General features: G+C 44.0%; 4 protein-coding genes and 1 long non-coding RNA gene across 15 annotated transcripts; 3 read left to right on the top strand and 2 right to left on the bottom strand.

The window, feature by feature from the left end:
* Positions 1–741: 741 nt before the first annotated feature.
* On the bottom strand, positions 742–20,738 carry LOC109893037 (vitamin K epoxide reductase complex subunit 1-like protein 1). The gene is made up of 3 exons (XM_020486032.2): positions 20,126–20,738; positions 15,141–15,250; positions 742–4,295 (listed from the first exon to the last, which is right to left on the bottom strand). Exons 1-3 carry the CDS (start codon positions 20,431–20,433, stop codon positions 4,069–4,071), a joined length of 645 nt encoding a protein of 214 aa, XP_020341621.1. The 5' UTR covers positions 20,434–20,738; the 3' UTR covers positions 742–4,068.
* Positions 20,318–25,037, top strand: LOC109893038 (uncharacterized). Of its 5 annotated transcripts, none has more exons than XR_004210349.1 (9): positions 20,470–20,584; positions 20,899–20,949; positions 21,056–21,135; positions 21,305–21,447; positions 22,588–22,722; positions 22,949–23,079; positions 23,653–23,761; positions 24,011–24,271; positions 24,371–25,037. It is a non-coding gene; the product is annotated as an uncharacterized LOC109893038 (long non-coding RNA). The 5 variants fall into 5 exon arrangements; XR_004210350.1 differs by having other exon boundaries at positions 21,338–21,447; XR_004210348.1 differs by lacking the exon at positions 20,470–20,584 and adding an exon at positions 20,318–20,418 and having other exon boundaries at positions 21,056–21,447.
* Positions 25,038–28,702: 3,665 nt separating this feature from the next.
* On the top strand, positions 28,703–70,610 carry LOC109893039 (gametogenetin-binding protein 2). 7 transcript variants are annotated; one of them, XM_020486033.2, is made up of 15 exons: positions 28,736–28,927; positions 29,817–29,946; positions 30,527–30,607; positions 37,828–38,081; positions 44,700–44,798; positions 46,311–46,427; positions 46,536–46,649; positions 46,764–46,973; positions 49,532–49,706; positions 56,044–56,220; positions 58,745–58,898; positions 68,804–68,929; positions 69,103–69,260; positions 69,472–69,687; positions 69,847–70,610. In XM_020486033.2, the coding sequence occupies exons 2-15, from the start codon at positions 29,854–29,856 to the stop codon at positions 70,030–70,032; spliced, it is 2,160 nt and encodes a 719-aa protein (XP_020341622.1). In that variant the 5' UTR covers positions 28,736–28,927; positions 29,817–29,853; the 3' UTR covers positions 70,033–70,610. The 7 variants fall into 7 exon arrangements, with proteins under 7 accessions (XP_020341626.1, XP_020341622.1, XP_020341625.1 ...); XM_020486034.2 differs by lacking the exon at positions 28,736–28,927 and adding an exon at positions 29,007–29,547; XM_020486035.2 differs by lacking the exon at positions 28,736–28,927 and adding an exon at positions 29,549–29,649.
* A 110-nt stretch (positions 70,611–70,720) lies between these two features.
* LOC109893042 (histone deacetylase complex subunit SAP30L) lies at positions 70,721–85,555 on the top strand. Its single transcript, XM_020486041.2, has 4 exons — positions 70,721–72,917; positions 75,021–75,143; positions 75,412–75,510; positions 83,658–85,555. The coding sequence occupies exons 1-4, from the start codon at positions 72,732–72,734 to the stop codon at positions 83,784–83,786; spliced, it is 537 nt and encodes a 178-aa protein (XP_020341630.1). The 5' UTR covers positions 70,721–72,731; the 3' UTR covers positions 83,787–85,555.
* Positions 85,556–85,649: 94 nt separating this feature from the next.
* LOC109893041 (heart- and neural crest derivatives-expressed protein 1-like) lies at positions 85,650–89,739 on the bottom strand. The gene is made up of 2 exons (XM_020486038.2): positions 88,907–89,739; positions 85,650–88,295 (listed from the first exon to the last, which is right to left on the bottom strand). Exons 1-2 carry the CDS (start codon positions 89,375–89,377, stop codon positions 88,200–88,202), a joined length of 567 nt encoding a protein of 188 aa, XP_020341627.1. The 5' UTR covers positions 89,378–89,739; the 3' UTR covers positions 85,650–88,199.
* Positions 89,740–139,189: the final 49,450 nt, after the last annotated feature.

Consider the following 139,189-nt stretch of genomic DNA (forward strand, 5'->3'; position numbering starts at 1 on the left):
CAACAGTCAAGCACGGTGGGTCAAAAAATGTATGGATGTGAATAAGGCATTTCCATTTCAAATGTATACGGGTAATTCCACTGTAAATTCTTTATTTTTCTGAGCTACTTATGTCTCTCAGATAGGAGACAGACTTCATACTTCCTTTAGATTTATTTTTGGACCATTTTGCCATGTATGAATGTTATTCAGTGAGTATATTGATAATAAGGCCAAATTCAATGTTTAGTAATAATAAATAAAAAGTGATACCTACAGGGGTCCTAAAATTCAAAATGAAATAGCTAAATGATCCATAGTATAATGATCCATTTTAAAACAACCCCCCCCCCCCCCGCAAAAAAACACCTAAAGAGGTGTGTAGACTTTCACTAGGTACTGTATGTTGGCACAATCGAAAATTAGGTTTCAATTTAAAATCAAGCTAAATAACAACATCCGGATTGAATCTAGCCCTTAGTAATGAACTGTAGAGATTCCTAAATATTGTTCCTTCCTTACTAGTAAGTCCGTTCCCTGGAAGAGAACCACCACAGCTTTATACTGTGAAACCTTGACATTATCAACCCAATGGATTTAAGTTATTTTCAACACCCAACGTTACGTGTTGAGACAGCATAAACATTGAATAGCTGTTGCCAATTAAACATTTTGCTAGTTGACAAGATTTTCAGTTACATATTTTCAGTGAAATATTAATTCAAGAGTGAGATGTCATAGGAAGAGGCACAGAAAACGCACTTCAGAAGGAATGTTTTAATGGTAGACATTTCCACACAATGACACAATTAAAATGTTCACTCGTGTCAACTTCCGCAACAGTTTCTCACAAGGGAAGCAAATACAGAATTTCATCCGATTGTTTCTCTGCACCCATCTCAACCATTCACGTAACACCTGTTCCATGTAAGAAAATACAGCATTTTTTTCAACTTAATATTTGGCAAATACAAAAGCAAACCTAGTCTTTCTCCCACAAAGAAATGTGATGACATGGATTCGTAGACTTCCAATCCTTTTTTCCTACTAAAATAACCCATAATGTTAACTCTACAGCTAAAGGGTGTAGTTACTAATGGAGTCCATTTATACAACATTAGGGAAGAAATAACTATTATTTCACTAAGTCACAGTCAGAGAAAGAAATAAGAACTTTACAATATTGTAATTCGGACAATGAATATATTTTTTTCAGAAACAAAAAAAAGTGCCCATCTCTAATAACAGAGAAATTAAAGATACGTTTTTTGAAGATTCATGTACTGAAAATAGAGTTAAGAGAATTGGGTAAAAAAAACAAAAAAAACAATGACCGTTTAAATACAAGACAGGCTTTTTGGTGGGTCATTTCTACCCACAAGGTCTATGGAGTAGCCTGGTCTCAGATCTGCTTGTGCTCTTGCCAACTAGCCAACAGAAGGCACTTTTGATGGCATTTGTTGATGCAGCGAACATGACCTTCTTCGCTCTAAATCTTGGGACCTTTTAGAATTCACTCAACACATTATGAAACAGGACACTGATCAGGATTAGCTGAGGGCGTATTATGCATTTAGCTGTTTCTATTGACTTTATTCAATTATTTTAATTTGACAAAAACATACGTCAAATGTGGTGACTCCTCATCTAACAGGTTAGGAACACTGTTTGTAAGCTTCTTTTAGTGACTTTGACTTGTGATTTAATAAGCCAAACATATTCCACCCACCTCTCTGGAATTGTGGGACTATTAATCAAGTCTCACAAATAATTCCATAGTAACATGGGTTTATGTCCCTACAGCACTGAACTACTGTAGCAATGATTGCTATTGTAGTTTGTTGATGGCTGACAGTGCCAACAGACACAGTGAGTAACCCATAGGAACGTCTGTACAATGCAGCCAGACTGCTTTAGATCAACCTCCAGGAGTGGAGCTTTAGAAGTGAGCACACAGGCTTCATTTCTTGATCAGTGTCATCGTGCAATGGTGTCTCTTCCCAATGACCTCAGTGAGTTAGTCACTGATAAAATTCTGATACAACAACCACGTTTTGAATACCAATTGCAGAACTAGTGAGTTACAATGCAACCAATACGTACCTCGTAAACCGACTTATGTAACAATCTGCCATATAACACGTAGCTAAGATAAGGGCCCATCTAAAACCGTATCAATGAGGTTGTTCAATGTGAGCCAGGGGATGTTGCATTGGAAAGCAACCTCACAAAACAAGTACAATATTATTTGGGGTTGAATGGCTTTAAGCTGATCCATCAGCTCGTCTGCTTCCCTTGGCACTGGTTCTGGACGTTACAACTGGCTTGGGTTGTTCCACACACCGTGGGCAATACTGAGAGGTAGAGGCAAGGACACTGAGTACTGTGTGGTTTCCTTCCCCACAAACAGTGCTGTTGTACAATTAAGAGAGAGACAATTAACCTTATTTCTCAACCAACAACAGTAACCTACAAAAATGCCTTAACTTTTTTTTAATGAACAAAACTGCCTACTACTATCAACACCATTGAGCGGACAGACAATCATTGCGTGTTTAGCCGCCTGTGCTACATTACCATTAGAATATACAGGAGAGGGGTGAGACACTAACAAAGCATTTAAGTACACAATTCAGTTAATGATAAAATAAAATGTAACAATGGTGAGAATGAGCAAAAAGTAGTGATACATCACATATCCCTCCTCCCAACAAAATAAAGGTCATTCACTTCACACCTCTTTTAGGCACATAAGTCTTCATGGATCCCACTCCTACAGTAGCGTGTGGTGTCAGGAATGCTTATCACACGTAATAAAGACAAGACAGTGAAGGTGCCATTATGGAGAGTAAGTAGTCTCGGCAGAGGAGAAATTAACTAGGGCCATGTTCATTAGGCACCAACTGTAAGAAATCTAAATGAAACAGCTGGGACTACCTGGACCTTGTTTTCCAGTGTAAATAGTGGAACACTGAGGAAGGGCTTATCAGATGCCTTGGGACCACGGTGAGAGCGACTGAGAAAGAGATGAAAGAAACTGATCAGTGAGCACTTGACTTGACTCACATTAGATCCACGAAACTTAGAGCAGCATGCCTCGCTTGGGATTGTAGGAACTTAAGGTGTCACACACTGACTGACTGCAAAACAGATCTCCATGCAGACTCAATTCACCCAGATGACGACTTGATTTCGGTTACTTTTTTGTTCCTCATCTTGTGATTCAATTATTTGATTTTTTTTTTAAACTTAAAAGTCTACATTAACACTAAATCACAATCTAGCCTGGAATACTGCTCAGCACCTATTTACAGAATCTCTAAAAGAAAACAAAAACACAATCTGACTGAATTTCACACAATCTCAAATGTTTCTTATTAGTGGTCCTTTTCAAAAGACAAAACAAAATTGCTGTAAAGTGTAAACATAAAACAACTCTTGTGTGGTGTTTGTTGTTCGTCTGTTTCTCTCTCCTCATGGAATCAAAGCTGCTGCTGTGAACTGTATGATTGTTCGCCCCAAGACCATGCATTTTGTATTCTGACCCATTTTTCAGTTCCGCTCAGGTTGTAGTAATGTTTACAGCTAGCTTCCGGACCCGGTCAGCTGTGCAGGAACAGGACCTTCCTATTTATTTCAAGTAAACACCTTCCTATAAGTCCCCGTTTTCCTCCATGTTCTGGTCCTTCTGGTTCAGGAGAAGGGTGTCCTGTCCTCCCATCTTCCATAGTGAAGACTGGCATTCTGCCGTTGCTTCCCTGCTTGCTTGGATTGAATGTGTTTTCAGCCCCATAACCCTATTCATCACCTGTGTCACAGGAGTTAGATTTTTTTTTTTAAGAAACAAATTCTCCCTCTTATTTTATCCTTCCATCACCTATGCAACAATGAACTTGAGAGATGTCTGGCCCAATTTTTTTTTTCTAATGTAATCTTCTGGTTTCTTTTTTATAACACACAGCAGAATAAACATTGTTTTGGAAGCAAGGTCTCCTGGTGGCAAGTCAAAATGTTCTGTTCAAGAGGTCACATTTCATTTTTTGTTTGTTCTATTTTTCACTTGCCTACTGTTCTTTTTTACAACCCATCTTAGTCCTGTTTGGCTGGAACCTGCTGCTTCCAGGCCTCATTCAAGTAAACCAGTCGCTTGTAGTTGAGCATAAAGAGAATGAAGTTCAGTGCGTATGTGGTGACGCAGATGATGCAGAAGTCCTTGAGGACGAAGTAGAGGATGTAGCCCAGGTAGAGCGAGCCCATCACCGATAGGATGGACGTCGTCATGACGATCAGGGCAGCCATCGCACTCACGGTGATTCCTGGAACCAACCAGATGAGAGAGAGCAGGGGCTTAGGCTACGGACATGACGTGCCCTGCACAAACAAATACAGTAAGACATGCTGTGCAAAGGTGGCAGTGAAGAAATATAAATCACTTTGACAAACACTACTACATGGAACAGACAAAAGCAAGAGTTTTGGATAAAAACGCTGGTCACGAAATGCCTGGACCTTTGTACACTTGAATCAGGGGGGAATGCCTTTGTCAGGTGACTTTGAATGAGAGCCAGTCAGCTTTAAGTCTTACTTATTTGCTTACTCATGGTTGACGTTGATGTACATAAATACAGAGATCAGACACTTGGCTGTTAATGGCACCCTATTTCCCATATAGTGCACTACTTTTGAACAGCGCCCATAGGAATCTGGTCAAAAGTTGTATAGGGAAAAGGGTGCCATTTTGGACTCAGTCAGTGACCCATCACATTAGCGGTGGCTTCTGTGCTATGCAGCCCTTAGGCCCCTCATTTGTAACCTGCACTAGTGAGTGACCACCACAAAACTCTGGCTGCACCCTTCAACTGAAAGTGGAGTGCTTAAGACCAGACCTGGGTTCAAAATACTATTTGAAATCTTCTACAGTGCCAGATGGGTGGGTTTGCAGTTTTAGGACTCGTCCAATAAGCCGGGCAAGCTCAATCAAATCCAGGAAGTTTTTGAAATGACTTAGTCAACATGGATGTGGAGTCTCTATACACCACCATTGAACATGAACACGGATTGGCAGCTCTGCACCATTTCTCGAGTACCCGGCCTTTCATTGTTGTCAGAATAACAGATTTCAGTGTTGAATATTCCTGGGTAGCATATTGCAGTCAGGCATTGTGTGATACACATATAATTACAGTGCCTTCAGAAAGTATTCACACCACTTTACTTTTTCCACATTTTGTTGTGTCACTGGCCTACACACAATACCCCATAATGTGAAAGTGGAATTATGTTTTTAGACATTTTTACAAATGAATAAAAAATTAAAAGCTGAAATGTATTGAGTCAATAAGTATTCAACCCCTTTGTTATGGATAGCCTAAATAAGTTCAGTAGTAAAAATGTGTCACATAAGTTGCACATAAGTTGCCTCCCACGAATTCATGGTCTCACTGACTGGACTCTTAATAATAACATCTGTCTTTCAGAACAAGTTAAAGGATGTACCATGTGAGCTTGCTACAGCACTTACTACGCTGGTTTGTACTTATGTAAAATGGGAAAAATACTTCAGTTTAGATCCTTCTAAAAAAAACAGTTATTTGACCGGATTATATGGTGGGGATGCTAAAATGATGTTTACCTGTTCTGGTCCGGCTCAGAAGATGAACTTATTTCCTTCCACCAATACCTTAACAGCATTAACCCTCACATCAAACTATGGAGTACAGCAAGGATAACATTTGTTGGACCTTGACATCAGTAAAAATGACAGAGGTTGTTTGCACATCAATCATTTGGAAGCCTACAGATTGGAATACCATTCTGAGAGCAGACAGCTTCCAACCAAAAAGGCTAAAAGAACATTCCATATGGCCAATTCCAAAGAATCTGCAGAATTTGCAATCAGGAAACAGACTACAGTGCCAAATCTGCTGAATTGGAGAATGGCTTCTTGAATCGGGGCTACAGCGCTCAGGTCCTGATAGATGCAGGATTACTTGACAGAGAGAACTTGTTGCGAAGGGGAGAGCCTCGTGATACATCCGAGTGTAATTTGTTACAAAATACAGGACTGATGCAGAGAACATTACAAGAATCATGAAAAAGACTCGGGGAATCTTCCAAAGTGATACGTCACTACGCCAAGTCTTCCCAGAGCCACCAGTTATAAGCTTTAAGCAGTGTCCTACCCTAAATGACAAACTAGTCTACAGCTCTCTTCCAGGTGACTCTCAAAACACTTTGCTAGACCACAAACCCAGGGGCTCATTTAAATGCAAGTATTTTGTTGACAGCTTCTAAAATGGAGTATCAAGTCAAGCATTTCATTAACTGCAAAACCACTCATGTGGTTACAGATTTATCGGCACCATCTTGAAGGCAAGATGGCGCCGATAGAGATGGCAGCTTCGCTTCTAGTCCTTAGGAAACTGTGCAGTAATTCTGTTTTTTTTAATGGAGTATTTCTTACATTGTTAGCCCAGAAAATCTTAAGTTTATAAGCATTTCGCTACACTCGCAATAACATACACATGCTAACCATGTGTATGTGACCAATTCAAATTGGATTTGATTGGAATGTCCACAGTGCAAGGTGTTATATATTGGACGGACAAAGAGACGCCTTCAAGACCGCTTAGTTGGACACAAGTATGACATACGGGTAGGCATTGAAGACTACCCCATGGCAAGGCACTACAAGTCCCTACACCATGGAAACCCTGCCTCCCTACAAGCTATGGGTATTGATCATATTCCGGCCTCTTAGAAAAGGGGACCGTCTTAAACAGTTAAACCAAAGGGAAAGTTTTTGGATTTACAAACTACAGGCCACTAAGTACCCTGGTTTAAATGAAGATATGGATTTACAAACTACAGGCCACTAAGTACCCTGGTTTAAATGAAGATATGGATTTACAAACTACAGGCCACTAAGTAACCTGGTTTAAATGAAGATATGGATTTACAAACTACAGGCCACTAAGTACCCTGGTTTAAATGAAGATATGGATTTACAAACTACAGGCCACTAAGTACCCTGGTTTAAATTAAGATATGGATTTACAAACTACAGGCCACTAAGTACCCTGGTTTACCTAAACTGGAACATGCTTAACACCCCAGCCATCCTACGATACTAAGCTTGATGCCCTCATTCTCACACAAATTATCAATGAACCTACCAGGTACCTCCCCAAAGCCGTAAACACGGGCACCCTCATAGACATCATCCTAACCAACTTGCCTTCTAAATACACCTCTGCTGTCTTCAACCAAGATCTCAGCGATCACTGCCTGCATCCGTAATAGGTCAGCGGTCAAACGACCTCCACTCATCACTGTCAAACACTCCCTGAAACACTTCAGCGAGCAGACCTTTCTAATCGACCTGGTGATTTAAAAAAAATGCCTTCCTAACTATCTTAAATAAGCATGCCCCATTCAAGAAATTTAGAACCAGGAACAGATATAGCCCTTGGTTCTCCCCAGACCTGACTGTCCCCGTGATATGCAGCTGTTCAGGGAAGCTAGAAACCATTATACACAGGCAGTTAGAAAAGCCAAGGCTAGCTTTTTCAAGCAGAAATTTGCTTTCTGCAACACTAACTCAAAAAAGTTCTGGGACACTGTAAAGTCCATGGAGAATAAGAACACCTCCTCCCAGCTGCCCACTGCACTGAAGATAGGAAACACTGTCACCACTGATGAATCCACTATAATTGAGAATTTCAATAAGCATTTTTCTACGGCTGGCCATGCTTTCCACCTGGCTACCCCTACCCTGGTCAACAGCACTGCACCCCCCACAGCAACTCGCCCAAGCCTTCCCCATTTCTCCTTCTCCCAAATCCAGTCAGCTGATGTTCTGAAAGAGCTGCAAAATCTGGACCCCTACAAATCAGCCGGGATAGACAATCTGGACCCTTTCTTTCTAAAAATTATCTGCCGAAATTGTTGCTGCCGAACAGGCTATTACTATCCTGTTCAACCTCTCTTTCGTGTCGTCTGAGATTCCCAAAGATTGGAATGCAGCAGCGGTCATCCCCCTCTTCAAAGGGGGGGATACTCTTGACCCAAACTGCTACAGACCTATATCTATCCTACCCTGCCTTTCTAAGGTCTTCAATAGCCAAGTCAACAAACAGATTACCGACCATTTCGAATCTCACCATACCTTCTCTGCTATGCAATCTGGTTTCAGAGCTGGTCATGGGTGCACCTCAGCCACGCTCAAGGTCCTAAACGACATCTTAACCGGCATCGATAAGAAACATTACTGTGCACCCGTATTCATTGATCTGGCCAAGGCTTTCGACTCTGTAAATCACCACATCCTCATCGTCAGACTTGACAGCCTTGGTTTCTCAAATGATTGCCTCGCCTGGTTCACCAACTACTTCTCTGATAGAGTTCAGTGTGTCAAATCGGAGGGTCTGCTGTCCGGACCTCTGGCAGTCTCTATGGGGGTGCCACAGGGTTCCATTTTTGGACCGACTCTCTTCTCTGTATACATCAATGATGTCGCTCTTGCTGCTGGTGAGTCTCTGATCCACCTCTATGCAGACGACACCATTCTGTATACTTCTGGCCCTTCTTTGGACACTGTGTTAACAACCCTCCAGGCAAGTTTCAATGCCATACAACTCTCCTTCCGTGGCCTCCAATTGCTCTTAAATGCAAGTAAAACTAAGTGCATGTTCTTCAACCGATCGCTGCCTGCACCTGCCCGCCTGTCCAACATCACTACTCTGGATGGCTCCGACTTAGAATACGTGGACAACTACAAATACCTAGGTGTCTGGTTAGACTGTAAACTCTCCTTCCAGACCCACATCAAACATATCCAATCCAAAGTTATATCTAGAATTGGCTTCCTATTTCACAACAAAGCATCCTTCACTCATGCTGCCAAACATACCCTTGTAAACTGACCATCCTACCAATCCTCGACTTCGGCGATGTAATTTACAAAATAGCCTCCAATACCCTACTCAACAAATTGGATGCAGTCTATCACAGTGCCATCCGTTTTGTCACCAAAGCCCCATATACTACCCACCATTGCGACCTGTAGGCTCTCGTTGGCTGGCCCTCGCTTCATACTCGTCGCCAAACCCACTGGCTCCATGTCATCTACAAGACCCTGCTTGGTAAAGTCCCCCCTTATCTCAGCTCGCTGGTCACCATAGCGTCACCCACCTGTAGCACGCGCTCCAGCAGGTATATCTCTCTGGTCACCCCAAAACAAATTCTTTCTTTGACCGCCTCTCCTTCCAGTTCTCTGCTGCCAATGACTGGAACGAACTACAAAAATCTCTGAAACTGTAAACACTTATCTCCCTCACTAGGTTTAAGCACCAACTGTCAGAACAGATTACTGCACCTGTACATAGCCCACCTATAATTTAGCCCAAACAACTACCTCTTTCCCCACTGTATTTTTTAAATGTTATTTAATTCTTTATTTTGCTCCTTTGCACCCCATTATTTTTATTTCTTCTTTGCACATTCTTCCACTGCAAATCTACCATTCCAGTGTTTTACTTGCTATATTGTATTTACTTTGCCATCATGGCCTTTTTTTGCCTTTACCTCCCTTATCTCACCTCATTTGCTCACATCGTATATAGACTTGTTTATACTGTATTATTGACTGTATGTTTGTTTTACTTCATGTGTAACTCTGTGTCGTTGTATGTGTCAAACTGTTTTGCTTTATCTTGGCCAGGTCGCAATTGTAAATGAGAACTTGTTCTCAACTTGCCTACCTGGTTAAATGAAGCTGAAATAAAATGAAAAATAAATCAAATGAAGAAATGGATATACAAACTACAGGCCGCTAGGTACCCTGGTTTAAATGAAGATATGGATTTACAAACGACAGGCCACTAAGTACCCTGGTTTAAATGAAGATATGGATTTCTCACCCTTCCTGTAGGGTTGTGATGGGTCCATTTACTGTCATCTAGTGGACATTTTTGCTCTATTTCCCTCAGCTATGTTTAGACTGTTGTGGTCCATGTTAGCTGTGTAACAGTGTACTATAAAATAAATGGTTATCTTATTCTTAACACTGTGACCAGTCATATTCAGGGTTGGAACTGCCTTTCTGGGGGTTCTGATGCTTCTAGCCTTGAGATGCATCTGATAACATATCTACAGTATTTCACTTTAACATGTATAGTATTGCTTACTAGTGTTACAAATGATTTCTGTAACCACTCCCTCTTCAAAGTCAGGGTTGATCAAATCAAATATTATATCTTTGCGCTCCCTGACGAAAGCCATGCACCCAAAACACGCTGGCGTTTTTAAACTTTGTTTCCAATGCCATAAAAGGCATTTTATCTTGGTCCTCCTTTCTTTCTGATGAAATAGGTGTTTGAACCAAGGTCTGCTTAAGAAAGTAAACCACTGAGCCAGATGCATGACAGGACACAGGACCCTCTGGTTAAAGGAGGAAGAGCAGGTGTTGTAGAGGACATTCTAAACAGACTGGTTCTGGCACAGGCTTCTATTCATAGTGATGAAATGACATTAGAGGGGAAAGGGACAAACACATTGTGTACAAGGGCGAGAGTGCTACAGGATAAGGTTAAAGCTACCGGTTTTTAGTTAACAGGGGGAACTGTGTAAATCCAGTGTGAAAAAAGCAGCAAGAATGGGGCAACAGAAACCAACTGTACAGTAAGCCTTAGGCCATATCGTTTAGCCTAAGTCTTCTTAGCTGACTTGATCATGAGAATAAAAAAATGAAACAATGTCCAGTGGCCATAGAAGAAAAGGCCCTCTCGCTCAAGCTCTTTTTAGGAGAATTCCCATTCTGAGACACCAGCTAATCCATGGTCCCTTCAACCTACGTCTAAATGATTCATTTTTTTAAACAACTTATATCCTCACTAACCTAACCACAATGCCCGGACAGTAAGTTTCACCCACTGTAACGCAAGTCAAATCCAGCTGTGTAGTAAATGAATATGGGTAAAAGGGGCTCTAGTTCTGAGGCAGGACCAGTTGGCTAAGCAGAACACAGGGCCCTTAGGCCAGTCAGCAGGGGAACAGATCTGAGTCAGGACCAGTTGGCTAAACCAGCAGGACTGAGTCAGGAAAACCACCAACCTCCCACCAGGACATCAGACAGTCAGGCGGGAGTGTATATTATGACTTCACACAAGGAAGGGGCCCTGCAAGAAGCATTACACTGGCTCAGCAAGAAGCATTACACTGATCTAGGTCTACTACCTTAAGGACACCAACATGGCAGGTATATAATAGAGCAGGATTCCCCACAACTGGCTTCCCGTGGGTGATTTTATTTGGCCCCCCAAGATTATTACTATTTCTTTTTAAACATTTTTATTGTTGGACAAAATACTGTAAAAACAGTCAAATCAGCTCCAAGTGATTTTACTTTTGGAGATCTGTTCCAAAGTATTCCCACGTATAAAATAGAGATATGTGATCGTATACAAATGTACTGAAGGTTTGAAAATAGAAATGTTATCTGTTTGAGCTTCTTGCGGTCAATTTGCAGAGTCCCCAAATGATGTACAATTATGTTCCAGCCCACGGCTGAATCTATTTGTTGATCCCTATAATAGGTTTGTTGACAAGCATATATTATTTATGCATCCAAATGTAAGTGGCTTTGACCTGTAAAAATATTCACAGTGGTGAAAGACATAGTCAAGTGTTCCTAATTCTATGGAAGACACTGAAAGGACACGTTAGGTTTATTAAACATAAGAGTGTGTTATCACACCCCGCTCGTGGGAAGTGACAAAGAGCTCTTATAGGACCAAGGCACAAATAATAATATTATAATAACCAATCATTTTGCGCTTTATTTAACCATCTTACATACAAAACCTTATTTGTTCATCGAAAATTGTGAATAACTCACCACAGTTTAATGAGAAGGGTGTGCTTGAAACGATGCACATAACTCTGCAATGTTGGGTTGTATTGGAGAGTCTCAGTCTTAAGTCCTTTTCCACACAGTCTGTGCCTGTATTTAGTTTTCATGCTAGTGAGGGCCGAGAATCCACTCTCACATAGGTACGTGGTTGCAAAGGGCATCAGTGTCTTAACAGCGCAATTTTTCAAGGCAGGATACTCTGAGAGCAGCCCAAATCAGAAATCTGTCAGTGGCTTCTGATTATAATACATTTTCACAGAACCTCTTGTTGCAATTTTGATGAGGCTCTTGTTCAGATATCAGTAAGTTGACTGGAGGCAGGGCATGAAAGGGATAACGAATCTAGTTTGTGTCATCCGTTTCGGGAAAGTACCTGTGTATTTGCGCAACCAACTCACTCCGGTGCTTCGCTATATCACATTGACATTGTCCCCGTAAACTTGAGTTCATTTGCACATAAAATCAAACAACGTTGGAAAGACCTGTGTGTGGTCCTTGTTAATGCATAGCCTCAATTTTGTCCCGCACATTGAATATAGTTGCGGAGAGTCCCTGTAATCCTAGATTCAGATCATTCTGTCGAGAAAAAAACATCACCCAGATAGGCCAGTAGTGTGAGAAACTCATCATGCAAGCGGTCAGACAAGTGAAAATTATGGTCAGTAAAAATAACTTTAAGCTAGTCTAAAAAAAAAAAAAAATATGTTTTTACTTGTCGATACTTTGCCCCTTGATAACCAGCGCACTTCTATATGTTGTAAAATCGTTACATGGTCGCTGCCCATGTCATTGCAAAGTGCAGAAAAAACACGAGTTCAGGGGCCTTGCTTTACCAAAGTTAAACATTTTCACTGTAGTGTCCAAAACGTCTTTCAAGCTGTCAGGCATTTTCCCTTGGCCGCAGGAGCCTCTCGGCGGATCCTGCAGTGTACCCAAGTGGCGTCGGGAGCAACTGCTTGCACGCGCGTTACCACTCCACTATGTCTCACTGTCATGGCTTTTGCTCCATCAGTAAAGCTCCGCCTTATCTCAGCTCACTGGTCACGATGGCAACACCCATCCGTAGCACGCGCTCCAGCAGGTGTATCTCACTGATCATCCCTAAAGCCAACACCTCATTTGGCCGCCTTTCGTTCCACTACTCTGCTGCCTGTGACTGGAACGAATTGCAAAAATCGCTGAAGTTGGAGACTTTTATCTCCCTCACCAACTTCAAACATCAGCTATCTGAGCGGCTAACCGATCGCTGCAGCTGTACATAGTCTATTGGTAAATAGCCCACCCTTTCTCACCTACCTCATCCCCATACTGTTTTTATTTATTTACTTTTCTGCTCTTTTGCACACCAATATCTCTACCTGTACATGACCATCTGATCATTCATCACTCCAGTGTTAATCTGCAAAATTGTAATTATTTGCCTACCTCCTCATGCCTTTTGCACACATTGTATATAGACTCCCCCTTTGGTTTCTACTGTGTTATTGACTTGTTAATTGTTTACTCCATGTGTAACTCTTTGTTGTCTGCTCACACTGCTATGCTTTATCTTGGCCAGGTCGCAGTTGCAAATGAGAACTTGTTCTCAACTAGCCTACCTGGTTAAATAAAGGTGAAATAAAAATTACAAAAAATAAAAACATCTTGACCACCAAAGTCCATTTGATGTCACAAAGCTGTCCTGTACTTTAAAAATATCCTCTCGTGTTGTCCTGGTTTCCAGGGGTTTGCAGAAGAGGATGTCTTCCTTATGACCCCCCCATAAATGTAACGGACATATACCAGGAGCTGTGCCAAGCCCGCCACGTCTGTTGACTCATCCAGCTGTAACAGACATATACTAGGAGCTGTGCCAAGCCCGCCACGTCTGTTGACTCATCCAGCTGTAACGCATATAAATCACTAGCTTGTATGCGAAGCAGTAATTGTTTCAAAACATCTCCTGCCATATCACTGATGCGTCGTGAACCAGTGTTGTTTGATGAAGGCATTGTTTGTATAGTTTTTTGGGGCCTTTTCCCCCAGCATTGTTCCAGCCATATCCACGGCAGCAGGAAGAATTAAGTCCTCCACAATAGCATGGGGCTTGCCTGTCCTAGCCACTCGGTAGCTCACCATATAAGATGCTTCTACCCCCTTCTTATTAATGGTATCTGTTGCTTATATTTACACGTCTTACTACTCGAAAGTAGTCTTAATTCTCGCTCAAAAAACTCCTGTGGCAAATTTTTTTTATTGTCATGTTTTGTTTCTAAATGTCTGCGCAAGAGTGAAGTTTTCATCAAGTTGTGAGATAGTACTTATGCACATATAACACACTGTGTCTGAGGAAAGGCACTACTCCCAATATAAGTGAAGCCCAAACCAATGTAGTTCTCATCATATTTGCCCGTCTTCGATGGTCCAACGTCCCTGTCTGTTGTTCGGTGCTTTCCCGGGTAAGGGGGGAGTAGCTCTTCGGCTGCATCAGACTCAGTGTCCATGCTAGCTGGACTAACAACATGTTATTTTTGGCAGTGAAACGAGGCTACTCAGGCAAGAAAAAAATCTTACCCAAATTGCCCATTGGAAAATATAAATTGACTGTTTGAAAATGTTACTTAAAAAAAAAAAAGATTATGAATCACTTTTTGGTGTACCCCCGAAGGCATTGCGCATACCCCTGGTTTGGGAATACCTGGTCTGAGAAGAACAATATTGGCAAGACAGGCATATAGCCAATACCTGAATGTGATAATGTATTAGGCCCACTGCACAAATCTAATTCCTACAGAACGTTTATTAATGTTGTATATGCTTACATTTCGTAAGTCTTTTATTTTTTAATCTGAGCGGTAAAAAAAGAAAAGATAAAAAGTTGGTGACCACTGGCCTACATCTTGATTTACCTGGTTTATTTAGAGATTTAGCATTAGCTGATTTTCTCTGTCTAGGTCAAGTGCCATTCTGTGACTGGCTAATACGCCTTTTTTGCTGCGGTAGAGTATCTTGATGATATGGAGTGTCGTGATACTAAACCTGGCATTGAAGTAAAACATTCTGGTATAGTGACAACGCTACCTTTAATATACTCCACAGTCCTGACTCAGGACTTATCTGAGCCAGGGTGCAGTCAAAAATAGTAAAGAGGAAGTGAGGGCCTGACAGTGGTGTGTCAGCACAAATAGCCCAAAGTGACTTTTCAAGGAGGCTTGTCACCTAAATTCTCTCCATACTTTGCATAGCATGGCTGTGGAATCGAAAGTCTTACCTAGTAACAGTTGAAAGACATAAAAGAAAATTCCATAGACACTGTTTGGCTGGTTCATTGCACTGTCGATTCCGAAGATTGAGCCCAGCAGTCCAAATCCTCGGCCCCACCTACACAGGGGGAGAAATTAGGAAAAAACAAATGGAAATGTGTTAGTAATCTTGATGATGAATTGCAGGGACAAATTCACAAATACATGTATTCAACCTGAAAAACAAATAGCAATGTACGCCAAGGAAAATGTCTGAGAAGGTCAAGCTATTATTGGGTGAGATTCTGATAAGGTGATCGCCTAAATGGTGTAATTTACAAGTTATAATCATAAAGATATGACGGGTGACGTCTTCAATCCTAAATGATATAACCATGTTGATACAGTATCTCAATAGGAAGGCTTAACAGGTGTCATATACAAGCTATAACCATAAAAGTAAAAGCAGAATTTCGTAAAACCATTACAAAGGGAACAAAAGGAAATTCCCGAGGCCGACTGTACGGCCTCAGAAGCAAGATAACAAAGTACCCTGGAAACCTGAGTGGCGCAACAACCACTGGTCCTGGTTGTCGTCTCCCCTCCCTGCACTGCCTCCACGGGATCACACCACAGTGTTGTTCACAGCAGCACTTAAGTAATGCATTTAGGACCTACACAGTGTACAAAACATTAGGAACACAGTCCTAAATATTGAGTTGCACCCCCTTTTGCCTCAATTCGTCGGGGGGCATGGACTCTAAAAGGTCTCGAAATCATACCACAGGGATGCTGGCCAGCTAGGGAAATTAACTTTTTGGCCCACCAGCCACTATGGCATGTAGATTTAAAGAATCTACTAGTCACTCAGATCATTTACCAGCCAAAATGTGTTTTCCGCTATAATTACAGAAAACCCATTTTTTGATAAGACAAGAAATGTATTACTAGTAAGAAGTAATGGGGTATATTGCTGAATTTCATGAACTGCGTCTTAACAAATACATGGTATAATTTTTTTTTTAGATACAATATTAAAAACAGCTGTTCAGTTGTAGAACTGTTTCATCAAGAATCAACAAAAGCGTCTACAATACCACAAATGGCTGAGTGATGTGGCTCATTTATTATACTTCATGGTGCTACGCTGATATAAAAAATAATAAAAACATTTTACAAGGAGTACATGTGCTCCTAATTAGAAATGTAGAAGCACACAAATCTAGGAGATCTAAAGATTCAAGTTTTGATAAGAAATTACAAAAAGTTGAATGAATAAAAGTCCTTAGGAGGGATCCATGCTCAATCAACCACAATCATTAGGTGAGACAAAAATGTTCAGCTGCCCCTTTAAGGGACGGGCCGTTAGGGTGTATACGTTATTTATAATAAGAGTCACCTGGAGAGAATCTGACCTCAGAAATGAAAATGGATTGCCCTCCCTTCAGCAAAAAGTGACCTTCCCCTTTAGCAAAATAAAAATGTAAACGAAGTGGATAGCAGATAACATGCCTTCCGTTTACCAGAGATTTAGATATGCAGCTTTATAAACTGTTCTTCGTACTGTAAGCATTTGCAGAACATACATCCATAGTAGACCTGATTACCAACAATGACGAGACAGCCTATAGGGAGGTGGTGAGGGCCCTGGTGGAGTGGTGACAGGAAAATAACCTCAACGTCAACAAAACGAAGGAGCTGATCGAGGACTTCATGACCGCATAGGGAGCACGGCCCCGTCTACATTGACAGGACTGCAGTGGAGAAGGTGGAAAGCGTCAAGTTCCCCGACATACAAGTCACTGACGATCTGAAATGATTCACCCACGGCATCCCCAGAGGCACAGTGGTCTAACACACTGCATCGCAGTGCTAGCTGTGCCACTAGAGATCCTGGTTCCAGTCCAGGCTCTGTCGCAGCAAGCTGTGACCGGTAGACCCACGGGGCGGCGCACAATTGGCCTAGCATCGTCCGGGTTAGGGGAGGGTTTGGCTGGCTGGGATGTCCTTGTCCCATCACACTCTAGCGACTCCTGTGGCGGGCCAGGCGCATGCATGCTGACAAGGTCACCAGGTGTAAGGTGTTTCCTCTGACACATTGGTGCAGCTGGCTTCCGGGTTAAGTGGACATTGTGTCAAGAAGCAGTGCGACTTGGCCGGGTCGTGTTTCGCCTCTCCCGAGTCCGTACGAGAGTTGCAGCGATGAGACAAGACTAACAACCAATTGGGCAGAAAAAGGGGTAGAAAAAAATGACAGTTGAAGTCAGAAGTTTACATCCATTTAGGTTGGAGTCATTAAAACTCATTTTTCAACCACTCCACACATTTCTAGTTAACAAACTATAGTTCTGGCTGGTCGGTTAGGACATCTACTTTTACACAAGTCATTTTTCCAACAATTGTTTACAGACAGAGTATTTCACTGTATCACAATTCCAGTTGGTCAGAAGTTTACATACACTAAGTTGACTGTGCCTTAAACAGCTTGGAAAATTCCAGAAAATGTCATGGCTTTAGAAGTGTCTGATTGGCATAATTTGAGTCAATTGGAGGTGTACGTATGGATGCATTTCAAGGCCTACTTTCAAACTCAGTGGCCCTTTTCTTGACATCATGGGAAAATCAAAAGAATTCAGCCAAGACCCCAGAAAAAAATTGTGGGCCTCCATAAGTCTAGTTAATCCTTGGGAGCAATTTCCAAACGCCTGAAGGTACCATGTTCATCTGTACAAACAATAGTACAGTATAAAGTATGAACACCATGGGACCACGCAGCCGTCATACCTCTCAGGAAGAAGACACGTTCTGTCTCCTAGAGATTAACGTACTTTGGTGTGAAAAGATGCGGGGGGAAACAGGTACAAAAGTATTTATATCCACAGTAAAACAAGTCCTATATCAACATCAAGGAAGAAGCCACTGATCCAAAACCGCCATAAAATAAGCCAGACTATGGTTTGCAACTGCACATGGGGACAAAGATCGTACTTTTTCGAGAAATGTCCTGTGGTCTGATGAAACAAAAATAGAACCGTTTGGCCATAATGACCATCGTTATGTTTGGAGGAAAAGGGGGAGGCTTACAAGCCGAAGAACACCAACCCAACCGTGAAGCACGGGGGTTGGCAGCATCATGTTGTGGGGGTGCTTTGCTGCATCATGAGGGAGGAAAATGATATAGATATATTGAAGCAACGTCTCAAGACATCAGTCAAGAAGTTAAAGCTTGGTCGCAAATGGGTCTTCAAAATGGACAACGACCCCAAGCATACTTCCAAGTTGTGTCAAAATGTCTTAAGAACAACAAAGTCAAGGTATTGGAGTGGCCATCACAAAGCCCTGACCTCAATCCCATAGAAAATGTGTGGGCAGAACTGAAAAAGCGTGTGCGAGCAAGGGGGCCTACAAAACTGACTCCGTTACACCAGCTCTGTCAGGAGGAACGGGCCAAATTTCACCCAACGTTTGACCCAAGGTAAACAACTTAAAGGCAATGCTACCAAATACCAATTGAATGTATGTAAACTTCTGGCCCACTGGGAATGTGATGAAATAAATAAATCACTCTACTATTATTCTGACATTTCACATTCTTAAAATAACTAACCTAAAACAGGGAATTTTCACTGGGATTAAATGTCAGGAATTGTGAAAAACTGAGTTTAAATGTATTTGGCTAAGGTGTATGTAAACTTCTGACTAACTGTACATAGACATGGAATCACTGGTCACTTTAATAATGGAACACTAGTTACTATAATGTTTACATACTGCTTTACTCATTTCATACATGTATACTGAATTCTATTCAATGCCACTCTGACTTTGCTCGTCCTAATATTTATACATTACTTAATTCCATTATTTTACTTTTAGATGTGTGTATTGTTTGATATATTACTGCACTGTTGGAGCTAGGAACACAAGCATTTCGCTTGTCATGACTGTCCTGTGAGGATCCAAATAGGTCAGATCAGCTTTGTAATAAATAACTTCAACCAGACCCATTCTCACTCGCAGAGGGGGAGAAGAAAACTGGTGGGGGTTGACAGCTCACACCCAGTTGTAAATCAAGGAGAGAACATTCAGCAAATCCCTCTCCAAATTCACCTAAGGAATGTGCTTATGTTTCAACAGACCTTTCCCGCCGAAACTAACACGTTCTAAAGCGAATACTGGAACAATATTGCTAACATAGGATGTGGGGAATGATCTGGAGAACACTGGTGACGTTTTGGGTGTTATTAAAAATGGCATAAAGGAAATACTGTAACTTGTTGATCAACTATGTGTGGTGTCCAGTCGATGCATGTGAATTCAACTTTGTTAATATACAATTCTGTATTTTCCAATCTAAGGATTAGGTTGTTTATCTTGTCATTTTACAGCCCACAATCCAACTAATAGCATCGAGGGCAGAAATGCAAGGCCCATATTTGAGATCGCTATGGAATTATAGTTTCTAGAATTGTAGTGAGACGTATTAAAATGACATCAGTTTAAGATCTTGGTAAACTTGTTTGAGGTATTCTCCAATGTATAGAGTAGACAGCCGATTCACATGGCTATGAAAATGCTACCCAAAACTGGCTGAATGGCTACGCCTCTCGTCTAGCTAGCTAGCCAATGTTAACTTAATAAGGGGTGTCGCCCCATTCGCTAACTAGCTAATTTAGCAGTCTAATTAAAACTAAATATCAGTGTTACGGTTGGAGGACAAGTGTGCATCCATGCAAAGTAAAAGACAATTTCATAGCATCTAACAGCCAGCTAGTAGCTAACTTAGTTGTTTCCTGGTGAATAGCTAAGTAACCTACCGTAGTGTTAGCAATGTGGCTACGATAGCTTCTACACACTAAACAGGCTAAGTTTATTATCAATAGTTTAAATGTTTAACGTACTAAAGAACAGCGCATGCTAAAACATTGACAGTTTAGCACAATGATGCCAAAAAACCGCACAGTCTCATCCAGAGCGCTGCTAGTACTCCGCGCCGCTGTTGAATTAAAATTACCTGGAGGTGAAGACTTTTGAACAGCTGATAGAATTGCTCACGTCACACATGGCCCGATAATTCGAGTCTCTAGCCTTTTCCGTTTCCACATGATAGGCGTATAAAGACAACAATATGCCCAATACGCAAACAAGGAGCCTGGCTATTCTTTCCCATCGAGGGGTGGACACTCTCAGGACGGGCGCCGCCATCTTTCCGGCCTCGCTCGAGTCGTACACGCAACGCAACCGATGACGAGAACTGCGACGTGGAAAAAACGTCAAGGTGCCACACGACCAGGGCAGAGGCAGTCGGTATTGATTCCGCATTCAAATACTACTCGGAACTAGGAAACTCGAAAATGTCCGACTTGCTGATTCGATGTGGCACCTGTATAACTACTGTTAGTACGTCGGAAATGTCCGAGTTTCCTAGTTGCGAATAGTTCCGACAGACGTGGTATCAGAACGTATACCATGGGTATGACAAAACATGTATTTTTACTGCTGTAATTCCGTTGGTAACCAGTTTGTAATAGCAATACGGAACATCGGGTTTGTGGTATATGGCTAATATACCACGGCTAGGGGCTGTAATTCAGGCACTTCACGTTGCATCGTGCTAAGAACAGCCCTATACCACACCCCATCATGCCTTATTGCTTAAGTATAAATCATAATACCCATAGAACCTAGCGGTAAAACCCAGAAATGTTTCCAATCGTTTTTTTAACCATTCATTTTTTTGGTCTGGAATTTTAGAACCACTTCATATAAGGTGTCTGTTTTTTGTAGGCTTATCCTGGCATGACGTTTTGATAACCGCGCAAATCTCTCTCGGACAAGGTAACTTTTCTCAATATGTTTGCCTGTAATTTACACCCCCCACACACACACAAAAAAAATGAAATGATGAATTTGTAATTATACCCATAATGTGGCGATCATACAGAACTACACATCCTGCCTCAAGCTTTGACGTCATCACCCAAGGCACGTTTCTCCATGCAAACTCTCATCGACAAGTAACAAGTAAACTACCATGTAGATACAGTATTATAGCCTTTGTAGTTTCTCGTAAATTATTGATAGTGTGTATTTCTCGTCTTGTTTAGTATTCTTTTAAATTAGCTAGCAACGTTTAGCAGTTTTTAAAATTACTAGATTTTCTACATTTGTATTGCCCTCTGGCCTTTTGTAGCGAACTAGCTAACCTTAGGTCTCCGTCGATCAGAAGCAAGGATGGTTCTGTGCTTATGTACCGGATTGTAACCACTACTCCAAAAAGCACACACACATTTTGTTTTCCGACCCCGAGAGACGTCGCTGGAGCAGTGTGATAAGGTTTGCTAGCTACTAACAAGCTATTTTGGTTAGGTCAAAGCTCTGTGGTTAGCTAGGTACTGTGGTTAGCTAGATAATCACCGACCGTAGGTAACGTGCGTGTACAATGCACCTTAGAAGTAAAAAAGAGAACCAGCATATGCTAGAATGACTTGTGTTGAGTGAGCGATTCAGCTAGTTAACTCACGGTTTGTGTAGTCATACTTTTTTTTCACGTGGTGACATGCTAGCTAGCATTAGCCCACCAGGATAGGGATATTTAGCTAACGTTGGCTAGTTAACGTTAAATCACCATTTGTGTAGTCAGACTTGCTACAGTAGCTAACATTGGGGCGGCACCACGGCAAGGATAGTTGGTTGGCTAGCATGTCACCACTTAGAAAATTCTGACTACACGAACGGTGAACTAATGTTAACTAGTTAGCTAGCCAAATGTTGGCTAGCTAGTTAGGCACCTTGGTTGGCAAGTTAACTACATTAGCTGGCTAACTAGCTCACAAGGTACTTGTGGCCTCAATGTTTTCCCCATACAGTACACTGAAACGGTTTTGTTCCACAAGTCCACTAGTCAAATGACCTGTGAAGTCAGTTGGAAATGTCAACAGGGATGGAAATGAAGCTTGCCCGAGTCTAGTACTTTTCAGACTGGGCTAGTAGACAATGTGCCAAACTAGCCTGACACAGCAGTGAAATTTTGCCTCACAAAAATTGCATGCCACAGATTTGGGACCTGAATGTTACCCAGGCTAGTTGAAATCCTTATGTTCTACCACTGCATGTCAGTCCCCTTCAGACGATTCCCCTATCACTGTTGGTCCTCCTCAGTGACCTCAGGGTTTTAACTTTACTCTTGAGAATTAGAATAATAAGTACAGCCATATAGCTCATTGCAGTACTTCCTCTTCGGGCAAATGTCTTGATCATCTAGTTGAGCATTCCAGGTAATTTCTCCATCCCAGCAGAAATGTCCCATCCACATAGTAGGATTTTAGATGTGCAGATAGACCAAAGTCCAGTCTATTTTACGGTTACTATAGTCAAGTCTGTGGGTTGTGGTATTTAAATATAATGTTACCATTTTAGTAATCAACCTATTGGGGGGAGAGAAACTACCACTGACCAAATGTCTTTGTTTTCCAGGCCAACAGGAGTGTACCCCTCAGATCATCCGGTGCATGGACATCCTGTGCCAGTGGTATGATATCCTGTGCCAGTGTGATCCGAGCGCAACCGTCCAGTTGTAGACTACAGCAGATCGAGCCTGTGGACGGAGAGGTCAGTAAACTCATCAAATGTGATACGATGAATTTGTAGATATCTGCACAGTATGTTTGTGTATGGTTCCCATGAGTTAAGATGAGGGGTGATGAGGGACCCCTTGTCACATTGTCCAAGGTGAGTTTTGTGTTCTGAAAAACAATGTGTTTTCTGTCCAGATAAAGATGGTGATACCGCATTGAAAAATACTTACCACTGACCAAATGTCTCTTTTGTTTTCCAGTCCAACAGGAGTGTATCCTTCAGACCATCCGGTGCATAGACATCCTGCGCCAGTGTGATCCGAGCATGAGCGTCCAGTTATGGAGGCTACCAGTAGTGGAAAAAGTACTCAATTGTCATACTTGAGTAAAAGTAAATATACCTTAATAGAGAATGACTCAAGTGAAAGTCACCCATTTAAATCTACTTGAGTGAAAGTCTAAAAGTATTTAGTTTTAAATATACTTAAAGTATCAAAAGTAAATGTAATTGCTCAAATATAAGTATCAAAGGTAAGTCTAAATCATTTAAAATTCCATATTAAGCCAACAAGACGGCAACATTTTCTTATTTTAATTTACGGATAGCTATGGGGCACGCTCCAACACTCAGACATCATTTACAAACAAAGCATGTGTTTAGTGAGTCCACCAGATCAGAGGCAGGTAGGGTCGACAAGGAATGTTCTCTTGATAAGTGTGTGTGAATTAGATGATTTTCCTGTCCTGCTAAGCATTCAAAATGTAACAAGTACTTTTGGGTGTCAGGGAAAATGTATGGAGTAAAAGGTACATGATTTTCTTTAGGAATGTAGTGAAGTAAAAGTTCTCAAATATAAATAGTAAAGTACAGATATTACTTAAGTAGTGATACAATGGTGTAAAACATTGAATTTGTAAATGCATCAAAATTGTCACTTGATGTCCCCTTTTCCCCATGTTTTAGATGAGGCGTGACATGCGAAACATCAGTCTCACCCCACGAGAAGCAGTACATGATCAACGCCATCCTCAGCAAGGAGATCTGCTGGAAGTGATGTACTCTCACTCTGGGGGTAAGACATAATTTAAACATCAGATATAAATTCCCACTGACCATGATACTATGCAATGTGAATTGTGTTGGACTACTTAACAAAACTGAGGAGCTGCACTCAGACCAGACTGTGATTGAACTAACTTACTTTAGTTGGCTGCTTTGAGCAAAACTTTAATGTAATATAACCTATTCTAGGAGCCTAGTGTGTGTGTGTGTGTGTGTATATGAACCATGTGGAATATTTTTGGACCATTTGGCTTCCCAGAAAGCGGGTACTGACAGGAGGAGCAATTACGAGTCTGTCAGAGGTCGTCATGATGGAGGCTTGGTGGTCAAAACAACACAGAATCAGGTGTTCCTTCCAATGATGTGGCACAGACCTTGGACCTGGTTCCAGTGAGGATGGTATTCAGAGGCTGTAAGGCCCTCCATCATTGATATAGAAATCAACTTCAATGGTAATGCCCCTGCACCATAAGGACACTTGACCTCTAACCACTGCAGTGGTGCTCACCAGACCATCCAGGTGAGGCTCCCAGGACCGAAAGCCCTGACTCCCACACATCCATCCCTGTAGCCATTTTGAATGCCTGATGCCCTCCTCTTTATGTGCCCCACTTTACAGACAACACCCCATCCAATGAGTGTGATCTGCTCCACCGACAGCACCATGCCAGCCTGGTTGCCTGCATGCCCCAGGTGCCCTTGTTTTTGAACAATGTCTGGTACAGGGAGAGTTGCGGTTGTTCTAGCTCAGGTTCAAGGAGACATGCCATTCCACTGAACCTTCCCTGGGGACGGTTCCTTACCTGAAGATCCTCCTCTGGGCTCCCGGGACAGAGAGGATTTGTAGTCTTCGGCCAGGTACAGGCCCCCCCCCACTGACTGCACCTGGTTGGGCCCGGCTGGCTTCCTCCTCACACTCCACATCCATACAGCTGATATTGTGAACTGCCAAAATAGGCTGCATGGCTACACTTATGAGCTCCATGGGGGCATTTGCTTGTGGTAGAGAGAATTACCTGGTCACTTATTATAGAGACCTGACAAGCGGAAGGATGTTGATGTTAAGTGCCACATGCCTTTCTGTGCTTGACTTTGAACACCCTGAAATGCATTTGTTGTACGAGTGCTATATAAGAAGTTTGACATTACAACTGTAGAATATTTCAACTGTAAGGACAAGTGCAGTTTTTCCATAAACTTTTAATTGATAACTTGATTTTCACTTGACATATCAGTCAGTGCAAAGGATCCCATAATCAAGACTGAATAAATACATTGTTTTTGAAGCTTTGTCTCTGGTCATGAAACTAAAATACAAGCGGAATGTCTAAACAAAGTCAATTCTGATTAATTCTCAATGACAACATTCTATACTGAACAAAAATAAATGCAACATCTAAGGTTTGTCCCAAGAACTAGAATAAGAGCCCTGAAATTCTTCATAAACATTTCTCATTTTGTGCCCATTCCTGTTAGTGAGCATAACTCCTTTGCCAAGATAATCCATTCACCTAACAGATGTGGCATATCAAGAAACTGATTAAAGAGTATGGTCATTCCACAGGTGCATCTTGTGCTGGGGACAATAAAAGGCCACTAAAATGCTCAGTTTTGTCACAACACCAGATGTCTCAAGTTCAGGGAGTGTGAAATTAGCATGCTGACTGCAGGAATGTCCACCAGAGCTGTTGCAGGAGAATCTAATGTTAATTTCTCTAACACCACCTCCAACGTCGTTTTAAAGAATTTGGCAGTACTTCTAGCCGGTCTCACAATCACACACCAGCCCAGGACCTCCACATCCGGCTTATTCACCAGCGGGATCGTCTGAGGGGGTGCTGAGGAGTGTTTCTGTCTGAGAACTAATTCTGATTGTCTGGACCTGGCTCACCAGTGTGTGGACCTATGGCTGCACCCTTGCCCAGTCATGTGAAATCCATAGATTAGGGCATCATTAATTTCAATTGACTGATTTTATTTAACCTGGCAAGTCAGTTAAGACCAAATTCTTATTTACAATGACCTACCAAAAGGCCTCCTGCGGGGACAGGGATTCAAAATATAGAACACACACACATATCACGACGAGAGACCTAAGACACCAACAGCATGGCAGCAGCATTGTACAAACATGATTTGGCACAGACCTTAATGTCATAAGGTCTGAAATAGACACCAAGGTTGACATACCGTACAAAGAATTATCTAGGCTAAATAATAAATACTTTTTTGGTCTACTGTTATGCTAGCTATGACAGAGAAAGGGGACCAAAGAAAGAATTACACGGTTATCAAAAACATCACAAGATAAGCCTACACCAAGCACACACTTAATTTTAAGGGTTTGTAAAATTCACTGAAAAATGAAGGGTGGAAAAGGGAGGAGAACCATTTCCATGTTTTACTGCTAGGTTTTATGGGTATTATGACACCTCCACTGTGGCGGACTATTTAAAACATTGCGGCCCGCACGCCTGTGTGTGGGGGAAGACAACCTGTGGTTACCTAGGTTAACCCATTGGCTTACAGCAAAAACTTCCCTCACAAAAAATATTGCAGTTTTAGTGCAGTAACTGCAGTCAAATGTGATATTTTGGATGCAATATTTGTAGCATACTGCACTCTTACAGCAAAAGGTTTTACTTTTTCCAAATGCAATTTTCTTGTCTGCTTGTTTTAGTCAATTACAAAACTTAATTTAAGAGAAGTACATGTCTAAAGATAACTTTTCAACATTGACTGCTCTCGAGCGTTCTTACTATGTAAAATAACGTCATGTTGGGCTTCCTTCATGCCCCTTTTCTTGACAGTGCTAGCAGCCACGTGAGAGCTAGCTAAACTCAGCAACAACAAAAAAGTCCTCACGAGCAACTGTGTTTATTTTCAGCAAACTTGACATGTGTAAATATTTGTATGAACATAACAAAATTCAACAACAGACAAACTGAACAAGTTCCACAGACATGTGACTGACAGGGGGGGGGGGGGTTAAAATCAAAAGTAACAGTTGGTATCTGGTGTGGCCAGCTGCATTAAGAACTGCAGTACATCTCCTCATGGACTGCACCAGATTTGCCAGTTCTTGCTACGAGATGTTACCGCCTTTTTCCACCAAGGCACCTGCAAGTTCCCGAAAATTTCTGTGTGTGGGGGGGGGGGACCTAGCCCTCACCCTCTGATAAAACAGGTCCCCGATGTGCTCAATAGGATTGAGATCCGGGCTCTTCGCTGGCCATGGCAGAACACTGACATTCCTGTCTTCCTGCAGGAAATCAAGCGCAGAACGAGCAGTATGGCTGGTGTCATTGTCATGCTGGAGGGTCATGTCAGGATGAGCCTGCAGGAAGGGTACCACATGAGGGAAGAGGATGTTTTCCCTGTAACGCACAGCATTGAGATTGCCTTCAATGACAGGCTCAGTACGATAATGCTGTAACACACTGCCCCAGACCATGACGGACCCTCCACCTCGATCCCGCTTCAGAGTACAGGCCTTGGTGTAACGCTCATTCCTTCGACAATAAACGCGAGTCCGACCATCACCCCTGGTGAGACGAAACCGCGACTCGTCAGTGCACTTTTTGCCAGTCCTGTCTGGTCCAGCGACGGTGGATTTGTGCCCATAGGCGACGTTGTTGCTGGTGATGTCTGGTGAGGACCGGCCTTACAACAGGCCTACAAGCCCCCAGTCCAGCCTCTCTCAGCCTATTGCGGACATTCTGAGCACTGATGGAGGGATTGTGCGTTCCTGGTGTAACTCGGGCAGTTGTTGCCATCCTGTACCTCAGGTGTAATGTTCGGATGTACCAATCCTGTGCAGGTGTTGTTACATGTTGTCTGCCACTGCGAGGATGATCAGCTGTCTGTCCTGTCTCCCTGTAGCGCTGTAATAGGCATCTCACAGTACGGACATTGCAATGTTTTGCCCTGGCCACATCTGCTTATTAATTGTTTATGGTTCTTGAACAAGCATGGGAAACAGCGTTTGAACCCTTTACAATGAAGAATGAAAGAATGAAAATAATTATACAATTGTTGCAACTTGTTCTATCATAGCTAAAGAATCCAAGCAGTACATCTCTCCACAATAGTGTAAAATCTTCATAAATGTGTTCAATTATAAATCTACTGATGTCTTGCCACAGTTTCCTTACATGAATATAATGCCAAAAAAGATGCAACACCATTTCTATGCTACAATTTGAGTTAGCTTTTCTAAAACTTCAACAACATCCAACCACAAATTCTTATTTTCAATGACGGCCTAGTGGGTTAACTGCCTGTTCGGGGGCAGAACGACAGATTTGTACCTTGTCAGCTCAGGGGTTTGAACTTAAAACCTTCTGGTTACTAATCCAACACTCCAACCACTAGGCTACCCTGGCACGTTCCTGAATAATAAATCAACATCTGAGAGAATGGCATCTAAAACAATTGCAACATATTTAGGTGTTTACAGGGATATTGTAAAGTGATAAGAATTCCTTAACTAAGTTAACAGAGTTTTTTTAACTCTGCATTTACAAGTTGGCTCACCAACAGGATATTATTTCGGAAACAGTATTTTAGAAACAAAGTATTTTTATATACCATATATCCCGATTATTCCACATATAATATCTGTGTGGAGAAATTATGCTTAGAAATTAAGGACCATGACAAGAAAACCTGCCCGATGAAAAGCAGAGTTTCACTGGAACTTCAATATTATAATTGCAAACCAACATGAAATTAAGGCCACCAAAAGTAGAGAAGACATGATGAGGAAAACAATTCCACGTAGAAGTGGGTCTTCTTGGGAATTGTTTTATCCAATTGATCTTTAAAAGTATTATTTAAGGTAGTAAAGTCCAGAGAATTCAGCCCACCATACTCATAAGTGTTCACTACAACAGTTTTCCTACGATTGGGAACTATTTCACGCTGGGAAGATTTTAACATGACACCGGCCACTAGTGGAGGTATATTTGGAAGTGAGTGGAAACGCCAAGCGGTTGCACATTTATACATTCGGTGAAATATCTATCATTGTTCTATCTGTTCTTACCATCTCGAGCGTACAGCTGGAACTTATTTTTGTTTCTACGTCTTGAGGGCAAAGGTTACACATGAAGATTCCTCCGCTTATTACGCGCTTGTTTGTTTTTTTATAAAAAGGCAACTTTCAAAAAGCCTGGTAAGTAAATGTACGATGATTGCTTGTGTTTACAAAATAATGTAATTATACATTTGTAAATTCGGAAAGAAGTTTGTTGTCAAGAACATGAAACAAGATCAGTAACTTACAGATTGGTTGATATAATTCTTAGCAGGAAAAGTAGCTAACGTTAGCTAGCTAAATTAATCTGTTTCTTTCTGACGCTTCAATTTGATTCGAATTTCTTCAGACCCTGGTGACAGTGGAGGTAGCTGCTAGTTAACCAAATAAGCAAGTTAACCACAGTAAATGTAAACTGTGCCGTAATCTAACACGTTCTGATTGTTGTTTTTGTATTTCATAACGATTGCTAGTCAGTTTAAAACATACTCCGGTTAGCTAACTATCGCAAAAGCATGCTCGAGCGGCAGAGTCGATATCTGCGTTTATAAACCCAGGGTCGTTACACTACTTACTCCCTCCTTTCAAATAGCACGTCCTCGCGCTAGCGCTAAGTCTTACAGGAACGCGCTCACCGGCCAAGCACATGCACTGTTGTGGATGCAAGGTCCGATCACTCCTGACACCAAATGTAATAAAACAGCAGGGAGCAGGTCTCGAACCCTCGACCTTCTAGACCGAAGTCCAGCGCGCTAACGGTAACTAGCAGCAGCCAGCCAGAGAGTCAGCCAGTTATCCATGACTAATAGATAATTGACTTGCTACAATGGCATTTATCAAACACATAAGCGTTTAAAATGGTTGGGATCATTTCATTTTACAGTACATTACAATGTATTTTTTTCAAAATTATAATTCACTGCGTGTTATGACAAGGCATAGAAATTGAAATGACGTGCGGTGTGTACTTAGCCCTAGCTATTGGTGAAACTGTTGGATTTGCTCAATCTGTCCCCACTGTCTACAGGCAATACGTGATACCACCGCGACAGGAGCTGTAAGACATGGCGTGTTTGGTTGCGGTTTGCAGGGACGGGGAAGAGGACTTCCCTTTCCTCGCAAGACAGATTCCCCTGTACATCGATGACACTCTCACAGTAAGAAAGTGCAGTGTTTCCGTCTCCCATATGGTCCTCAAGTTGTTTGAAGGCTTTACTACAATCAGCCACTCTTCTGAACCTAGCTAGCTACCTATGTCGACAATGAAACACGGTTGCGAGCGAGAGACCGAGAGTACTAGTTAGGCCTCTCCAACAACTAGCGCCAGCAAGCTAACGTTAGCCAGCTGGATCCACCAACCGGCTTTCTAGCTAGCTAGGTATGTTCTAGCTGTCACGTTTTGCCAATGACACCTTGATGTAGGTGAAGCAATGCATTTTCCCATTACATTTCTGAGCTGTTAGGCTAGCCAAATTGACAAGTTAACTAACCGGCAAGCTAATGATGACTGCAAACTGGATGCGGTTGCTGGGTGGCTAGCCTATGGTTAGAATTTGAGCAGTGGTAGCATATTAGATACTGGGCTTGGACCTAGGTTGGCGATGCAGACACTGTATGGACAGGTTTATGTTGGAACAGCTTTACTTCCTTTACTTCACATACTGTAGAATATCCCAGTTGTGTTGTGGAATACTTGTGCTCATGACACTTTCGATATATGTCCTCTTGTTATTACAGATGGTGATGGAGTTTACTGACGATGCCATGAACCTTGACAGTCACCAGATCAACAGCTCTGAGATGAAGCAGTTTGTTGAGGTGAGTGAGTACTGTCAACATCCTAGTCATGAGGAAGGAAGATTTGTGTGTATTAGGGACGTTATCCATGAACCTTTAGTCGGTTAGCCACTGAAAACACATTTGACTGGTCATTCTTAATTGAATTTATCTCCAGAGTGGCGCAGCGGTCTAAGGCACTGCATCTCAGTGCTAGAGGTGACACTACAGACCCTGGTTCGATTGCAGGCTTTATCACAACCGCCTGTGATAGGGAGTGCCATAGGGCTGCGCACAATTGGCCCAGCGTCGTCCGAGTTAGTGTTTGGCCGGGGTAGGCCGTCATTGTAAATAATAATTTTTTTCTTAAGTGACTTCCGTAGTTAAATAAAGGTTATAAATATATAATAATTAGCATAGTTAGGTGTAATTAAATTGCAGTGTGTTTTCGTTAGTCGTCATGCATCTTATAAACCAATGTACATTAAAAAAAAAAATATGTAAACCACTAATTGACAGATGTCAGTTAAATTATTTGAATTCCATTTGGTTAGTTTTTTCTTCTTCTGTGTACTCAATGCGCTCATTGATACAGTTTCTATAGAGATAAATCAGGTCCAGCCTGAACTGTGTGATGTACTAAGGAGTTTCCAAAAAGGCCAATATTCTACATGGTTTAGTGCTTAAAACGTGGTTAGTAACTAGAATGACCATAATTCATTGCGCATCTACTTATCGGGTCTGTATTTCTTTTAAGCCTGTTACGGAAGAGGCAGAAGAATGCCGTGTGTGTAACCGATGTGAAATGGCTAGCTAGTTAGCGGGGTGCACGCTAATAGCGTTTCAATCGGTGACGTCACTCACTGAGATCTGACGTAGTTGTTCCCCTTGCTCTGCAAGGGCCGCGGCGTTTGTGGTGTGATGGGTAACGATGCTTCGTTGTTGACTGTTGTTGATGTGTGCAGAGGGTCCCTGGTTCGAGTCCAGGTAGGGTTGAGGAGAGGGATGGAAGTAAAACTGTTATACCTAACCTAATTAGGGCATCCACCCACAGTGCTCAGAATGACATCACATTTCAAATATTCATATTAATAGAACATGTAAGTTGAGGAGGTGTGGTCCTTAACCATTTTTGATGTGCACTTTGAACATGTTCACATTTGACTTTTCCTCAGCCAGCAGGATGAGTAACAAACAGCAAAATCACTAGCCTATGTCAATCTGCTATAGTCAAAGTTTAGGCTACCTATTCTATTGGTCAGATTGTTTAAAGAAATGGCCTATTCCAAACATACTCCGGGACAGTTGTGGGACGATCGATTCCAAATTCATACAACCAGTAGGCCTAGTCTACGTAAAACATGTTTAAAAGCAAGGAGTCTGATGCAACGTTTATCATAATGTTGAACTCTAATTTATTTACGTTTATAAGCGCACAAGGCAGTAGTCTACGTGCAAATGTTCGTTCCATACTGCTGTTAGTTAAAAACACCATTGTCAAAAGGGCACTGCATATGTGAGTGGTTTCATGTGTCCGATGACAATATCAGTTAGACATTTAGAAAGAGATCTAATGGGCTACTTTGACACAAAGTAAGACATGCCTAATAATGTGTTTAAAACAATAAAGTATGTTTTCAAAGTGATTACTGGCTCCAGCTCATTGCAAAGTGGTGTGTGATGCGCTGATGAAGCCTGCCTTCATTTGCTGTTTGATGCTGCATTCAAGACAGCTGGGAACTCGGAAATCATCGACTTCGGTGCAGAACTGGGACAAAAACGAGCTCCAACTGGGGAAAAAATTATTTTGAACTGTCATCCAACACGGAATTCCAACTCAGGAATTTAGGCCTCTTTCTCGAGCTCATAATTTCCGATCGGATGATCTCTGACGTCATGAGTTCCCAGTTGTCTTGAAAGTGCCACAAGATGCTGCTTTAACAGCATCTCTAACACATTTCCCACACAAAGGCTCTGTATCTATATGCTGTACGCGTGTGATAAATAAGATGCATAAGGAATATACTGTACACAAGCCAATTTAATTCCTCTAAATTATGCAAATTAACCTATAGGTTGATAAGCATAACCAGTCAAGTGTATTTACCCACCGCAATATCAAATCATACAAGTGTAGACTTTACTGTGAAATACTTACTTACAAGCCCTTAACCAACAGTGCAGTTCAAGAGGAAAATATTTATCAAGTAGACTAAAATAAAAAGTAATAATAAAAATGAACACTAAGAATAACAATAAAGAGGGGCACCGGTACCGAGTCAGTGTGCGGGGGTACATGCTGGTTGAGGTAATATGTACATGTAGGTGGGGGTGAAGTGGCTATGCATAGGTAACAAACAGCGAGTAGCAGCAGTGTACAAAAAGGAGGGGGGTCAATGTAAATTGTCCGGTGGCGATTTTATGAATTGTTCAGCAGTCTAATGGCTTGGGGGTAGAAGCTGTTGAGGAGCCTTTTGGTCCTAGACTTGGCACTCCAGTACTGCTTCCCGTGCGGTAGCAAAGAAAACAGTCTCTAACTTGGGTGATTGGAGTCTCTGACAATTTTATGGGCTTTCCTCTGACACCGCCTATTATATAGGTCCTGGATGGTAGGAAGCTTGGCCCCAGTGACGTACTGGGCCGTTCGCACTACCCTCTGTAGCACCTTACTCTCAGATGCTGAGCAGTTGCCATACCAGGCGGTGATGCAACCGGTCAGGATGCTCTCGATGGTGCAGCTGTAGAACTTTATGAGGATCTGGGAACCTATGCTAAATCTTTTCAGTCTCGTGAGGGGGAAAAGGTTTTGGACGTGCCCTCTTCACAACTGTCTTGGTGTGTTTGTACCATGATAGTTCGTTGGTGATGTGGACACCAAGGAATTTAACTCTCGTCCTGCTCCACTACAGCCCTGTTGATGTTATTGGGGGCTGTTCAGCCCGCCTTATCCTGTAGTCCACGATCAGCTCCTTTGTCTTGCTCACATTGAGGGAGAGGTTGTTGTCACTGGCACCACACTGCCAGTTCTCTGACCTCCTCCGTAAAGGCCGTCTCATCGTTGTCGGTGATCAGGCCTACCACTTATGTCGTCAGCAAACTTAATGATGGTGTTGGAGTCGTGTTTGGCCACGCAGTCGTGGGTGAACAGGGAATACAGGCAGGGACTAAGGATCAGTGTGGCAGACGTGTTGTTGCCTACCCTTTCCACCTGGGGGCGGCCCGTCAGGTAGTCCAGGATCCAGTTGCAGAGGGGGGTCCCAGAGGTTTTAGCTTAGTGATGAGCTTCGTGGGCACTATGGTGTTGAACGCTGAGCTGTAGTCAATGAACAGCATTCTCACATAGGTGTTCCTTTTGTCCAGGTGAGAAAGGGCAGTGTAGAGTGCTATTGAGATTGCGTCTTCTGTGGATCTATTGGGGCGGTGTGCAAATTGGAGTGGGTGTCGTGTGTCCGGGAGGATGCTGTTGATGTGAGCCATGACCAGCCTTTCAAAGCACTTCATGGCTACCAACGTGAGCGCCACGGGGCGGTAATCATTTAGGCAGGTAACCTTCGCTTCCTTGGAAACGGGAACTATGGTGGTCTGCTTGAAACATTTAGGTATTACAGACTCGGCCAGGGAGAGGTTGAAAATGTCAGTGAAGACACTTGCCAGTTGGTGCATGCTTTGAGTACACGTCCCGGTAATCCGTCTGGCCCACCGGCTTGTTGAATGTTGACCTGTTTTAAAGGGTTTGTTCACATCAGCTACCAAGAGTGTTATCACAGTCATCCAGAACAGCTGGTGCTCTCATATGCATGCTTCAGTGTTGCTTGCCTCAAAGTGAGCATAAAAGGCATTTAGCTCGTCAGGTAGGCTCGTGTCACTGGGCAGGTCGCGTCTGGATTTCCTTTCGTATTCCATAATAGTTTTCAAGCACTGCCACATCTGACGAGTGTCAGAGCCGGTGTAGTAGGATTCAATCTTAATCCTGTATTGACGCTTTGCTTGTTTGATGGTTCATCTGAGGCCATAGCGGGATTTCTTATAAGCGTCTGGGTTAGTCTCCCGCTCCTTGAAAGCGGCAGCTCTAGCCTTTAGCTCGATGCGGATGTTGCCTGTAATCCATGGCTTCTGGTTGGGATATGTACGTACAGTCACTGTGGGGGGGACGTCATCGATGCACTTACTGATGAAGCCAATGACTGAGGTGGTGTATTCCATCAGTGTCATTGGATGAATCCCGGAACATATTCCAGTCTGTGCTAGCAAAACAGTCCTGTAGTGTAGCATCCATATCTGACCACTTCCATATTGAGTGAGACACTGGTACTTCCTGCTTTAGTTTTTGCTTGTAAGCAGGAATCAGGAGGATAGAATAATGGTCAGATTTTCCAAATTAAGGGTGGGGAGAGCTTTGTATGCATCTCTGTGTGTGGTGTAAAGGTGGTTTAGGATTATTTTCCACCTGGTTGCACATGTGACATGCTGGTGTAAATTTGGTAAAGACAGATTGAAGTTTTCCTGCATTAAAGTCCCCTGCCACTAGGGACTGCCGTTTCTTCTTCGCATTTTCTTCTTTGCTTATGTCCTTAGAGTTGGTTGAGAGCGGTCTTAGTGCCAGCTTCTTTTGTGGTGGTAAATAGACGGCTACGAATAATACAGATGAGAACTCTCTTGGTAGATAATGTGGTCTACAGCTTATCATAAGGTACTCCACCTCAGGCGAGCAATACCTCGAGACTTCTTTAATATTAGACATCGCACACCAGTTGTTATTGATAGACACATACCCCCACCCCTTGTCTTACCAGAGGTAGTGTCTGTTCTGCCGGTGCATGGAAAATCCGGCTAGCTCTATATTTTCCGTATCTTCGTTCAGCCACGTCTCGGGGAAACATAAGATGTAACCGTTTTTAATGTCCCGTTGGTAGGTTAATCTTAATTGTATGTCATCAATTTTATTTTCCAATGATTGCACGTTAGTGAGAAGAATGAAAGGTAGTGGGAGTTTACTCATTCGCCTCCGGATTCTCAGAAGGATTCCTGATCTGCGTCATCTTTTCTGCAGCCTGTTCTTAACGCAAAAGGCATGGATCTGGGCCCATTCCAGTGAAAGCAGGATATCCTTCTCGTCTGACTTGTTACAGGAAAACGTTTGTTCCAGTCCGCGATGAGTAATCGCTTTCCTGATGCCCAGAAGTTCTTTTCGGCAACATTATGTACACAATACGTTTTTTATATTTTTTATTACAATAAAACGCAAAAACAAATAGCACAATTGGTTGGGAGAATGTAAAACGCCATCTTGTCATATCACCTACCTTGGCGTGAAGGATCAACTTTTTGGAAAAACATTGGAACCTTTTTACCCCTTTTTTTTCCCCCAATTTCGTGATATCCAGTTGGTAGTTAGTCTTGTCCCATGGCTGCAACTCCCGTAAAGACTCAAGAGAGGCGAAGGTCGAGAGCCATGCTTCCCCCGAAACACGACCGTGCCACACCGCACTGCTTCTTGACACACTACTCGCTTAACCTGGAAGCCAGCCGCACCAATGTGTCGGAGGAAACACCGTACAACTGCGACCGTGTCAGCGTGCATGCGCCCGTCCCACCACAGGAGTCGCTAGATCGTGATAGGACAAGGACATTCCGGCCGGCCAAACCCTCCCCTAACCCAGACGACGCTGGGCCAATTGTGCGTCACCTCATGGATCTCCTGGTGGTGGCCCGGGATCGAACCCGGTTCTGTAGTGACGCCTCAAGCACTGCAGTGCCTTAGACCCCTGAGCCACTCAGGAGGCCCATTTTTGAAACTATTTAACTTTAAATGTAATTGTTTAACCTAGATGTTTTATTTTGAGGCATTTCTTAGTATGTTCCAACCATAGCAATGTTAAGGGGATTATTTTATGAACCCTTCCTCATATGCCATTTAAAACCAATATTTCACTCATGTTCTCAACTTTCTTTCATTGTCCAGCAGCCAAAGACACAATCTTAATTATATTAGTGGCAATATGTAACTTTTTGGGCGACCTGACCAAATTCGCATAGAAATGCTAGTTATTGATCTATAAATTTACCTGAAAGCAAGTATATGAAGCGGTAGGTCTGTTCTCCTTCTATGCTTCCAGTTCTTAAGTCATTTTGCGTCTTTCCACTGTCGGTTTTGTACACCAGCATCAAACAGCTGAAAATAATGTTTTTGGTTATTGAAAATATATTTTGGGGGTTTAGACGGCACAAGGATGCTCTACACCAGGGGTTCCCAAACTTTTTCACTCAGGGGGCCCCACTTCCAGCATTCGGGAAAATCCCGCGCTCTGTGAGGGAGAAGGGAATTATAATAACAATTATTTAAAATATTATATTCAGCCCAACGGCACAACGTCCACTTTGGCATGGATTTGTTTTAGGTGTCGACGGTGGTCGATGCTGATGGGAAATGTGAGGCCTGCTCCAGGACCAGGGCTGCCTACTGCTGATCTATTGGCTGATTTTGTTTCTGACAAATTTAAGGACCTTCCCGAAATCAGAAATAACTTCCTCTGTTAGTAAATCTATTAGTGGCTCCTCTGTCTGTCACTAGCTTTCTGTGTGCAGCTCACTCTGCATGTTCTCTGCTCATGGTTGCTCTGTGAGTAACCATAGCAACGGCTCTGCTTGGGTTGCTCTGCTCAATGTGGAGACATGCGAGTAGTTAGCTACTTTTCATCACTCTAAACTCAAGGAACATTATTTTCTGTGAAATATCTCTCCTTATACTTAATGAGTTTGAAGCACTTCTGACACCATGTTAGGATCTGAGTCAGATATGACTGTATTGTGTAGCAGTGCAAGAGAAAATGGCTCCGCTTCAAAATGTATAATGTCGAGGCCCAGTGACGAGAACCATGTAACCGCGTTCCTACACGGTTTCCTGATTTCAGATTGAACACTTAGAGAAGTTGAGTTATTTTACCCACTGATAGAACATAGGCTTTCACTGAGTTGACAGGAGTTTCATGATTTTTATTTCTGGGGTTGGATTATAACAGCTTAAACGTTTGACATGTTAATGATGGTCTGTTATTCAGCAGCAAAATTGACCCAAATTTGCATCCCTAGTGCCTTTCAAACATGGCTTGATGATATTGACCTTAAGACTGGTTGTCATACTTTGCTCAAGGATCAGGCCTTTATTTCTTCAACATTGTGCTACAAACACTGTACTAAGTCAAGGTGTGTGTGTGTGTGTGTGTGTGTGTGTGTGTGTGTGTACCTGCCTCCTCCCCCCTCAGCATCACAGCATGCTGAAGCAGCAGGACCTGAACAACGCCATGATTGTGTCGTCCAGGGAGATGTTCAGCGCCCTGTCCCAGCTGGTGCCGTGCGTGGGCTGCAGGAGGAGTGTGGAGCGCCTCTTTTCCCAGCTGGTGGAGTCTGGGAACCCGGCTCTGGAGCCCCTCACTGTGAAGCCCATCGGCGTGCTCTCTGTCACTAAGGCCTGCGTGGTCAACGCAAAGAAGCTCTACACCCTCTTCTACGTCCACGGGTGGGTGAGACCTGTAGTCTTATCTCTCTATTCATACTTTATTGGCATGTCAGACTGAATCTTGTGTATCTTAACTTTTTATTAATACTTTATTGACCTGTCATAAGACTGACTCATACTATTGCTCTGGTCCATCTTTTATCTGTACTTTATTTGCCAATTTGCCTTAGAACGAATCGGTAAACTGTCCCCTTGATGGACAGCAAAAATATGACTTCCCATTTCTCGAGTCCCAGTAAGAATCATCTGTATTTGTGTGTTGGAATGTTTTTTTGTTTAACTTATATAATAAGTACTGATCAAATCTGACCACTTATGTTTTTATGGTAAGCTATTAGTTAGTGTTGTCACGATAGCAGATTTTTTTGTTTGATACCAGGTTTAGCATCACGATACTTTATACCATCACAAAACTACGTACCAAAATGATACCAAGGGGAAAAAATAAGGTGTATTAACCAAAGTTACAGAATGACACTTGATCCAGACAGATCTTTTGAGTTCAATATCATTACATTTAATTTTTTATTTTAATTTTGAATGTATGCACTCATGATTCAATTATAACATCATAGAATCAATTTGACTTTGGTAAAAAGAAAAAGCTCTAACTACATAGGCCTTGGCTACATCTTGATTTACCCAGTTTATCTAGAGACTTGCAGTGCATTTGGAAAGTGTTCAGATACCTTCACTTCTTCCACATTTTATTAGTTACAACCTTATTCTAAAATGGCTTATATACATTTTTGACAATGCAAAAACAGGTTTTTAGAAATGTATGCTAATGAATTACAAATAAAAGACAAACCTTATTTACATAAGTATTCAGACCCTTTGCTATGATGACCTCAGACTGGGGTGAAGGTTCACATTCTAACAGGACAACGACCCTATACACACAGCCAAGACAACGTAGTAGTGGCTTCAGGACAAGTCTCTGAATGTCCTTGAGTGGCCCAGCCAGAGCCTGGACCTGAACCCGATCGAACATCTCTGGAGAGCCCTGAAAATGGCTGTGCAGCGACGCTCCCCATCCAACCTGACAGAGCTTGAAAGGATCTGCAGAGAAGAATGGGAAACTCTCCAAATACAGGTATGACAAGCTTGTTGTGAATACTCAATGCTGAGTATTCAATGCTCAATGCTGAGTACTCAATGCTGTAATCGTTGCCAAAGGTACTTCAACAAAGTACTGAGTAAAGGGTCTGAATACTAAAGTAAATGTGATAACGTTATTTTTAATAAATTAGCAAAATATTTATAGAAAGTATTTGCTTTGTCATTTTGAGGTGTTGTGAAAAGATTGATGGACAAAAACAATTTAATCAATTTTAGAATCTGTCTGTAACGTAACAAAATGTGGAAAAGGTGAAGGGGTCTGAATACTTTGCTCTGTAAATCTCTGGTCTATCGATGAACTGGGTAAATCACAATGTAGCCAAGGCCTATTTATAATACAGGTGAATGCATATTCAATGTGTGTGTGTGTGTGTGTGTGTGTGTGTGTGTGTGTGTGTGCTTGTTTTGGCTGATTTCAAGGGGCTACAGATGAAAACCGTCTGTTTCCCTTGCATTTGGGATTTATTTTTTGTGTTCTGGTCACCATTTGCATGTAAGACGCAATCTCTTCTTTGATAAGTGTTTGCTGTCTCTTTTAAGAACCATGACGTCATTCACAAACACACAGTTTGAGGCATGATTGGGGAGACTTGAGGTGTTTTGCATTATTCAAGTGTGTTAACTTTGCAGCATAAATTGTGATACAGCCCAGACTCCTAGTGAGTGCAAATGGTTCCTCAGGACAGGCTAGAGCTAACAATGAGTAAATGGAGCAGGCACAGTGCTCTCGCGCTATAAGGGGACATAGGCTGCGCTGACAGACAGACTCTCGATCAGTAGCCGATACATTTTGAGTACCGAACCATTTATCAGATTCTGGTATTGAAAGAAAGTACAGAAGTTTCAGTATACTGTGCAACACTGTGTCAGCAGTTGATTTCCTCTTCAATAACACAGACCCCAAAGCAAATTGGGGAGAATAGGTTTAATCAAATAGGACAAATCATCGATTTTTCCCGTGTGCTTTCATTTTCAAAATTGTAACTGTTACCGGTAACTGGAGAGCATTCAGTAGAGCCATCACCTGTGGTCCATTCTTCGCAGGAGCTCCCAGTGATGTCATGATTTTTTTTAAATATGGAAAACACCAGAAGCATACATTGAGTCTGTGTAGATATTAGTTTTCCTTCAGCCTGTTTGCATGTTTCTGTCAAAGCCTCCAATTCCACCACCTGTCACTATCACATTGTCCGTTGTAGTAACTGCCCAGCCTGCCTTCTTCACACCCCCCTCCACAATGCTTGAACCATCTGTGTGTAAGATAAACTCAGGCTTTTCCCATGGATGACTCTTAATAAACCCATCTCAGAGAGCTGATCCAAAACCAACTCGCAGCAGTCGTGTTCAAGTAATGTATCTGGAGGAAGCATCAGAGTCGCTAGATTACATGGTGTGCCACGTTGTATCATGTGCGGAGCCTCCAACACCGTCGACCATTTGTTCCAATGAGCAGCTGTGACCTGTGCAGCTCGATTGATTGTCAAGAGTATAAACCACTGTTCTGCAGAATCTACATTCACTACTATAGTAGCATCTGTAGTTTTCTTGCTAATTTGGATATTGTTTTGTGCAATGTGGGCCAACACCTGTCAACCACACTGGTTCCATATCCAAAGTTTCACACATGTTTATTTGTAGTCCAAATAGGACGGTTCTGAACTGTAGAGCCCTGCCCCGTCACCTTCCCTTCAGAAATGTTCAGTGTAGGGTCAAATTGCATAATAACATCAAGGCCTAAAATTGGTTGTTCAAATGAGCCTATCCACACCCTTGCATCAATCTTCATTGGACCAATATGAATTGATAATGGTTGTCTGTTTCATATCTGGACATATAAACTCAGCAAAAAAAAGCCATGTCCTCACTGTCAAGTTTGCTGAAAATAAACACAGTTAACGTGTAAATATTTGTATGAACATAAGATTCAACAACTGAGACATAAACTGAACATGTTCCACAGACGTGACTAACAGAAATGGAATAATGTGTCCCTGAACAAAGAGGCTGAGTCCGATGATGCTGTGACACACCACCCCAGACCATGACGGACCCTCCACCTCCAAATCGATCCCGCTCCAGAGTACAGTCCTCGGTGTAACGCTCATTCCTTCGACGATAAACGTGAATCCGACCATCACCCATGGTGAGAGAAAAAAACCGCAACTCGTCGGTGAAGAGCACTTTTTGCCAGTCTTGTCCGGTCCAGCGATGGTGGGTTTGTGCCCATAGGCGACGTTGTTGCTGGTGATGTCTGGTGAGGACCTGCCTCTCTCTCACTGTTTTAATCCGGTTTCCCTGAGACGGACCCTGCTTTCCCTGGTCATTCCTCATAAGAACACGTTTTCTTTTCCGACCGTCTTGTTGCCAGTGACCAGAAATCCCGCAATAATGACACACCAGGTTTCTCTTCTGCTGAATGAGTGTAGTTTTTGGTTTCACTCCGAACCTGACAGCCTGTCGACGATGTCGCCGTAATTTTCTCTCCCAGTCCATAGTTGTAAATCATCATGTGTGATTTCGCAAATCATCATGTTTGGATTGCATCAGCTGATCTCGCGATACATGGCCCCATCCATCCTCCCCTCATTTTTAGAGGAATTGAGTGCTTCTTCTATATCGGGTCACCCACTGTCTAACCACTTCTGCTCTAAACCTTTCTTCATATTCAACAAATGGTTCTTTTCGGTTTTTGAACACGTTTGGTTCTCTCTCCCCAGTTGGTGGTTGCATTGGTAAGGCCCTTAAGGAAAACATGTATGGCTCTCCATCCATCGGCCACATCTTGCTCTTCACCACCCACAGCTCTATAAACCTTTTCTTCAAGTACATCATGTTCACGGTGGTTCAAAACAAAGGCTAGTAACTGTAACCCATCATAAGGATGTTGATTGTAGAGTTTCTTATAACGCTTCAAATGGTCCCATGTCTTCATACCCACGTCTTGTGGATGTTTCAAAGTGTTTGACCATTCATCCAACTGTTTTGGAGATTATTTATGTGATCACTGTCACTGGAGGTTTGTCTTTACTACCTTTTTGCAGCCTGTGTTCTGGTTGGTCTAAGACATCGTTCATCACCGCTGTCAGTATCTGTTGACTCAAAGCCAGGTAGTGCTGACCAGATGGTGAAACCTTATCTGCCTTGCGCAACTCAGTGTGAGGATAGATGGAGGGAACAAAGGGTCCACATGTTGGGGCCAAGTCTGTTTTTACAACCCTTTCCTGTAGTTGTTGAATTTGTCCTTTAAAGGTTTTTGTCAGTTCACTAAGAGCTCTCAAACTATCTTTATCTTTCTGCAATGTCCGATCACGGTTATCAAGACATAATTTCTCATCCCTCTTACTTCTTTTAATACAGATAAAGACCATCTTGTTTTTGTCAACGAGTTAGACATTCTCTGTATTTTTTCATCCAAGTTTTGTCCATCAGACAGATTCCATCTTTGTCAACAATGACAGAATATTTATTTATCACTTGCCTACACTTCTCTGCTTTGAAATGGTTATTCATATCACTAGACAGTGATTTTAAAATATTTATCATGCTCACATCCAGAGGAGTTGTTCAGCCCTTTTCCAGAGTGGTTTTCTCACTTAATGTAATGCCATTAACTTCAAAAGTTGTATAATAAATCTATATTTGAAATGAAAAAACCTTGAGGACTCAAACCTCCTTTCTATAGAACACATATTGTCTCTGTAGGGCCTGCTTACCCATAACAGGTTTTATCTTCAAAAGCTTGTTCAAGGCTTACATTACCCACACGTGTAAAAATGAGCAACTCCTTTGCAACAAGGTTTCACAAAATGGAATTGAACCCCTATAATAGAGAGATAACAAACCTGTAACAGAGCAAACAAAGGACTCGAACCTTATACATAACAGATGGGTATCATTCATTGCATGCACTGATTTTGGCTATTTTTAAATGATATTGGTCTAGACTCACTCAACAATCTGTTAGCAGTCAATCAGAAGATTAAGATTTGAATCCCGTGGGTTCAGCCCTATTTCTTTTCCCTGGATCAACACAGTTGAGTTTTCTTTTCTTGTTGGTCACGACACCAAGTGTTAGAAGTTGATGTTACTCTTCAATAACACAGACCCCAAAGCAAATTGGGGGGGAAGAATAGGTTTATTCAAAGAAGAATAGGTTTATTCAAAGCACACACTGCAGCAGGTATTTTGGCCCACTCCTCCATACAGACCTTCTCCAGATCCTTCAGGTTTTGGGGCTGTCGCTGGGCAATACGGACTTTCAGCTCCCTCCAAAGATGTTCTATTGGGTTCAGGTCTAGAGACTGGCTAGGCCACTCCAGGACCTTGAGATGCTTCTTACGGAGCCACTCCTTAGTTGCCCTGGCTGTGTGTTTCGGGTTGTTGTCATACAGTCGTCCTGTCCCCTTTGCAGAAAAGCATCCCCCAAAGAATGATGTTTCCACCTCCATGCTTCATGGTTGGGATGGTGTTCTTGGGGTTGTACTCATCCTTCTTCTTCCTCCAAACACGGCGAGTGGAGTTTAGACCAAAAAGCTCTATTTTTGTCTCATCAGACCACATGACCTTCTCCCATTCCTCCTCTGGATCATCCAGATGGTCATTGGCAAACTTCAGACGGGCCTGGACATGCGCTGGCTTGAGCAGGGGGACCTTGCGTGCGCTGCAGGATTTTAATCCATGACGGTGTAGTGTGTTACTAATGGTTTTCTTTGAGACTCTGGTCCCAGCTCTCTTCAGGTCATTGACCAGATCCTGCCGTGTAGTTCTGGGCTGATCCCTCACCTTCCTCATGATCATTGATGCCCCACGGGGTGAGATTGTGCATGGAGCCCCAGACTGAGGGTGATTGACCGTCATCTTGAACTTCTTCCATTTTCTAATCATTGCGCCAACAGATATTGACTTCTCACCAAGCTGCTTGCCTATTGTCCTGTAGCCCATCCCAGCCTTGTGAAGGTCTACAATTTTATCCCTGATGCCCTTACACAGCTGTCTGGTCTTGGCCATTGTGGAGAGGTTGGAGTCTGTTTGATTGAGTGTGTGGACAGGTGTCTTTTATACAGGTAACAAATTCAAACAGGTGCAGTTAATACAGGTAATGAGTGGAGAACAGGAGGGCTTCTTAAAGAAAGACTAACAGGTCTGTGAGTGCCGGGATTCTTACTGGTTGGTAGGTGATCAAATACTTATGTCAAGCAATAAAATGCAAATGATTTACTTAAAAATCATACAATTTGATTTTCTGGATTTTTGTTTCAGTAGGAAAACCTGCAAAATTGGCAGTGTTTCAAATACTTGTTCTCCCCACTGTATAGACAAATTCCTCCCATGTCTCTAACCCATTGATCATTAATCCCCTGTTACAGAAACCACTTTCCATTCATCATTAATATTCTATTGACTTTTAGTCCTCTGCGTTGTGTAGTTATCTTCAAAATATTCTTACAACTACTACAGTATTAGTAAATGTGCCAGAAATAAATGTTTTCTTTGTAGGTCAAAGTTGAATGACATGATCGACGCCATTCCAAAAAGCAAAAAGAATAAACGCTGCCAGTTGCACTCCTTAGACACACACAAACCTAAGCCACTGGGGTGAGTCACATTAACTGGCACTATTTATCATCTATCTACAGTGCATTTGGAAAGTATTCAGACCCCTTCACTTTTTCCACATTTAGTTAGGTTACAGACTTACTCTAAAATGGATTAAATAAAAAAAAATCTTCATCAATCTACACACAATATTGATGCGGAAATATATATATATATATATTTTTTACATTTATTAGAAAAAGAACAACTTATTTACATAAGTATTCAGACCCTTTGCTATATCGGACTTGAAAATTAGCTCTGATGCATCCTGTTTCCATTGATCATCCTTGATGTTTCTGCAACTTGATTGGATCAACTTGAATTGATTGGACATGATTTGGAAAGGCGCACACACACCTGTCTATATAAGGTCCCACAGTTGACAGTGCATGTTAGAGCAAAAAACAAGAAATGGGGTCGAAGGAATTGTCCGTAGAGCTCCGAGACAGGACTGTGTAGAGGCACACAGATCTGGGGACGGGTAAACAAAACATTTCTACAGCAATTGAATGTCCCCAAGGACACAGTGGCCTTCATTCTTAAATGGAGGAAATATGGAACCACCAAGACTCTTCCTAGAGCTGGCCGCCCGGTCAAACTGAGCAACCAGGGTCCTTGGTCAGTGCACCAAGAACTTGGTGGTCACTTTGGCAGAGCTCCAGAGTTTCTCTGTGGAGTGCTGGAAGTTCCTCCCATCAGGCCTTTATGGTTGAGTGGCTAGACGGAAGGCACTCCTCAGTAAAAGGCACATAACAGCCTGCTTGGAGTTTGCCAAAAGGCACCTAAAGGACTCTGACCATGAGAAACAAGATTTGCTGGTCTGACGAAATCAAGATTGAACTCTTTGGCCTGTATGCCATGCGCCACATCAATAGGAAATCTGGTACCATCCCTACAGTGAAGCATGGTGGTGGCAGCATCATGCTGTGAGGATGTTTTTCAGCGGGAGGGACTGGGAACCTAGTCAGGATCGAGGCAAAGATGAACTGAGTCAATTACATAGAGATCCTTGATGAAAACTTGCTCCAGAGAGCTCAGACTGGGGGCGACACCTTCCAACAGGACAACGACTTTAAGCACACAGCCAAGACAACGCAGGATTGGCTTCGGGACAAGTCTGAATGTCCTTGAGTGGCCGGACTTCAACCCAAGAAGACCGAGAGGCTGTAATCGTTACCAAAGGTGCTTCAACAAAGTACTGAGTAAAGGGTCTGAATACTTGTGTAAATGTGATATTTCAGTTTTTATATACATTAGCAAAGAAACTGAAGGGGTCTGAATACTTTCCGAATGCACTGTAACTGCTGTATTGGACTTAATTGCAATATTGTTTATGACGATACAATTCTAGAGGAATAAGTTGTGAAGCCTGTTCTTTCATTTCTGGTCAATTTAAATGTAAGCTGTATATCCACCTATTGGTCAGACTAGGCAATTTGAAGCTGTAGTAGGAGTATTTTGTGATGTACAGTATTGAAGTGTCTTTGAGATGTCTCTATGAATCTTTAGAGGAGAAGGGAGCGTAGACAAAGGGCTAGGTTTAGAGAAAGACAAAGATGGAAGAGCCAAGAGAGACCGCAGATGTAACGTCGCTTTTCACTTTGGCCCTTTTCAGTCCCCCAGCAGGTATGCAGCAAAGCAAACAGCTTGTTCGTTAAGAGTTTAAGTGACATTTGTGAATGCTAGCTAGTTAGCGCCAGTCTGAAGTAGTTATGGGTGGTTTGCTGCTCACAGGGGAAGCTGGATGGAGGTGTGGGAGCGCATGTCTCAGGAGTGCAGGGATGAGGTCGTTCTTATTGACAGTGCCTGCCTCCTGGAAACTCTGGAAACATACTTGCGCAAACACAGGTTAGTTAGAGTAATGTTACTTATGTAATAACACCTTATTGTAACTTAGACTGTGAAAATATATTTTACTACTACTACGGTGTTTTCTTTTTGTTCCTTCCCTCTTCCTTTCAGGTTCTGTACTGACTGCAAGAACAAGTCATTGAGAGCATACAACATCCTGGTAGGGGAGCTGGACTCCACTAAAGAGAAGGGCTACTGCGCTGCCTTGTACGAGGGTATCCGCTGCTGCCCCCACGAGCGCCACGTCCATGTCTGCTGCGAGACGGACTTCATCGCCCACCTCCTGGGCCGGGCCGAGCCAGAGTTCACCGGAGGTTATGAGTATGTAAACTGCTACTTTTTCTTATGTTCTATAAACATGTAGTAAAGTATGATAAAATATGCCCGTATCCTTCTGATATACTAGCTTAGTTGTAGTTCCAGTTTCCATTACCTTTTTGTTTGCTTGTTAAAGACCATATAAAGTCAGCAAAAAAAGAAACGTCCTCCCTGTCAATTGCGTTTATTTTCTGACTTAACGTGTAAATATCTGTATGAACAAAAGATTCAACAACTGAGACATAAACTGAACAAATTCCACAGACATGTGACTAACAGAAATGGAATATTGTGTCCCTGAACAAAGGGGGATGGGGTTAAAATCAAAAGTAACCGTCAGTATCTGGTGTGGCCACCAGCTGCATTAAGTACTGCAGTACTGCATCTCCTCCTCATGGACTGCACCAGATTTGCCAGTTCTTGCTGTGAGATGTTACCCCACTCTTCCAACAACGAAGCTGCAAGTTCCCGGACATTTCTGGGAACCTACGATCCAACAGGTCCCAGACATGCTCAATGGGATTGAGATCCGGGCTCTTCACTGGCCATGGCAGAACACTGACATTCCTGTCTTGCAGGAAATCATGCACAGAACGAGCAGGATGGCAGTTGGCCTTGTCATGCTGGAGGGTCATGTCAGGATGAGCCTACAGGAAGGGTACCACATGAGGGAAGAGGATGTCTTCCCTCTAACGCACAGCGTGGAGATTGCCTTCAATGACGACAAGCTCAGTCCGATGATGCTGTGACAAACTGCCCCAGACCATGACGGACCCTCCACCTTCAAATCGATCCCACTCCAGAGTACAGGCCCCGGTGTAACGCTCATTCCTTCTACGATAAACGCGAATACGACCATCACCCCTGGTGAGACGAAACCGCAACTCGTCAGTGAAGAGCACTTGTCTGGTCCAGCAACGGTGGGTTTGTGTCCGTAGGCAATGACGTTGCCGGTCATGTCTGGTAAGGACCTGCCTTACAACAGGCCTACAAGCCCTCAGTCCAGCCTCTCTCAGCTTATTGCGGACAGTTTGATGGAGGGATTGTGCGTTCCACCGATGGAGGGATTGTGCGTTCCTGGTGTGACTCGTGCAGTTGTTGCCATCCTGTACCTGTCCCGCAGGTGTGATGTTCGGGTGTGTACCGATCCTGTGCAGGTGTTACACGTGGTCTGCCACTGCGAGGACGATCAGCTCTCCGTCCTGTCTCCCTGTAGCTCTGTCTTAGGCGTCTCACAGCACATCTGCAGTCCTCATGCCTCCTTGCAGCATGCCTAAGACACGTTCACGCAGAGGAGCAGGGACCCTTGGCATCTTTCTTTTGGTGTTTTTCAGAGTCCATAGAAAGGCCTCTTTAGTTTCCTAAGTTTTCATAACTGTGACCTTAATTGCCTACCGTCTGTAAGCTGTTAGTGTCCTAATAGGGATAGCGGGACACCAGTCAACAACATCCGTTGAAATTGGAGGGCGCGCAATTAAAATACATAATCGTAGTATTAAACATTCTTGAACATACAGTATCTTATATCATTTAAAATTATTGTTAGTCTAACTGCGTTGTCTGATTTTAAAAAGGCTTTACGGCGAAAGCATACCATTGTCTGAGGACGGCACCCCACAACATATTTTTCAACCAGCACAGGCTTCATAAAATCACAAATATCAATTTTAAATAAATCACTTTTTTGAAGGTCTTCCTCTGTTTGCAATCACAAGGGTCCCAGCTACAACATGACTGGTCGTTTTGTTAGATAAAATCCTTCTTTATATCCCAAAAAGTCAGTTTAATTGGTGCCATCGATTTCAGTAATCAAAGGAGTCCAAAAAGCTATCGCTAAACTTCGTCCAAATAAGTCAAACAACGTTTCTATTTAATCCTCAGGTACTCAAATGTAAATGAGCTGTAATATTTCATACGGAAAGTAGTATGTTCAATAGGAAAGGAAAATTAGTATGCGGGCGCCCTCTCCCTCACACACAGAAACACTGATCTGTTCTTCTCACCAAAACACCAAATACTTGTTAGTTTCTCAAAAAACGAGCCTGAAACCTTGAATAAAAACTGTCATCTTGTGGAAGCCAATAGGAATTGCTATCTGGGAGATGGATTTACATAAAAACAATAGGTTCCCATTATAAGAGCTTGGGAGCTCAAACAAATCTGATTGGATTTTCGCCTGCCATATCAATTCTGTTAGTCTCAGACATTTATTTGAACAGTTTTAGAAATTTCAAAGTCTTTTCTGTCCAATGCTACCAGTTATATGCATATCCTGGCTTCTGGGCCTGAGTAACAGGCAGTTTACTTTGGGCATGTCAGTTAGGTGGAAATTCAGGAAACTTAATGACCGTTCCACTGCTGCATGTTCATTAATTGTTTATGGTTCATTGAACAAGCATGGGAAACAGTGTTTAAACCCTTTACAATGAAGATCTGTGAAGTTATTTGTATTTTTACGAATTATCTTTGAAAGACAGGGTCCTGAAAAGGGACGTTTGTTTTTTTTCTGAGTTTATAAGTAAAATGCTAATTTTCACAAAACTCCTGCCGTCTGTTCTTAGACGTAGAGAGCGGCACGCTAAGACCATTGACATTGCTCAAGAGGAAGTGCTGACCTGCCTGGGCATCCACCTGTACGAGCGGCTGCACAGAATCTGGCTGAAGCTGAGGGCAGAGGAGCAAACCTGGCAGATGCTCTTCTACCTTGGCATTGACGCTCTACGCAAAAGCTTTGAGGTTTGTTTATTTATTTTAGTTTTTTATGATCAAATTATATATTTTTTCCACCCAATAACATACTAAAAATAACACCAACAACCTTGCTGAGGTTTGTTATACACTGCCAGCTGCATGACATGATAACAAGTTGAAGTGACATGTATCAGACATTTGTTGGTGGATCCCCATTAGCAGCTTCTCTTCCTGGGGTCCAGAAACTGGGGTCCAGAAACATTAAGGCACTTATATACAATAAATATTACATTTCATAACTTTTCACAACATGAAGTGTGTGCCCTCAGGCCACTACTCTACTACCACATATCTACAATACAAAATCCATGTGTTGTGTATATCTCTTCACAGGTCCCGCTGTTCCATAAGGTGTATTTTTATCAGTCAAAAAAAAATCTGATTCTACTGCTTGTATCATGACCTGATGTGGAATATAGAGTTCCATGTAGTCATTGCTCTATGTAGTAATGTGTGCCTCTCAAAGTCTGCTCTGGACTGGGGGATATGCGTGGGTGTCCGAGTTGTGTGATAGTAGTTTAAACAGACAGCTACTGCCTTCAACATGTCAATACTTACAAAAACAAGTATTGATGAAGTCAATCTGTCCTCTTATTTGAGCCATGGAAGATTGACATGCATATTAATGTTGGCTCTCCATGTACATTTAAGGGCCAGCCGTGCTACCCTGTTCTGAGCCAATTGTTATTTTCCTAACTCCATCTTTGTGGCACCTGACTACACGACTGAAAAGTAGTCCAGGTGCAACAAAACTAGGGCCTGTAGGACCTGTCTTGTTGATAATGTTAAGGCAGAGCAGCACTTCATTATGGACAGACTTCTCCCCATCTTAGCTACTGTTGCAGCAACATGTTTTGACCATGACAGTTTACAATACAGGGTTACTCTAAGCAGTTTAGTCACATCAACTTGCTCAATTTCCACATTATTCATTACCAGATTTAGTTGAGGTTTAGTGAAGGATTCCCCCCCCCCCCCCATTTATTTTTTTATTTATCAGGACAGATTTATTCCGTGCCACCCATTCTGAAACTGACTGCAGCTCTTTGTTAAATGTTGCAGTAACTTCACTCGCTGTTGTATCTGAAGTGTTGTCATTCACCTACATATATGTGTATATATGCTGGCTTTACTCAGCCATGTCATTAATAAAGATTGAAAAATGTAAGGGGCCTAGACAGCTGCCCTGTGAAATTCCTGCTTCTACCTAGATTATGTTGGAGAGGCTTTCATAAAAGAACACCCTCTGTTCTGTTAGACAGTTAACTCTTTATCCACAATCTAGCAAGGGGTGTAAAGCCATAACGGACTGATCAATAATGTCGAAAGCCGCACTGAAGTCTAACAAGACAGCCCCCACAATCATCTATTTCTCTCAGCCAATCAAAGCCATTTGTGTAAGTGCTGTGCATGTTGAATGTCCTTCCCTATAAGCATGCTGAAAGTCTGTCAATTTGTTTTCTGTGAAATAGCATTGTATCTGGTCAAACTATTTTTTCCAGAAGTTTACTATGGGTTGGTATCAGGCTGATTGGTCGGCTATTTGAGCCAGTAAAGTGGGCTTTACTATTCTTGGGTAGAGGAATGACTTTAGCTTCCCTCCAGGCCTGAGGGCACACACTTTCTAGTAGGCTTAAATTGAAGATGTGGCAATATCATCTGCTATTAACATTAGTAATTTTCTATCTAGATTGTCAGACCCTTGTGGCTTGTCATTGTTGATAGACCACAATCATTTCTTCACCTCTTCCACACTTACTTTACGAAATTCAAAAGTACAATGCTTCTTTTATAATTTTGTCAGATAGACTTGGATGTGTAGTGTCACCGTTTGTTGCTGGCATGTCATCCCTAAGTTTGCTTATCTTGCCAATGAAAAAATCTGTAAAGTAGTTTGCAATATCAGTGGGCTTTGATGAATGAGCCATCTGATTCAATGAATGATGGAGTGGAGTTTGCCTTTTTGTCATGGAAATGACCACCAGGGACACCAGAAGTCAATCTTAAATGAGTCATTCTTTATTATCAGCATGCTGGAGAGGTTCCAACAAACTTAATGCACCAAGTAATACACGTCTGTGTAAGCAGCAGAGCTCCTGACAGATTAGATTATATTTACATGATTTAGCTTATTAATTCATCATTAACGTTTGGTTCATGCATGTGACAGGCTAATTCCTCACGAGGCTTCTTCTCTCCAAGCTGAGACCTTGAAATTGAGACACCCTTTTCGGGTTCTCAAAACAATTTTCTGGGCGTAGTGCCAAATTGCTTATACTGATAGTGAGAATTCCTCCCAGGCATGATCGACAGAGGCACCCAAGGGAGTTAGAGGGACATAAATAAGGTTACTTACATTGTGACTGCCAACAACCCTGGGATAATGTACATATGCTGCAGAATTACAACAACTCAGTGACACGATGGTAAAGATTATCTGAGGCCAATGGTGATTTTTAAAACCAGGTAGAATTTAATGGCTGTGATAGGAGAAATGAGGATGGCTCAACATTGTAAAAAAGTAACGTCCCCTTTTCAGGACCCTGTCTTTCAAAGATAATTAGTAAAAATCCAAATAACTTCACAGATCTTCATTGTAAGGGTTTAAACACTGTTTCCCATGCTTGTTCAATGAACCATAAACAATTTGTGAAAATGCAGCTGTGGAACGGTCGTTAAGACACTAACAGCTTACAGACGGTAGGCAATTAAGGTCACAGTTATGAATACTTAGGACACTAACTAAAGAGGCCTTTCTACAGACTCTGAAAAACACCAAAAGAAAGATGCCCAGGGTCCCTGCTCATCTGCGTGAACGTGCCTTAGGCATGCTGCAAGGATGCATGAGGACTGCAGATGTGGCCAGGGCAATAAATTACAATGTACTGTGAGACGCCTAAGACAGGACAGACAGCTGATCGTCCTCGCAGTGGCAGACCACGTGTAACACCTGCACAGGATCGGTACATCCGAACATCACACCTGTGGGACAGGTACAGGATGTCAACAACAACTGCCGAGTTACACCAGGAACACACAATCCCTCCATCAGTGCTCAGGCTGTCCGCAATAGGCTGAGAGAGGCTGGACTGAGGGCTTGTAGGCCTGTTGTCTGGTGAGGACCTGCCTTACATCACCGGCAACACCGTCGCCTATGGGCACAAACCCACATTCACTGGACCAGACAGGACTGGCAAAAAGTGCTCTTCACTGACGAGTCGCGGTTTCGTCTCACCAGGGGTGATGGTCGGATTTGCGTTTATCGTTGAAGGAATGAGCGTTACACCGAGGTCTGTACTCTGGAGCGGGATCGATTTGGAGGTGGTCCGTCATGATCTGGGGTGGTGTGTCACAGCATCATCAAACTGAGCTTGTTGTCATTGCAGGCAATCTGAACGTTGTGCGCTACAGGGAAGACCTCCCTCATGTGGTACCGTTCCTGCTGGTTCATCCTGACATGACCCATACTGCCCATTCTGTGTGTGATTTTCCTGCAAGACAGGAATGTCAGTGTTCAGTGAACTTGCATGGCCAGCGACGAGCCCAGATCTCAATCGCATTGAGCACGTCTGGGACCTGTTGGATTGGAGGGTGAGGGCTAGGTTCATTCCCCACAGAAATGTCTGGGAACTTGCAGGTGTGTTGGTAGAAGAGTGGGGTAACATCTCACTGAACATCTCAGGGACGCATTATTCCATTTCTGTTAGTCACATGTCTGTGGAGCTTGTACAGTTTGTCTCAGTTGTTGAATCTTGTGTTCATACAAATATTTACACGTGAAGATTGCTGAAAATAAACACAGTTGACAGTGAGTTTAGTTACTCCACAATACTAATTCATTTACAGAGTGTAAAGTAAGCCTGTACAGAATAAAGTAAAAATAAATCATAATAATATTCCAAAACATTCATCCTGTTTTCAACAAGACACTAAAGTAATACTGCAAAATGTGACAAAGCAACAAACCTTTTGTCCTGAATGCAAAGTGTTATGTTTGGGGCAAATCCAATACTACACATTAGAGTCCCACTTTCCATTTTTTCAAGCATAGTGGTGGCTGCAGTATGTTATAGGTATGCTTATAATCATTTAGGACTGAGGTGTTTTTCAGGATAGAAAAGGAATGGAGCTAAGCACAGGCAAAATCTTAGAGGTAAACCCGGTTCAGTCTGCTTTCCACCAGACACTGGGAGATGAATTCACCTTTCAGCAGGATAATAACCTAGAACGCAATACCAAATCTTCACTGTAATTACTTACCCAAGAATACAGTGAATGTTTGTGACTGGCCGAGTTTTGACTTAAATCTGCTTAAATGATTGTCTAGGAATCATCAACATCCAATTTGACAGAAGTGGAATTCTGAAAATAATAATGGGCAAATATTGTACAATCCAGGTGTACAAAGCTCTTAAACTTAACCAGATAGACTCACAGTAGTAATCGCTGCCAACTGTGACTCTAACGTATTGATTCAAGGGTGTGAATACTTGTGTGGGAAAAAGAAGGGAAAAAATCCATTAAGAAATTTTAGCTAATTTATTGACGTGTTCATTTTCATTATGGGGTATTGTGTGTTTTTAATATATTTTTGAATTCAGTTTAACGCAACATAATGTTGAATAAGTAAAGTGGTATGAATACTTTCTGAAGGCGCTACAGTAAGGGAAAAAGTATTTGATTCTATGCTGATTTTGTACGTTTGCCCAATGACAAAGAAATTATCAGTCTAGAATTTTAATGGTAGGTTTATTTGAACAGTGAGAGACAGAATAACAACAAAAAAATCCAGAAAAACGCATGTCAAAAATGTTATAAATTGATTTGCATTTTAATGAGGGAAATAAGTATTTGACCCCTCTGCAAAACATGACTTAGTACATGGTGGCAAAACCCTTGTTGGCAATCGGAGGTCAGATGTTTCTTGTAGTTGGCCACCAGGTTTGCATACATCTCAGGAGGGATTTTGTCCCACTGCTCTTTGCAGATCTTCTCCAAGTCATTAAGGTTTCGAGGCTGACGTTTGGCAACTCGAACCTTCAGCTCCCTCCACAGATTTTCTATGGGATTAAGGTCTGGAGACTGGCTAGGCCACTCCAGGACCTTAATGTTCTTCTTCTTGAGCCACTCCTTTGTTGCCTTGGCCGTGTGTTTTGGGTCATTGTCATGCTGAAATACCCATCCACGACCCATTTTCAATGCCCTGGCTGAGGGAAGGAGGTTCTCACCCAAGATTTGACGGTACATGGCCCTGTCCATTGTCCCTTTGATGCGGTGAAGTTGTCATGTCCCCTTAGCAGAAAAACACCCCCAAATGTTTCCACCTCCATGTTTGACGGTGGGGATGGTATTCTTGGGGTCATAGGCAGCATTCCTCCTCCTCCAAACACGGCGAGTTGAGTTGATGCCAAAGAGCTCCGTTTTGGTCTCATCTGACCACAACACTTTCACCCAGTTGTCCTCTGAATCATTCAGATGTTCATTGGTAAACTTCAGACGGGCATGTATATGTGCTTTCTTGAGCAGGGGGATCTTGCGGGCGCTGCAGGATTTCAGTCCTAGTGTGTGTCCTAGTAGTGTGTTACCAATTGTTTTCATGGTGACTCTGGTCCCAGCTGCCTTGAGATCATTGCCAAGATCCTCCCGTGTAGTTCTGAGCTGATTCCTCACCGTTCTCATGATCATTGCAATTCCACGAGGTGAGATCTTGCATGGAGTCCCAGGCAGAGGGAGATTGACAGTTCTTTTGTGTTTCTTCCATTTGCGAATAATCGCACCAACTGTTGTCACCTTCTCACCAAGCTGCTTGGCGATGGTCTTGTAGCCCATTCCAGCCTTGTGTATGTCTACAATCTTGTCCCTGACATCCTTGGAGAGCTCTTTGGTTTTGGCCATGGTGGAGAGTTTGGAATCTGATTGATTGCTTCTGTGGACAGGTGTCTTTTATACATGTAACAAACTGAGATTAGGAGCACTCTCATTAAGAGTGCTCCTAATCTCAGCTCGTTACCTTTTATAAAAGACACCTGGGAGACCGAAATCTTTCTGATAAAGAGGGGGTCAAATACTTATTTCCCTCATTAAAATGCAAGTCAAAAATGTTATAAATTGCTATGTTTTGGGATTTTTTTGTTGTTATTCTGTCTCACTGTTCAAGTAAACCTACCATTTAAAATTATATTTCTTTGTCAGTGGGCAAACATACAAAATCAGCAGGGGATCAAATACTTTTTCCCTCACTGTATGTGTATTGAGTCAACATTCAACATTTTTTTTTTACAACTAATTTTCACTAACAACCTGTTAACACCCATTTCCCCAGATGGCGGTGGAGAAGGTGCAAGGCATCAGTCGTCTGGAGCAGCTGTGTGAAGAGCTGTCGGAGGAGGAGAGGGCCAAGGAGCTGAAGCAGGAGAAGAAGAGGCAGAAGAAGAAGAACAGACGAAAAAACAAGTGCGGCTTCAACATGTCCGACGGCAAGGAGAAGAGTCTGGATGAGGTAATATTTTTCTCCACTCATACACATGACAGGAGTACTATAAGGCAGTATGACAACAGGGAAATACCAGTGAGTCTGTTTTAGGAAACTGTCCCCACATGCCCTTGTCCGGCATACTTGTTCCGCATTCTGTGGTGAACCTTATCCAGGCTCTTCATTATCAAGCTAACCATGTTATTACCAGATTACTAAAACATTCTATTTGTGACCTTTTTATTATTCACACACTCAGTGTTTGGCATCCATAGGTTTAAATAGCAACTAATGGCTTTCAAATGGTCATACAGTGTTTGTAAGTCCATAACTCTCCCTGCCCATAACACTGCCACTTAGGACTGAGCAGATTTAGTCGACTGGTCGATTTGTATATTTTTATTTATTTATTTGCTCCTGAGTGGCGCAGCGGTCTAAGGCACTGCATCTCAGTGCAACTGGTGCCACTACAGTCACTGGTTCAAATCCTGGCTGTATCACATCCGTCTGTGATTGGGAGTCCCATAGGGTGGCGCACAATTGGCCCAGCGTCGTCCAGGTTTGGCTGTGGTAGGCCGTCATTGTAAATAATTTGTTCTAAACTGACTTGCCTAGTTAAATATTTTCTTTTTTTAAAGTTATGTTTTATTTTTTACTTTTTGGGGGGTCGATAGGCTTTTAATCGACAAATATATATATTTTTTAATTGTCCGAGCAGTCACGTGTTCTTTTTGTTATGGCACTTGACGCCTGGACTAAACCATTGCGTAGGCCCGGGGATGCCACACCAGTAGTAGGCCTACATTTACCGTTAATTCCAATCATTTCTCATTTACGTTTTGTTTGGTTACTGTCAGAAACAGAAAACTGTTAATACATTCAAATTACTATTAGTCATATCGTTGTCATTATTGGAGTGTACACGTTGTTTGCGGAGTGCATAACCTATGCTACACTTGTGAGAAACGCACCTGATTACCCATAAAATAGGCCTAGGCAACCTGGCCTGCGTGCAAATGTAAGCCTTTAAATGTGCCTGTCTGGGGATCTGATGGTGTTTTCTGATTTGTCTTAACTCACTAACAATTTATTTGCCTCAAACGGCAAGTAAACAAAGTCTTTTTACATCCATTGAGAATGACAAGAGTCCCTCAACGTACCTATTTGAAAAATCTTTCCAGCTCTCTCCTTTTCATAACCACTCATTATGAAAGGGGGGGGAAAGTGGTGCTCTAATCTGGTGGAAACGTCATAAAATACTCCTACCTAATTACTTCCTATCCCTTGCGCAAATAGCCTCCAGCTGTGTCTGTCAGGAGCTCACTGGCACTGGAAACTGAAGGCCCAGAATATTTTATACTATGTTGTAAGTTTGCAGGACCAAGTTTACAGTTGATAAAAATGTTCAAGTTCCTTACAGACAGGCCATGCGTAGCCAATGTGATTTTTATACTTTATATTTTCTACCTGCACATGACATTGACTTTGAGATATGATGACTTGATTGTACATATTAAATTAAACTGTTCACGAAAATGTGCATATGAAAAACATAACTGGCCTGCAAATCAGTAGAAATGGTACGATGAATTGGCAGTCCAAATGGAAAAGGCCTCTGGTGTCGCCGAATTACCAGACACTTCTGGAGCATAAAGGCAGAAGGTCGGGAACAGGGCACTAATTCACAAAACACTTCTTGCGCAAAAACGTAAGGTTGTTTAAGAAGAAAAAAAATAGGAAGTTCATAACATAGTCAGTTCAATTCCCCAACAATATTTTAAGATTGAATGATTTTCTTACGAACTTCTCAAATATCATCTTAAAAATGATCAACTATATAACAAGCTAGGCAACTGTTTTAGGTAGCTAGCAATGGCAATCATGTTAGCATATTTCTTACTGAGATTACTGTTCTAAAACATGTTCTTGGATTTAAAATAATCAATACTGAAACTTTCAGAAGAAGTTTGAGTGAATTAAACCTGTTCAATTGCCTTCATGAACTTTTTCTCTCACTGCCCTGTATTTAAGACAAAGGGTTTAGCTATCTTGGAATTAACAACATTTCCAATAAGTTTATTTTCAAGAATCACATTTCTTAACTTTTTGCTTAAGGAGAAACATAAGAAATAGCGCAAGAGAATGTCTAAGAACCTTTTTGAGGAATAGCAACTTTGCATAACTTAAGTCTACAGTAAAGAAGAAATTGCCTTTAAGAAGGTTTTGTGAATCTGGGCCCAGGTTTTTTTTCTTCTGATTAGGCGATATTAATCTCTGGCTCCCTCTAATTTGCCTTTTAAGCACTGTGATTAAAAATGATCAGACAAGCTCAGTAGCCTGCATATAGTTGATTTTATTAAAACGTGGGGTGTGTCTATATATGGAAAAATACATGTTACAAAATATAGACCAATCAATTAGTCGAAAGAACAGATGACTCGGTCGACCAAGATTGTTTTTGTCTGGGACAGCCCTACTGCCACCCCTTCCTGTGGTCATCCCATTAACAATAATATAATACTGTTCTGACATACTATGCTCCCCCATACAGGCTTCATTAGAGTCTGTGGAGAGAAGAGGCTGCAAGGCCTGTGGAAGCCCAGAGGTGGAGGGTCATGTCGGCTGTGTGGAGGTGGTCGTCACCAGCAACGAGAGCACTACTTCCTGCAGCTGTCCAGACGGCACCGTTCCCAAAGTCAAGAAAGGTAAAGCTGCCACCAATATCCAACCATCACTTAAGACCAGATACCTGACCCTGGGTAAGATCAATCTTACCTATGATGGCTAATACTGAAATGTATTTGTTTTATTTTTACCGAGTATACAAAACGTTAAGAACACCAGCTTTTTCCATGACACACACCAGTGGTTCCTGAACTGTGGGGTAAAGAGATTAACAAATGCAACCACAACAAAAAATCGCTGAACTAGTCATTTTCCTTTTTTGCATCTATGGGCATAGTTTAAAAGCTGATTTAATAGTGGGGGGCAGTCAATATTTTTTGAACTCGTTGACCACCTCCCCAAATTGGCGCAAATTTTCGAACTAGTTACCCTGTTCTCAGAGTCTCCGACACAATTTAGCTAAATATGGACCGTTGGCTGATTAACAAAAATAAAGACAATCCAACCAATAATGAGGGTGAATCTACAACTGATGAACCGCCATCTGATAATGACGCTGGTGGGAGAGACCCTAATGCCAGTGGGAAAGAAGTGCAAGGATAAGTGACCCTCAAATTCAGCAAAGCTACAGAATTATCAAGACTATTACATTCAGTATGGTTTCACGTGTCATGGTCGATGGGGATCCACATCCACAATGTGCTGTGGATGTGCTAGCAAACTACAGTTTGAAGCCAGTGAAACTGAAGAGGCATTTACAGTGTGTGTCTTGGTGTGATACACACAACGCACACCGATAAACCTGTGGATTTTTTTCCTTCACAAAGACCAAGATTTTCTTGGCCAAAAGCAGGTACTAAACACACAGTGATTTATAAAAGTACCAGTCAAAAGTGTGGACACCTACTCATTCATGGGTTTTTCTTTGTTTTTACTATTTTCTACATTGTAGAATAATAGTGAAGACATCAAAACTATGGAATAATACATATGGGATCATGTAGCAACCAAAAGTGTTAAACAAATCCGAATTAATTTTAGATTCTTCAAAGTAGCCACCCTTTGCCTTGATGACAGCTTGGCATTCTCTCAACCAGTTTCATGTTGGCTGCTTTTCTTTCCACTTTGCCGTCCAACTCATCCCAAACAATCTCCATTGGGTTGAGGTCAGATGATTGTGGAGGCCAGGTCATCTGATGCAGCACTCCATCACTCTCCTCCTTGGTCAAATAACCCTTACACAGCCAGTAGGTGGTTGGGTCATTGTACAATCGAAAAACAAATGATAGTTCCCAGTAAGCGCAAACCAGATGGGATGGCGTATCGCTGAAGAATGCTGTGGTAGCCATGCTGATTAAGTGTGTCTTTAATTCTAAATAAATCACTGACTGTGTCACCAGCAATCACACCACCACCTCCGCGCTTCATGGTGGGAACCACACATACGGAGGTCATCCGTTCATCTACTCTGCGTGTCACAAAGACTCAGCAGTTGGAACCAAAAATCTCAAATATAGACTCATCAGACAAAGGACAGATTTCCACCGGTCTAATGTCTGTTGCTTGTGTTTCTTGGTCCAAGCAAGTCTCTTCTTATTATTGGTGTCCTTTAGCAGTGGTTTCTTTGCAGCAATTTGACCATGAAGACCTGATTCACACAGTCTCCTCTGAACAGTTGATTTTGAAATGTCTTTTACTTGATCTCTGAAGGATTTATTTGGGCTGCTATCTGAGGTGCTGTTAACTCTAATCAACTTATCCCCTGCAGCAGAGTTAACTCTGGGTCGTCCTTTCCTGTGGCGGTCCTCATGAGAGCCAGTTTCATCATAGCGCTGGATGATTTTTGCGACTGCTCTTGAAGAAACTTTAAAACTTGTTGAAATTGTCATGATTGACTGACCTAAATGTCTTTAAGAAATTATGGACTTTTGTTTCTCTTTGCTTATTTGAGCTGTTCTTGCCATAATATGGACTTGGTCTTTTACCAAATAGGGCTTTTCTGAATACCACCCATACCTTGTCACAACACAACTGATTGTGTAATTTCTTTCATAATGCATTTGAGCCAAATTAACTTTAACTAATAAGGCACACCTGTTAATTGAAATGCATTCCAGGTGACTACCTCATGAAGCTGGTTGAGAGAATGCAGTGCAAAGCTGTCATCAAGGCAAAGGGTGGCTACTTGGAAGAATCTCATATCAAAATATATTTGATTTGTTTAATACTTGTGGTTACTACATGATTCCATATGTGTTATTTCAGTGTAGAAAAATAGTAAAAAATAAAACAATTATGTGTACAAACTTTTGACTGATACTGTATATTGCATGCAGCTCAGCTTCTCGTATCATCACATACTGCTATGACGGGCAACTACATGAAGATGTGTTAATTTGCAGTGCACCTGAGGGGACATGCACTGGACAGGATATATTCAACTGGCTTGATGAAAAAATGCTTGACAAGGGGGTATGTTAGGAGATGTGTGCTGAGATAGGGCTGGTTCTATGATGGTTTAACATAAGGGTCTGAAGGCAAAGGTACAAGCCATTGCACCACACGTAGTATTCACTCATTATGTTATACACAGGGAAGATCTTTCTTCCAAGGCCCTTGATAATGGGCTTGGTAGCGTGCTTCAAACGGTAATAAAAATAGTGAACTTCATAAAGGCAAGCCCCATGATATGCTGGATATACTGGATATGCAGAATGCCTGACGGATCCTAAATGACTGTCAAACCTAGCCTACTTTGCAGAATTAATTGATAGAATTAATGGACTTAACATGACACTACAAGGCCCAAATACCAACATTGTCATAAGCCCGACAAAGTTGAGGGGTTTGTGTGAAGAAGCTGACGCACTGGGCAGTATGAGGGGAGTGTGGAGATCGTTCACTGGACTCCATGAGCTTGAGGAAAATGAACTGCACCTGGATGATGCCACAAAGGCAAGGATAGCTCATCACCTCCGAGGACTTATTGGACATTTCTGGAGGTACTTTCAAGAGGAGACGCACAAAAACGTCTGGATCCGACAACCATTCATTGCCATCACCACTGGCAGCTACCTGTCATCGGAGCTACAGGACTCCCTCTTGGACCTGTCCAGTGACAGGACCCTGCTGGAGGAATTTGGTCTGTCAATCGCAGGAGAATTACCCGGAATTATCTGAAATCTCGTTGGGTAAATTGAGGAGTATACCACCTCAGTCACCGGCTTCATAAATAAGTGCATCGACGACGTTGTCCCCACAGTGACCGTATGTACATATCCCAACCAGTAGCCATGCATTACAGGCAACATTGCACCGAGCTAAAGGCTGCTGCTTTCAAGGAGCGGGACACTTATCCGGACGCTTACAATAAATCCCGCTATACCCTCAGACAAACCATCAATACAGGACTAAGATTGAATGCTAGTGCCCCGGCTCTGACGCTTGTTGGATGTGGCAGGGCTTGCAAACTATTTAGAGCTGCCCAGTGTTGTGAGCCTACCAGACGAGCTAAATGCCTTTTTTTTATGCTCGCTTCGAGGCAAGCAACACTGAAGTATGCATGAGAGCACCAGCTGTTCTGGACGACTGTGTGATCACGCTCTCCATAGCCAATGTAAGTAAGCAAGACCTTTAAACAGGTCAACATTCACAAGGCCGCGGGGCCAGATGGATTACCTGGATGTGTACTCAGAGCATGCCCGGACCAACTGGCAAGTGTCTTCACTGACATTTTCAACCTGACCATGTGTAATACCTACATGTTTCAAGCAGACCACCATAGTCCCTGTGCCCAAGAACACAAACGCAACCTTCCTAAATGACTACAGACCCGTAGCACTCACGTCCGTAGCCATGAAGTGCTTTGAAAGGCTGGTAATGGCTCACATCAACACCATTATCCCAGAAACCCTAGACCCACTACAATTTGCATACCGCCCAAACAGATCCACAGATGATGCATCCTCTATTGCACTCCACACTGCCCTTTCCCACCTGGACAAAAGGAACACCTATGTGAGAATGCTGTTCATTGACTACAGCTCAGCGTTCAACACCATATTACCCTCAAAGCTCATCACCAAGCTAAGGATCCTGGGACTAAACACCTCCCTCTGCAACTGGATCCTGGACTTCATGACAGGCCATCCCCAGGTGGTGAGGGTAGGTAGCAACATATCTGCCGCGCTGATCCTCAACACTGGAGCCCCCCAGGGCTCAGTCCCCTCCTGTACTCCCTGTTCTACCACGACTGCATGGCCAGGCACGACTCCAACACCATTAAGTTTGCTGACTCCACAACAGAGGTAGGCCTGATCACCTACAAAGATGAGACAGACTATAGGGAGGAGGTCAGAGACCTGGCCGGGTGGTGCCAGAATAAGAACCTCAACGTAACCAAGACTAAAGACTACAGGTAAAGGAGCACCGAGCACGTCCCCATTCTCATCGACGGGGCTGTAGTGGAGCAGGTTTAGAGCTTCAAATTCCTTGGTGTCCACGTCCACGTCAACAACTGTAGTAGTACAGCACTGGGGCAAAGCTGCCTGCCATCCAGGACCTCTACACCAGGTGGTGTCAGAGGAAGGCCCTAAAAATTGCTGAAGACCCCAGCCACCCCAGGCATAGACTTTTCTCTCTACTACCGCATGGCAAACGGTACCGGAGTGCCAAGTCTAGGACAAAAGGCTTCTGCACAGTTTTTACCCCCAAACCATAAGACACCTGAACGGGTAACCAAATGGTTACCTGGACTATTTGCGTTGTGTGCCCCCTCCCAAGCCCTCTTCTACGTTGCTGCTACTCTCTGTTTATCTTATATGCATAGTCACTTTAACTATACATTCATGTGCATAAATTGGCCCGACCAACCAGTGCTCCCGCACATTGGCTAACCGGGCTATCTGCATTGTGTCCCACCACCTGCCAACCCCTCTTTTTACTCTTCTGCTACTCTCTGTTCATCATATATGCATAGTCACTTTAACGATACCTACATGTGCATACTACCTCAATAAGCCTGACTAACAGCTGGTTGTATATAGCCTTGCTACCGTTATTTTTAAATGTCTTTTTACTGTTTTATTTCTTTACTTACACACACACGCACGTGACATACATTTTGATTTGATTTGACTGTGAGTTGGCTCGGCCCTCCCTCACGCATCTTTGGTTGATTGGTTGACACTGCATGTCTGATTGACAGGAACAACAGGTGAGGCTGTTAGTCTGACCAGACAGTCAGAATGAATGAGTGTGCGCTTGAGCATTTAGGCCTATATTTTTTTGTTGCTTTTTTCAATCTTTGAATAAGTTAATTCTATTAATTTAAATCTTTTGATTATTCATATCTTTATTTTTTTTATTTTTTTTTATAAATGGATTCGGCTCTTCTGATATGCGAACCGGCCCCCAAGGTTCACCTTCCAATTCGTTCGCGGACGACTGTAGTTTTAGTGCAGATAACATGGTAATTAACCATGTTGAATATTGGCCTGTTGGAAACTACACCTCCCTACCACATTGCACACTTCAGACTTGATCTGATTTATCTCTACAGAAACGACACATCGAGCTCTCAGGAAAAAATACGCAACGATTATGGAATTCAAATAATTGCACCGACATCGGTCAATTACTTTTAAAAAAACTAAAAATAGCCAATATCTTGGTTAATCGCTTAGCACTATCGGCCACTTTAGTTGTGATACAAACCTTATCAAAACAGGCTACATGATGCATGTGACTATAATTAGAAAATGTCTGTGGGGGAAAAAATTATCATATGCTGTTTCTTGACCTAAATTGCAAACGCTGGGTCGTAACACGTGTGGACAAGTGATAATATTCTCACACATCAGACTATTCTCAGTTTTATCTTGTCTTGACATATATTATTTAGTATATGTTAAATTAAGTTTTGATTTAGAATGGGGCATTATGCACCTGTCGGAACGGGGGAAAAGACGTCATCAGTATGCACCTTGCATAGCCTATAGAAATGTTGCGCTTACATGGCCTTATAGGAAACGTATATAATTCTATGCATCAACCAGCGATCAGGAGCTGGCTTTCGCTGAGCAACAGGTGATCCCATTCCACTAAAATCGTGGCTCTCGTGAAGTGTTAAATTTGATTTTCAATCACATTTATGTCAGTGTGATTAGAGGGACTATAGTATGCTGAGAACCAGGCTATTAGCGACTGGCCTTTGGCAAGTTTGGTAGGCTACTAATGACCATCAGCAGCATCGGAGTGCAGTTTTAGAGAAACCTACTTTCCGTGAATCAAGTCACGTGGAATTTGACTGCGGTCATGACTCGTGACTGCCAGTGTGGAGGTAATATGGTCACCGTAACAGCCCTATTAACACTATAGACTGCTGAATTTGCTAAATAACTTTTCTTTCATTTTGATTCCAGCACAATTGAAAATGTGGCATGGATTTGCTTCAGCCTAGTCTCAATGAAGAGTTTAGTGTTGGACTAGCCATGTGCAACATGCACTCGCAGTTTCAAGCCTGCTTGAGTTCGCGGCAGGCGGACAAGCAACATCCACTGTCGTAGTACAGCTGAAGCATGACGTGGAATGTGAAACTGAAGCTGGCTAGCTTTATAAAAGTCTAAGTTGATCTACTGTAGCTTGCTTCGTAGTATTCTACTCGATCTACCCAATTGAACGTTTATGGGAGATTCTGGAGTGGCACCTGTGATGGCATTTTCTACCACCAACAAAACACCAAATTATGGAATGTCTCGTAACACGTGTGGATAATGTCCTGAGGTGTAATTGAAGTTGTTCTGGTTCCTGGTGGCCCAACACCCTATTAAGACACTATATATTGGTGTTTCTTTATGATTTTTCAACACCGATACCTATTATTGGAGGACCAAAAAAAGCCGATACCGATTAATCTGACAGGTTTTTTATTTTTTTGTATTTGTAATAATGACAATTCCAACAATACTGAATTAACACTTATTGTAACTGAATATAATACATCGATAATATCAATTTAGCCTCAAATAAATAATGAAACATGTTCAATTTGGTTTAAATAATGCAAAAACAAAAAGTAAAAGTGCAATATTTGCGATGTAAGAAAGCTAATGTTTAAGTTCCTTGCTCAGAACATGAGAACATATGAAAGCTGGTGGTTCCTTTTAACATGAGTCCCAGGTAAGAAGTTTTGGGTTGTAGTTATTATAGGACTATTTCTCTCTCTACGATTTGTATTTCATATACCTTTGACTATTGGATGTTCTTATAGGCACTTTAGTATTGCCAGTGTAACAGTAGCTTCCATCCCTCTCCTCGCTCCTCCCTGGGCTCGAACCAGAAACACATCGACAACAGCCACCCTCTAGGCAGCGTTACCCATGCAGAGCAAGGGGAACAACCACTCCAAGTCTCAGATCGAGTGACGTTTGAAACGCGCACCCCGCTAGCTAGCTAGCCATTTCACATCGGTTACACCAGCCTGATCTCGGTTGTTGATAGGCTTGAAGTCATAAACAGCGCAATGCTTGAAGAATTGCGCAGAGCTGCTGGAAAACGCACTAAAGTTCTGTATGAATGAATGCTTACGAGCCTGCTGCTGTGCCTACCCCCGCTCAGTCAGACTGCTCTATCAAATCATAGACTTAATTATAACATAATAACACACAGAAATATGAGCCTTTGGTCATTAATATGGTCGAATCCGAAAACTATCATTTCGAAAACAAAACGTTTATTCTTTCAGTGAAATACAGGTGGCATCCCTAAGTCTAAATATTGCTGTTACATTGCACAACCTTCAATATTATGTCATAATTATGTACAATTCTGGCAAATTAATTACGGCCTTTGTTAGGAATAAATGGACTTCACACAGTTTGCAACGAGCCAGGCGGCCCAAACTGCTGCATATACCCTGACTCTGCTTGCACAGAACGCAAGAGGTGCCACAATTTCCCTAGTTAAAATAAATTCATGTTAGCAGGCAATATTAACTAAATATGCAGGTTTAAAAATATATACTTGTCTATTGATTTTAAAGAAAGGCATTGATGTTTATGGTTGGTGCAATGACAGTGCTTTTTTCTCAAATGCGCTTGTTAAATAATCACCCGTTTGTCGAAGTAGGCTGTGATTTGATGAGAAATTAACAGGCACTGCATCGATTACAGTGGGGCAAAAAAGTATTTAGTCAGCCACTAATTGTGCAAGTTCTCCCACTTAAAAAGATGAGAGGCCTGTAATTTTAATTATAGGTACACTTCAACTATGACAGACATTTTGTCTGAGAAAAAAAATCCAGAAAATCACATTGTAGGATTTTTTTTATGAATTTAGTTGCAAATTATGGTGGAAAATAAGTGTGGTCACCTACAAACAAGCAAGATTTTTGGCTCTCACAGACCTGTAACTTCTTCTTTAAGAGGCTCCTCTGTCCGTCCACTCGTTACCTGTTTTAATGGCACCTGTTTGAACTTGTTATCAGTATAAAAGACACCTGTCCACAACCTCAAACGGTCACACTCCACTATGGCCAAGACCAAAGAGCTGTCAAAGGACACCAGAATCAAAATTGTAGACCTGCACCAGGCTGGGAAGACTGGTAAGCAGCTTGGTTAGAAGAAATCAACTGTGGGAGCAATTATTAGGAAATAGAAGACATACAAGACCACTGATAATCTCCCTCGATCTGGAGCTCCATGCAAGATCTCACCCCGTGGGGTCAAAATGATCACAAGAACGGTGAGCAAAAATCTGGTAACTCAACTCGTCTTGTTTGGAGGACAAAGAATGCTGAGTTGCATCCAAACACCATACCTACTGTGAAGCATGGGGGTGGAAACATCATGCTTTGGGGCTGTTTTTCTGCAAAGGGACCAGGACGACTGATCCGTGTAAAGGAAAGAATGAATGGGGCCATGTATCGTGAGATTTTGAGTGAAAACCTCCTTCCATCAGGAAGGGCATTGAAGATGAAACGTGGCTGGGTCTTTCAGCATGACAATGATTCCAAACACACCGCCCGGGCAACGAAGGAGTGGCTTCGTAAGAAGCATTTCAAGGTCCTGGAGTGGCCTAGCCAGTCTCCAGATCTCAACCCCATAGAAAATCTTTGGAGGGAGTTGAAAGTCCATGTTGCCCAGCAACAGCCCCAAAACATCACTGCTCTAGAGGAGATCTGCATGGCGGAATGGGCCAAAATACCAGCAACAGTGTGTGAAAACCTTGTGAAGACTTACGGAAAACGTTTGACCTCTGTCATTGCCAACAAAGGGTATATAACAAAGTATTGAGAAACTTTTGTTATTGACCAAATACTTATTTTCCACCATAATTTGCAAATAAATAAATTAAAAATCCTACAATATGATTTTCTGGATTTTTTTTTCTCATTTTGTCTCTCATAGTTGAAGTGTACCTATGATGAAAATTACAGGCCTCTCATCTTTTTAAGTGGGAGAACTTGTACAATTGGTGGCTGACTATTCTTTTTTGTCCCACTGTATATGCAACGCAGGACAAGCTAGATAAACCATGTGTAGTTAACTAGTGATTATGTTAAGATTGTTTTATAAGATAAGTTTAATGCTACCTAGCAACTGCCCTCGTCAGGGGGCAGTAAGTCAGCCTGCCACGCAGGCTCCTCGTGGAGTGCAGGTGGTCTGAGTGTTGGACTAGTAACCGGAAGGTTGCAAAAACGAATCCCCATGCTGACAAGGTAAAAATCGGTCGTTCTGCCCCTGAACAAGGTAGTTAACGTTCCTAGGCCGTCATTGAAAATAAGAATGTGTTCTTAACTGACTTGCCTAGTTATATAAAGGTGTAAAAAAAAAAAAAAAAATTGTAATTGGCCCTAATTAATCGACCAGTCTGATTAATCGGTCGACCTCTAATCTGTATATGGGCAGGCGGCATTGCCCGCTAGACCAGCCTCAGGCACTTGTTGAGCTCATTTAAGTGATTTTTCTCCTTGTCCTTTCCCCAGGTTTGTCACTCCACAGCAATGGGAGTGACTGTGGCTACTCTTCTAGCATGGAAGGCAGCGAGACTGGCTCACGGGAGGGCTCTGACGTCGCCTGCACTGACGGAATCTGCAACCATGAGGAAGCAGGTTGGTCCATTTTTTTGTTGTTGTGTGTGGTCCAAATAGTGATGCGTTTTTCCAAGCCTGGTGTTGCTGTCATTTGTTTTCTTTTTTTTGTAAGACAGAATGTGGTGTATCTGGATAGGATGCCTGTCGGTCTCCTTTCTCACTGCTGCTGTGTGTCTTGTTGTCATCTGAAGGAGACTACTTGTGTGGTCACCGTCATAATCACTGTGATGAAGACGAGGAGTACGGGGTATACAGCTGTGTGGAGTGCTGGGCTAACTCTGAAGAAAACACGAAGGGCAAGAAAAATAATAAGAAAAGAAAGAACAATGGCTCGTTATGTAACGATCAGGTGAGATGAGAATTTAGTTTGATTTCACCATAGTAGGGATGTGATTTTTCCAGATCTTTCCATTTGTATAGTCTAATTTAAATGGACCTTTCCCCTTGACAGTTTTTCATTGTGTTATGTTAGTCTAGTCAGAGCTATGATGAGGACCCAATTCATTGCTAATCAGGTGACACTATTAAACAAAACTTTAAAACATGTATTTTCTCCAAAGGGTGGAAAAGCAGAGGGTTGTGTGATGGAAGGGTACAGGAGAGGGAAAAACACTTCTACAACGTCACCTGTGTGCAGAACCAAAGAGACGTGTGCCAAGTTGTGCTGTGACACCTTTTCTAGCATTGCACTGCAGTTACCATGGGCAGGACATCAAAAGAATATGAGCCATTATCTGGAGGGGAACACCAGCGCCAACAGTCTCATGGAACTACTGGTCAGTGAAATGTTTAAAAAAAAATGTAAAAGCTGTGATAATGACACCCAGCACTGAAGTGACTATTGTACTTGTTTTGAGTGTTGCTGTAGGATGTAAAACATTTATTCAGTGTGTGTGTGTAAGGTCCATTTTAACTGTATTTTCTACTGAAAACAGGACGACTCTGAAGTCACTTCAGACGAAGAGAACTGCCTCACGCAGGACGAGATCCAGTTGTTTGTGGATAGCAACAAGTCCTTCTACAACAACCGCCACCAGTACAGACAGCACCTGAAGGATAAATTTACCAAGTACTGCCGCGGCGTAGAGTGGTTCGCTGCTGCCACCACCAGTGTCAATTAATGAATTTGCTGCTATTGCACGACTCTACTGTTAAGTCTTTTTAACACATGATTATTACCACTGCTCTGCGCGTACCGCCTTTAAAACAAATAGAAAAAAATCTAAGTACATTTTGGTCTGGTGTTTATTTTGTCCCCCACTCTGTGGTTGAAATAAATGTGAATCTTAATTTCCCCCATTTGTTCATCTTCTCTCCATCTATCTCTGTCCCTACTGTTCACCTATCTTGTCACCTCTCCTCATTCACCTTGTCGCCCCATCTTTGTTCTCCTCCCTCCCAGCCTGACCAGTTTCTTTCTGGTCTCATTTTGTAGGGCTGATGGATTTATTTTTTGTAGCACAGTAGATCTGATAATCAAGCTTGCAAGCTGTGACATTAGGATTTAAATGTTGGTAGTCAGTCCTGTGTCGTTTTTTTTTCTCGCATATTCCTTTTTGTGTCTCACTTATTACTCTGACACTTCATTTTAGTGGAATAAGTTGCACCAATAAATGTGTACATAAATGAAATGATCTGAATATAAAGATTTTACAGTAAGACAATGTGTAAGATTTACTAAATAAAAAATATTTATTAATATGCGTTTTGATAGTAGTTTATGACCTGACCTGGCTACCTACCATGTGCTATGTTTTTGAATAACCAGTAGATGGCGTAATATGACACGTTTAGCCTCACAGGCCTGTCATTGGGAGCTGACCGAAAGCACTGTACTTTGTTAGACTAATTATTCCATACCAATAACTTGTTATATTCTGAGTTTTCCGTTTTTACACATGGAAAGTTTTGCAATAAATTCCCTCAAGTTTGCACTTTGGCTCCTGTTGGTTGCAAAAGAATGCAACATGCATGTGAATTTGAAGTAATGTGACCAGATTTTGGGAAATGTGTTGCTGGGGAAAAAATGTAATTTAACTATATTTAACGAACCATTTTTAAATGTACAGTCCTTTCAACTACAACACATACATAGATTACCCCTTGTTTTACTCTAACATACTGACTAGACCGGGAGCGCATGTTGCTCGTTGAAGTGCGCAAGCAGTGTGGAGGCAATGATTGAACAACATGTATGTGTACATTTATTTTGCAACGCTCGCGGGAGGCGGTGTTGTCATGTTAGCCTATGTAGTAATTTTAGAATCACCCAAATTTGGTAGCCTATACTGTTGGATTGTTTTTTGGCTGTTCATTTTTTTTGGTTCATTCGGTGTTGCAATTGTATCACTGATTAAACGAGTGAAGGCGAGACTACATTTTTTACATGCAAATCCGATTTGATGCAGCTTTTGATTACGGAAATATCATACATTTAACTACAGAGTTGCTACTTTTACTGGGACATTGCAGGGGACAGCTCTTACCGGGGACAGGTCACAAATCAGGTACTCTGGTCACAAGTTACATGATGACAGAGCTTACTACTGTTTCTCTATACTGTAGCAATGGACTCCTCTGACTAGTTACTTTGAGGATGGCATTGTCTCCTAAAAACACCAATTTTAAAGCATTAAATGTAGTTTGGGCCTTGTTCCATGTAAGGTTGAGATGTCTAACCATTTAATTTGCAGTATAATTATACTTGAGTCAGTCTAATCCTTTTTTTTTCATATTTAAAATAAATCTACTAGCTACTTGTCAAGGGCATTAAGGCTATTTCATCGAGGCCTGGTATGCCAAAAGCATCTTAATTTAGCCAATATGCTTTTGGGAAACGTCCTGATTAGGGCAGTGGTTGGCTACATTTAAGACCAAGGATATTACTTTATGTATTTTAACAAATTGATAACTCCTGTGTGCTGCAGACGTCTAAAAGAATGCATGCGGAAATCCTATTCAAAACTACACAACGACCGCGTTTAGACAAATAATATCAGACTATCATTGTACTAAGGATCTCCATTAGCAGCTACTCTCCCTGGGCTGCAAACATATTAAGGCACTTACAGTACGTCATAACATTATTACGCTACTACATATTTTGTATTATTATACTATCCGTATATAATGCACACAAAGAAATGTATGTCTATGTTTGTCAGTATGAAGATTACACAGTTGAGCACAGAGGCCGTTTCAGACTCATCTTTTCATACAAAACAAAAACGCATCGTGATCCAGGAAGCAACATTTGGACGATTTACATACATTTTAACCAACCGAAGAGCAATACAAACATACTAATCCCGCCTCTATTAGAAAATGACCAATAGTGATCCCTTCCGCTGCAGTAGCAGGACGTGTTCATTGTACAAGCTATTCTGAAAGAATTACCGCGGCTGTTGAGGTGAAGTCTATGAAATACGTGATGTCTTCAAAATTGTTTAATCAGTGAAAGACGATTGAAGTGTTCCGATTTCGTGTGATATGTGAACCGTTTAGAGCTATATGTACGAATGATAGAAAAGTAACGGTTGCGTGTTATCAGTTTAGGAATTTCGTTCGCTAGCAGTAGCTACTTAGCTAGCAAGCCACCTTGAGGTCCTGTCTCTTTCTTGACATTCTAGCCTGTATTGTGGTATGGGTTCCTAGCTTGACGACGAAACTCAGTACAGTGTCCTTTCATTACCTTTTCGCATTGGTTTAATATAAAATCAGTTGTTACGACGATAACGATAGTCTGTAGAAGAAAGTGGCCATTCAAGGACGACAGAACGTTCTCAGTGGCTTTTACAAGAAGATCCCCAAACCAACTATCATGAACGGGTTCAGCACAGAAGAAGACAGTCACGATGGACCTCCGGCTCCACCGTTTTACGGCCAGACTTGTTGTTTGATTGAGGACGGTGAGCGCTGCGGACGATCAGCTGGAAACGCTTCCTTCAGCAAGCGGATCCAGAAAAGCATATCGCAGAAAAAACTAAAGCTGGACATCGACAAAAGTGTAAGTGTGTATTTCTAGCTAGTTGTTCCAACTATGAGACGAGGTAGCCAGCTATCCCCGTAGACATTCCCACTGACAATTTGCTAGGCAATAATGTGCTAATCGCGCACGCTTTCAGTTTGTTGGCAAATTCAACCACACTTATCTATTTGCTATTGTTTTACAATTGTCCTGCGCCATAATCACGGAACATTGGATTTATCTGATTGCTTATGGCTTCATTTGGATTAGTTTGTGGAACATCAAACAAGGAGGACCTCCAATCCTTGGCTGTTTCATCGAGAAGGTCCACCAACATTCCGCGTTTACTACATCCCGCCCCACTGCCATTTATACTGCTAGCTAGCCAGGCGACCGGCAGTGTCCTTCGCCTCCTCTCCGCAGATTTTAACGTTTAGCGAGTTTCGGGTTGGCTCACAAACTAGCTACTTCCCTCGCTGTAACATGAATAGAACTGCGGTAAAACAGTGCTCGGTTAGGCGGTGGCGAAGAACACTGTCTACGGGGGTGTCCTAGCTAACCAAGCAGCCTTATTCTTCGGTGGGGGTTTCCAACGTTGGTGCATTACGGCCACAGGACTGTTCTGGTGTGTCAGACGGCGCTTAAGTTAACAACCCAATGGCAGTGGGCGCGGCATGTTTAGAACCGCAGTCTGCGGATAGACAATTTGGGTTCACCCTGCACGACTCGAGTATGTTTAGAGTCGACTCTTGCTGGCCTCCCAAAACACGGTGCACACATACTCACAACCTCACTATACTGGTGCGGAGACCTACTAGGAAGACAACATTTGCGTTCTAGAGGACTGACATGAACATGATGCTGCCCATTTGCCTATAAAAGGCCTACTTTGTTTGAGTATAGGAGGTGATGTGTAGGAACTATAATAGTTCAGTGATGTTTCTGCAGTGTGCAGCCTTGACTGATCCCATGGGATGATGTGGTGCACTCTATGCTGGTAAGCTTATTCTTTGCTATGTTTGTGGCCCTATTTGGACGGGTATCATGAGACGCTGATTTTGTAATTATTATCCAAGCATGTGCGTTATTCCAGAGGATGATTCATACAAGATTTTTTTTTCCAAACTGCCCCCTGTAATTGTTTTTTTGTTTAGTTTTTTTACTCTTATGACGGGAGCCTAGAGGTTTGTATTGTAGATGTGAAGATATTTCAACATTTATAGACCATTAATAGGCTACACTGAAAACTCCTGCTTGGCTGCATTGAGTGGTCGTCTCCCGTAGGAGCTCGGCCTGTTAAAGGGCCTTTAACAGATGCTCCCTGCGGTACCAAGCTTGCCTCAGGGAAGCTAAGAGCCTGTTGGACGAACTTCTCACTAGTTAGATTCTTGTTAGAGGCACCCCCGAGCCTGGACATGAACAACATGGAGGAATCCGGGTTTGGCAACCCTCCCTAGGTAGAGCGGTCGCTGGCTAACAACTTCAGGCCCCTCACTCCCTTGAAAGACGGAGCGCCTCAATTTTTCAGAACCTGTACCAGGACTCTGTATTGCAGGCATATCAGGCTGAGCTACTGGAGGATGTGGGGAATTGGACTCAGACACCCTAGACCCAAATGTGTGGGAGGAGGTCTGTATGATTACAGACCTAAATCTCTGTGCCTCAGGCTAGGTGCCTGAACCAGGCCAAAACTGTAGGGAAGCAGAGTCCCATAAAGCTATCTGGCACTCCTGAGTCCACAAAGCTTTGGATATACCTAATTTGTTTGTTTTCTGCGATTTGGTTCACACAACCGGGCCACTGCCTGCTCTGCCTTCCCATCTTACAGGAGCGAGCGGCTTAGTAGATGTCCCCCTTCTCCTCCCCGTCATCTAAATGGATTTGAAGCAATTTAGAAAGTGACATCAATAAGGGATCATAGCTTTCACCTTTTTTTATACCCTGATGAAGACAGCTTGGCTGTCGAAACGTTGGTAATTACATTTTTGCATCTGAGCTCCCAGAGTGGGCGGCGAGTCGGGTCTTTTATTTTCAAGTATTCTACTCCGCTAGCCAGCACCTCGCCTAAATAGGTGTGCGTTTCTTTTTCTTCTAAATTCTATGTAATGGGAAATGTTTTGTACACTCTTATTCCTCTTTTAGGTCCGACACCTCTACATATGCGACTTCCACAAAAACTTCATCCAGAGTGTCCGTAACAAACGGAAGAGGAAGACGAGTGACGACGGAGGGGAGTCTCCTGATCATGATGTGGAGGTGCCAGAGGTAAAAGCCGGGGAAACGAGCCCATTATCCTCCCTTTAAATCATGTGTCTCTAAAGAATGTCACTGCTTCTCCTTGAAAAAGAAAAAACATCAAGTTGAATAGATATGAAAAAGAACATAAGACGACTGTTGATGAAAAGGCCCAATAGCATGACAGTTCTATGCATTCTTTTGTGTGAAACATAATTGATAGAGAGCAGTAAGATATTCAATGCTTAAAGGATGGGCCACCACTCTGTCCTCACAATGTGTGTCTCTGTGATGTTAGGTGGATCTGTTCCAGCTTCAGGTGAACACGCTGAGACGCTACAAGAGACACTACAAGCTCCAGACCAGACCTGGCTTGAACAAGGCTCAACTGGCTGAGGTAGGCCAATATTTACACTCTAGTCATTTAGCGTTCAATCTTATCCTGAGCGACTTAGTGTGTATTCAACTAAGATGGGTTTAAACAACCACATATCACAGTCACTGCAAGCAAAACAAATGTTAGTGAAACAAGTGCCAGTAAGAAATGCAGCAATTTTGAGGGGGTCCCTGGTTTCCATTGCTACCGCACTTATTTCTCTACTCCTTGAGTGGCATCTTTCTACAAGTGCAAGAAAGACAAGTATTTCTACACGGGTTGAAGTTCTCCTTTACTGCGACGGGTTTTTGAGGTCAGTGTAGATCAGTGTAAACATCTCTGGATATGATGTAGCCTACTACAGAAGCATGTATGTTCTATGAAATATATTCCCAAATAAGTGTGTTCTCAAATATGTTATTTTCTGTTACGCTGTGTGCAACTTTTAAAACATATTTAAACATACTCACACAACCCCATAGTAGAATAGTTTACCTATTTACCAAGTCAACTTGTGTTCTATGCGAGATACATATTCCTTTTGAGGCGCATTCAAGTTGCAGGAGCCACACCTCTTCTCTATCCTTCCTCCTGACGCTGACTGCCCAAGCCATTAATGAACTATTAGATCGCCTTAAAAAGTATATATTTTAATACACTGAAAAAGTGTGGACCAGAATAAGGCTCTCTCCTCACTATATTGTTTCTGCACAATGAGAAATGACCATCTTCAGAGAAGATACTAGTAGTATGCGAATCAGGGAGCCAAATGAATGGCCCTTTCACATGTTCGATTCCTGACGTTCACCAAAAAAAGCCGTTCGTATAGAGGTTCTCTACAATCTCCAAAAAATGATTGTGATAGTCCATGAAATTCGTAGTACCTTCGCTGAAGATGGTAATTTCTCATTGCAGAAACAATATTTTATTTATTTTGTATTTTATTTCACCTTTATTTAACTAGGCAAGTCAGTTAAGAACAAATTCGTATTTACAATGACGGCCTACCAAAAGGCCTGCGGGGACAGGGATTAAAAATCAAATATCAATATAAGACAAAAACCCATCACGACTAGAGAGACAACACTACATAAAGAGAGACTTATAAGACAACAACATAGCAAGGCAGCAACACATGACAACACAGCATGGTAGCAACACAACATAACAACATGGTAGCAACACATGATGGTAGCAACACAACATGGTAGCAGCACAACATGGTACTAACATTATTGGGAACAGACAACAGCACAGAGGGCAAGAAGGTAGAGACAACAATACATCACGCAAAGCAGCCACAACTGTCAGTAAGTGTCCATGATTGAGTTTTTGAATAAAGAGATTGAGATAAAACTGTCCAGTTTCAGTGTGTGTTGCAGCTCGCTCCAGTCGCTAGCTGCAGCGAACTGAAAAGTGAGGAGAGAGCCTTATTCTGGCCCACACTTTTTTTCAGTGTATTAAAATATACTTTTTTTATGGCTATCTAATAGTTAATTAATGGCTAGAATGTCTTTTTTTTTTTTAAGAGCTTCTCAGCCCTTCTGCATAAAAATGATCCCGGGGAGGACCCCGGTCCCCCTAAGCAAGGGAACTGGAGTTTGTCTAACTCTGTTAAACACATGTACAAAATGATCCTTTCTCTAAAAGTATGATGGTCATGACTTTCTTACATGAAAGGGGAGGGTCACTTGCCCCTAGACAATCTATCTGAGATCAACTTAAGTTTGTCATGGGATTTTTAAATGTATTTTTAACCACAGGGCCTACAGCAGTAATATGTTTGTAGTATGTCATAGACCGCTAACAGTGTACACTGCAGTGGGGTATCTATTCCAGCTAAAGACAAGCACCAGGCACAATATTTTACTTTGATGAATGTATTCATATATTGTTGTCCTATATGGAGTTTTCGCATTTTGTAATCTAGATGTACTTCATAATTACTGGACTAATAAATACAATGGTCCGTTTTGATGCCAAGTCTCCCAGCGGCTATCCAAAACAAACTGCAACTTGCGAAACCAGTTTCGCCTGACATCTTGGCCAAAGGGGAGCTGGCTAGTAGAGTAGAAAGCCTAAGTGCCAGACCCACAGGCAGGAGAAACTACTCGCGTCCCTCTTGCAATCTCGTTCCTTGTCTAAATAAGCTTATTCCAACCTAATTATGGCTTGTACTGCTTCGTGTCAACATATCCAAATGACAAACGGTTCATTTGTTTATTGCCACAGTGATAGTAGGCAGGCTTTAAAAATCTTACATTACTGATTTTATACAGCAGTGCTGTCCTGTTAGTTTTTTTTAAATAGATATATATATATATATATATATAGAACAAAAATATAAATGTGACAATTTCAACCATTTTACTGAGTTAGAATTCATATAAGGAACTCAGTCAATTGAAATGAATTCACTAGGACCTAATCTATTGATTTCACATGACTGGGCAGGGGAACAAACATGGGAGGGCATGGGCCCGCTTGGGAGCCAGGCCCAGCCAAATCGTTTTTCCCCACAAAAGGGCTTTATTACAAACACCAATGCTCATCTGTTGTCCGGGTGGCTGGTCTCAGACGATTCCGCCGTCGAAGAAGCCAGATGTGGAGGTCCTGGGCTGGTGTGGTTTCACGTGGTCTGCGGTTGTTAGGCCAGTTCGATGTATTGCCAAATTCTCGAATATGACGTTGGAGGTGGCTTATGATAGAGAAATTAACGTTAACGGCGCTGGTGGACATTCCTACAGTCATCATGCCAATTGCACTCTCCCTCAACTTGAGACATCTGTGGCCTTTAGTGTCCCCAGCACAAGCACACCTGTGTAAGGATCATGTTGTTTAATCAGCTTCTTGATATGACACCTGTCAGGTGGCTGGATTATCTTGGCAAAGGAAAATGTTCACTAACAAGGATGTAAACAGATTTGTGCACAAAATTGTAGATAAATAAGCTTTTCAGGCATATGGAACATTCTGGAATCTTTTATTTCAGCTCATGAAAAATGGTGAGCAACACATGTAGCATTTATATTTTTGTTCATTAGTTAGTAGCCCATCTAAAGAACTTGGTAAACTGTCTCAGAAGGACTCAGCTCTAAAAGAGTAAACTTCTGTCTTGGGATTTCATTAGGGCAATTATCCAAAGTCATTCTCCTCTCCTAATAACTCCAGTATCCTCAAAGGGAGTGGCTCCTAATCCGTGACCGGATCTTTTATTTCTGAGACTTCGTATCCGTAAGTGTGTGTCGCAGTATCTCGCCGGGAATTTGGCACTTCACTCATTTTCTCATGTGAAAACCGGATTAGTACAGTGCATTCGGAAAGTATTCAGACCCCTTGACTTTTTCCACATTTTGTTACCCTACAGCCTTATTCTAAAATGGATTAAATCATTTTTTCCCCATCAATCTTAACACAATGCACCATAATGACAATTCAAAGTCTTTTAGACATTTTAGTAAATTTATAAAATACAAAAAAATAACATTTACATTCAGACCCTTTACTCAGTACTTTGTTGAAGCACCTTTGGCAGTGATTACAGTTTTGAGTCTTCTTGGGTATGACGCTACAAGCTTGTCATACCTGTATTTGGGGAGTTTCTTCCATTCTTCTCTGCAGATCCTCTCAAGCTCTGTCAGGTTGGATGGTGAGCGTCGCTGCGCAGCTATTTTCAGGTCTCTCCAGAGATGTTCAAGTCCGGGTTCTGGCTGGGTAACTCAAGGACATTCAGAGACTTGTCCTAAAGCCACTCCTGCGTTGTCTTGGCTGTGTGCTTAGGGTTGTTGTTCTGTTGGAAGGTGAACCTTCGTCCCAGTCTGTGGTCCTGTGCGCTCTGGGGCAGGTTTTCATCAAGGATCTCTCTGTTTATCTTTCCCTCAATCCTGACTAGGCTCTCAGTCCCTGCCGCTGAAAAACATCCCCACAGCATGAGGCTGCCAACCAACACTATGCTTCACTGTAGGGATGGTGCCAGGTTTCCTCCAGACGTGACTCTTGGCTTTCAGGCCAAAGAGTTCAATCTTGGTTTCATCAGACCAGAGACTCTTGTTTCTCATGGTCTGAGAGTCATTTAGGTGCCTTTTTGTATACTCCAAGCAGGCTGTCATGTGCCTTTTTTTTCCCTGAGCAATGGCTTCCGTCTGGCCACTATCATAAAGGCCTGATTGGTGGAGTGCTGCAGAGATGGTTGTCCTTCTGGAAGGTTCTCCCATCTCCACAGAAGAACTCTGGAGCTCTGTCAAAATGACCATTGGGTTCTTGGTCACCTCCCTGAGCAAGGCCCTTCTCTTCCAATTGCTCAATTTGGCTGGGCGGCCAGCTATAGGAAGAGTCTTGGTGGTTCCAAACTTCTTCCATTCTTAAAAACAATGGAGGCCACTGTGTTCTTGGCCCTTCCATGCTGCAGAAATGTCAACACAACCATGTCTCGGAGCTCTACGGACAATTCCTTCGGCCCCATTGCATGGTTTTTGCTCTGACATGCACTGTCAACTGTGGGACCTTATATAGACAGGTGTGTACCTTTCCAGATCATGTCCAATCCAAAGAAAGTTGCCACAGGTGGACTCAAATCATTTTGTAGAAACAGCTCAAGGATGATCAATAGAAACCGGATGCACCTGAGCTCAATTTCAAGTCTCATAGCAAAGGGTCTGAATACTTACGTAAATAAGGTATTTTTATTTTTAATAAAATTGCAACAATCTATACCTGTTTTCACTTTGTCATTATGTGGTATTGTGTGTAGATTGAGGGTAAGAAATTATTTTATCCATTGTAGAATAACGCTGTAACGTAATAAAATGTGTAAAAAGGGAAGCGGTCTGAATACTTTCGGAATGCACTGTACATACTGGTAGTTACATTTATAGTTAAATTACAAAAATATGATATTTGCAATGTCACTAAGCAAAAAAACAAACAACCAGAACATCAATAGCCACTACAATGTGGAAATGTGATTTTTGTCCTGAGTTCAGCATTTACTTGATTTTTGCGGACCCAGCATTAGCTAGCTAGTATATTAGCAATGCTAGTCAGCATAGGCTGCTACATGATTATCAGCTCGCATTAGCCAGCTCGCATTAGCCAGCTAGCATTAGCTCTAGTCCAATGGAAACTGATGCAACCCTGCTGGTTATGTGGCTAGCTAGATGACCAGTGGTGACAGGGGCCCCTATGAGATTCAAGGCTTTAATAAGTGTCATAGCACAGAAAAATACTGATTGATTGAGCTAGCTAAGTTAGCTAGCAAGATGGCTATGACAGTTACGAATGTGCAATAAAGGAAATGTTTCCTCAGGCGGTAGAGGCCTAGACCTCCATTAACCTATCTGGGATATTCGGGATGGTAGCGTCCCACCTCAACAACAGCCAGTGAAAGTGCAGGGCGCCAAATTCAAAACAACAGAAATCTCATCATTAAAATTCCTCAAGCATACAAGTATTTTACACCATTTTTAAAGGTGATCTTCTTGTTAATCCAGCCACAGTGTCCGATTTCAAAAAGGCTTTACGGCGAAAGCACCACAAACGATTGTTAGGTCAGAGCCAAGTCACAGAAAAACACAGCCATTTTTCCAGCCAAAGAGAGGAGTCACAAAAAGCACAAATAGAGAGAGAATTATTCACTAACCTTTGATGATCTTCATCAGATGACACTCATAGGACTTCATGTTACACAATACATGTATGTTTTGTTTGATAAAGTTCATATTTATATAAAATAAATCCGAGTTTACATTGGTGCGTTACGTTCAGTAGTTCCAAAACATCCGGTGATTTTGCAGAGCCACATCAATTTACAGAAATACTCATCATTAAGTGTTGATGAAAATACAAGTGTTATGCATGGAACTTTAGATAAACTTGTCCTTAATGCAACCGCTATGTCAGATTTCAAAAAAGCTTTTCCGAAAAAGCACACCATGCAATAATCTGAGTAGAGCGCTCAGACAACAAAACAGCCAAACGGATATCCGCCATGTTGTGTAGTCAACAGAAGTCAGAAATAGCATTATAAATATTCACTTTTTGCACTCCCAGGAATCCCAGTTCCACAAATGTTTGATTTATTCGATAAAGTCCCTCATTTATGTCCAAATACCTCCTTGTTGTTTGCGCGTTTAGTACACAATCCAAAATCACGACGTGCCGGCAAGTCCATGCGAAAGTTGAGACAAAGTTATATTACAGTTCGTAGAAACATGTCAAACGAAGTATAGAATAAATCTTTAGAATGTTTTTATCCTAAATGTTCAATAATGTTCCAACCAGAGAATTCCATTGTCTGTAGAAAAGCAATGGAACGTGAGCTAACTCTCATGTGAATGCGCTTCACAAACTCATGGCACTCTGCCAGACACCTGGCTCAAACAGCCCTTATTCGCCCCCACTTCACAGTAGAAGCCTCAAACAAGGTTCTAAAGACTGTTGACATCTAGCGGAAGCCTTGAAGTGCAATATGACCAATATCCCACTATCTTCGATAACCTCAGATTTCCCACTTCCTGGTTGGATTTTTTTCTCAGGTTTTTGCCTGCCGTATGAGTTCTGTTATACTCACAGACATCATTCAAACAGTTTTTAGAAACAGTGTTTTCTATCCAAATCTACTAATAATATGCATATATTAGCAACTGGGTGTGAGTAGCAGGCAGTTTACTCTGGGCACCTTATTCATCCAAGCTACTCAATACTGCCCCCCAGTCCCAAAGAAGTTAATGAGCCTGTCATGTCATTAATGAAGCACAAGTCAACAGGTCCAAACAATTATTGCTCTTTACGTGCTGCCCCCATTGAGTGGAACTGTCAGCCCCGAATAGAGCTGGGTGAGACCAGGGCTGTGGCAGTCACAATTTAGTCAGCCGGTGATTGTCAAGCAAATCAAATAATTGTTGGTCTCATGGTAATTGACGTTAATGAACATAAACAAATTTAGCATCTCCTGGCTTCCACACAACTTACAAGCCACTGATGCAGACCTTTGGAACATCTACATTTTAAAAAGTATAATAAATCCATGTAATAAAGCCTACAACTTCACAATAAATCCATGTAATATAGCCTACAACTTCACAATAAATCCATGTCATATAGCCTACAACGTCACAATAAATCCATGTCATCTATGCACTTAAATATCATGCCGGTCAGATAGCCTATACTCCTGTTGTAAAGACAAGCAATGTGCTTAATATTAAGAAAGTTGAGAAATGAATATAGTAGGCTTAGCCTATAGGATCCTCCTCTTTTTAAGAGGCCATGATTCTATTTTATAGCCCAATTGCATAGCCTATGTTGCGCAACATAAGCTCATGGGCTCTCATGAAGTGTTTGATTAGATTTTTGATTAGACTTGTATTGATGTCAGAGTGATTAGAGGGAATATAGAGTGCTGAGTACAAGGCAGTTTTTGGTAGGCTACTTATGACCATCAGCAGCATCAGAGGTTGGAGAAGCGGAATTATTGTGACTAAACGGTCACATGGAATTTGACTGCCTTCATAACTCGTGACCGCCGGTGTGACTACATAGAGGATGTTTATTTCCCTTCACCTTTATTATTTTAAATAAAAATGTGTTTGGGTTTATACATGAATTTATACATGGAGTTCTGATCCTTGACAGAATTGTGGTCATTGATTTGGTTGGGAGTTAAAAGGATGCTTTAAACTGCACGCAGAGACATAAAAATGGTATCCAGGAGTTAATCTGTCTCTGGAGACGTAGATCAAGGGCTTCCTTGCCAAAATCTCAAAGTATCCCTTCAACCAGACCGATTATCACACTTGGTCTTTGTTGGTCTTGCTTGGTTTTTTCCCAACAGCCTACCCGACCGCTCGGAGGCATCCGCATGGTCCTAAAGCACACCTGTGCCTTTGTTTTTTTGTATTACATTCCAATGAAAGAACTGGGGGGGGGACAAACATTTCAATTCAGAGTGGGGGTGTCCCCAGTGAAAGTTGTGCCCCTGACCATGCCACTAATCCTCACCACAATGTTCTTATTAAAATTGGGGAGAAAACAACTGGAAGTTCAATCAATAGACTGATTAAACTGACCTCTACCTCTCAATTGTCTTGCATACCACTTTGGATAGAATGTAGTTCTTCTCTGTGATAACTAAATGATTTTGGCCTCAATGCAATGTTATTTGTTTTCAGACTGTCAGTCGCCACTTCCGGAATATCCCCGTGAACGAGAAGGAGACTCTCACATACTTTATTTATATGGTGAAGAGCAGCAAAAGCCGACTGGACCAGAAATCAGAGGGCAGCAAACAGCTGGAATAAAGGCCACCAATAAGTCTTGGACATGAACACGTGTGTTTGATGAGGTGTTTCCGCCAGGCGGGCTAATCTGATTTCAGACTGTTGTCAAGACTCTCCGCAGGGTGATGTAATTCTGTAATGTGAATATGCCGATATGTACAAAACACGACGAGTATGAAGATATCAGCAACACGATAGAATGCAATTTCTGAGAACTGCCTTAAAGATTTGTTTGTATTTGTTTGTATTTTGCATGGACCGTTAAGAACTTGAAGAAAGGCTTGTGTCCAACCAGAGAGTGTGCAAACGTAATATTTCAATAAACTGGTCATGGAGCATTTTGTGAATGAAAAGATGGATAAGTGGATAAGGTTTTGGGAAGCGTTGCACATTTTCTGGTGTCCAACTTAGAAGCAATTTAAGGCCCGAGGGGGTGTGGTCTATGGTCTATATACCACGGCTAAGGGCTGTTCTTATACATGACGCAAAGCGGAGTGCCTGGACACAGCCCTTAGCCGTGGTATATTGGCCATATCACACAAACCCCAGAGGTGCCTTATTGCTATTATAAACTGGTTATCAACGTAATTAGAGCAGTAAAAATACATGTTTTGTCATACCCGTGGTGTACCGTCTGATATACCACAGCTGTCGGCCATTCAACATTCCGGCCTCGAACAACCCAGTTTTATAATACTCATCCAGTGGTATGACATACATGGGAAGACTGAAGTTGAATGATGCAGCATTTTTTACATTGACTTGACCTGCTCTTTCCCGTCTAATACACTGAAACACACACATACTGCAGAGTGAAATGGCGTTTCAGTGAACACCAAGCTCTTTTCAAGTATTGGTGGAAATATTACGTCTGACTCTTTACTACTTTTTCTACTTTTTTGTGAGATGTCAGTACTTTAGTTCATCTTGGATTGTCAGGTCTCTGAAGTTGTCTCTGGTGGAAAGTAACTTTCAGTCTGTATTCATTTTCATGGTTTCAGCTTTTGAGACTAATTTAAAGCAATTAATTGAACTTGTTCATTAGGGGTTTGAAATGCATTATTATTATTACTTCTACTATTATATTATTTCAGAAGAATTGTTGCTGTACTAACACAAACACGTAGAACGTCTCAACTTGAGCTCAATGAACCATATTTGAACCACCTAAATAGTTTTCAGGGCAGCACCCAAAGCACTGGCTGGACTTTGCCTTCGTGTTCACAATACATTTGTTCTATTCCATTGCAATGTATTCCTGTGGAATCATGTCACCCTCAGCTGTCAAGTCTATTTCCTCTCCTGGCACAGTGTTGAAATGATGTCTCGTGGGCACACGATAAGACTACCTACCGCTTCTAGTCGCTGGTTGAAGATGGGAGTTGTAATAAATATAGAATATGTTTTTGCTTTCCCTCAGTCACTAATTGGGGTTTTCTTGTTCACTTCAACACTGCTGTGTGCTCGCTGTTTTGTTTGTCAGTGGTCTCTTCACAGATGATGCTATGCCTTAGTATTGATTAGGTTCTCTGTCCCAGACCTTATTTAAGTAATAAGTTATGTCTACTGTTTTCCATCTTACACCATCAATTAGTCATGTGTATGTCATTTGCTGAACTATGGATGGCTTTGTTTTTGCTTGTAGCTTTGTAGTGCCAGATTTCCCTCTTCTGTTTCCCTCCTATGTTTTAGCATGTTGGCTGTGCTGCTTAATCCAATTGTTGTATTATATAAGACACATTTATTTAAATATGGCTGCTTATTGCTTTTAATAAATGTATTGTACATAATGGCTTGTCTTTTTGTTTATTGTGGGGCAGTCATTCCATTTTCTGATTAGTGGGTGGATGGAATTAGTGACTGGATAAAACTTCTCTCCTTTCATGCTTTTTCAACCATAGATGGAGTAGCTGGGAGACTTAAGTAGTTGTACTAAATGGAGGGATATATTTTTTTTAAATGCCCCAAATCATATGAATTGCCTGGAGGCCAGGCTGCTCTGTGTTACTAGATCCACCACCAGGTGTCTAGCGGCATCCTGTTGGGGTCCCAGTGGTCGAGCAGAAACGAGACTAGACCTGCCTACCTACCTACCGCTCTATGCAGGTCACAGGACTTAAACCTCTATACTTTTATGATACTGTCTATTTTATGTTTCTAAAAACACGTAGACCTTATATAAAAATATAAAACTGCACAGCGTATGTGATCAGAACTAGATTAAGCATTACGACACAATTAAACAGACCAATAACAGCAATAAAACAAACATACCAAAACAAGAGAAATATATATATATATATGACTTTGTAAGGACAATTAATCATGTCTTAGCCTGCCTAGCCCTTTCTCCCTGCAATAATTTAGTCCAATGCACGAGTAGGGCTATGTCCAAAATTGCGGCGCCAATATCAGGAAATAGGAACATTGCTCAGGCTGGTAATTTTTCATTTCACGACACAGGCTGTGGAATACAAGGTTTCCTGCATGCTACTAATAACTGTCATAGCCTACAACACCTTTTCAGTGAGTTTCCGCATAGGCGAATTTATATCGTTGATGTTGGGCATGTAGGTTGGAGAATGGCACGTTTGTTTTTCAAATAAATATTGCCTGAGCATGATTGGTTGATGAGCAATGAACTTGAACTCGCACAGATGCACACCGTTGCTCGAGGAACCCCTTTCTTGTGGAGAACTAAGTTAGACCACAGGTTATAAGTCATACAATATAAGGATTTAGGTTGTGGCTCTCCCTCTTTATTTAGCCTAATAATGATTTATTCTGGTCAATTTGATTGTTTTTCCTCTCTGATGTGAAACGTGTTGTCATGTATGATTAGGCTTCTGCAAATAGCCTATTCCAAACCAATATTATTCTGACCTATAAGCAAATCTTTGTTCATAGGCTATATACACTATGTTTACCATTGAAATAATAGCCTACATCTCTTAATTCGATTATTATATCCCATAGGATATTGATTGATCGTTTGATTGATGGGACTACTTTCTTGTGGGCTGTTCAATCGAAAGACCGCTGTCTTAGTTCAGGCGAAATAGCCTGCATCTGTCCCAGCCCCAGAAAGGAATACAACCGTAAATTGAAAAATATTTGTTTCGTCTACATTTGGATAATATCATTTGATTGCTGTAGACATACTGATCATTAATTAATTTCTCAATTTGGTAAATATCGTGTAGAGCCAATCAAATGTTTTAGCTCACACCATCGAACCATGCGGGTACCCTGAAAGAAAATAGCCTATAAAATCACAAATGGCATTATGGCTAGAAATATCGAGAGCTTGGGACGATAAGGTTCTATCTTTAAAAAAATATGATTCTGAAATAGTTGGCTTTAAAAGTTCCCGAACACTCATTGGTATAAATGATGTCAGCAAATTTTCATCTTGTACTCTTTTGAACTTAACCACGTGAATTGGGGTATTTGGAGTAGACTATAAGTTAGCCTTGTTCTGTTCCATGTTCTATGTCTATAACTCAATTTGGACAAAAATAGAGATCGAACCTTAGTCCTACCACTGTTAATTGTCCTCCGGACACAGCACACTTGAGCATGTATTTTCATATTTTATACTACTGCACCTCAAACCCTTAAATTATATAGTAAGCCTACATCACCATAAAACAAAAGTTTTAATAAATAAAATAAGAATGTGTCCTCATAAAGCAAATTAATAATTGCCTAGAGCTATGTATATCAAGATGTGTATAGCCTACCTAATCATTGTGTTGAACAACTGACTGATTTCATTGCCGTTTTAAAGATTGTGTGATAAATTAAGTCATTATGAATATAATTTCCTAATTTCACATTGAATTCATAAGAAGAAAACTATCAAAACCAAATACCAATAGTCCAATAGTTGGTCTTTACCGGTATCATTTCGAAGTAATATAAACCTGTGCATTCCATTGTTTTTTAACAGATAGGTTATTGCTGAATGTATTAGTTTTCTATTTCAAACGAACGGTTACATTAATTTGAGGTAGATTCAAACATAATTCTTTACAAGACAAAGCACGACAGTAAGTCGACTACTACAACAAGACCAATGCAAAGCGGGAAAAATAATGCTGAACACCATTGCCCCATAACCGTGAGGCATAAAGAAACACCTCAAATATCCCAGTCTCTCCGTTCGTCGTTGTGGCCTATCCACAACCAAAATATTTATTCTAAGCTATACAACTTTCATTTAAGTTCTCTCAGACGACAAAATGACAAAGAAACGTTTAACAGGCAGTTGTTGAAATATTTGCATAATATTGCATTTTACCAAGTCCACCTTGTTTGAATTTAAACATTGCACGTATATACAGTAGATTAGTATAAGTGGTTGTATTCCTTGCAGCGACGTGCTTGAATACGGAGTCTTTGAGTGGGTTGCATGTTCAGAGGTCAAAACATTCACTGGTTCAGTTCCAAAGCCCAGACTTGCTGAGGCCAACCTGTCCGTCCTTTGAACTTTTTCTCGTTTCCTAATGACTCTTGCAGGCCATCGTTCTGTGAAATAAAATAAAAAAATGTAGTCAATATTGATATAAGCACTCTGCAATTGTAATAGACTGATTTTAAACTCAATGTAAAATTACCTGGCCCGATTTTTTTTTTTTAACACTTAGGCCTATTCCATGTTCACATTAACAACCAGAGGTCGGATAATGTTATATTGTTTATCTTTATAGGCCTTTTCAGGCTTGTTCAATTGAGCTCAAAGTATAATTTCTCTGACATGGGATTGCTCTAAACTGTGAAATGTTTTCGCTTACAGAGCCAACAAACACAATTTATTTTAACAAATGCAATAGGCCTACACAGTAATTACAACATTATGGCCTCAACGTTGTTTCAACATAAAACCACAATCACGAAGGTGCATATTACATCATATACCGTAATATAAGACACATAATACACTCAATAATTAAGACAATAATTGAGATTGATGGCAGAACATAGACTACGTGACCCTAATTCCAATAAATAATTTTTACAATGCTGCTATAGTTTGCAGAATATGCATTTAGATTTTTGGAACAGAAAAATGTTATCACCATATATCTTAGGCCTATGCAAAAATAATAGGCTGCTTATTAAAATAGTTCACAGCCTACCGTTTCCCGTTTCCGTTTCAAATCTCTATCATATTTCTTGATTTCGGCCTTGAATCCCTCCGTCTCCCCAGTGTCTTTAGCCAGCACGTCCATTAGGTAGGAAATGTAACTTGTTGCTAGTCGTAACGTTTTAATTTTGGACAGTTTCGTATCTACCGGTACATTTGGTATACATTCTCTCAGTTCGGTGAACGCGGTGTTGATGCTCTCCGTCCTTTTCCGCTCCTTCTTCGGCCCTGATGCTCTCCTCTTCCCCATGCACGCGGAGAGAGCGTCCAGCTGGCTTTCTTGCGCCGGACCCGGGGCCCCGAACTCCGTGGAGTAAGGCATCTGGATCTGGAAGTCAGAGTTGACTTCGCCATGGTTCACCACCCAGTTTTGGAAGTAGGGATAATCTTGATGACACCTTTGGACGAATGGAAACGTCTCGTGCATCAGATGATGATGCTGGTAGCTCCCAATAAGGTTCATTTTTACAATAAATAAAAATCGCCACCGGTCTGCAGGTATTTTGGAGTCTTGCGGTTGGTGACACTAGTCAGTGACCTATGCTATAGTGAACAGGGGAAAGTAACATTCGCGAATGATGTTCCAATCGACATATGAAGACCTTCACTATTACAAATAGGCCCACAAACACATAAGACAACCAGCACACGTTTTAAACGTTTATCATCAAAAAAGAGTGTCAAGTTTGTTGAGATCTGTCGTTGACATTCTAATACGTTTAAAGTGAGGTAGGCCTAGTATAATCCAGACAGGTTTTGGCAATCTCGAGTGCACAATTTTTTCTTGGGATTGCGCTCTTTTGCACAATAAATTTGACGGTAATGAAGGTGCGGGCCCATAGGTTTATATGGTTTCGGACGTGACCGAACGAACAGTCAGCCAATAGCGTGAGAATACTGGAGGTTTGGGTGGAGAGTGTTTGATGCCACGTTCAAACAACTGGGAACTCGGAACTCAGAAATCTCCAACTTCCGACTTCTGTGTGTCCAGCTGTAAACTTGAAAAAAAAAACGAGCTCAGACTTGGAAAAATCGTTTTGAATGATCTTCCAGTTCGGAAGTGCAAGTCGGAAACTCTGGTATCTTTCTCGAGCTTCGTCTTTCCGCATTATAGATCACTGACTTTACGTTTTTCCGAGTTCCCAGTTGTCTTGAAAGCACCATGAGAGCAGAGAAGTCCGCGAGGTTAAGGGCGCGTTCCTCTGCCCAGGCTTTGCCAGATCTTATCACGCCTGGATAGGTATTTTACGGATCAGCTAACCACATCATATGTTATAGCAATATGGTGCCCGACGGTACAGTCGATGACGTGCCACGCGACCATTGGATGATGCATGCAATGTCTGAGCAGGGGACGCGACCTAAAGCCTACAAAAACATGCGCCATGGTCCCACTACAAAACCGCAGTAACTGGATACGGGAGCATACATAGAAAGCAAATCAAGACATAATTTGCAGGGTCTTTCCCCATTTAAAAAGGGCATAATGCCATCATTTTCATGTGTTTAATTAGAATATTTGCAGTGGAAAGGGCTCCTGCGGATTCCATAATGAGCTCTCTGACAACCTTTGCACACGGATTTTACGCAATTTTGATATTTATATTTTGCTTCAGTTAGTAAAATGTTGTGTTGTCGTTCAGCATGCTTACGTTGGTCCCATTTTGCATACATATGTGGAAAAAATAAGTTCTTGCATGCATGTTGTATTTCTTTGTGAGTATAGCCTAGTATATGTTATAGTAGGCTGATACAATTAGGCCGCTGCCTAGATGTGAAATGGTTCATTCAATATAATGTAGGAGAGAGAAAGAAACGCAAAATAAAGGTGCAGGCTAATATTGTCTGACATCTACATATGAAAAAAATAAACATGCAGGGATGTATTTTATATCTATTACTTTGCATAATTGTTGGTACGTGGGCCAGTCGTTTAATGTGAAACCCGTGTATTATCATTTGTAAGATGTGTGGCCGAGACAATTTAGATATTTTTTTGGCATATAACCCAAGGAAACACTTTTAAAAAATTAATTAACCTTTCAAATGAGGTTCAATCAGTTCTGTTTTCAATCCCGGGATTGAAATCTTCCCAAAATAATTGTTGCTTTGCCAGAACTGTAGAATCAACCTTTATTATAATTGTATAAATGCATAATCATATAATACCATAGAAAATGTATTTATAAAGATCCTTTAAATTATGGCCTCATAGTTGACAAGCTTATCTGACTTACATGTAGGGTAATATTTGTGTGTCTTCTGAATAATGAAATTCTAACATAATTTTGTAAATCTGGCAAGGGACTTTTTTATTAAACTCAACAGTGTATATTTTTGAATATTAGTCCTAGTTGGGAAATTATAAAAATTTAAAAGCTGCTCATTTCATCAAGCAGGCATACGTGTTTACACAGGCTATCAAACATGTTGATTATAATTATAAAAATTTCTATGCAGTTAACATGACCAACAAAATATCAATCATTAATTAGTCTATCTATTCCCTTAATTGTAGAGGCTTATGTTGTATCCTATATAGTTTTTATTCACTGTTCCAGTAATGTAATTCATGGAAAGTAATAATACCAGTCTAAGCATTGGTATGCTACAGAAACATTCATATTAATAATCATTTTTTGTTGTTGTTGTCATATGTTAAATGTTTATAATTCAAATGCATGACTCACAGTTTGAATGAATGCTTATGGTCTTGAGGTTTAAATTAATGATGGTTCAGTGTGTGAGTATCAAGGTTATTATATTTTTGTGTTTTTATTTATATTAGTTTTAAGATTTTTTTTTTTTTCATTTCACCTTTATTTAACCAGGTAGGCTAGTTGAGAACAAGTTCTCATTTACAACTGCGACCTGGCCAAGATAAAGCATAGCAGTGTGAACAGACAGCAACACAGAGTTACACATGGAGTATACAATAAACAAGTCAATAACACAGTAGAAAAAAAAGAAAAAAATGTGTCTATATACATTGTGTGCAAAAGGCATGATGAGGAGATAGGCGAATAATTAACATTTTTGCAGATTAACACATAATCTGATAAATGATCAGATGGTCATGTGCAGGTAGAGATACTGGTGTGCAAAAGAGTGAAAAAGTAAATAAATAAAAACAGTATGGGGATGAGGTAGGTAAATTGGGTGGGCTATTTACCGATGGACTATGTACAGCTGCAGCAATTGGTTAGCTGCTCAGATAGCAGATGTTTAAAGTTGGTGAGGGAGATAAAAGTCTCCAACTTCAACGATTTTTGCAATTCGTTCCAGTCACAGGCAGCAGAGAACTGGAAGGAAAGGCAGCCAAATGAGGTGTTGGCTTTAGGGATGACCAGTGAGACAAAACCTGCTGGAGCGCGTGCTACGGGTGGGTGTTGCCATCGTGACCAGTGAACTGAGATAAGGCGGAGCTTTACCTAGCATGGACTTGTAGATGACCTGGAGCCAGTGGGTCTGGCGACGAATATGTAGCGAGGGCCAGCCGACTAGAGCATACAGGTCGCAGTGGTGGGTGGTATACGGTGCTTTAGTAACAAAGCGGATGGCACTGTGATAAACTGCATCCAGTTTGCTGAGTAGAGTATTGGAAGCCATTTTGTAGATGACATTGCCGAAGTTGAGGATCGGTAGGATAGTCAGTTTTACTAGGGTAAGTTTGGCGGCGTGAGTGAAGGAGGCTTTGTTTGCGAAATAGAAAGCCGATTCTAGATTTGATTTTGGATTGGAGATGTTTGATATGAGTTTGGAAGGAGAGTTTACAGTCTAGCCAGAAACCTAGGTACTTAGAGATGTCCACATATTCTAGGTCGGAACCATCCAGGGTGTTGATGCTAGTCGGGCGTGCGGGTGGAGGCAGCGAATGGTTGAAAAGCATGCATTTGGTTTTACTAGTGTTTAAGAGCCACGGAAGGAGTGTTGTATGGCGTTGAACCTTGTTTGGAGGTTAGATAGCACAGTGTCCAAGGAAGGGCCAAAAGTATACAGAATGGTGTCGTCTGCGTAGAGGTGGATCAGGGAATCGCCAGAGCAACATCATCGATATATACAGAGAAAAGAGTTGGCCCGAGAATTGAACCCTGTGGCACCCCCATAGAGACTGCCAGAGGACCGGACAACATGCCCTCCGATTTGACACACTGAACTCTGTCTGCAAAGTAGTTGGTGAACCAGGCAAGGCAGTCATTAGAAAAACCGAGGCAACTGAGTCTGCCGATAAGAATATGGTGATTGACAGAGTCGAAAGCCTTGGCCAGGTCAATGAAGACGGCTGCACAGTACTGTCTTTTATCGATGGTGGTGATGATATTGTTTAGTACCTTAAGCGTGGCTGAGGTGCACCCGTGACCGGCTCGGAAACCAGATTGCACAGCGGAGAAGGTACGGTGGGATTCGAGATGGTCAGTGATCTGTTTGTTGACTTGGCTTTCGAAAACCTTAGATAGGCAGGGCAGGATGGATATAGGTGTGTAACAGTTTGGGTCCAGGGTGTCTCCCCTTTGAAGAGGGGGATGACCGCGGCAGCTTTCCAGTCCTTGGGAATCTCAGACTATATGAAAGAGAGGTTGAACATGCTGGTAATAGGGGTTGCGACAATGGTGGAGGATAGTTTCAGAAATAGAGGGTCCAGATTGTCAAGCCCAGCTGATTTGTACGGGTCCAGGTTTTGCAGCTCTTTCAGAACCTGCTATCTGGATTTGGGTAAAGGAGAAGCTGGGGAGTCTTGGGCGAGTAGCTGCGCGGGGGGGGGGGGGTGGAGCTGTTGGCCGAGGTTGGAGTAGCCAGGAGGAAGGTATGGCCAGCCGTTGAGAAATGCTTGTTGAAGTTTTCGATTATCATGAATTTATCAGTGGTGACCGTGTTACCTAGCCTCAGTGCAGTGGGCAGCTGGGAGGAGGTGCTCTTGTTCTCCATGGACTTTACAGTGTCCCATAACTTTTTGGAGTTAGAGCTACAGGATGCAAATTTCTGCTTGAAAAAGCTGGCCTTTGCTTTGACTGACTGCGTATTGGTTCCTGACTTCCCTGAACAGTTGCATATCGCAGGGACTATTCGATGCTATTGCAGTCCGCCACGGAATGTTTTTGTGCTGGTTGAGGGCAGTGAGGTCTGGAGTGAACCAGGGGCTATATCTGTTCTTAGTTCTGCATTTTCTTGAACGGAGCATGCTTATCTAAGATGGTGAGGAAGTTACTTTTAAAGAATGACCAGGCATCCTCAGCTGACGGGATGAGGTCAATATCCTTCCAGGATACCCATGCCAGGTCGATTAGAAAGGCCTGCTCGCAGAAGTGTTTTAGGGAGTGTTTGACAGTGATTAGGGGTGATCTTTTGACTGCGGACCCGTAGCGGATACAGGCAATGAGGCAGTGATCACTGAGATCCTGATTGAAGACAGCGGAGGTGTATTTGGAGGGCCAGTTGGTCAGGATAACGTATATGAGGGTGCCCTTGTTTACAGATTTAGGGTTGTACCTGGTGGGTTCCTTGATGATTTGTGTGAGATTGAGGGTATCTAGCTGAGATTGTAGGACTGCCGGGGTGTTAAGCATATCCCAGTTTAGGTCACCTAACAGAACAAACTCTGAAGCTAGATGGGGGCGATCAATTCACAAATGGTGTCCAGGGCACAGCTGGGAGCTGAGGGGGGTCGGTAGCAGGCAGCAACAGTGAGAGACTTATTTCTATAGAGATTCATTTTTAAAATTAGAAGTTCGAACTGTTTGGGTATGGACCTGGAAAGTATGACATTACTTTGCAGGCTATCTCTGCAGTAGACTGCAACTCCTCCCCCTTTGGCAGTTCTATCTTGACGGAAAATGTTATAGTTGGGTATGGAAATCTCAGAATTTTTGGTGGCCTTCCTAAGCCAGGATTCAGACACAGCAAGGACATCAGGGTTGGCAGAGTGTGCTAAAGCAGTGAGTAAAACAAACTTAGGGAGGAGGCTTCTGATGTTGACATGCATGAAACCAAGGCTTTCTCGATCACGGAAGTCAACAAATGAGGGTGCCTGGGGACATGCAGGGCCTGGGTTTACCTCCATATCACCCGCGGAACCGAGGAGGAGTAGGATGAGGGTGTGACTAAAGGCTATCAAAACTGGTCGCCTAGAGCGTTGGGGACAAAGAATAAAAGGATCAGATTTCTGGGCGTGGTAGAATATATTCAGGGCATAATGCGCAGACAGGGGTATGGTGGGGTGCGGGTACAGCGGAGGTAAGCCCAGGCACTGGGTGATGATAAGAGAGGTTGTGTCTCTGGACATTTTGGTTGTAATGGGTGAGGTCACCGCATGTGTGGGAGGTGGGACAAAGGAGGTATCAGAGGTATGAAGAGTGGAACTAGGGGGTCCATTTTAAACTAAAACAATAATAACTAACCTGACCAACAGTATACAAGGCATATTGACATTTGAGAGAAACATACAGCGAGGCATAAAGTAATCGCAGGTGTTGAATGGGAGAGCTAACACAACAACAGCTAATCAGCTAACACAACAACAGCTAATCAGCTAACACAACGACAGCTAATCAGCTAACAAAACAATAGCAGGTAAAATGGCGATGACTAGGCAGAGAGGGTCGGATTAACTACACACAGAGCCTGAGTTCACGGCTGGGGCCGACAGATAAAAAAATAAACAGAATGGAGTACCATGATTAATGGACAGTCCAGCAGGCATCAGCTATGTAGGCAAGTGATCATAGTGTCCAGGGGGCAGCAGTAGATGGAACAGGGGAGCCGCCACTATGCTAGCGGCACTGCGTTTAAAGTTAGTAGCCCTGGGCTAGTAGGAGCGTCTGCTCCGACGGAGGCCGGATGAAGGCACAGCGGATGGAGTATTCGTCGGCAGACCAGTCGTGGTGGTGCGGCGGGGCACCGTGTCGACAGAGAATCCAAGACAGATGGCCAAAGAGGTATTGTGGAATTTAGTTTGCTAGCCGGGAGATGTGCCTGGCTCACGGCTAACTGGTGCTAGCTTCGTGGTAGTGGCGTTAGCCACTATATCCAATCGGTAGCAGCGGTGATCCGGTGCCAAGGTCCATAGTTTACAGCAAGGATCTGGTGGAGTTTTGGGCTCTAGCCATGTATGAGTGGGGTTCGGGTGAACAGCTGAGTAGGTCATCTGTACGAGCCCCGGCCTACTCATCTGTTCACCCGAACCCCACTCATACATGGCTAGAGCCCAAAACTCCACCAGATCCTTGCTGTAAAACTATGGACCTTGGCACCGGGAATTTGCATGGGAAAGAGGGACTTTGCAATTAATTGCAATTCATCTGATCAATCTTCATAGCATTCTGGAGTATATGCAAATTGCCATCATACAAACTGAGGCAGCAGACTTTGTGAAAATTAATACTTGTGTCATTCTCAAAACTTTTGGCCATGACTGTAGAAATTGTGCATGTCATTTTTGTCGACATAAATTTGGATTTCCTTTGCCTTATCCGTCCATCATTCGTTCTGCAGAGCAAGCAATTTTGTTTGCACTTCCTTGTGGAATGCTCGTCATTGTTGGCGGAGAGTAGCAAATGTGGTTGTGATGGTGTCTGAGTTCTCATCAAACCAGTCATGATGTTTCCTACCTCTGTAGCCAAGGGAGTGGGCCGTTGCCTGTTAGCTGATAGATGACCCCTTCTGGTCCATGGGGTCCTCTGAGATCAGAAGAGGCTCAATCTCCTTCAGCCTTTCAGCGAGAGAGCAACAGAACTCGTCCCTTACTGCAGCTTTCTCAAGCTGGGCACAGTGCAGATGCCTCTTTCTGGACTTTTGCAGGCATTGGGAGGGGACGTATTCTCACCTGGAGTTGAGCCAGTGTCATGCAGGGATCTGTCCAGCATTCTGCAACCCTCATGGAATGTGTCAGCAGGACGTCATTGGTGTCAGAACATCTCACTATGACATAGTTGATCAGGTGCCAGTGTTTGGAGCTTGGGTGCATCCGTGTATTATTTTTGCTCTTCTGCTGGACAAGGTGTTAGTGATGATGAAATCATGCTCAGCACATAGAGTTATCAGTCTCATGCCGTTGTCATTGACCTGGCTAACACCATGCCTACCCAGCACTCTGCTCCATATCCTGTTGTTCTGTCCCACCTAGGGCTGTGACGGTCATGGAATTTTGTCAGCCGGTGATTGTCAAGCAATTAACTGCCGGTCTCATGGTAATTGACCTCTTGGGGATCGGGCTGAATACTGCCCCCTTTGGAGGGGCAAGGGAGCCTAACTGGCATTCATAAGCAGCGCATGAGTTTCTAGTTTGGGGAATATAATTTTCACCATAGAAATGCACCTTTATAGCATTACATGTATAATCGCATTTGTAGTCGCTTTTGATAATGGTGTTTTTGTGCTAATGGAACATTTGTGCTTATAGCCTACTGTCCTGTGCGCATTGCTGAGCTTATAATATGAAGAAATAGCCTAATAGTTTATCAACATTTAAAGCTAAACGTTCTGATCTGTTCTTCCAATATCTTCAATATGCACCTCAGAATTGGATAGGCAGGCGCGCAGTTGCGTCGTGGGTGTGTTGGTCTTCACTTGTAGCCTGTGAGAAAGACCCGATCACATGATGGAGAGCCATGTGAGTGAGAAGTGCTTCAGAGCACTCAGCACTCAGGGTGAAGGGCACAACGGCCACTGGCCGCAAAAGGCATGGATTTGTTTTAGGTTGCATTATGGCCACACAAATGGGATGCTGCCGTGAAATTCGAGGCATTATCAAGTGCTTGTCAAATTGTGAATGTGAGACTGATAAAGTGTGTACAGCCTACTCAAAAAACAAAGCAGAGCTCATGCCTTTCAAGCTACTTTTTTCAAATCATCATTGGAGTTGCATCATGCAGCCTTACAATGTATTCAAATTCTAAACATATAGCCCAACGTTTGTAGAACAGCTAAAGTTACATTAATAACTCTAAATGAAGCATATAGTTGTACCTAATTTCTTTGTTAACCACTCAACACGGAATATGCGCTCCCTCAAATCATTTGGAGGAAATATCATTTCTATTTTATTCAGCTTTGTTCAATTGTATTCTTCATTCTATAAAATAATATATAATAATGCCAGGGAATTCTACGCAAATAGTGTCTGCTAAATGACCTAGTGTGGCCCACAGCCATTTGGCATAGCCAGATCAAGACAACTCAGTATGTTATTCTGTTCTTCTGAAATAGACTACATTTTCTTCATGTCATGCTTCTTTAGACCTGTCTAAAATAAATAATTGATTTATTGTGAAGTTGTAGGCTGTATTACATGGATTTATTAGACTTTTTCAAATGCAGATGTTCCAAAGGTCTGCATCAGTGGCTTGTAAGTTATGTGTGGAAGCCAGAAGATGCTAAAAGTGTTAATGTTCAATAACGTCAATTACCATGAGATCGACAGTTATATGCTTGACAATCACCGGCTGATGAAATTTTGTGACCCCACAGCCCTAGACATGAATCCAACATATCAGTTATTCATTTGTGGACAAACTTGTCACATCCTGATCTGTCTTGTGCTTGTCTCCACCTCCCACCTGGTGTCTCCCGTTTGCCCCCATTATCTCCTGTGTTTTTATTACCTGCGTTTTCTGTTTGTCGTTGCCAGTCCATCCTGTTTTGTCAGGTCTTACCAGCATGTTTCCCGTTTATCCTGTTCTCAAGTTTTTGTTTTCTAGTCTTCCCGGTTCTGACCTTTCTGCCTGTCCTGACCCTGAGCCTGCCTGCCGTCCTGTACCTGTCTGACTCTGACCTCGTTTACGAACCTCTGCCTGCCTGCCGTCCTGTACCTGTCTGACTCTGACCTCGTTTACGAATCTCTGCCTGCCTGCCGTCCTGTACCTGTCTGACTCTGACCTCGTTTACGAATCTCTGCCTGCCTGCCGTCCTGTACCTGTCTGACTCTGACCTCGTTTACGAATCTCTGCCTGCCTGCCGTCCTGTACCTGTCTGACTCTGACCTCGTTTACGAATCTCTGCCTGCCTGCCGTCCTGTACCTGTCTGACTCTGACCTGGTTTACGAACCTCTGCCTGCCTGCCGTCCTGTACCTGTCTGACTCTGACCTGGTTTACGAACCTCTGCCTGCCTGCCGTCCTGTACCTGTCTGACTCTGACCTGGTTTACGAACCTCTGCCTGCTTGCCGTACTGTACCTGTCTGACTCTGACCTGGTTTACGAACCTCTGCCTGCTTGCCGTCCTGTACCTGTATGACTCTGACCTGGTTTACGAACCTCTGCCTGCCTGCCGTCCTGTACCTGTCTGACTCTGACCTCGTTTACGAACCTCTGCCTGTCCTCGACCTGCCTTTTGCCGACCCCTTTTGTTATAATAAATATTTGGAGAATCGAACTATCCGCCTCCTGTGCCTCCGTCTGGTTCTTATCGTGAGTCGTGATAAAACTGGAATTGCAGCCAGACTAAGTCAGTGGCACAGATGGAACTGTAGAAGATAAATCTCCTTCCTTCAAATGTTGATGTACCTGTCTGACTCTGACCTCGTTTACGAATCTCTGCCTGCCTGCCGTCCTGTACCTGTCTGACTCTGACCTCGTTTACGAATCTCTGCCTGCCTGCCGTCCTGTACCTGTCTGACTCTGACCTCGTTTACGAATCTCTGCCTGCCTGCCGTCCTGTACCTGTCTGACTCTGACCTCGTTTACGAATCTCTGCCTGCCTGCGTTGACAACCAAACACAATTCAATATCACTTTTCAAATACAATAAATAGCCTAATTTGTTAACAAATAATATGTTGCATTCACGTCTCCAACTCAACCAAAAATGAGAGCTGAAGAATGGGATTAAGCCAGGGGCTCAGATGGAACTATCCAAGCAGTAAATACATCTCCTTTAAATGTTGATATAAGGTTGCGCTGTCAACCAAACAAAATTCAATATTACTTTGTAATAGAGTAAATAGCCTACAGTTAAGGATATCTTACAAAATAATGTAACATCATCCTTAAATCCTTAAAAACATCATCCTTCATCCTTAAAATAATGAACACATCCATGGGCACATTTGAGGTTACTGTGACTAAACATTTATTTTTATGTAATCGTATTAAGATATCATGCATAGGTCATCGCAGGGCAGAGCTTCACAATTGCTGTAATAATCTGTGAATAATTTCAAACGGCATTGATCACTTGCACCATGTACCTTTAATGTAATCTCAGCTGCAATCCAGATATTTTGGTTCTGCTAATTAGATGAAGCACAGTGATAATAAATTAATCTCTTGTATGAATTAACAAAATACCTGACATTGTGTTCCCATTTGAACTTTGCTGTGCTTATAAATAGTTGAAAGTGCAGTGGCAGACATTTGGGTGACAACTAAACCAAAAACTAGACGTTGTATTTCCATTGGAATTTGGTTGTGCATTTAGATGGTTGGAAGCATAGTAATAACCCATTTGAAATGTTGGCTGTCTTTTTGAGTGGTGGCCCTATGGGCCCAGGTCAAGAGTGGTGCAATATATAGGGAATAGGGTGCCATTTGGGAAGCATCCTGATTATGAGCCATGGATGCCTTGCCTGGGTGAGGTAGCCTCAACACACTGGTTGAATCCACGTAATTTCAATGAAACGTGGAATAAAAGTTGAATTGACGTCTGTGTACAGTATGTGTATTATAATATAGAGGGAAAGCGTGTGTGGCAAAGCAACTAAATAGCATCATGAGCAGTGTTAGCACAGTATAGCGTAATGCAAAGAGGGCAATTCTGTGGCAACAACATAAATCTGTTCATATTGTTTGAACCTTGTCTTGTAAGGAATTCTCTTGGAAGAGAAAACACAGGGTCAATCTGGGCTAAGCTCCAGTGGTGCCAGTGGACCACCTTGTCATCTGAACCCAGGATAGACCAACACAGCCTGGCCATGGCCCTGGGTCTTATCTGGACCCACACTGCCTCTGGGACTAGGGCTGTGTGCTGTCCCTGTCCCTGTCCTCGTCCCTGTCCCTGCCCCTGTCCCTGTCCATGTCCCTGTCCATGTCCCTGTCCGTGTCCATGTCCCTGTCCATGTCCCTGTCCCTGTCCATGTCCCGGATTGTAGGCGTGGGGTGGGTTTGGAGCCTTGCATAGGGCTGGAGATTCTTCCCCGCTCACACCACTTTCCATTTCCCTGGCTTTTCCACGTCGGCCTTGCTCACAGCCTCGCTTCTGAGAAAAAGCAGACACCTCCACCACCGCCACACTCCCCCTCCTCCCCTCCTCCCTTCCTCTTCCTCCCTCTCCCAGCTTTCTTCTCTTTCCCTTTTCCTCTCAGGCTTTTTTTATGGCAGGTCCTTTGACATATGACCTCTGCCATGCATTAGACAGCGTGTACACTATCGTACAACGGCAGAAATACTAGCATGTGATTATATAGTCATGTCCATAGAGCTATTTAATAGGAAGCACTACTTTCCCATCTCTGTCCATGCCAGTTGTCTGCAGCGATAACATTGTTGATTAATTCCTCCCTAAAACATATATACTATAATCCAGTCAAACTACATTCACTTGGATTTTCAGTTCGCTTGGCAATTTAGGAAGGTAAGAGATCATATCTGTGTGGTGTAGAAGTCATTGGGGCAAATGTCTTTTTTTACCTGTCTACCTGCCTGATGGCAGGTTTCTGTGGACTCTCTGCTTGGCTATTGGCTTATGCAGTACGACAAGTTGTAATTCTGTGTATACATTACACTCATTTGCATGACGACTATTTGTTTTGCCTGCCACCAAAATGCCTGCCACCAAAATTGGTTTAATATACTTTTATCTATTTATTTATTTTTTACAAAGGGAGCTCAATTTCAGTTGAGTTTTGCTGGAGAGGAAAAACGTTGCCGCTTAACAATGAACCTTTTGTGTTAAAGGCTTGTGTGTTTTCTTCCCCTGTATCTCTGTGTAATGGAGTCTGTTTCTATTGGTGCAGGAAATGGTCTGGTGTTGAGAGCAGCACTGTTGGACCTGGTCCTGGATCAGATGTTGAGACGATGTTGAATGGAATCCTTTCTGAAGGAGAGAAATGTACATAACCTCATTGATCTTAATTGATTCAATATTGAGTCACAAGTGATAATGAACACAGGGACTACAAATCTAACATTTGGCACAATGATTGTTGTACATTGTCCCCTGTCAAATAAAATAATACAAAATAATAATGAGTTCATTTCACTGTCATTCAGATTTCAGATAAAATACTTCATTATCCACTTGCCTTGACTCGAAGAACAGCAAGTCAGGATGGAGACACATGGATGAATGGAGAGGGCAGTGGGCACAGATCTCCTGTGAACTCATCTCATGGGATGGGAGCCCATCAAGTATTTCTGTGCATGCCGTCATGTACGATGTTGTGCCTTATTTCAGTAAAGCTCATAATTGGCCACGGAGCCATGTTTTTGACTGGCTGAATTTATTGCAGGGGCCCCAAGCTCAAGACCTCTGTTTTTCAAGCTTTTCTGAGATGTTTTTTTTTCTACTTCTGTGCATGTGTCATCTTCTTAAGTACTCCTCACGAGAGTCATACATAAATATGTTGTTTATTTGTGAGGAGGATAGCAATGTCCTGGCCAAATAATAAATTCTAAGGTTTAAACACACTCCCCCCTCCAATCTATAGTCTGTAATTTGGCAAACTCTGAACCTGCGGGCTCCCCTCTGCTGCTGAGAACCACCGTTGGCCGGCCGCACTGGAGATGGGGTGCATTGTTTTATGGCTCTGTCTGTCTCGTGTGTCTCAGACCAAATCCTATTTTTATTGCTTGCTTATACATTCCTGCTGCAAATGGTTTACATACTAAAGCAGGGAGCCCTCCTAAATCACCTGGCAGGGCCAGGCAGCTGGGACAAGGTGGAAACTCTGTCATCGGATCGCTTCTCACGGGATTAATGAACCCCAAATCAAGATAACATCTCCGCCTGACCCGTAGCACCGGATTACATCACTTTAACAGAAAATCAATTTAGACTTGTCGTTCCCTGTCAGTGGGACTCCTCTGTGACATTTTATCCCTCTTTCTTTATGAAAAGCAAGAAAGCAACACCCATTCATGAATGATATGTTTTTCTTTTCTTCATCCGAGGGTCCTTCAACACTGTTCAAACACTGTTGAGTGAAGGTGGAGAAGCTGTAGTAAAGGGGTGCATCCATAGGGCCCTGGTCAGAAGTGGTGCACTATGTAGGGAATAGGGTGCCATTTGGGACGGAGATTAGCAGTCTTGAGAAGTTAAAGGGGGCTGACTCGACCATTCAGGATGGGGCAACAATCTCGTCCATCGTTCAGGAGGCCCCAGATTGCAACCACACACATCCTCTGTTGCCTACTCTGTTGTAAAACCTTGTTCCATTCATGTTAGCTGCTCATAAAAGGCCGCCCACTGCCTCTGCAAAAACAATCTCCAGCCTTCAGATTTATACCACACACTATAATGTGGGCCATAATCACATTTTGGCTTTCTTTAGTAAATCCATTTGGCTTGATAAATCAAATCATCAAATCAAGTAGCGCACACAGTTTAGCAGATGTTTATCGCGGGTGCAGCGAAATGCTTGTGTTACCAGCTCCTAATGGCGCAGTAAAATGTTAAACAAGTAGACAAATAATAAATAATAATACAAAACTAGAAACAACCCAAATAACACTGTCAGTAATCCAAATGCAATCTATGCATACATATATAACACCAAAATATATAATACGAATTATATGTACAGCAGTAGAGGTGATAAGAGGTATGTGGAGGTCATGAGCGGTTGAATGGTCCCTGCTATTAGAGTAATCCGACTTCCCATGAACAGCCAGACACTTCCTTTACGGGTTACTTTCATTTTGTTTATGTTGATGTAGAAAATGTGACAATACCTCTTAATGTTTTTCTCTCCCTTCGCCTTGGAAGAGAACTACTTCCTCACGTGGGAGAAAATGTTTCTTAAAAGTCTTTATGAGTGAAAAGGATGTTACCTCATTAAAGAAAGGGCCGTAAATCTGTCTCCCCACTCAGCCTCACCACGCCGCATCTGGCCCGCTCCGCTCGCTCACTCTAGCCACTCATTGTTCCTCATACTCAATGAGCCACTGAGCTTCCCACCCGATTTACAGATGCCATTCACGACACATATTGTTTAGCCTCCATTGAGTCCCTTCACTGTCCACGGTGTCATGTTTTGTTGGTCCGATTGCATATGGGACTTTTGCCAAGACATCATGTACAGTATGTGTGTGATGTAACAATGACAGATGCGTTAGGGACTGTATATGGGCGTATGGCTCGAAAGCACTTGAAACCAAGTAGGGAGACTAAATACAGACATTGTTTGCATCCCAAATGGCACTCTATTCACTATATAGTGTGCAACTACTGGGGTGAATGAGAAGTCCTGTAAATTCATGCAATATCTTCTCTCTTCTTTCCCATACAGATTTTTTATTTTATTTCAATATAGTTAATAAGGTCACGTAATATTATTTATTTCAAATGCATGGAGATACATTTGCATCTTTGCTCAAATGGATGTAAGACCTGACAATATTTTGCAAATATCTGGCTATGACATCTAGTCGACAGGGTGGTCCTAATTCGGATTCTTAAATTACTCTATATTTATTGATCAACGGTGATCATGTTTTTGGCAACCAAGCCAAAACTTAGGCAGTGATATGATTTAAACTGTGATTTTACCATACTTTAACATTCTGTCCTAAAGAGCACATGTTCAACTTCATTAAAAAAACAGACGTTTTCCCAAAGATCTGACACTAGGATGTTTCTATCATTTTTTGTTGTTTAATTTGTTATCGATTTAAACATAAACTATACATCATACAACGCTCCACAATATGTCAATGTGTAGGTCTATGTGTTGTGCTTATACGGCTCCGCTGTGGATAGTTAGCGGTTTTATGATGCGTTCGTAACCAAGTGGGAAGTGGGCATTTACCACATCTGGGAAAAGTCCTCCTTAACAGCAACCCAACTGGTCATTGCTACACTGAATAAGAATATAAACACAACATGTAATGTGTTGGTCCCAGGTTTCATGAGCTGAAATAAAAGATCCCAGAGATTTTACATAAGCACAAAAAGCTTATTCCTCTCAAATTTGGTGCAGAAATGTGTTTACATCCCTGCTTGTCCCTGCAGTTCTCCTTTGTCAAGATAATTTAAGAAGCGGATTAAACAGCATGATCATTACACAGGTGCACCTTGTTCAAAGGTCACTCTAAAATCTGCAGTTTTGTCACACAACACATTGGCATGCTGACTGCAGGAATGTCCACCAGAGCTGTTGCCAGAGAATGTTATGTTGCCAACGTCGTTTTAGAGAATTTGCCAGGATGTGCAACCGGCTTCACAACTGCAGACCACTTGTAACCATGCCAGCCCAGTTCCTCCACATCCGGCTTCTTCATCTGCGGGATCATCTGAGAGCAGCCACCCGGACAGCTGATGAAACTGCGGGTTTGAACAACCAAATCATTTCTGCACAAACTGCTCATTGTCCTCATCAGGGTCTTGAACTGAAAGCAGTTCGGTGTCGTAAATGTGGGCAAATGCTCACCTTCCATGGCCACTGGCACGCTTGTGAAGTGTGCAATTCACGGATGAATCCCAGTTTCAACTGCACCGGGCACACACGTGAGAGTCCAGCGTGTTCAGGTCCCGGAGCTGACGGTAATTCTCCTTAGAACCATAGATGAACAGGAGCAGCTTCCTGACCTGGCATCTCACAAAGGGCGTCTGCTGAATCCTCAGGTACTCATACAGTAAGTAGAACCAGGAGTGGTCAAAGATGAGAGGGGGGATGCGTGGGTTGGTGTCAGTGATCTTTGGGTTGGCAGGTAGCCTAGTGGTTAGAGTGGTGGGCCAGTAACCGAAGGTTGCTAGATCGAATCCCCGAGCTGACAAGGTAAAAATCTGTCGATCTGCCCCTAAACAAGGCAGTTAACCCACTGTTCCAAAGGCCGTCATTGTAAATAAGAATGGGTTCTTAACTGACTTACCTAGTTAAATAAATCAAATAATAACCTGGACTCACCTGGACTCCTTAACTTGTTGATTGCCCCCTCTATATCTGTCTGTTCCTCAGTTTGATCCCCTGTGCCAGCATTAAATCCGCCATGAATCCCATTGTGACAGAAAGAATGGAAGCTTGTTGTGTGCAATTGAATGCAAGATTCACAAAAAAAATTAAATTGTTGAAACATTTCTTCCCTGTCTATGTATTGATAACATGGTTGCTGTGTTATGCTTGACCCGCTCAGTTTTCAACACAAAACACCAGAAAATTTGATTGGACTATTAGATGTTCAATGTTTCCTTTGAAAGAAAAAGGGATAGTTTCACCATATTAAAATGAGAGTTCAGTTCACATAACAGGGATGACCTTAAATGGACAGACTTAAATTAATCACATTAAATAAATAATCATCTTCAGAAATAACTTTGTCAAAGCAACAAAATATCTTGGGCTTTACAATGGTGGTGAAAACTTAGAGTATTTTTGGGAGGTTAGTGGGTTAAAATCTTTCTAGAAGTCACAGAGGGACATGTCAAAATCCATAATTTACTTTAGCAAGTCTTTTTTCATTCTGAATATTAGATTTATAAAAATTTTCATGTGGTCTATTTGAAAGTGTCCCCTGTTTCATATAACAGGCTTTTAAAATGTAATGTTGGTGCAAAAGACAGTGCTTTTGTGGAACTACCCAGACATGTTAAGTTCTGCCCATTGGAGGTTGGTTGTAAATGCTCTTCAAGTTTCTTTGTTTATTTGTCATATGCACTTGAAAGACATGGAGTCACTACATGACCAATAATGTGTCATGTTTGTAGTAATCAGGCTGGCATAAGTGCATGTGATACCAAAGAGCCTACTAAAGCTTCATTTTTAAGACAGTCACCATTTTGTTACAATATGATTTGGCAAATTTTTATACTAGACATGCAAAATTATTTCAATAAATACATTTAAATGTATGTTGCAATATGTTTGACACAATATTTCCAAGTACATTTAAAAATACACTGAGTGTACAAAACCTGCTTTTTCGATGTCATAGACTAACCAGGTCCATGACATTCACTTCAATCAGTGTAGATGAAGAGGGGGGGGGGGGGGGGGGGGCAGGTTAAAGAAGGATGCCTTCTAAGACAATTGAGACATGGATTGTGTATGTGTGCCATTCAGAGGGTGAATGGGCAAGACAAAATATTTAACTGTCTTTGAATGGGGTATGGTAGAAGGTGCCAAGCACACCATTTTTAGTGTGTCAAGAACTGCAACGCTGCTGGGTTTTCACACTCAACAGGTTTTTGTTGTGTCTCAGGAATGGCCTACCACCTAAAGGACATCCAGCCAACCTGACACAATTGTGGGAGAAAGTGTTCCTAATTTTTTGTACACCCAGTGTACATTGATAATTACATGTGAAAATATATTCTAAAATACATTTATTTTAAGAATGGATTTTGAAATACATCAAATACATTTTCCGATGCACTTATCATATTGTGATATACATTTGACATAACTTTATATATACTGTACATTTTAAATACATTCCATAATATATGTTAGGAATCTATTTCAAATGTATTAAATACTCTTTTTTATTTTTTATATCCATTATTTGGCCAATTGTAACATTTCACATCTAAAAATACAGTACCAGTCAAAACTTTGGACACACCTACTAATTCAAGGGTTTTTCTTTATTGAAATATTTACTACTTTCTACATTGTAGAATAAAACTATGAAATAACACATGAAATCATGCAGTAACCAAAAACAAATCTAAATATATTTTATATTTGAGATTCTTCAAAGTAGCCACCCTTTGCCTTGATGACAGCTTTGCACACTCTTGGCATTCTCTCAACCAGCTTCGCCTGGAATGCTTTTCCAACAGTCTTGAAGGAGTTCCTACATATGCCTGAGCACTTGTTGGCTGCTTTTCCTTCACTCCGCGGTCCAAGTCATCCCAAACTATCTCAATTGGGTTGAGATCAGGTGATTGTGGAGGCCAGGTCATCTGATGCAGCACTCCATCACTCTCCCTCTTGGTCAAATAGCCCTTACACAGCCTGGAGGTGTGTTAGGTCATTGTCCTGTTGAAAAACAAATGATAGTCCCACTAAGCACAAACCAGATGGCATGGCATATTGCTACAGAATGCTGTGGTCGCCATGCTGCTTAATTGTGCCTTGAATTCTAAATAAATCCCTGACAATGTCACCACCAAAGCACCCCACACATCACACCTCCTCCTCCATGCTTCACAGTGGGAACCACACATTCAGAAATAATCTCTTCACCTAATCACACTCTAGACCCAAAGTGCTACAGACCTATATCTATTCTAACCTGTCTTTCTAAGGTATCCGAAAGCCAAGTTAACAAACAGATTACTGATCATTTCGAATCCCACCAAACCTTCTCCGCTATGCAATCTGGTTTCAGAGCTGGTGCTCAGCCATGCTCAAGGTTCTAAACGACATCATAACCGCCATCGCTAAGAGACATTACTGTGCAGCCGTATTCATCGACCTGGCCAAGGCTTTCGACTCTGTCAATCACAACATTCTTATTGGCAGACTCGACAGCCTTGGTTTCTCAAATGATTGCCTCGCCTGGTTTACCAACTACTTACTTCTCTGATAGAGTTCAGTGTGTCAAATCGGAGGGACTGTTGTCCGGTCCTCTGGCAGTCTCAATGGGTGTGCCACAGGGTTCAATTCTCAGGCCAACTCTCTTCTCTGTGTACATCAATGATGTTGCTCTTGCTGCTGGTAATTTTCTGATCCACCTCTACGCAGACGACACCATTCTGTATACTTCTGGCCCCTCCTTGGACACTGTGTTAACTAATCTCCAGACGAGCTTCAATGCCATACAACTTTCCTTCCGTGGCCTCCAACTGCTCTTAAACGCAAATAAAACTAAATGCATGCGCTTCGACCGATCGCTGCCTGCACCTGCCTGCCTGTCCAGCATCACTACTCTGGATGGCTCTGACTTAGAATACGTGGTCAACTACAAATACCTGGGTGTCTGGTTAGACTGTAAACTCTTCTTCCAGACTCACATTAAGCATCTCCAATCCAAAATGAAATGTAGAATCGGCTTCCTATATCGCAACAAAGCATCCTTCACTCATGCTGCCAAACATACCCTCATAAAACTGACCATCCTACCAATCCTCAACTTCGGTGATGACATCTATAAAATAGCCTCCAACACTCTACTCAACAAACTGGATGCAGTCTATCACAGTGCCATCCGTTTTGTCACCAAAGCCCCATACACTACCCACCATTGCAATGCTCTCGTTGGTTGGCCCTCGCTTCATACTCGTCGCCAAATCCACTAGCTACAGGTTATCTACAAGTCTCTGCTAGGTAAAGCTCCGCCTTATCTCAGCTCACTGGTCACCATAGCAGCACCCACTCGTAGCACGCGCTTCAGCAGATATATCTCACTGGTCACCCCCAAAGCCAATTCCTCCTTTGGTCGTCTTTCCTTCAAGTTCTCTGTTACCCATGACTGGAACGAATTGCAAAAATCTCTGAAGCTGGAGACTCATATCTCCCTCACTAGCTTTAAGCACCAGTTGTCAGAGCAGCTTACAGATCACTGCACCTGTACATAGCCTATCTGTAAACAGCCCATCTATCTACCTACCTCATCCCCATACTGGTATTTATTTATTCATTTTGCTCCTTTGCACCCCAGTATCTGGTGTTTATTCCAGTGTTGAATTGCTATATTGTAATTACTTCGCCACCATGGCCTATTTATTTCCTTAAAACCTGTTGTGACTAGGGGGCAGTATTTTCATTTTTGGAAAAATAACGTGCCCAAAGTAAACGGGATATTTTGTCAGGACAAGATGCTAGAATATGCATATAATTGACAGCTTAGGATAGAAAACACTCTAAAGTTTCCAAAACTGTAAAAATATTGTCTGTGAGTATAACAGAACTGATATTGCAGGTGAAAGCCTGAGAAAAATCCAATCCGGAAGTGCCTCGTGTTTTGAAAGCTCTGCGTTCCAATGCGTACCTATATTGAGCAGTGAATGGGCTATCAACCAGATTAGTTTTTCTACGTTTTTTAAATTTTTTTAATTTTTTAATTTGTATTATTATTTATTTTATTTTATTTTATTATTCATAATACAAAATCAACTTACATTGCTACATCAAACATGTCTAGCAAACCAAACACAGGTATTAACAATGCTCAAACATACAAAAGATATAAATAAAATACAAAAAAGAAACAATTTAAGTGCAATTATATTCACTCTGAAAATATCTTATTATAATGATTCATGAAGATGTTATTATTTTTGTTATTCACTAGGGTTAGTGTGTTAATAAGATAATTCAATTCAATCAGAATTTTTTTTGTTTGTGTATAATTTTTGTTTGTGTATAAAGTATTTGGCAACAATAATGTAAAAAATTACGATCATTTCAGTGGTTTTGTTATCATTGCAATAGTAACATATTATATATGTTATGTTAAAATTATAGGCAGTGTTCATAATGGTAAATAAGTACTCTGCAAGGTTTCCCCAAAATTCGGACACAAATTTACATTCAACGAACAAGTGAGACAGATTCTCACCTTCTTTTTCACAGAAAATGCAGATATCATCAATAGCCACAAATTTGGACATCATAGAATTACATGGATATATCTTATGCAAAATGTTGAAGTGCACTTCCTTAACTTTGTTTGGTATACAGTATTTGTAAGGTCTTAACCATGCATTTTTCCAGACAATGTCAGGAATAAGCATGTTCCAGAAAAACTTTCCTCTCTGTGTAAGTTGGTTTTGTGAATGAAGAATTTGTCTTATATATTTATTACAACAATATTTCTCAAGTAAGCCCATGCCTTCCAATCTGAGTTATGGATAAACTTTGTGATCATTCCCAAAATTAAGATGACTTTTCATAAGTGTAGTTAGACCACTGGGAACAGCTTTGATCACAAAAATAAACTCTCTGAAAGGTATTGGAAACTCTTTCAATGTTATAAATTGTTCATATGTGAGAATATTACCCTTGTTGTCGAAAATATCAAGGACAAAGTCAATATTCCTCTCATGCCAGCTGGGGTAGAACAATGACTTATTCCTTACAGTTATGTCTGAATTATTCCACAAAAGAGCTTTATGAGGGGAAGAATTATGCAGGAAATTTTCCAGGCCAGTAAAGCTTGTTGGTGAAACCTAGCCAATTTAGCAGGTAATCTTTCAGGAATATAATTACATTTCAAAAAGTGTTACGTCATTGCATAACGTAACGGACATAAATATTACTCGAAAATATTCCTATTCATGAAAATCACAAGTAAACTATACTGAGACATTGAAAGTCTATATATATAAAAAATATTTAAATAAATAAAAAGAGTTCTTAACAGGGCGTGTTTTTTTTAACCTTTTGGTAATCACTTTGTCATCTCAAGATTTTCAAAATATGCTTTACAGCAAAAGCAAGACAAGCATTTGTGTAAGTTTATCGATAGCCTTGCATAGCATTATGTCCAGCTAGCAGCAGGTAACTTGGTCACGAAAATCAGAAAAGCAATCAAATTTAATCGTTTACCTTTGATGAGCTTCGGATTTTTTCACTCACGAGACTCCCAGTTAAATAGCCAATGTTCATTTTTTCCCCAAATATTATTTTTGTAGGCGAAATAGCTCCGTTTGTTCTTCACGTTTGGCTGAGAAATCGACCGGAAATTACAAAAAATATTCCAAATTAGCTCCATAATATCGACAGAAACATGGCAAATGTTGTTTATAATCAATCCTCAAGGTGTTTTTCAAATATCTATTCGATAATATATCCACAATATATCCACCGGGACAATTCGTTTTTCAGTAGGACCGATTGGAATAATGGCTACCTCTGTATTTTACTCGAGAATCACTCTGGGAGCATCAGGTGACCACTTGCGCTTGTAGCCGCTTATTTTTGCAATTCGTTCTTCAACATAAATGCGTAAAACTACGTCACAACACCTTGGGGAATACGTAGAAAAAGTGGAAAAATAAGCCTCAAACAAAAAAAAATATGTCCTTTCTAACAAAAGAGCTGTGAAGGCGGTCTAGAAGTGTTGGACTTTGTTGACATAAATAACACTTTCAAGATAAACTGGTTGAAAAAATGTTTGCTCGATACTGATTCAATATGGTATTTCATTCCAAATAATGTGTTTAATAAATTGGGAGGTCTTCAATTTTTACTGAAATGTAATTATATTCCTGAAAGATTACCTGCTAAATTGGCTAGGTTTCACCAACAAGCTTTACTGGCCTGGAAAATTTCCTGCATATTTCTTCCCCTCATAAAGCTCTTTTGTGGAATAATTCACTTTTTTTGGTTACTACATGATTCCCTGTGTGTTATTTCATAGTTCTGATGTCTTCACTATTATTATACAATGTAGAAAATAGTGAAAATAAAGAAAAACCCTTTAATGAGTAGGTGTCTCCAAACTTTTGACAGTTACTGTATATTTTAAATGTATTTTTTTCCATATGGGCTATGTCGTTTGACTGTAGAATTGTCTCTCTGTACAAATTACTGTATATGAATGGACAAAGCCATTTATCACGTGACATCATTCATTCCTATTTGAAGACTAAATAGCGCATTGAAGCCAAATAAAGTCAGTTAAAACCTTTTACACTAGTCGGAATTGGCCTATCTGCATAGGGCTAAATGTACATGTTTCTTACAGAAGAAATATGAAAACAATATGTATAACCATGGTAGCAGTTTAAAGGGAACAGTTTGGAGATTATTACAATTATTAGACCAATGGTGAGTACACAAGACTAAATCCAAATGTTACACTGTTGATTTTGTGTTTTACACTTACTTTACTTTTCGAAGCATTTGTTGACAACAAAATCAGAAAATACTCTGGATACATGATACAACTATTCCTGGAAAATGTGGGGTAGGTGCAGCAACAAAAAATGACAAGGGTTTGAGTGGGAGGACTCACGTGTCTACAAGTGGCCACACACCTCTCCAAAGTGTGCACTATTCCTAATCAATTTCAATGCACTTTTATGACTCAAAGAAGAGGCTTCAACTAAGGTACATTTTGGAGCTCTCCTAGCTGTACCGTTGAGGACCTATAGCAAAGCAAACTTGTAGTTGTTTAGTTTGGAACACAACCTTGCACACAATTACTGTTGTCATTTACGCAATCCAAAAATAGTGCATTGTCAATTGCTTTCACAAGGCAATTTAGTGAAACATATCGTAATTTTAGTACGCATAGAACGGAGTCATAAGTGCATTCAGGTGCGTGTGCCATGGAAAACGTTCTTCACAATAAACAAACATAGTCTCATTCTGTTCAAAACAACTCAGGGTATGACGCCATGTCATCTTCAAACTGTACATCAAACATAGCGATCATAAACGTTGACACTGTATATGACATATGAGTTTTAGGATTTGGAAAAGTGCTAATTTGAAGTCACGGGTGTTTGGCTTGTATGACATCTAAACTGTATTTATTATAATCCTCAACGTCTCGCTTTACATCCAGTCATTTTCATTTACAGCATTTCCCTCAGTCAGACAACTAAATATTTGCAAATGCTGACCAATTACCGGGAGGGATGGGCGAACCTCTTGTCACACTTGGTGCTCAAGTTCAGAGCGTCTGTCAGTCAAAACTCCCACACCCCGCTGTGAAGCGCAGTCAGAGCTCTGACGGCATGTAATAGCATGTTACTGTACAGACACTGCGTTCCAATTCAGGCGCTTATCAGTGACCAGGGCTATGATGGCGTCTTGTGGAATCACAGCACCTGCAGTTTGAGCTACTCCAAGAAGTGACGTTGCAGAGCAACTCAAGTTGAAGGCCGACGAGGTACTGCAGGCTGCCATTAGCAACTAAATTATCCTTCCAATTTATTCTGTGTGCGATTTAAAAAATAATCTGTTAATCTGGTGTATTAGAAGCAAATATTGGTACCGTGATTGTCTTCTAAAAATAGTTTCATTTATGCGAAGATTGACCACAAAGATTTGCATTTTACCATTCACTATAATGGGGGTAGGAAAACAATGCCTGCAGTAACGCAGTCGGCCAATGAGAGGGGGAAGTCGTTCTCCCCTGCTCTGTACTGGTGCTTTGTCTTTTCTGAGTTATTATAACCCAAAGTGCACCAACATTTCAGAGATGTTCCTAGAGTTTCCTCTCCCATAGGACAGTGTGTCTCGTAGTCAATAAATCAATGCAAAAGGGCTGTGAAGTTTAGTCCTGATACACTGGGGCCTCCAAATCACTCCGTCTAGCCCTGTCCACATGAATGTAGAAATGTGCTAACAGGAGGCTTCTACTCTCCAGAACTTATTCTGTCTTATTCTGTCCTTGAATGGCACAGATCGGATATACTATATATCAATCAAATCAATCAAATGTATTTATGACTTTACATCAGCCCAAGTGCTACCCCCGAAACCCAACCTAAAACCCCAAACAGCAAGCAATGCAGATGAAGAAGCACGGTGGCTAGGAAAAACTCCCTATGTATAACAATGTTTTTACCCACATGAATTGTGAATAGTTCATAATTGGTCTGTAACAAATGTTATGTTTGGCCGACTCTTGTTTGGTCAAGTTTAGAGTAGTTCAAAGTTCAGTTTTGCAGAGTTTTCTGAATAATCAACCTACGAAGCACATTGCCTTTCAGTGAAAACCTTGTGTAATGTACATTGTGTAGTACTGCATTCAAATCGCTAGTGTCAAAGTGCTGCATTTAGTTGTTTCGTCTGACCTACGTTTGAAAACTACATTTACGCTCTATTAACTATCCTATACTGGTGACTCTAATTAAAAAGCCCCCAGCTACGGTTGTCCTTCAATATTTTGCTCCAACAACATCAGACAAGTAGCGCTGGCTAAAGAGTGTGGCTTCAAAGTGTCCTCTGTCTGGTTCACGCCAGAGAGAATCAGAATGGAGCTGAACAGATTGCAGCGACACAAAGGAAGCTTTCCTTTAATGTTATCAGAAAGGGATGTCTGTTGTGACAGTAATGATTCTGTATTCCCCTCTCTGCCTGACAGGGGCCGTATGGCTTTTATAACTGGCCTTAATACAACTACGAGCCATTACAAATTGTTTTTATTAAGTTTCCAACCAGAGTTAACCTTCATCATCATTGAGACGGATGGCTTGTTGTTTTTGACATTCATCAAGATAAACGGTGCCATTTCTCCGATGCCGTCAGGATGTTGTTGCATGTGTGCTGGTGTATCTCATGTTGAAAACCAATGGCTATGGCTGAGAAGACACCGATATAATCAGCTTGACTTTTATCAAATGCAAACACTATGCATTTCAGCTTTCTTGGACTCTATTTGTTACGATCAATGTAGTCTTCTTTGACGATGAAGTTGTTTGGATGTTGTAAGTGCAGCCGGGCCATTTCTGATCATTGGTATTTGTCCTATTGCCATGGTGGGGTGGACTGGCTGGCCGTGTTTACAGGGACATTCAACCATCCCCATACAATGTCTGATCCCAGCACATCTCTTCATTAATTTCACTTCTCATCCTTCACATTCAGAAAAGTGTCACTGCTTTTAATCCCCCTGATATCCAGCTTTCTTAACCTCCTTTAATACCAGAAAGACATTACTAAGACAAAACAGCTCATTTTGACATTCCAACCGCTTCTCTCCTGTGCTTTTTTACAGTGTTTTGTTTATTTAACATTGCGTTATAAAATATATTTTCGGACTCCCAGCGCAGGTCAGTCTCTGGTACAGGCTTTGATAAACACCCCTCGGCCCTCCCTCAGCCCCACGTTCCAAATCTAAATGGGGGTCTTTGATGTTAGTGAACGGAGCCTGTTGTTTTTGTTTGTATCAGGGCTTATCACTGCAGTAATGCAGTTCTCCCCCCCTGCCTGTCTGTCTGCTGTCTGGCCGGTCGGCGGGTCCTGGGCCCCAACAGCACATGCTGGGCCGGCCCTCTGCTCTCCTCTGGAACAGGCCCTGCTGCAGTCTGGGACACCAGTGCCGCCAGACTCCCCCTGATAAGGATGATGGATGGGCAGAACTCTGGCTCCACCAAAGCCCGGCAGATCCACCGTGGCAGGGGGCACAACAACTTTATTTTGGAGTTATCGCCACACCTCCCATCACTAGGCTCTATTCGCATTTCCATGAATTATTTGTTTGGTTCTCAAAATCATCAAGAAACTACATTTGTGGTCTATTTGGATTCGTTTTTGAAGGAAAGGAAAGGACACCACAACCTCGTTACATTATGATATTTATATTTATGATTTCCTGAAGACATGAGTTTTAATCATACAATATTTTTTATGATTTCATATGTTATGTATTTTATTCAAAAGCGGTTTTCTTTAATCCTAACTGGGGGAAAAAATATTCCCAATTGTGAGTACATATTCAGCACAGAAAAGTGTGACCTAATAGCTAGCTAATGTTTAGGCAAAATCATGTTTAAAGTTTTTCCACGGTGTTATCTGTGTGGACAACGGAAGGAAAGAAAGCCATGTTCTCCTAAGTGCTACAGTATCTCGTTTAATCATAGATCTTGGCAGGGATGGAAAAAGCTGTGACGAGAGCTGGCAACAGCCGCAGATTTCAACCAAATCTGTTCCTGGCAGCTGCTTAGCTTTCCTCTCTGTGTGTGAGAGTAAATCACCCAAACCGTTCCTCTGTCACACTTCAAATACAAACACAGAGACAGCTTCGGTACTCATAATTCTTCCATGCTCCCCTAAGGTGCGTGTACGAACACTGGGGACCCGGAAATGATTTAGATATGTTTACCACTGCTCACTTAAACATTTACATTTGTGCACAAGGTGAAACTGAGAGTCACTTTTTTAAAGTCTTGTTCTGTGGTTGAGCTTTGACACCTGGAGGTTTAACAAGGGGTTTGGGTGTCTCAAGTTACTCCCAAATGCCACACTAATCCATTTTTAGTGCACTACTTTGGATGAGAACCCTATGGGCCCTGGTCAAAAGCAGTGCATTATAAAGGGAATAGGGTCACATTTGGGACTCAGCCTCAGTTCCCTGCTGGGTGACATCTCCCCTGAGTCTACCTGACATTTACTAGGCAGCAGAGGCTTGATGTGGTTGGAGGAACTTTGTGATCATTGCTCCACCTTCTCAACTACACACAAACACACACACACACACACACACACACACACACACACACACACACACACACACACACACACACACACACACACACACACACACACACACACACACACACACACACACACACACACACACACACACACACACACATTTTGTCTGATTCTTAATCCATTACTGCAAAACGCTTGGACTGGGTGTCTAATTATCTGTTAATGCTTCAGATGGAATGTAAATACTTGGATATTTGCCAACGTGCTTGGAATTTAATTCAGTTTTGGAGTTACTTCACTCGCTCTTGCCAAGCCACAGGTTCTAGCTAAATAGATCACTTCTCTTTAAAAGTTCCTCCCCACACTTCCACTGTTAAGCCTTGATAATATGCAACACATTGAGCTTTAAGAGATGCAGTTAAAGATAATTAGTAGAGAGGGATGGAAGTAAGGGCAGAGTCCTGGGTTGCAGTCTCTCTCCCCAACTCTGTTTAGAACTAGGGGGATGGGTGATAGAGTGTGTGTGTGTGTGGATTTTGCCTGGGCCCATTAAGACCTGTGGAAGAAAACGGTAGAGTATGATTAGTGACTCCCCTAACTGACCACCTCTGGTGGCATTTTTTAAACAACGCATAATATTGTATCCGATCCTCATAAAGAATTAAAGAATAGAATATTTGAAAGTCTAGGTTTGATATCAAAAACTGTATGTCACCAAATACTGTTCCAAAATTATTTTATTTTTATTCAGAAAAATACATCTCAGATCTTTTACCTCTAAAAACATGCACAAATTCCCATTGGAACACAACCATTTTAAATGTGCAGGATTTGTGCAATGTACAGTATAATTTTTGTCTTACAGGAATGATATACAGTGCAATTTGCAAAACTTAAAAAAAAAAAGTTTTTTGTTTTGTGGTATTGTGTGTAGATTTCTGAGGATTTTAAAAATGTAATCCATTCAAAACCTCCTGTGACCCAACATCAGTTGAGAAGCGTTGCACTAGATTCCAGTAGGTGATCACATGACGTCTCTTGGCCACTTGAAACCAGTTGCGTCTGGTTTTTGTAGTGAGTCACTGTGCCAAAATGGCTAAACGGATTTTCAACCCTGACATCTTAAAATGAACTTAGCAATCAGGGCATTCAAGTTTAATTTTTTTATCCTGTTGGTGCTAGGGGGCAGTATTTTCATTTCTGGAAAAAAAATGTTCCCGTTTTAAACGGGATATTTTGTCAGGAAAAGATGCTAGAATATGCATATAATTGACAGCTTTCGATAGAAAACCCTCTAACGTTTCCAAAACTGTAAAAATATTGTCTGTGAGTATACCAGAACTGATGTTGCAAGCGAAAGCCTGAGAAAAATCCAATCCGGAAGTGCCCCAGGTTTTGAAAGCGCTGCGTTCCAATGACTCCCTATTTGGCTGTGAATGTACCATCAACGAGCTTACGCTTTCTACGTATTCCCCAAGGTGTCTACAGCATTGTGACGTAGTTGTACGCATTTCTGTTGAAGAATAGCTGTAGGCGAGCACATTGCGTAAGTGGTCACATGGTGGCTCCGAGAGAGATTCTCGCGTAAAGTACAGAGGTAGCCATTACTCCAATCGGTCCTAGAGAAAAACAAATTGTCCCGACGGATATATTATCGAATAGATATTAGAAAAACACCTTGAGGATGGATTCTAAACAACGTTTGTCATGTTTCTGTTAATTTGGAATATTTTTCGACGTTGTGGTGACCGCAATTTCCGGGCGATTTCTCAGCCAAACGTGAAGAACAAACGGAGCTGTTTCGCCTACAAAAATAATATTTTGGGAAAAAATGAACTTTGGCTATCTACCTGGGAGTCTCGTGAGTGAAAACATCCGAAGTTCATCAAATGTAAACAATTGAATTGGATTGCTTTTCTGATTTCCGTGACAAGGTTGCCTGCTGCTAGCAAGGCATAATGCTATGCTAGGCTATTATAAACTTACACAAATGCTTGTCTAGCGTTGGCTGTAAAGCATATTTTGAAAATCTGAGACGACAGGGTGATTAACAAAAGGCTAAGCTGTGTCTCAATATATTTAACTTGTGATTTTCATGAATAGGAATATTTTCTAGGGATATTTATGTCCGTTGTGTTATGCTAATTATTGTCAGGCGATGATTGCGCTACCGCATGCGGGTTTGGGAGTCACAAGAAGATTTATAAGACAAACAGGTCAGGAAACTTGAGAATTTGTTATGACATTGCCAGCAGTAAGATTTGAGTTAAAATTCCAGAAAGGCCTGTAGCTTTCAAATGATATGTCACTTTCTATTTTCTGATTACTTTTTTTGGGGGGGGGTCTTCCCAAAATAACCGCTCAGAGTTTAACAGGTTAATGTTGGCTCTATTTTAGGCCTGCAAGCTAGGTGTGTGTGAGAGAGTGTGTTATATATGTAGTTGTGTGTGTGAGAGAGTGTGTTATATACGTAGGTGTGTGTGTTGGAATGCTGGGTGCTGATCTCTGTGGTGACGTGCAACATCTCAGAGGGGAGCTGTGAACAGTGACAGGCACGGTGTCAGCTGCGACACTCTGATGGCCCAGCTTGGCCTTATCTCCCCAGTGGAGTGAGTGCAAAGACCCAGCAGTGCCAGGAGAGGGAGAGCAGGGAGGGAGGGGTGTTCTCAGACACCTAACCAGCAACATTCCTGTCAGGGCATAAGGAGAGAGAAACTGTCATACACACGGGACCTGTGCCATTCAAATATGAGATGGGGCTTAAATTCTCCTCTTACCAAGGTTGGGGTCAATTGATTGATAACGCGTTTGTAGCACTTTTGGAACCCTTTTTTCCTAAGAGTTTTGGAGAGGACATTTAATAAAAACAATATGACTTCAGTGCAGGACAGGGATTGAGGTGTTCCGAGGCTTCAGTGCAGGACATGCTCATCATGGATGGATGGCGTTGGTGAACCGCTCAAATCTTCCACTGGGGGCAACACAGAATTTGACGAGGAAGACAAAAACCAAGAACACGACACAGTTAGACAAAATAACTAAGAATGAGTTAGTCCAAGCAAGGATTAAAAGTCACACTGATGTGTGATAATGTGTTTGTTTATGTGATACAGTAATGAGAGAAAATTGACAGGGCTACACACAGTTCTTGGAGAGGAAATAATTCAATGCACCAGTGGACGAGAGACATAGCTTCAATTCATGTCAGGAGAGAGTTGACACTGGTAATGAAGTGGTCCCGCTTTTACTCTGTCCCCACCCCTTTCCATTGTCTACCAAGCTGTCATACCGGTTTAGCCCTTTAGGGACATATCGATGCATTGTGTTAGTAACCAATAACTATGTTTGTTTATGTATTTCTGTGATTTGTTTAGTTAGTTAGTAAAGAAATAATTTATCAAATTTGAATATCGCTGATTCGTTATGGAAACTAGGGTTTGTGCAGATATCCAAGGGTTTGCGACATTCAGTAAGGAGAACTGATGCGGTAATAATAATACCTCAATCCAAGACTGTACTCAATAAGATATGAAAATATCTTAAGAGTCGATTCGGGAAATAGGAACTCTACAAACATTTTCCCGTGGTGCCCCGACTTCCTAGTTAATGAAAGTTTACATTATTAGTTTAATCACGTAATAATAATTACACATAGAAAATTGAGATGCTAAGATGCTAAACTAACATCTTAGCTTATGCTAAGCTAGATGCTAAGCTAACAGAGAAAGCAGCCATTTTTTCCTTTGTTCATAGGTCGACATTTCCCTATGCCGGGAAAACGGAAGTTCCGCCTCCTTTGGACTCTAGTTTGAGTTCGGCTTTCTGCGGTCAGTGACCCCTGGTGGTGAAGAATATCCAGTAATATAAAAAAATATAATTAGTTCTATGTGACATTGGCCATACGTCTAGTGAAAAGGGGTACACTGTATCTTAACTAACCAATTTAAACTGATTGGATATTGGTCTCATTCAATTTTAACTCAAGTTAAACTTGCCAGACTTACTTTTTCAGGTGGATCTTTTAAATAATATACAAATTGTTTGGTTTTCTACAAATGAGACAATTTCAACTTTTCCACATTAATCTGGTGGTACAGAATCAACGAAAAAATATTGATATATTCCATTGAGGTCCATCGTTGTCCCACAGTGCTAACAAGTGGTTACTCTTCTGATATCCAGCCAATCCACACTGATCTACACTAATTGGATATCGGTCTCATTCAATTTAATTCATTTTAAGAAGTTAAAAGTTTCTAACATATCTTTCCAGGTGGATCGTTTAGATAATATTCAAAGTAGTATAGTGAAGGAAAATACATGTTTAGAACTGATAAATTATTGCATGGTGCTAGAATGAACGCAATCAATTGATTATTGAACATTATCGATGGACACAGCTTTGTATAATCAAAACATACACAGCCTTCCTCTGCTCATTACAGCCACAAGTCAGAATATCTTTCCCAGTTTGACAACAGATGCCGCTTCGGTGGGAGAAATCAAAATAATCATGAAGTTTACAAATGTTGAATTATCCACAATCCTCTAAAAATAGAGCCACTTGGCAAGTTGTTGCAAGAACATAAAATAAAAAAGAGTCAATTAAATACATGTTCCCTCGATTTGCTTATCCTCATAAAAAAATACAAAAATGTTTAAGCAGCATCATATTGTGTTGGATTTATTCTTAACTTTTTTGGTCAAATGAAATTAACAAATCATTTAAATGACTAGCATTCATTTTTATTAAGTACAGTGCATTCGGAAAGTATTTAGACCCCTTTGCTGTGGTACAGCCTTTTGTTTTGTTGTGGTACAGCCTTATTCTAAAATGGATTCAATTGTTTTTCCCCCCCGTCAATCTAAACACAATACCCCGTAATGACAAAGCAAAATCAGGTTTAGACATTTTTGCACATTTTATAAAAATTTAAAACTGAAATATCACCTTTACATAAATATTCAGAACCTTTACTCAGTACTTTGTTGAAGCACCTTTGGAAGCGATTACAGCCCTCGAGTCTTCTTGGGTTTAACGCTACAAGCTTGGCACAACTGTATTTAGGGAGTTTCTCCCATTCTTCTCCACAGATCCTCTCAAGTTCTGTCAGGTTGGTTTGAGGGTGTCGCTGCACAGCTATTTTCAGGTCTCTCCACAGATCGATCGGGTTCAAGTCCAGGCTCAGCAACTGAAGTTGCTGGGAAATGACCGACAACACAGCTCTTAGCTCCTCTGGAGATGCCTACTGGACAACTTTTATTTCTATTCTTTTAAGTCTTTTAAATTAATTTTTAATCTTACATAATAAATATATAAATACTACCATACCCCATTCAAAGACACTTACATTGCCCATTCACCCTCTGAATGGCACGCATACACAATCCATACCTCAGTTGTTTCAAGCCTTAAAAATCATTCTTTAACCTGCCTCCTCCCCTTCATCTACACTGATTAAAGATAATTTAACTAAGCGACATCAATAAGGGATCATATCTTTAAGCTGGATTCACCTGGTCAGTCTATGTCATGGAAAGAGCAGGTGTTCTTAATGTTATGTATACTCAGTGTATCTTGATTAGATAAGTATTCAACCCCCTGAGTCAGTACATGTCTTTCTGGGTAAGTCTCTAAGAGCTTTCCACACCTGGATTGTGCAATATTTGCCCATTATTCTTTTCAAAATGATTCTAGTGCTCTCTAATTGGTTATTGATCATTGCTTGACAACCATTTCAGGTCTTGCCATGGATTTCCCAGCAGATTTAACTGAAAAGTGTAACACGGCCACTCAGGAATACATTCACTGTCATCTTGATAAGCAACGCATTGTGTTCTAGGTTATTGTCCTGCTGAAAGGTGAATTCATCTCTGTGTCTCGTGGAAGCAGACTGAACCAGTTTTTCCTGTAGGATTTTTCCTGTGCTTCGCTCCATTCCATTTATTTTTATCCTAAAACTCCCTAAACTCCTTGCCATGAGCAGTTTCTGTTCCTCTCTGGCAACTGAGTTAGGAAGGACGCCTGTATCTTTAAAGTGACTGGGTGTATTGATACACCATCCAAAGTGTAATTAATAACTTCACCATGCTCAAAGGGATATTCAGTGTCTACTTTATAATTTTAAAAACATTTGACATTTATTTTTTACCCATATGCAAGGCATTGGAAAACCTCCCTGGTCTTTGTGGTTGAATCTGTACTTGAAATTCACTACTCGACTGAGGGACCTGACAGTATGTGAGAGGTACAGAAATGGGGTAGTCATTCAGAGTCCATGCAACTTATTATGTGACTTGTTAAGCACATTGTTACTCCTGAACTTATTTAGGCTTACAAAGGGGTTGAATACTAATTGATTCAAGACATTTCAGCCTTTAATTTTTAATGAATCTGTATACATTTCTTTCAAAGATTATATTCCACTTTTACAATATGGTAGATTAGTGACACAAAATCTCAATTTAATCAATTGTAAATTTAACCTGTAACACAACAACATTTTGAAAAAGTCAAGGGGTGTGAATACTGTGAATAGTTTCTGAAGGCACTGTAGCTGCATTTTGGGGTATTTTATTCATCGTTATTATTTAAATTTTCTTATTTTTAACTCTGCATTGTTGGGAAGTTTTTGTAAGTAATCACCATTCCCTCCCCCGTGTACTCCCTCCCCTCTGCCCTCCTCCATCTCTCCCCGTGTAATTCCCTCTCCTCCTCTGCACTCCTCCATCTCTCCTCCTCTGCCCTCCTCCATCTCTCTCCGTGTCACTCCCTCTCCTCCTCCATCTCTCCCCGTGTCACTCCCTCTACTCCTCCATCTCTCCCCGTGTCACCCCCTCCCCTCTGCCCTCCATCTCTCCCCGTGTCACCCCCTCCCCTCTGCCCTCCATCTCACCACGTGTCACTCCCTCCCCTCTGCACTCCATCTCTCCCCGTGTCACCCCCTCCCCTCCTCCATCTCTCCCCGTGTCACTCCCTCTCCTCCTCCATCTCTCCCCGTGTAACTCCCTCTCCTCCTCCATCTCTCCCCGTGTCACTCCCTCTCCTCCTCCATCTCTCCCCGTGTCACTCCCTCTCCTCCTCCATCTCTCCCCGTGTCACTCCCTCCCCTCTGCCCTCCATCTCTCCCCGTGTCACCCCCTCCCCTCTGCCCTCCATCTCTCCCCGTGTCACTCCTACTCCTCCTCTGCCCTCCATCTCTCCCCGTGTCACTCCCTCTCCTCCTCTGTCCTCCATCTCTCCCTGTGTCACTCCCTCTCCTCCTCTGCCCTCCATCTCTCCACGTGTCACTCCCTCTCCTCCTCTGTCCTCCATCTCTCCCCGTGTCACTCCCTCTCCTCCTCTGTCCTCCATCTCTCCCCGTGTCACTCCCTCTCCTCCTCTGCCCTCCATCTCTCCCCGTGTCACTCCTTCTCCTCCTCTGCCCTCCTCCATCTCTCCCCGTGTCACTCCCTCTCCTCCTCTGCCCTCCATCTCTCCCCGTGTCACTCCCTCTCCTCCTCTGCCCTCCTCCATCTCTCCCAGTGTCACCCCCTCCCCTCTGCCCTCCATCTCTCCCCGTGTCACTACCTCTCCTCCTCTGCCCTCCATCTCTCCCTGTGTCACTCCCTCTCCTCCTCTGCCCTCCTCCATCTCTCCCCGTGTCGCTCCATCTCCTCCTCTGCCCTCCTCCATGTCTCCCTGTGTCACTCCCTCTCCTCCTCTGCCCTCCTCCATCTCTCCCCGTGTCACTCCATCTCCTCCTCTGCCCTCCTCCATCTCTCCCCGTGTCACTCCATCTCCTCCTCTGCCCTCCATCTCTCCCCGTGTCACTCCCTCTCCTCCTCTGCCCTCCTCCATCTCTCCCCGTGTCACCCCCTCCCCTCTGCCCTCCATCTCTCCCCGTGTCACTCCCTCTCCTCCTCTGCCCTCCATCTCTCCCCGTGTCACTCCCTCTCCTCCTCTGCCCTCCATCTCTCCCTGTGTCACTCCCTCTCCTCCTCTGCCCTCCTCCATCTCTCCCCGTGTCGGTCCATCTCCTCCTCTGCCCTCCTCCATCTCTACCCGTGTCACTCCCTCTCCTCATCTACCCTCCATCTCTCCCCGTGTCACTCCATCTCCTCCTCTGCCCTCCTCCATCTCTCGCCGTGTCACTCCCTCTCCTCCTCCATCTCTTCCCGTGTCACTCCATCTCCTCCTCTGCCCTCCTCCATCTCTCCCCGTGTCACTCCATCTCTCCACGTGTCACTCCCTCTCCTCCTCTATCTCTCCCCGTGTCACTCTCTGCCCTCCTCCATCTCTCCCCGTGTCACTCCATCTCCTCCTCTGCCCTCCTCCATCTCTCCCCGTGTCACTCCCTCCCCTGCTCCATCTCTCCCCGTGTCACTCCATCTCTCCCCGTGTCACTCCCTCTCCTCCTCTGCCCTCCATCTCTCCCCGTGTCACTCCCTCTCCTCCTCTGCCCTCCTCCATCTCTCCCAGTGTCACCCCCTCCCCTCTGCCCTCCATCTCTCCCCGTGTCACTCCCTCTCCTCCTCTGCCCTCCATCTCTCCCTGTGTCACTCCCTCTCCTCCTCTGCCCTCCTCCATCTCTCCCCGTGTCGCTCCATCTCCTCCTCTGCCCTCCTCCATCTCTCCCTGTGTCACTCCCTCTCCTCCTCTGCCCTCCTCCATCTCTCCCCGTGTCGCTCCATCTCCTCCTCTGCCCTCCTCCATCTCTCCCCGTGTCACTCCCTCTCCTCCTCTGCCCTCCATCTCTCCCCGTGTCACTCCTTCTCCTCCTCTGCCCTCCTCCATCTCTCCTCGTGTCACTCCCTCTCCTCCTCTGTCCTCCATCTCTCCCTGTGTCACTCCCTCTCCTCCTCTGCCCTCCATCTCTCCACGTGTCACTCCCTCTCCTCCTCTGTCCTCCATCTCTCCCCGTGTCACTCCCTCTCCTCCTCTGTCCTCCATCTCTCCCCGTGTCACTCCCTCTCCTCCTCTGCCCTCCATCTCTCCCCGTGTCACTCCTTCTCCTCCTCTGCCCTCCTCCATCTCTCCCCGTGTCACTCCCTCTCCTCCTCTGCCCTCCATCTCTCCCCGTGTCACTCCCTCTCCTCCTCTGCCCTCCTCCATCTCTCCCAGTGTCACCCCTCCCCTCTGCCCTCCATCTCTCCCCGTGTCACTACCTCTCCTCCTCTGCCCTCCATCTCTCCCTGTGTCACTCCCTCTCCTCCTCTGCCCTCCTCCATCTCTCCCCGTGTCGCTCCATCTCCTCCTCTGCCCTCCTCCATGTCTCCCTGTGTCACTCCCTCTCCTCCTCTGCCCTCCTCCATCTCTCCCCGTGTCACTCCATCTCCTCCTCTGCCCTCCTCCATCTCTCCCCGTGTCACTCCATCTCCTCCTCTGCCCTCCATCTCTCCCCGTGTCACTCCCTCTCCTCCTCTGCCCTCCTCCATCTCTCCCCGTGTCACCCCCTCCCCTCTGCCCTCCATCTCTCCCCGTGTCACTCCCTCTCCTCCTCTGCCCTCCATCTCTCCCCGTGTCACTCCCTCTCCTCCTCTGCCCTCCATCTCTCCCTGTGTCACTCCCTCTCCTCCTCTGCCCTCCTCCATCTCTCCCCGTGTCGGTCCATCTCCTCCTCTGCCCTCCTCCATCTCTCCCCGTGTCACTCCCTCTCCTCATCTACCCTCCATCTCTCCCCGTGTCACTCCATCTCCTCCTCTGCCCTCCTCCATCTCTCGCCGTGTCACTCCCTCTCCTCCTCCATCTCTTCCCGTGTCACTCCATCTCCTCCTCTGCCCTCCTCCATCTCTCCCCGTGTCACTCCATCTCTCCACGTGTCACTCCCTCTCCTCCTCTATCTCTCCCCGTGTCACTCTCTGCCCTCCTCCATCTCTCCCCGTGTCACTCCATCTCCTCCTCTGCCCTCCTCCATCTCTCCCCGTGTCACTCCCTCCCCTGCTCCATCTCTCCCCGTGTCACTCCATCTCTCCCCGTGTCACTCCCTCTCCTCCTCTGCCCTCCATCTCTCCCCGTGTCACTCCCTCTCCTCCTCTGCCCTCCTCCATCTCTCCCAGTGTCACCCCCTCCCCTCTGCCCTCCATCTCTCCCCGTGTCACTCCCTCTCCTCCTCTGCCCTCCATCTCTCCCTGTGTCACTCCCTCTCCTCCTCTGCCCTCCTCCATCTCTCCCCGTGTCGCTCCATCTCCTCCTCTGCCCTCCTCCATCTCTCCCTGTGTCACTCCCTCTCCTCCTCCTGCCCTCCTCCATCTCTCCCCGTGTCGCTCCATCTCCTCCTCTGCCCTCCTCCATCTCTCCCCGTGTCACTCCCTCTCCTCCTCTGCCCTCCATCTCTCCCCGTGTCACTCCTTCTCCTCCTCTGCCCTCCTCCATCTCTCCTCGTGTCACTCCATCTCCTCCTCTGCCCTCCTCCATCTCTCCCTGTGTCACTCCCTCTCCTCCTCTTGCCCTCCTCCATCTCTCCCCGTGTCACTCCATCTCCTCCTCTGCCCTCCATCTCTCCCCCGTGTCACTCCCTCTCCTCCTCTGCCTCCATCTCTCCCTGTGTCACTCCCTCTCCTCCTCTGCCCTCCTCCATCTCTCCCGTGTCGCTCCATCTCCTCCTCTGCCCTCCTCCATCTCTCCCTGTGTCACTCCCTCTCCTCCTCTGCCCTCCTCCATCTCTCCCCGTGTCGCTCCATCTCCTCCTCTGCCCTCCTCCATCTCTCCCCGTGTCACTCCATCTCCTCCTCTGCCCTCCTCCATCTCTCGCCGTGTCACTCCCTCTCCTCCTCCATCTCTTCCCGTGTCACTCCATCTCCTCCTCTGCCCTCCTCCATCTCTCCCCGTGTCACTCCATCTCTCCACGTGTCACTCCCTCTCCTCCTCTATCTCTCCCCGTGTCACTCTCTGCCCTCCTCCATCTCTCCCCGTGTCACTCCATCTCCTCCTCTGCCCTCCTCCATCTCTCCCCGTGTCACTCCCTCCCCTGCTCCATCTCTCCCCGTGTCACTCCATCTCTCCCCGTGTCACTCCCTCTCCTCCTCTGCCCTCCATCTCTCCCCGTGTCACTCCCTCTCCTCCTCTGCCCTCCTCCATCTCTCCCAGTGTCACCCCCTCCCCTCTGCCCTCCATCTCTCCCCGTGTCACTCCCTCTCCTCCTCTGCCCTCCATCTCTCCCTGTGTCACTCCCTCTCCTCCTCTGCCCTCCTCCATCTCTCCCCGTGTCGCTCCATCTCCTCCTCTGCCCTCCTCCATCTCTCCCTGTGTCACTCCCTCTCCTCCTCTGCCCTCCTCCATCTCTCCCCGTGTCGCTCCATCTCCTCCTCTGCCCTCCTCCATCTCTCTCCCCGTGTCACTCCCCTCTCCTCCTCTGCCCTCCATCTCTCCCCGTGTCACTCCTTCTCCTCCTCTGCCCTCCTCCATCTCTCCTCGTGTCACTCCATCTCCTCTCTGCCCTCCTCCATCTCTCCCTGTGTCACTCCCTCTCCTCCTCTGCCCTCCTCCATCTCTCCCCGTGTCACTCCATCTCCTCCTCTGCCCTCCATCTCTCCCCGTGTCACTCCCTCTCCTCCTCTGCCCTCCTCCATCTCTCCCCGTGTCACCCCCCCTCCCCTCTGCCCTCCATCTCTCCCTGTGTCACTCCCTCTCCTCCTTTGCCCTCCATCTCTCCCCGTGTCACTCCCTCTCCTCCTCTGCCCTCCATCTCTCCCTGTGTCACTCCCTCTCCTCCTCTGCCCTCCTCCATCTCTCCCCGTGTCGGTCCATCTCCTCCTCTGCCCTCCTCCATCTCTCCCCGTGTCACTCCCTCTCCTCATCTACCCTCCATCTCTCCCCGTGTCACTCCATCTCCTCCTCTGCCCTCCTCCATCTCTCCCCGTGTCACTCCCTCTCCTCCTCCATCTCTTCCCGTGTCACTCCATCTCCTCCTCTGCCCTCCTCCATCTCTCCCCGTGTCACTCCATCTCTCCACGTGTCACTCCCTCTCCTCCTCCATCTCTCCCCCGTGTCACTCTCTGCCCTCCTCCATCTCTCCCCGTGTCACTCCATCTCCTCCTCTGCCCTCCTCCATCTCTCCCCGTGTCACTCCCTCCCCTGCTCCATCTCTCCCCGTGTCACTCCATCTCTCCCCGTGTCACTCCCTCCCCTCCTCCATCTCTCCCCGTGTCACTCCATCTCTCCCCGTGTCACTCCGTCTCTCCCCGTGTCACTCCATCTCTCCCGTGTCACTCCCTCTCCTCCTCCGTCTCTCCCCGTGTCACTCCCTCTCCTCCTCCGTCTCTCCCCGTGTCTCTCCTCCTCCGTCTCTCCCCGTGTCACTCCTCCTCTGTCTCTCCCCGTGTCACTCCTCCTCCGTCTCTCCCCGTGTCTCTCCTCCTCCATCTCTCCCCGTGTCACTCCATCTCTCCACGTGTCACTCCCTCTCCTCCTCCATCTCTCCCCGTGTCACTCTCTGCCCTCCTCCATCTCTCCCCGTGTCACTCCATCTCCTCCTCTGCCCTCCTCCATCTCTCCCCGTGTCCACTCCCTCCCCTGCTCCATCTCTCCCCGTGTCACTCCATCTCTCCCCGTGTCACTCCCTCCCCTCCTCCATCTCTCCCCGTGTCACTCCATCTCTCCCCGTGTCACTCCGTCTCTCCCCGTGTCACTCCATCTCTCCCCGTGTCACTCCCTCTCCTCCTCCGTCTCTCCCCGTGTCACTCCCTCTCCTCCTCCGTCTCTCCCCGTGTCTCTCCTCCTCCGTCTCTCCCCGTGTCACTCCTCCTCCGTCTCTCCCCGTGTCACTCCTCCTCCGTCTCTCCCCGTGTCACTCCTCCTCCGTCTCTCCCCGTGTCTCTCCTCCTCCATCTCTCCCCGTGTCACTCCTCCTCCGTCTCTCCCCGTGTCTCTCCTCCTCCGTCTCTCCCCGTGTCACTCCTCCTCCGTCTCTCCCCGTGTCACTCCATCTCTCCCCGTGTCACTCCATCTCTCCCCGTGTCACTCCGTCTCTCCCCGCGTCACTCCATCTCTCCCGTATCACTCCGTCTCTCCCCGTGTCACCCCCTCTCCTCCTCCATCTCTCCCCGTGTCACTCCCTCTCCTCCTCCGTCTCTCCCCGTGTCACTCCCTCTCCTCCTCCGTCTCTCCCCATATCACTCCCTCGCCTCCTCCATCTCTCCCCGTGTCACTCTCTGCCCTCCTCCATCTCTCCCCGTGTCACTCCATCTCTCCCCGTGTCACTCCCTCTCCTCCTCCATCTCTCCCCGTGTCACTCTCTGCCCTCCTCCATCTCTCCCCGTGTCACTCCATCTCCTCCTCTGCCCTCTTCCATCTCTCCCCGTGTCACTCCCTCCCCTGCTCCATCTCTCCCCGTGTCACTCCATCTCTCCCCGTGTCACTCCCTCCCCTCCTCCATCTCTCCCCGTGTCACTCCATCTCTCCCCGTGTCACTCCGTCTCTCCCCGTGTCACTCCATCTCTCCCCGTGTCACTCTCTGCCCTCCTCCATCTCTCCCCGTGTCACTCCATCTCCTCCTCTGCCCTCCTCCATCTCTCCCCGTGTCACTCCCTCCCTGCTCCATCTCTCCCCGTGTCACTCCATCTCTCCCCGTGTCACTCCCTCCCCTCCTCCATCTCTCCCCGTGTCACTCCATCTCTCCCGTGTCACTCCGTCTCTCCCCGTTGTCACTCCATCTCTCCCCGTGTCACTCCCCTCTCCTCCCTCCGTTCTCTCCCCGTGTCACTCCCTCTCCTCCTCCGTCTCTCCCCGTGTCTCTCCTCCTCCGTCTCTCCCCGTGTCACTCCTCCTCTGTCTCTCCCCGTGTCACTCCTCCTCCGTCTCTCCCCGTGTCTCTCCTCCTCCATCTCTCCCCGTGTCACTCCATCTCTCCACGTGTCACTCCCTCTCCTCCTCCATCTCTCCCCGTGTCACTCTCTGCCCTCCTCCATCTCTCCCCGTGTCACTCCATCTCCTCCTCCTCTGCCCTCCTCCATCTCTCTCCCCGTGTCACTCCCTCCCCTGCTCCATCTCTCCCCGTGTCACTCCATCTCTCCCCGTGTCACTCCCTCCCCTCCTCCATCTCACCCGGTCCTCCATCTCTCCCCGTGTCACTCCGTCTCTCCCCGTGTCACTCCATCTCTCCCCGTGTCACTCCCTCTCCTCCTCCGTCTCCTCCCCGTGTCACTCCCTCTCCTCCTCCGTCTCTCCCCGTGTCTCTCCTCCTCAGTTCTCCCCGTGTCATCTCCTCCTCCGTCTCTCCCCGTGTCACCTCCTCCTCCGTCTCTCCCCGTGTCACTCCTCCTCCGTCTCTCCCCGTGTCACTCCTCCTCCGTCTCTCCCCGTGTCTCTCCTCCTCCATCTCTCCCCGTGTCACTCCTCCTCCGTCTCTCCCCGTGTCTCTCCTCCTCCGTCTCTCCCCGTTGTCACTCCTCCTCCGTCTCTCCCCGTGTCACTCCATCTCTCCCCGTGTCACTCCATCTCTCCCCGTGTCACTCCGTCTCTCCCCGCGTCACTCCATCTCTCCCGTATCACTCCGTCTCTCCCCGTGTCACCCCCCTCTCCTCCTCCATCTCTCCCCGTGTCACTCCCTCCTCCTCCTCCGTCTCTCCCCGTGTCACTCCCTCTCCTCCTCCGTCTCTCCCCATATCACTCCCTCGCCTCCTCCATCTCTCCCCGTGTCACTCTCTGCCCTCCTCCATCTCTCCCCGTGTCACTCCATCTCTCCCCGTGTCACTCCCTCTCCTCCTCCATCTCTCCCCGTGTCACTCTCTGCCCTCCTCCATCTCTCCCCGTGTCACTCCATCTCCTCCTCTGCCCTCTTCCATCTCTCCCCGTGTCACTCCCTCCCCTGCTCCATCTCTCCCCGTGTCACTCCATCTCTCCCCGTGTCACTCCCTCCCCTCCTCCATCTCTCCCGTGTCACTCCATCTCTCCCCGTGTCACTCCGTCTCTCCCCGTGTCACTCCATCTCTCCCCGTGTCACTCCCTCTCCTCCTCCGTCTCTCCCCGTGTCACTCCCTCTCCTCCTTCGTCTCTCCCCGTGTCACTCCTCCTCCGTCTCTCCCCGTGTCACTCCTCCTCCGTCTCTCCCCGTGTCTCTCCTCCTCCCGTCTCTCCCCGTGTCACTCCTCCTCCATCTCTCCCCGTGTCACTCCATCTCTCCCCGTGTCACTCCATCTCTCCCGTGTCACTCGTCTCTCCCCGCGTCACTCCATCTCTCCCGTATCACTCCGTCTCTCCCCGTGTCACTCCGACTCCTCCTCCATCTCTCCCCGTGTCACTCCCTCTCCTCCTCCGTCGCTCCCGTGTCACTCCCTCTCCTCCTCCGTCTCTCCCCATGTCACTCCCTCGCCTCCTCCATCTCTCCCCGTGTCACTCTCTGCCCTCCTCCATCTCTCCCCGTGTCACTCCATCTCCTCCTCTGTCCTCCTCCATCTCTCCCCGTGTCACTCCATCTCTCCCCGTGTCACTCCCTCTCCTCCTCCATCTCTCCCCGTGTCACTCTCTGCCCTCCTCCATCTCTCCCCGTGTCACTCCATCTCTCCCCGTGTCACTCCCTCTCCTCCTCCATCTCTCCCCGTGTCACTCTCTGCCCTCCTCCATCTCTCCCCGTGTCACTCCATCTCCTCCTCTGCCCTCCTCCATCTCTCCCCGTGTCACTCCCTCCCCTGCTCCATCTCTCCCCGTGTCACTCCATCTCTCCCCGTGTCACTCCCTCCCCTCCTCCATCTCTCCCAGTGTCACTCCATCTCTCCCCGTGTCACTCTGTCTCTCCCTGTGTCACTCCATCTCTCCCCGTGTCACTCCCTCTCCTCCTCCGTCTCTCCCCGTGTCACTCCCTCTCCTCCTCCGTGTCTCCCCGTGTCTCTCCTCCTCCGTCTCTCCCCGTGTCACTCCTCCTCCGTCTCTCCCCGTGTCACTCCTCCTCCATCTCTCCCCGTGTCACTCCATCTCTCCCCGTGTCACTCCCTCCCCTCCTCCATCTCTCCCAGTGTCACTCCATCTCTCTCCCCGTGTCACTCTGTCTCTCCCTGTGTCACTCCATCTCTCCCCGTGTCACTCCCTCTCCTCCTCCGTCTCTCCCCGTGTCACTCCCTCTCCTCCTCCGTGTCTCCCCGTGTCACTCCTCCTCCATCTCTCCCCGTGTCACTCCATCTCTCCCCGTGTCACTCCATCTCTCCCGTGTCACTCCGTCTCTCCCCGCGTCACTCCATCTCTCCCGTATCACTCCGTCTCTCCCCGTGTCACTCCCTCTCCTCCTCCATCTCTCCCCGTGTCACTCCCTCCCTCTCCTCCTCCGTCGCTCCCGTGTCACTCCCTCTCCTCCTCAGTCTCTCCCCAGTCACTCCCTCGCCTCCTCCATCTCTCCCCGTGTCACTCTCTGCCCTCCTCCATCTCTCCCGTGTCACTCCATCTCCGCCTCTGTCCTCCTCCATCTCTCCCCGTGTCACTCATCTCTCCCGTGTCAACTCCCTCTCCTCCTCCATCTCTCCCCGTGTCACTCTCTGCCCTCCTCCATCTCTCACCGTGTCACTCCATCTCTCCCCGTGTCACTCCCTCTCCTCCTCCATCTCTCCCCGTGTCACTCTCTGCCCTCCTCATCTCTCCCCGTGTCACTCCATCTCCTCCTCTTGCCCTCCTCCATCTCTCCCCGTGTCACTCCCTCCCTGCTCCATTCTCTCCCCGTGTCACTCCATCTCTCCCCGTGTCACTCCCTCCCCTCCTCCATCTCTCCCCGTGTCACTCCCATCTCTCCCCGTGTCACTCCGTCTCTCCCCGTGTCACTCCATCTCTCCCCGTGTCACTCCCTCTCCTCCTCCGTCTCTCCCCGTGTCACTCCCTCTCCTCCTCCGTCTCTCCCCGTGTCTCTCCTCCATCCGTCTCTCCCCGTGTCACTCCTCCTCCGTCTCTCCCCGTGTCACTCCTCCTCCGTCTCTCCCCGTGTCTCTCCTCCTCCGTCTCTCCCCGTGTCACTCCTCCTCCGTCTCTCCCCGTGTCTCTCCTCCTCCGTCCTCTCACCCGTGTCACTCCTCCTCCGTCTCTCCCGTGTCACTCCATCTCTCCCCGTGTCACTCCATCTCTCCCCGTGTCACTCCGTCTCTCCCGTGTCACTCCATCTCTCCCGTGTCACTCCATCTCTCCCCGTGTCACTCCCTCCCCTCTGGCCTCCATCTCTCCCCGTGTCACCCCCTCCCCTCTGCCCTCCATCTCTCCCCGTGTCACTCCCTCTCCTCCTCTGCCCTCCATCTCTCCCCGTGTCACTCCCTCTCCTCCTCTGTCCTCCATCTCTCCCCGTGTCACTCCTCTCCTCCTCTGCCCTCCATCTTCCCTGTGTCACTCCCTCTCCTCCTCTGCCCTCCTCCATCTCTCCCCGTGTCGCTTCATCTCCTCCTCTGCCCTCCTCCATCTCTCCCTGTGTCACTCCCTCCTCCATCTCTCCCCGTGTCGCTCCATCTCCTCCTCTGCCCTCCTCCATCTCTCCCCGTGTCACTCCCTCTCCTCCTCTTCCCTCCATCTCTCCCCGTTTGTCACTCCTTCTCCTCCCTCTGCCCTCCTCCCATCTCTCCCCGTGTCACTTCCACCTCCTCCTCTGCCCTCCTCCATCTCTCCCTGTGTCACTCCCTCTCCTCCTCTGCCCTCCTCCGTCTCTCCCCGTGTCACTCCCTTCTCCTCCTCCGTCTCTCCCCATGTCACTCCCTCGCCTCCTCCATCTCTCCCCCGTGTCACTCTCTGCCCTCCTCCATCTCTCCCCGTGTCACTTCCATCTCCTCCTCTGCCCTCCTCCATCTCTCCCCGTGTCACTCCATCTCTCCCCGTGTCACTCCCTCTCTCTCCTCCATCTCTCCCCGTGTCACTCTTGCCCTCCTCCATCTCTCCCCGTGTCACTCCATCTCTTCCTCTGCCCTCCCTCCATCTCTCCCCGTGTCACTCCCTCCCCTGCTCCATATTCCCCGTTGTCACTCCATCTCTCCACGTTGTCACTCCCTCCCCTCCTCCATCTCTCCCCGGTGTCACTCATCTCTCCCCGTGTCACTCCGTCTCTCCCCGTGTCATCATCTCTCCCGTGTCACTCCCTCTCCTCCTCCGTCTCTCCCCATGTCACTCCCTCTCTCCTCCTCGTCTCTCCCCGTGTCTCTCCTCCTCCGTCTCTCCCCGTGTCACTCCTCCTCCGTCTCTCCCCGTGTCACTCCCTTCTCCTCCTCTGCCCTCCTCCGTCTCTCCCCGTGTCACTCCCTCTCCTCCCTCCGTCTCTCCCCATGTTCACTCCCTCGCCTCCTCCATCTCTCCCCGTGTCACTCTCTGCCCTCCTCCATCTCTCTCTCCCCTCCCCGTGTCACTCCATCTCCTCCTCTGCCCTCCTCCATCTCTCCCCGTGTCACTCCATCTCTCCCCGTGTCACTCCCTCTCCTCCTCCATCTCTCACCCGTGTCACTCTCTGCCCTCCTCCATCTCTCCCCGTGTCACTCCATCTCCTCCTCTGCCCTTCTCCATCTGTCCCCGTGTCACTCCCTCCCCTGCCTCATCTCTCCCGTGTCACTCCATCTCTCCCGTGTCACTCCCCTCCCCTCCTCCATCTCTCCCCGTGTCACTCCATCTCTCCCCGTGTACACTCCGTCTCATCTCCCCGTGTCACTCCATCTCTCCCGTTGTCACTCCCTCTCCTCCTCCGTCTCTCCCTAGTGTCACTCCCCTCTCCTACCTCTGTCTCTCCCCGTGTCTCTCCTCCTCCGTCTCTCCCCCGTGTCACTCCTCCTCGTCTCTCCCGTGTCCACTTTCCTCCTCCTCTCTCCCGTGTCTCTCTACTCCTCCTTCCGTCTCTCCCGTGTCACTCCTCCTCCGTCTCTCCCCGTGTCTCTCCTCCTCCGTCTCTCCCCGTGTCACTCCTGCCTCCGTCTCTCCCCGTGTCACTACCATCTCTCCCCGTGTCACTCCATCTCTCCCCGTGTCACTCCGTCTCTCCCGTGTCACTCCATCTCTCCCGTGTCACTCCATCTCTCCCCGTGTCACTCCCTCCCCTCTGGCCTCCATCTCTCCCCGTGTCACCCCCTCCCCTCTGCCCTCCATCTCTCCCCGTGTCACTCTCCTTCTCCTCCTCTGCCCTCCATCTCTCCCCGTGTCACTCCCTCTCCTCCTCTGTCCTCCATCTCTCCCCGTGTCACTCCCCTCTCCTCCTCTGCCCTCCATCTCTCCCCGTGTCACTCCCTCTCCTCCTCTGTCCTCCATCTCTCCCCGTGTCACTCCCTCTCCTCCTCTGCCCTCCATCTCTCCCTGTGTCACTCCCTCTCCTCCTCGCTGCCCTCCTCCATCTCTCCCCGTGTCGCTTCATCTCCTCCTCTGCCCTCCTCCATCTCTCCCTGTGTCACTCCCTCCTCCATCTCTCCCCGTGTCGCTCCATCTCCTCCTCTGCCCTCCTCCATCTCTCCCCGTGTCACTCCCTCTCCTCCTTCTTCCCTCCATCTCTCCCCGTGTCACTCCTTCTCCTCCTCTGCCCTCCTCCATCTCTCCCCGTGTCACTCCACCCCTCCTCCTCTGCCCTCCTCCATCTCTCCACTGTGTTCCACTCCCTCTCCTGTCCTCTGCCCTCCTCCGTCTCTCCCCGTGTCACTCCCTCTCATCCTCCGTCTCTCCCTCATGTCACTTTCCCTCGCCCTCCTCCCATCTACTCCGTTTGTCCCCCTCTCTTGCCCTCCTCCATCTCTCCCGCGTGTACAACTCCAATCTCCGTCCTCTGCACTCCTCCATCCTCTCCCCGTTTGTCACTCCATCTCTCCCGTTGTCACTCCCTCTCCCCTCCTCATCATCTCCCCGCTTCACTCCATCTCCTCCTCTTGGCCCTCCTCCATCTCTCCCCGTGTCACTCCCTCCCCTGCTCCATCTCTCCCCGTGTCACTCCATCTCTCCCCGTGTCACTCCCTCCCTCTCCATCTCTCCCCGTGTCACTCCATCTCTCCCCGTGTCACTCCGTCTCTCCCCGTGTCACTCCATCTCTCCCCCGTGTCTACTCCCTCTCCTCCTCCGTCTCTCCCGTGTCACTCCTCTCCTCCTCCCTGTCTCTCCCCGTTGTCTCTCCTCTTCCGTCTCTCCCCGTGTCACTCCTCTCCATCTTCCCCGTGTACACTCCATCTCTCCCCGTGTCACTCCGTCTCTCCCCCGTTGTCACTCCATCTCTCCTGTGTCACTCCATCTCTCCCCGTGTCACTTCCTCCCCTCTGGCCTCCATCTCTCCCCGGTCACCACCTCCCCTCTGCCCTCCATCTTCTCCCCGTGTCACTCCCTTCCCTCATCTACCCTCCATCTCTCCCCCGTGTCACTCCATCTCCTCCTTGCCCTCCCCATCTCTCCCCGTGTCACTCCCTCTCCTCCTCCATCTCTTCCCGTGTCACTCCCTCCTCCGCCTCCATCTCTCCCCGTGTCACTCCCTCTCCTCCTCCATCTCTCCCCGTGTCACTCCATCTCCTCCTCTGCCCTCCTCCATCTCTCCCGTTGTCACTCCATCTCTCCCCGTGTCACTCCCTCCCCTCTGGCCTCCATCTCTCCCGTGTTCACCCCCCTCCCCTCCTGCCCTCATCTCTCCCCGTTGTCACTCCCTCTCCTCATCTACCCTCCATCTCTCCCCGTGTCACTCCATCTCCTCCTCTGCCTCCTCCTCCATCTCTCCCCGTGTCACTCACCTCTCCTCCTCCATCTCTTCCCGTGTCACTCCCTCTCGCCTCCTCCATCTCTCCCCGTGTCACTCCCTCTCCTCCTCCGTCTCTCCCCGTGTCACTCCTCCTCCATCTCTCCCCGTGTCACTCCATCTCTCCCCGTGTCACTACCATCTCTCCCGTGTCACTCCGTCTCTACCCGCGTCACTCCATCTCTCCCGTATCACTCCGTCTCTCCCCGTGTCACTCCCTACTCCTCCTCCATCTCTCCCCGTGTAATCCCTCCCTCTCATCCTCGTACGCTCCCCGTGTCACTCAGTCGCCTTCCTCCGTCTCCCCATCAGTCACTCCCTCGCCTCCTCCAGGTCTCTCCCCGTGTTCACTCTCTGCCCTCCGTCCATCTCTCCCGTGTCACTTCTCATATCCTCCTCTGTCCTCCTCCATCGTCTCCCCGTGGTCACGTCCATCTCCTTCCCCGTGTAGCACTCCCTCTCCTCCTCCATCTCTCCCAGGTGTCACTCTCCTGCCCTCCTCCCAGTCTCTCCCGTGTCACTCCATCTCTCCCCGTGTCACTCCTCTCCTCACTCCATCTCTCCCAGGGTGTCACTCTCTGCCCTCCTCCATCTCTCCCCGTGTCACTCCATCTCCTCCTCTGCCCTCCTCCATCTCTCCCCGTGTCACTCCCTCCCCTGCTCCATCTCTCCCCGTGTCCCACTCCATCTCCCCGTGTCACTCCTCCCCTCCTCCATCTCTCCAGTGTCACTCCATCTCTCCCGTGTCACTCCGTCTCTCCCCGTGTCACTCCATCTCTCCCCGTGTCACTCCCTCTCCTCCTCCGTCTCTCCCCGTGTCACTCCCTCTCCTCCTCCGTCTCTCCCGTGTCTCTCCTCCTCCGTCTCTCCCCGTGTCACTCCTCCTCCGTCTCTCCCCGTATCTCTCCTCCTCCGTCTCTCCCCGTGTCTCTCCTCTCCGTCTCTCCCCGTGTCTCTCCTCATCCGTCTCTCTCCCCGTGTCTCTCCTCCTCCGTCCTCTCCCCGTGTCACATCCTCCTCCGTCTCTCCCGTGTCACTCCATCTATCTCCCGTGTCACTCCATCTCTTCCCCGTGTCACTCCGTCTCTCCCGTGTCACTCCATCTCTCCCGTGTCACTCCATCTCTCCCGTGTCACTCCTCCCCTCTGGCTCCATCTCTCCCCGTGTCACCCCTCCCCTCTGCCCTCCATCTCTCCCCGTGTCACTCCTCTCCTCCTCTGCCTCCATCTCTCCCCGTGTCACTCCCCTCTCCTCCTCTGTCCTCCATCTCCCCGTGTCACTCCCTCTCCTCCTCGCCCTCATCTCTCCCTGTGTCAATCCCTCTCCCCTCTGCCCTCCTCCATCTCTCCCGTGTCGCTTCAATCCCTCCTCTGCCCTCCTCCATCTCTCCCTGTGTCACTCCCTCCTCCATCTCTCCCGTGTCGCTCCATCTCCTCCTTGCCCTCCTCCATCTCTCC

The sequence above is a fragment of the Oncorhynchus kisutch genome, linkage group LG6, assembly GCF_002021735.2.
Source record: "Oncorhynchus kisutch isolate 150728-3 linkage group LG6, Okis_V2, whole genome shotgun sequence".
In the NCBI taxonomy this organism is placed as follows: domain Eukaryota; kingdom Metazoa; phylum Chordata; class Actinopteri; order Salmoniformes; family Salmonidae; genus Oncorhynchus; species Oncorhynchus kisutch.

What these genes read in the sequence shown, in the direction of transcription:
- LOC109893037 (XM_020486032.2), bottom strand. Translation starts at nt 20,433, where the DNA reads ATGCGGAATCAATACCGACTGCCTCTGCCCTGGTCGTGTGGCACCTTG. An exon ending in TCAAAAGTCTTCACCTCCAG is followed by an intron (nt 15,251 to 20,125) that starts GTAATTTTAATT and finishes CCCCCTGTGTAG; the next exon opens with GTGGGGCCGAGGATTTGGAC. An exon ending in TGTCTTTCAACTGTTACTAG is followed by an intron (nt 4,296 to 15,140) that starts GTAAGACTTTCG and finishes GGTTGGTTCCAG; the next exon opens with GAATCACCGTGAGTGCGATG.
- LOC109893039 (XM_020486033.2), top strand. Translation starts at nt 29,854, where the DNA reads ATGGCGTGTTTGGTTGCGGTTTGCAGGGACGGGGAAGAGGACTTCCCT. An exon ending in CCTTTTCAGTCCCCCAGCAG is followed by an intron (nt 46,428 to 46,535) that starts GTATGCAGCAAA and finishes TGCTGCTCACAG; the next exon opens with GGGAAGCTGGATGGAGGTGT. An exon ending in CGTTCCCAAAGTCAAGAAAG is followed by an intron (nt 58,899 to 68,803) that starts GTAAAGCTGCCA and finishes TCCTTTCCCCAG; the next exon opens with GTTTGTCACTCCACAGCAAT.
- LOC109893042 (XM_020486041.2), top strand. Translation starts at nt 72,732, where the DNA reads ATGAACGGGTTCAGCACAGAAGAAGACAGTCACGATGGACCTCCGGCT. An exon ending in AGCTGGACATCGACAAAAGT is followed by an intron (nt 72,918 to 75,020) that starts GTAAGTGTGTAT and finishes TTCCTCTTTTAG; the next exon opens with GTCCGACACCTCTACATATG. An exon ending in ACAAGGCTCAACTGGCTGAG is followed by an intron (nt 75,511 to 83,657) that starts GTAGGCCAATAT and finishes ATTTGTTTTCAG; the next exon opens with ACTGTCAGTCGCCACTTCCG.
- LOC109893041 (XM_020486038.2), bottom strand. Translation starts at nt 89,377, where the DNA reads ATGAACCTTATTGGGAGCTACCAGCATCATCATCTGATGCACGAGACG. An exon ending in TGAAACGGAAACGGGAAACG is followed by an intron (nt 88,296 to 88,906) that starts GTAGGCTGTGAA and finishes TTTATTTCACAG; the next exon opens with AACGATGGCCTGCAAGAGTC.